The sequence below is a fragment of the Eumetopias jubatus genome, unplaced genomic scaffold (genome assembly GCF_037043125.1).
Source record: "Eumetopias jubatus isolate StellerSeaLion01/CBP00866 unplaced genomic scaffold, mEumJub1_p1.0 scaffold_10, whole genome shotgun sequence".
Lineage (NCBI taxonomy): Eukaryota > Metazoa > Chordata > Mammalia > Carnivora > Otariidae > Eumetopias > Eumetopias jubatus.
Genome location: NW_028274816.1, coordinates 54871826 through 55009359, shown reverse-complemented (window position 1 = coordinate 55009359; position 137534 = coordinate 54871826). Strand labels below are relative to the sequence as shown.

Sequence of the window (137534 nt, the reverse complement as noted above, 5' to 3'; positions counted from 1 at the left end):
GTGGCTCAGTCAGTTAAGCATCTGCCTTTGGCTCAGGTCATGATCCCAGGGTCCTGGGATCAAGTGCCGAGTCGGGCTCCCTGCTTGGCAGCCTGCTTCTCCCTCTGCTTCTGTGGCTCCCCCTGCTTGTGCGCGCGTGTGCTTGCTCTCTCTCTCTAATAAATAAATAAAATCTTCAAAAAAATTAAAAGATCCCTAGCATAAAAAAAAAGTGATATCCCTAACATCTAGCATAGGGTCTCCTGGCCCTAGTAGGCACTCAGGAATTGATAGTTACTTTTGCCTCCTTTGTTCCCCCAAATGCCTGGCACACAGTAGGTAATCAGTGCATAATTGTTGAAGGAGTGATTCAAGGCTTATTAGGACTGACCTAGAAAGATGGACAAGGAGCTACGTCAAGCGAGTGAATTGTCCAGAGCCATCCGGGAGGATTTGAAGGAGTTGGCATTTTCCAGCCAGGGAAGTGGAAGGGCATAGTGCTTCCAGTGGAAGGAGCTAGGAGAATCAAGGCTCTGTCTGGCTGCTCTATGACCCCTGGTTCCCTGTGGGCGGGGTCTGAGAAGGCTTCCCCTCCACCCACCCACACACCTCCGTAGGCGCCCCGCTTCCGCCGGCACCATGGACAGCGAGGCATTCCAGAGCTCGAGGGACCTTCTGGACCTGAACTTCCAGTGTGAGCTGGGGTAGGGGGCGGGGCTTGCTCCGGAGAGGCCCTCAAGGGTGGAGGCAGGGCGCTGCCCGGAGGCCCCGGGCCTTACTGCTCCTCCCTCCTGCCCAGCTCTGGCCATGAAGCACATGGACCTGAAGCAGATGGAGCTGGATACAGCGGCGGCCAAGGTGGACGAACTGACCAAACAGCTGGAGTCGCTGTGGTCAGACTCGCCCACGCCTCCCGGCTCACAGACTGGAGCCCCCCCTAGGGTGAGCCTACTCGCCTCGGTCCCCACCTTGGCCCCCAAAGCCGGCTTCTTTCTGCCTGGGGTTCTGCCCCATCGGGTTGTACAGGCCGTGGGCTATTTAAGGGCACTTGAAAGAGGGGACCAGTATAAATGGACATCTCACAGGACCCTTGGAAGAAAAGGGTCTTTTTCTAAGAGGCAGAAGGACACCGTACCGGCTAGCCTCAGCCCTGATTTCAGGGCCGTCTTGCCAGTACCGCTCACCAGGGCTCCCTATGCCTGACTCTCCGGCCCCGGCCCAACTCCCCTAGGTTAATTTCCGATGACTTCTTTTGATCTACTAACCCCTCTCCTAATGTCTCCTTTGACCCCTCAATGTCTCGGCCTCCCCACAGCTGTCCCGGTACAGCTTCAGCCCGGTCCCCGAGCCCTTCAGCAGCCGCGGGTCTCCCCGGAAGGTGGCCACCGACGGCGCAGACACCTCGTTCGGACGCTCCGAGAGCGCCCCGGCTTTGCACCCCTACAGCCCGCTGTCCCCGAAAGGCCGGCCCTCGTCACCGCGCACCCCGCTCTACCTGCAGCCGGATTCCTACGGCAGCCTGGACCGCGCGCCCTCGCCCCGGCCCCGCCCCTTCGATGGCACAGGCAGCCCCCTCGGCCGTGCGCCCTCCCCGCGGCCCGGATCGGGCCCGCTCCGCCAGCAGGGTCCCTCCACGCCCTTCGACTTTCTGGGCCGCGCTGGTTCCCCGCGGGGCAGCCCCCTGGCCGAGGGGCCCCAGGCCTTCTTCCCCGAGCGCGGGCCCTCGCCTCGCCCCCAGACTTCAGCTTATGACACGCCCGTGGCCTTTGGGAGCCCCCTACTGGGCGCGGGCGGTAGCGCTTTCGCCCCACCTCTGCGCGCTCAAGGTGAACGAGGGGGCCTCCTTTGGGGGGTGGGAGGGATGCAGGCCTGGGACCAGTCTCCCGTTATATCCCAATTCGCCACCTCTCCCTAGACGACTTAACGCTGCGCCGGCGGCCCCCCAAAGCCTGGAATGAGTCTGACCTGGACGTGGCATACGAGAAGAAATCTTCACAGACAGCGAGCTACGAACGTGAGTGGTGGGAGGCCAGAGGAAGGGGGGAGCCAGGAGAGGTAGCCCCCAGACCCTAATGATTCGCGCCTCGCAGGCCTGGACGTCTTCTCGCGGCCTGCTTCGCCAGGCCTGCAGCTGTTACCCTGGAGAGAGAGCAGCCTGGACGGGCTGGGGGCCACCAGCAAGGTGAGGGGCGGCTGGGGAGGGGGCTGGTGGGCAGGGGCCGGGAGTGCGGTCAGGACCACCTCCCATTCCTGGCTGCACCCCCAGTCTCCGTGCCCTCCACCCCAGGCTCTTCCTTTTTCATCCTGGATTTCCACCCTCTCCCTGACCCCCTTTGCCTCACTCCCTCTGGTTTCCCTCACCTTCTCTCCCTTCTTGACCTTTTGTCCTTACCTCCTTCCCCCTCCTCCTTTATCATTCCCTCCCCCTAACTTCCTCCCACCTGAACCCCTTCTTTCCTCCTTCCTTCTTTCTCCCCCAGGACAACCTCACCAGCGCCACTCTGCCCCGCAATTACAAGGTCTCCCCTCTGGCCAACGACAGACGATCTGATGTGGGCAGCTACCGCAGATCACTGGGCTCCGCGGGGCCATCAGGCACTTTGCCCCGCAGCTGGCAGCCTGTCAGCCGCATCCCCATGCCCCCTTCCAGCCCCCAGCCCCGCGGTGCCCCGCGCCAGCGCCCCATCCCCCTCAGCATGATATTCAAGCTGCAGAATGCCTTCTGGGAGCATGGGGCCAGCAGGGCCATGCTCCCTGGCTCCCCCATCTTCTCCCGAGCACCACCGCCTAAGCTGCCTCCCCAGCCCCAGGCACCCCCTCAGCCTCAGCCACCCCCTCAGCCCCAGCCCCAGCTTCCTCCCCAGCCCCAACCCCAACCCCAACCACAGCCCCAGCCTCAAACCCCTGCCCCTCAACCTCCCCAACAGACTTGGCCCCCTGTGAGTGAAGGTGAGTCAGCAGTGGGGGGGCCCAGAGGGCTGCTTAGAGGGAGGACAAATGGCTGGGGACCAGAACAGCTGGGGGAGCCGTCACAGCCAGACACTGTCCCTGCAGAGAGCAAGGCTAGAGGAGCTTGGGAATTTGCTCAGGAGCTAGGGATAGCACGGTGGTTAAGCATGGACCCTGAATCAGACTGCCTGACTCCAGGCTGTGTGACCTTGGACAAGTCACTTAACCTCTCCGGACCTCAGTTTCCTTGAGTGTAAAAGGTGATAGAGCCCATCTTACTGATTATGGTATTGGATTATTTAATCCATTTAAAGTCATTGAAATAGGGCCTGATGTGTAGGAAGATCTCAATAGCTATTATATTAGTTACAATAATTATTAATATGTTTGTGTGCGTGAGACCAGCACAGGGCCTAGAGTTAAAACAGATTGGGTTTTGAGCCCCTCTCCACTGCTGACTTGCTTGCTGTATGACTCAGGATAAATTAGCTAACCTATCTGAGCTTCTGTTTTGTCATCTCAGAAAAGATTAATAATATCTACCTCGTAGATTGTGAGGGACATTCAATGAAATAACGTGTGTAGAGAGTGATCATTACTGTTTTTACCTGCTTTAGAAGCTCTGATAGAGAGAAATAAGACCAAGAGACCATCAGGCACCAGGACTCTAGTCCCAGCATGAGTATTCTGCCTGAGAGGGTAGGCAAGGAAGTTCTTAGAATCTCAGCAAGTCAAGGCCAATCTGATGGTAGGAGCACAAGATTCAGAAGTCAGAGGGCCCGGAATGCAAATTGCACTGGCTTTGGGCAACTGACTTCCCCTCTCTGATGCTCAGCTTCTCTCTCTGTAATAAGGAAGTGATAGCAGTATCTACCTCACAAGGTAGTGGTGAGAATTCAGTAAGGCAGGCACATGCTAAGTGCTCGATAAAATGGGAGATGTCACAATCAGACTATTCACAGCCCACGGAAAGTAGCCCAGAGAGAGCAAGGAACTGCCCTGAGGTCACACAGCGAATCAGATGCTGGCTACGGGTCCGGGAAGTTGTGGACTTAGAGAGGGGAGTCTTGGGGTTCTCCCAGGGACCCATTCTCTGATGGGCTCCGTGTTCCTTCTAGGCCCCCCCAAGCCTCCCCCTGAGCTGGAGCCTGAGCCGGAGCTCGAGGGGCTGCTGACGCCAGTGCTGGAGGCTGGTGATGTAGATGAAGGCGCTGTCACCCGGCCCCTCAGCCCCACGAGGCTGCAGCCAGCACTGCCACCCGAGGCACAGTCAGTGCCCGAGCTGGAGGAGGTGGCACGGGTTCTGGCAGAGATACCGCGGCCCCTCAAACGTAGGGGATCCATGGAGCAGAGCCCCGCTGTAGCCCTGCCCCCCACCCACAAGAAGCAGTACCAGCAGATCATCAGCCGCCTCTTCCATCGTCACGGAGGGCCTGGGGGGCCTGAGCCCGAACTGTCCCCCATCAGTGAGGGATCCGAAGCGAGGGCAGGGCCCCCTGCTCCTGCCCCACCAGCTCTCCTCCCACCCCCAGCCCTGCCCCAGATCAGCCCGCCAGAGCAGCTGCAGAGCATGGTAAGTAATATAGGAGGACACGGGGGGGTCTATTAGCACACGGAAGCACCCCTTCCCTTTTAGGACAGGACCTGGAAATTGCACCCATCACATCTGCCTCTTCCAGTGGGCCAGGAACCCTGCCGCAAGGGAGGCTGGGAAATGTAGTCTTTAATCCAGGTGTTGCCTGTGTTCTGAAGGCAAGGAGAATGTCTAGGGAGAGGCATTCACAAGTCTTGGCCACACAGAGACTCTCTGCTCCGCCCAATAACCAGCCCCCAAGGGCATCTCTTCAGGAATCTCGGAATCTTACCACCTGGAAATGAGTGTGTCGGTGTGTTTCTTCCAGGACCTGAAAAGCCTGCCTGAATCGAGACAGTCACCATTTCTCTCCCCAACTGCTACACGGTCTCTCATGTCTGCCTTCTCTGGGGATCGCTCTCTCCCCTCAGACCTCAGCAAGCCTGTGCTATGGCTAGAAATGGCGACTGAAAATGACCTCTTACTTCAGGCTCATGGTGTCCTCTGACGCTGTTCAGAGCTGCTTTCATTCAAAATCGCAAGAGCAAGTCTCTGGTCTCTGAGGCTGTGGGCGTTGTGATAAAGGGCACCAGCTGCAGAGCTAGGCTGCCTGGTTCATATCCCAGCTCCATGGCATATATCAGCTGTGCGACCTTGTTGTGCAAGATACTTAGCCGTTCTGGGCCTCAGTGTCTTCATCTGTAAAATGGGGATGAGAATAACCATAGGATTACTGTGAACATTAAATATATGAATACAGTGCTTAGAATAGTGCTTGGCATTTAATTGTTAACCACTATTATTATTGTTAGCATTTGACCAGGGGATGGTGGCCTTCTAAACTTGCTCCAGTCCCTGTGTCTTGGCTGGGGGTGGGTAGTGTCTATGGAACAGTCCTGTTCTCTCAGTGTGGATAGACAGAGAGAGGTGAACGATTCCCAGGGAAGAAGCAGGGGCCAGGTAGACACCCAAAATGCCTATTCCCAAGCCCTCCTAAAGTTGGAGCCAGGAAATGTTGAGATCCAGGATCTGGAAATCAAGAACAGAAGAATGAAATCACCTTATAGAATCACAAAGTCCTAGCCATAAAGAAACTTGAACATTCACAGAATTCAAGAATTAAATCCTGTTCTCAGTCTCAGAACAGTGAACCTTCAGAATCCCGAAGAGCCGAAGTTTCAAAGAACAGGATCTTAGCATTTAAAAGTTAGTAACACCGACCATGGTTATTAAGTGATTCGTGAAGTCACCAAAACTGAAAATTAAAGACTCTTCTCATTTGAATCAGAAAATCACAGATTAGTGCACTAATATGTTGAAATACAGAATTCTGTTTTGTTATTTTTTTAAAGATTATTTTTTTAAGTAATCTTTATACCCATCCTGGGACTTGAACTCACAGCCCCGAGATCAAGAATCTCATGCTGTACCCACTGTGCCAACTGGGCACCCCCAGTATTGTATTGTAAATGAACATTTTCCACTAGAGAAGAATACACAAACACCATAGTAACTAGGAGAAAATAGAAAAAAGAATAAAGAGGCCAAAAATCACAGCACTCAGAACCATGATTAACATTTTAAGTATCTCCTTCCAATCTGTTGGAATGAAATTCTAACCATAAAACATTAACGTTCCCAATCACAGAATCTTGGGAATGCAGCATCTTGGGTCTTCAGCAATTTGACATGGCATAACTTAGCATTCCTGGACTCAACAATATTGGAAATTCGAAATAGCTGAACCTCAGAGAATTTTGAAATCTTTGGCTCTTGGGATCTTCAAATTCCGGGATCTTGAAATCATCGACATCAAAGACCAAAATCACAAAATGCTGTATGCTCCGAATAAATGAATCTGGTAGGAGGACCCATGAGCATCAAAAATAAGAAAATAACAAGGAATAAAAAAGAAAGAAAACACAAGGAATAATAGGCTAAATAATCTCATTCCAAACATCTGGAATTAACATTGGACAACAGTTTGTCATGTGTGTTTCGTAGTATTTATGTTTTATAAAAGCAGTAAGACTGTGGTCGGGTTGAATATCTGGCTTCTATGAATCATCAACGCTTCCTTTCAGGTCTCAGGGGCCAAGATCCTATACTCACCAGATTCCCTGACTGTTGTAAGGAATCAAAGGCTATAGAACTGAGGGCATTCCCTTCCCCATGGCCGTCTGGATTCAGGCTCTGTACTTCCCTGCCTTCCAATCCCAGCCCTACCCCTGTCTAGTTGGTTGAACTGGGGCGGCTGCCGCCGTGTCCCTGAACCTCTATTTTCCTCTGTAAGTAATAGGTATATTAACAATACCCCCAAGTCACTGAAGCCCGCCCCCACCCCCTGCCCTGTCCCCCCCAGGAGATGCGCTCGGTGCTGCGGAAGGCGGGCTCTCCGCGGAAGGTCCGCCGCGCGCGCCTCAACCCGCTTGTGCTCCTGCTGGACGCCGCGCTGACCGGGGAGCTGGACGTGGTGCAGCAGGCGGTGAAGGAGGTGCGTGCTGCCAAAGTGCAGGGCAGGCGAGGTGGGGGCGGCGGACGCGGGCTGGCCGCGGCTGGGGACTGAGCCTCCGCGTCCCCCGCCCCCCCCACCCAGATGAACGACCCGAGCCAGCCCAACGAGGAGGGCATCACCGCCCTGCACAACGCCATCTGCGGCGCCAATTACCCCATCGTGGACTTCCTCATCGCGGCCGGCGCCAACGTCAACTCCCCCGACAGCCACGGCTGGTGAGCTCTGACCTTGACCCGCGCGGGGCGGGCACCGGGCGGGCGTGGGGCGGGACCGCGCTGCTGGCCGGGGCACCCACGGGCGAATGCGCGGCCACTCACGCACGCCTCCACGCCTAGGACACCGTTGCACTGCGCGGCGTCGTGCAACGACACGGCCATCTGCACGGCGCTGGTGCAGCACGGCGCAGCAATCTTCGCCACCACGCTCAGTGACGGAGCCACCGCCATCGAGAAGTGCGACCCCTACCGCGAGGGTTACGCTGACTGCGCCACTTACCTGGCAGGTGCGAGGCACGCTTCTGGGGGAGGGAGGAGGTTGTGGGGACTCGGCCGCCCAGCTGGCAATTGCAGAGAGGGAGGGGGCAGACTGCGGACCAATCAAGTGGCAGGATCACAGAGGGAGGGCGGCGGGATGGACCACCTGCGGGGGAGGGGGACAGGGCGTCCCAGCTGGCAGGTGCAAGCGGGCTGTGTGGGGTGAGCAGACTGCCAACCTCGAGGGATGGGGGGACACGGGCACTGTGCCATGCAAACTGGACACCTGTAGGGAGAAGAGACGTCTTGGAGATTGCACTGTTCACCTGCTTTCTCACTTGCGGGCGTGGGGAGTTGGCCGTTCCAATGATACCACTAACCGGGCATAGGGCTGGACAGGTGGGCTGTGCTCCGTGTGGGAGACACAGGGCCACACGCCTGGCAGGTGAGCAGGCCATGGCTTCTGGGGAGGAGCTTGGGGACTCTTCCACCTGGAGGGAGACACGCGGCTTCCCTTATTGGGGGGGGGGGACAGATCACCTAACCAGGTGATGGGAGGAAGTAGGTAGCCTGTACCAAGGACTTGTGCAGAGCGTCCGTATTACACACTTGGGGTGGGTGGGCAAACTGTATGATAGGGTGGGGTTAGGAACATCACAGAGCTGGAGTGAGTCAGGCTCTAGGACTCACTGTGTGTGGGCGGGGAGACAATGTTTTTGAGAGGTGAGCCTCTAAGGCCACACGAGAGCCCTCTGTACCACCTAATGGCAGGAACTGGAGGAGAGCCTTGGGGCTTATGGGTGAGCAGGGGTAGACAGGGACTGCACCACTGGGGCACGAAATAGACTATAAGCTTCGGGGAGGGGCATTGGGCCCTTACACATTTGTACAGGGAGGTGGAGCCTCTGAGATGTGGAGCTTGGACTGTTCTGTCTGCATCCGACACGGAGAGTTTTGTGAGGGTCAGGTAGAGGTTGGACACCCAACCTGGCTGGGAAGAGAGCCGGAACCGGAACCCGGTGGACTGAACCACTACAGAGAGGGAACAGTGTTGACTGTACCATTTGGAAGGGGAGGCTAAATTCTTGATGGAAATATTACCCTTTCACGGGGCGGGAGTGGGGGATGGGCTATACCCTCTGGAGAAGTTACTGCATCCTCTGGAGATTTTGTCACTTGGGGAGGGGAAGCAATGTGGACTCACCATCTGGAAGGGGGAGGTGGGAGCACTTAGGGGGAGGCGGGGAAGGGCTGTACCATCGGAAGGAGGGGTTGAGATTATGGAAACTGTCCAGCTTGGCGGGGGGGGGGGGGGGGGGGGTCCGCAGCCGACCGCACCTCTGGGAGTGACACAGGGACTTGACGATGTTCATGAGGGGGTGGGGACCACTGACCCTGCCTCGGGGTTTGGAGGCCCCAGTTTGATGCACCCTGATGTTCTCGAATTCCAGAGACTGCCAGTCCTCGGCAGGTGACTCCAGCTTAGGCGCCCCTCTCCAGACAGGGTTACACAACTTTGCAAGTGGCTCATGCCTCAGCTGTGTGTATGTGTGGGCGGGGTGCCACATCCCAGGGCCTGTCCCTGTCCTCAGCGTGTCTTGTGTCCCTGAGTGTTCCAACTCCTCCACCCCCCACCCCCAACCGGGCGTTCACAATCTGTGCCCGTTTATGTTTCAGATGTGGAGCAGAGCATGGGGCTGATGCACAACGGGGTGGTCTACGCCCTCTGGGACTACAGCGCGGAGTTTGGGGACGAGCTGTCCTTCCGCGAGGGCGAGTCGGTCACTGTGCTGCGGAGGGACGGACCCGAGGAGACGGACTGGTGGTGGGCCGCGCTACATGGCCAGGAGGGCTACGTACCCCGTAACTACTTCGGGGTGAGCCCGGAAGAGATATATATTATATCAGCGTCCTGGGGCTATTTGGGGAAAGGGGTTGATTCTGGGAAAAAGAGGAGCAAAAGGGACAGTCCATTCCACTGGGGGCAAGGGAGGTCAGAAGAATCCATTATGGGTCGTGGGGAGATGAGGACCTTACAGTTGGGGGAGAAAGAGCCCCTTCCTTGTGGTACTTTGTGGGGAACTCACTGCCTTACTAGTTATTTGATTGGTTCATGCTCAATCAAATATTTATTTTTAAGATTTTATTTATTTATTCATGAGAGACAGAGAGAGAGAGAGAGAAGCAGAGGGAGAAGCAGGCTCCCAAGGAGCAGGGAGCCCAATGCGGGACTCAATCCCAGGACCCCGGGATCATGACCTGAGCCGAAGGCAGACGCTTAACCAACTGAGCCATCCAGGCGCCCTCAATCAAATATTTTTTATCATCCCTAGTTATATTACTGGGGAGGCAAGGAAGAATGTATTTTAGCCAAGGGAAGCCATGAAGAATCCCATTTCAGTAACCGAGGGGAAGTTAAAGAATTGTGTATTGATGGTGTAGTGGTGAGGAAGCTTTTGTTACACTGCAGGGGGCAGGGGGAGGAAGAATCCATTATTAAAATGATGGTAGAATTGAGGGAGGTTGCACTAGGTTAAGGGAAGAGGCCAGAAGATCCCATTATATTCCTAGGGGAGAAGATTCTTTTAATTTGGGGATGGGCGGAGGTGGGTCCCAACGAGACAGCCATGGTGGTAGGGAGAAGCAGGTGTTTCTTTCATGGCAGTATGGACGACTCGGAAAATTCAATTTCATCAACTGGGCTGCTGAGTCTAAGCCTCTATCTGGTGCTTGGTCGTGACAGGGGCCTTGGGGATTCTGGAGTGATTTGGGAGTCCGCTGAAGGAGTCTGTTAGGAAGGGCGGGGAGGATGGAGACAGCACACCTATTTGGGGGTGGATTAGGTGACTCCATTAAAGTGTGGGGTGGGATGAAAGAGAGAGGGTTCCTGGTGTCTAACGATCCTGCCTTCCCTCAGCTCTTTCCCAGGGTGAAGACTCAGAGGAATAAGGTCTAGCTGCACAGAAGGACGTTGCCAAGGGAGGCAGGAGGGAGCAGCCCTGCCTTTGCCCCAGACCTCTTCCTCAGTAACTGCTGCATCTCTTTGGGCCCCAAGCCCTACAGGGTTGGGGTCCTCACCTCTAGCTCTCTGCTTCCCTGGAAGCCCAAGGGAGAAGGAGAACCTCAGCCTTGCATTTAGAAACTGCCTTAGCCACGGGAGATCACCTTGAGGCTGGGAATCATTGGAGGCAAGAGACTCCCCCACCACCTTCCTCCATTTCCAAATCAGATCCCGTCCAAAGTGCCTCCCACTCCTACTGCCAACCCCTCCCACCCCTTCAAAACAAGCTAACACACCATCCTAGGGGAGCCTGGGATGTGTCACCTCCACTGGATTTCCCTGGGAGTCACCTCTGCCCCCATCTCTCCAGGGCTGGGCGAGACACCCTGGTCTCCCACCTCTCCCCAGTCAAGTGCCTTCACCCAGTGCTGGTTTTATAACCAAATGGGGACATTTTTCCTTATAAATAAAGGTAGTTTGCACCAAAATTGACTTCCCTCTCTTTGGATCCCCCTCTGACCTAATAAGTGCGCATCACCCTTACGGATTTCGACAAACCAGTTTTAAGGAAGCCCCTTTCTAAGGGATTTCTGTCATGTAAATCCAATACTTCTTCCAAACACACCTGTTTTTTGTGGGGTTTTTTTTATGGGGGGAGAGGGGGTTTTTTGTTTTTTGTTTTTTTGGTAGTGTCTTGATCTTTTTTCATGTTTTGGATTCTTCCTTTATGTCTTTAAACATTTTAAGCTTATTTTATAGTATATGTATGATAATTCTATAGTCTGAAGTTTGGGGCCATCTACTTTTATAATTTGCTGTGTCTGCTGGTTCTCACTCATGGTGGATTTTTTCCTCGTGTGTGTTGAAATTATGGATTGGGAGACCGTCTTCAACAAGGCTTTATCTTCCCGAAATCCAGGCGGCCTTGTTGAGGGTGTGACCCTGAAGAGTGACTTTCCTTTGCTTCTGCCCCCACTTCTTTATTGTGTAAACTGATTTTTGGTAAAGCACAGGCATATATCTCCTCTGTGTATTTCCTGACAAATCCTAAGGCAACAGCATTGTTGTTGTCTGAGATGTCCAATACCATAGCCACCCACCTCATGTGGCTATTTAAATTTAAATTAATTAAAATTAAATAAAAATTAAGGATCATCTCTCAGTCATGCTGTCCACTTTTCTAATGCTCGGTAGCTACGTGTGGCTAGTGGCTACCATCTTGGGCAGTGCAGATAAGAGAACATTTTCATCATCCCAGAGAGTTCTGTTGGATAGAGCTGATAGGCAACATCTCCATTATAAAGAAGTTCCATGGTGCCTCCTCCCAGTCAACCACAGTTGTGATTTCTATCACTATTGATTAGTTTTCGTGAATACACTTTATTTTTACTTTTTTAAAAAGATTTTGTTCATTCATAAAATCTTTAAAAAAAAAAAGTGAGAGAGAGAGAAGGAGCAGGGGGAGGGGCAGAGGGAGAGGGAGAAGCAGACTCCCCACTGAGCAGGGAGCTCTGAAGTGGGACTCGATCCCAGGACCCCAGGATCATGACTGGAGCCAAAGGCAGATACTTAATTGACTGAACCACCTGGGTGCCCCGATGAATATACTTAATTTTTTCTTAAACATTTTATTCATTTGACAGCGCGAGAGAGCACAAGCAGCGGGAGCAGTAGAAGGAGAGGGAGAAGCAAGCTCCCCGCTGGGCAGAGAGCCCAACTCAGGGCTCGATCCCAGGACCCTGGGATCATGACCTGAGGCGAAGGCAGACGCTTAACCAACTGAGCCACCCAGGTGCCCCCAATGAATATACTTTAAAAACCAAATAGTACTGGGGTACCAGGCTGGCTCAGTGGGAAGAGCATGCGATTCTCGATCTTGGGGTCATGAGTTTGATCCCCACATTGAGTGTAGAGATTGCCGAAAAAAAAAAATCAAACTATACTAAAATGTTTATGAAAAAAAGCAGTCCTCTGTGCCATCTCTCTCCACTCCCCTCTGCTCTCTAGAGGCAACCACTTTCAACTGTTTTACCTGTTTCTTCTAGTATTTTCTTCCATGTTTCTAAATAGGCTGACCTGCTATTTCTTGATAGCCAATTTTAGACATTCTCTTTCGATGCTTGAGCTCATGCATCCACCACTTTCCCTCTCCCAATGAAATCATGTCATAATTTTTATATCAGTCAATAGTTTTCACAGTGTGGTACGTAAATGTTTTTACTGTAGAGCCTTGTAATATACTAGCATTTTCTTTCTCATACAAACTTTAAAATTTTTGAGAATTGATAATTACCTTTGTCACATGCTTAATTTTATATGTATTTTTCAAATGTTCCATGGGACTGTCCATACTCCTATCAATTCACAAGCTTTGTTTCTTTTTTTCCCTCCCTCTTGAAGTCCTGTCTCTTACTTTAATCTGGACCTGCTGCCCTTTAGGCCTGTGCTAAGCTATCTGAGGACATCCCCAAGTAGGACACTATTTCCTGGATCCCATGTCTTCATCTTAACTTGGTTGACTCTTCATTTTGGTGGAGCACATCCTCCGGTTCTCTTAAAAGGGTGAAGAAGAGGTAAATATTTTTGAGTTCTTAAAAACTAAATATAGCTTCATTCTACCCTCCCACTTTATTATAGTTTGGGTGGGGTATAAAGTTCTAGGTTGGAAATATATGTATCCTTTTTCATTCAAATCTGTCTGCACCCTGAGTTGGAATGCAAGTTTAGAGAACAAGAGAAAGCTGTTTTTCCCCTTAGATTTGTTTCCATTCTCCCTTTCCTTTCCTTTGAACTTGTATTTGACTTTTTTTTTTTTAAGGGCGGGAACGACAGTGGATGGGGGAGGGGCACAGGGAGAGGAAGGAATCTCAGACTCCACAGTCAGCATGGAGCCTGCCGTGGGGTTTGATCTCATGACCTGAGCCAGTATCAAGAGTTGGACACTTAACCAAGCCACCCAGGTGCCTCTTGACTTTTTTTTTAAGTTGCTTGCCTTTTTTTTTTTTTTTTTTAAACTTTTTGGCCTCTTGGCTTTTTTTCTGGAAGATTTTGGAATCTTCCCTTTTTCTCTGGGTCTGAAAATTCATTCATATGCCTTACTGTAGTCTTTATCCATTAGTCATTCTGACCTTAAGTCTGTCCTTTCGATCTGGAGAGTCCTACCCTTTGGTTCCGGGAAATTTTCTTATCTATTTCTGTGCTGATTTCTTCCCCTTCATTTTCTTGCCTTTTTTCTGGAATCTTCATTATTTGGATGTTGGACCTTCTGAGTTCAGCCTTCAATTTTCTTATGTTTTCACTACTATTTTCCAGTCCTTTGTCAATGTCCCCTTACTTCCTAGATTCCCTTGACTTTAATCCTTCTCTTAAAATTTAAGTGTCATCTGTAATTTTGGTTTTTTTTAAAGATTTCTTATTTATTTATTTGAGAGAGAGAGAATGAGAGACAGAGAGCACTAGAGGGAAGAGGGTCAGAGGGAGAAGCAGACTCCCCACTTAGCAGGGAGCCCGATGTGGGATTCGATCCCGGAACTCCAGGATCATGACCTGAGCCGAAGGCAGTCGCTTAACCAACTGAGCCACCCAGGCGCCCAGTGTCATCTGTAATTTTGAATTCCCAAGAACCTTTCTTGTTACTTAATTATTCATTCTTGGCATACCCTCCAGCCCTTACTTTATAAATGCAGATATTTACTGTTATCTCGCAAAGTATTTCACAAAGTATTTAGTTACAGGTGTTTTGTGATTCTTTTGTAAGCTTTCTTGTTTTTTTCTGTATAATGTTTGTTTCTTCTGGGCTTCTTTATTCAGTCTGATCTCTCTTTTTCACAGCAGAGGTATGTTAGTTTCCTATTATTGCCGTAACAAATTACCAGGAACATGGTAGCTTAAATAACACAGATTTATTATCTTGTAATTCTTGGGTTCAGAAATCAGAAATGGGGACCTGAGGGGATGATTGAGCCAATTTAGGCCACTCACCTTGGCCTCTGAGTGGCTGCCAGCATGACCAGCCAGTGGCAGGGCATCTAGCAACTGCTGTGGGCTGAGAAGTGGGAGGCTGAGAAGGTGTTGGAGGCCTACAAGCAAAAGAACTGGAGGCCGAAGCAGACCAAAGAAGCTCAGACTGAAACTGAACAGTACTGCCTGCAAAGAGAGAAGGAGTTCAAGGCCAAGGAAGCTGTGCTCTGGAGTGGAGAAGGAGACGCAGGAGAAGATGACCATCCTCCGGCAGAACAGGGATGAAATCCTGGATAACTTCTTGGCCTTCATCTGTGACATCCGGCCAGAAATCCACGAAAACTATTGCATAAATAGAAAGGGAAGGAAGGAGCAGCTCTGCACGTGGCTTGGCATTTTATTTATTTTTTAAGGTTTTATTTATTTATTTTAGGGGCGGGGAGAGTGTGAGCCTGGGAAGGAGCAGAGGGAGAGGGACAAGCAGACTGTGCACTGAGCGGGAAGCCCGATGCAGGGCTCGATCCCATGACCCTGAGATCATGACCTGAGCTGAAGGCAGACACTTAACCCACTGAGCCACCCAGGCGCCCTCCTTTTCCAGTTTCTAGAGGCTGCCTGCATTTCTACCAACGATCTGTTTATGATGAGTTAGGTATTCTCTGAGATGATACAGGTTTTCTCTACCTTGCTCCTCACTTCCTGCCGAGTCCCCACCAGCAGAATTGTTAACATCGATACTTCTACTAACAGTCTGTTCAAGGCAATCGAGGCTTTTCCTATTATCTTCTCAACATTCTTCCACCCTCTGCCCATTGCCCAGTTCCACATTCCAAATCCACATGTTTAGGTATTTGTTGCATTGACACGCCACTTCCAGGAGCAAAGTCTGTGTTAGTTTCCCATTACTGCTGTAACAAAGTATCACAAGCTCGCAGGCTTCAACAGTACAAATGTATCATCTTACAGTCTGGAGGTCAGGCATCTGACATGGGTCTCGTGGAACTAACATCAAGGCGGTGGCAGGGCTGAGCTCCCTTCTAGAGACTCTAAGGAAGAAGCTCTCTCCTTGCCTTCTCCAGCTACTAGAAGTTGCCTACATTCCTTGGCTCGTGGCTCCTAACTCCCTCTTTCACTTATAAGGACTCTTGTGCCTACACGGGTCCCACCCAGATAATCCAGGATGATCTCCCCATCTCAGGATCCTTAAACTAAATCATGTTCGCAAAGTCCTTTCTGCCCACATAAGACGGCAAAGGAGAAGAAGTAAACGAGGAGACAGGAGTCCCTGCCCTCGAATTCAAACACTGTCTGGACCTTTGAATGAAATTAATCAGTGATTACTACTTTTGTTGGAGGTGTGCTAATGATAGAGTGGTTATGTTTTTACAGAGTCTTTACTTTTAGAGATTTATTATGAAATACCTATCGTAAAATGATACGGTGTCTGGGATTTGCCTCAAAATGTTGACTGGGGGAGTGATGTGGGTGTAGATGAAGCAGGATCAGTCCTCATTTGACAATTAATGAAGCTTGGTGGATGTGGGTCTTCCTACGGTTCTCTCAACTTTTGTGTCCATTTGAAATTGTCCCTAATAAACAGTTATAAAATGACCGTGATACTAGATATTAGCTGATACTCTAGTGGAAGAGTCAGACGATAAATAGAATAATAAGCACAAAAATAATATCTCAGGTGCTGATCATTGTTATGGAAAAAAAAAACAAATCAGGTGAGGCAGATATATTTTTGCACCTGATTGGGAGGTATAGTCATTTCCTGTGGCTCCTGTAACAAATGACCCCCAACTCAGTGGCTTAAAACAACACACATTTATTTTCGTACAGTTCTGAAGGTCAGAAGTCCAAAATCAGTTTCACCAGCTGAAATCCAGGTGTTGGCAGGGCTGCGCTCCCAGAGGCTCTGCGGGAAAATCCATTTCCTCGCCTTTTTCAGCGTCCAGAGCTGTATTCCTTGTATTCTTTGGCTCTGCCCCCTTCCTCCATCCTCGGAGCCTGCAATGTAGCATCTTGATGCTGTTATGTTGCCTCTGTCTCTGTCCGGCCGTTGGATCTCCCCCCTTATAAAGACATCTGTGATTACACTTAGGGCACACCTGGATATCTCAAGCGCCTTGACTTCATCACACCTGCAAAGTCTCTTTTGACACATAAAGGAATGTCCACAGGTTCCAGAGATCAGGGCCTGGAGATCTTTGGGGACCACTACTCAGCCTACCCAGGGAGTAATGCAATTTAAATGAGTAGTCAGGAAGGTCTTGTTGAGGAAAGGACCTTTATGGAAGGCTTGAGAGAGGTGAGGGAGGAAGGCATGCAGAGATCTGGGGAAAAAGCCTTCCAGACAGAGGGACCAGTGACCACAGGGGCCTGGAGAAGGGTCTGAATCATCCCTCCCTCCTGGTGTTTATGCCCTTTAGTAACCCCTCCCCTTGCCCACGGGCTGGATGTAGGGATGTATTCTTTTTGTTTTGTTTTGTTTTAAGATTTTTAAAATGTATTTTGAGAGAGAGAGCACAAATGGGGAGAGGCGCAGAGAGAGAATCTCAAGCAGACTCCATGCCAAGCTCCATCCCATGACCCCGAGACCCTGAGATCAGGACCCAAGCTGAAACCAAGGGTCAGACACTCAACCGACTAAGCCACCCAAGTGCCCCAAGGATGCTTTCTAAGAAACGGAATACAGCAAAAAGTGACGGGCTCTCACTTCTGACATCAGATTAAAAAAGAAAGTGACTTCCATCTTCCTCGCCTCTCTCTTGGGCTCCTCTTGCTTCTCCATTGGATGAAGTGGGCTGCCTTCAGAGGTGCCTGTGTGGCAGGGACCTGCAGGTGGTCCTGGCCAACAGCCAGCAAGGAAAAGAATCTTGCCAGCAACCACCTGGTGAGCTTAGCGGCCGATCTACAGAAACCGTGAGATAATAAATGCTGTTGTTCTCCACCATTACACTTGGGGGTAATTTGTTGTACAGATGAGCCGGCTCCTGCAGGTCTGGTGCCTGCGTGGAAGAGCCAGGAAGCCAGTCTGGCTGGGAGGAGTGGCTTGGGGGCAGGGGGAACAGTGAGAAAGTACGTCAGGCAGGTGGCAGGACGCTTACTACGATGCGACTGGCTCACGTCAGTCCAATACCCAATTTCATTTTCTTATATTCTTGGTTTTAAGATGTTCTTCCTCTCTTCCCCCTGCTTGAACAAAGTAACCATGGATAGGATGGGGGAGCCCAGAGAAGGTGCCTGACCCAGCCTGGGGGGGGTTAGGGAGGGCTTCCTGGAGGAGGGGATGTCTCTGAGACCTGGAGGAGAGAGGAATGGCGAGGCAGGGTAAGGTGGGGGTGATGGCGCTGCAGAGACAGGACACCACTGGAGACAAGTAAAAAGCAGAGGAGTGAGCAGCAAGATGGGGCTAGCTGCTGCATGGTGAGTGCAAACAGTGGGAAGGCATCACCCTGATTTACTCCTGTCCGAGATCACGTTGTGCAGGTTTTCCCCATTTTATCCTCCTTGGACGTCATACTGCAAGGAGCATCTGTGTGTGTGTGTATAGCTTTGGTTAAGGCTCAGGGTCATGTCAGCAGCCTCACTAATGCTCAACACCTGTCTCCACCATCCACACCACTATGAATCCTTACTAGCTCCCTAGGACCTATTTTTAGAGACTTTGTCTAACTTTGGAAATATGTCCTCATTTGTATGACTGTGTAATAAATGTCATTTGTTGAGATAAGCACCAATCATCCTCATCCCACACCTGTCCCAGCCCTGCTTACTTTGGGTCATCACCGTCGGGATGGTTCTGTCTCCTCCACTGGACTATGCACCCCAGGAGGACAGGGCTGAGGCTGTCTCGGTGACCACTGGGTGCCTTTGGCTCCCCAGCTCAGGATGTGTACAGGGCTCAGGTAATACAGGATGAGTGAATGAATTAACAAATGAGAGAAAGAGAGGGAATTATGAAGGAAGTCACAACCTTAGGTGGCCCACTGCCTCCCGCTTTCTGGCTCTCTCGCTGAGCACGATGGTTGTATCAACGAAGCTCCTTCTCTAATCCTGGCTAAACAGAGAATTCGAGCCTCACTCTCCTTCTCTGCCTAGATCAGCTCCAGAAACTATCATGCACACAGACATAGACACACAGACACTGGAATAAAATGGGCTTTGGGCAACTCACCTCACCTGTCTGAGCCTGCTCTTTCATCTGTAAAATGGGGATAATCAAAGCATGTGATTTATAGGACCGTCATGAGGATTCAATGACATCATTCTCTCCGCTACCCTGGCCTTAGCCACAGACTGGCTCTGCTTGCCAGTCTTAGTCCTTCCGGTTCATGTGTCACAAGGCACTCCAAGTGACTTAGGGGTTCAGAATGCAAATTTGACCATCCCCCTGCCCCCGCTCATTCACCTCTTCAACAAATATTTATTGATTCCCCACTGTGTGCCAAGCACAATGGCAAGGACCACAGATGTAGGAGTGAGTAAAATGGACAAAATCCCTGCCCTTATGGAGCTGACCTTCTAAACTAAATAAGTCGAATATTTAATATGTCAGATGGTTAGATGGATTCTGAAGAAGAACAAAGCAGGGGAGGGAGCTACAGTGGGTAGCATATGAGTTTGTGTGTGTGTGTGGGGGGGCGGGCTTGAATTTAATTTGGTGCCACTGAGAAGGTGACACCGGAGCAAGGACCCGAAGGATGTGATGAAGTCCAGCCATGAGGACGTCAGGGGAAAGAGCATTCCAGGCAGAGGACATAGCAGGTGCAAAGGCCCTAAGGTAGGATGTGCCTGGAGTGTTCTGGAAACAGCATGGCGGATAATGTGGCTGAAATAGAATGAGTTAAGCAACAGAGGAGGGGATCAGAGAGATAAGGTGAGTCGGTGTGGGGGTGATGAGGGGGTACGCTGGTTAGACAGGGTTCCGCAGGCCACTCTAAGGATTTTTGGCCTGGCCCTGCCTCTCCCTGCAGCTGCATTCTCTCTACTCTGTCCTTGCCTCTGTTCTTCCACCACGCAGGCTTCCCTTTAGCCCTTTGAGGCATTAGCTTTCTTGTGGTGGCAGGACTTTTGTACACCATCTTCCCTCTGGCTGGGACACCAACACCCTTTCCCCTTCTCTCGTCTATCCCCTTTGGCTGGTTAGTTCCTTCTCATACTTCCTGTGTCTATTCAAACCTCATTTCCTCAAAGAAGGCTTTTCTGACCACTCCAGACCCCCATAGTTGACAGCATGTTTCCTGTATGTAGCCCTTATGGTTTTCAGAATTTTCCCATCACAGCACTTGTCATACTTGTAACCATATATTTACATATATGTTTAAAATCTGTTCTTTGAGGACACGAACAAGGGCTGTCTTGGTCACCTTTGTGTTCCCAGGGCCTAGGAATCTATTTGTTGAACAATTGCATAAAAGCTCTAGCTACTGAATGCTGAGTATGTGCTAAACCCAGTTTTAAATGCTTTATGTGGGTTAACTTAAGCATCATCTACATCGTAATCTTTTTTTTAAATATTTGTTGTTACTTTTTTTTTTTTTTTTTTTAAGGTAAGCTCTACGCCTAATGTGGGGCTTGAACTCATGACTCTGAGATCAAGAGTCCGGTGCTGTACCGTCTGAGCGGCCAGGTGCCCCTACATTATGGATAATCTAATTGTGCCTGCTTTGCAGATGACAAGTTAATTTAACCGAGGTCACAGAGCTGGTAGACAGTGGAGCCAGGATTTGGACCCAGGCATTCCGGTTCCAGAGTCCACACCTTAGCCGCCAAGCCACAATGCCTTTGCATTACTGCCTGATGAGGACAGTATCTGGCGAACGGTAGGGGTTCTCTAAATGGGAGGAGTTATTTATCCCAGAGAAGTCTAGGACACAGCGGGCATTTTAGAGGTGCACGTTAGTCTAGTGCGACGAAGCCATTCCTGACTCGTGGGCTCCTAAGGGTCCTCAATTTCCTTGTCAGTTCCTTTAGACTCTATTCGCTGCTAGATGATCTTGGGCAGATGCAGGAAGACCAAATCCTAATGAATGGGATCGATTATCTCGGTACTCTTCCTCCAAATGCTGTTCTCGGTACTCTGTGATCCTCAGCTACGCCTGCTTTCCCGGGAGCCCGCCCCCGCATTGCCGTGCGCACGCGCATTATCCCCCGCCCCAGTAGAGTGACGGGTGGGATCAGCCAATGGAGTCGTGAGAAAGGTGGAGCGGCGCCACGAGGACCCCTCACGAATCCTGCGCTCTGAATATTTATGAGGGAGGCGGGCCGACGCCGTTTCTCGCCGCGGCCGGCGCCATGAAGTGAGGAGGGGTTCGGAGTTCGCAGTTCGCGAGGCGGCTTGGGGGTGGGGGTGGGGTCTGAAATATGGGGGGCCAAGTGGGCGCGCCCGGGGCCCCGGCGGGCCTAGGGGGTGCTGTAGGAGTCGGGTGAGGAGAGCCGCGGGGACCCGCGGGGCGGTAACGGGAATGGTCAGCGAAGAGATGCCGAAGGGAGCCGAGGCTCCCAGGGAACTGGGGGACGCCCGGGGGCGGTGGGGTCGGCGCCGGCAGGTAACCCCTCTCGGCCGGACGGCAGGAAAGTGTGGGAGTTTGGAGAGGGGCTGCGGGGGCGGGGGACTGACCCGGCCGCCCCCTGCCGCCAGGCTGAACGTGGACGGGCTGCTGGTCTACTTCCCTTACGACTACATCTACCCCGAGCAGTTCTCGTACATGCTGGAGCTCAAGCGCACGCTGGACGCCAAGGTGGGTGGGCCCGGCCCGCCGCTTCCCACCTGACAGGTGCACAGCGGCCCGCGCGTCTAAGAACGGAGATTGCTGGACCGCGAGGTGTTAGGCATGTGAGGTCCTTGGGGAAGCCGGCGCTCCCAAACCTGTTACCTGAAAGAATAGTTCATAACAGCAGCACCTAACGTTTATCAGAGGCTGCGCGGCTTTGGAGCTGGCGCTCTGGGTTGGAATCCTAGACCCACAGCTGTGTGCCCTTGGGCGAATCCCTTAATCTCCCTGTTTCACAGTTTTCACCTCTGTAAAATGGGCTCAGTACGATTGCCTACTCTCAGAGGTTCACGTGAAGGTTATGGGAGTTAATTCGGTAAGTAAGGCAGCAGGTTTTTTTTTTTTTTAAGATTTTATTTATTTGACAGACATAGCGAGAGAGGGAACAAAGCAGGGGGAGTGGGAGAGGGAGAAGCGGGCTTCCTGCGGAGCAGGGAGCCCCATGTGGGGCTCAATCCCAGGACCCTGAGATCATGACCTGAGCCGAAGGCAGACGCTTAACGACTGAGCCACGCAGGCGCCCCAGGGCAGCAGTTCTTAAGTGGGGATGCTTTTGACCCCCCCCCAGAGGCAGTGTCCAGAGACATTCCTGGTTGTCATACTAGCGGAGTGGGGGTGCTAGTGGTAGGTAGAGGCCATGGGCACTGCTAAACATCCTGCAGTGCACAGGATAGACCCCCCAAATGTCGGGAGCCCAGGTTGAGAAACCCCGATGTAAGTAAGACACTTAGAAGGGGTGCTAGGCACAGAGTAAGTGCTGTGGAAGTGTTTGCTAAATTAAAAAACAGGTCACTACCCATCAGTTACTATGCTAAATGTTTAACCCCCATTGTCTCAGTCCTCACAGTCATGATCTGAAGAAGTGTTTATTAGGCCCATTTTATTTATTTTTAAAGTTTGTGGGTTTTTTTGTTTGTTTTTACACGTAATCTTTACACCCAACGTGGGGGTCGAACTCACAATCCTGAGATCAAGAGTCACATGCTCTTCCGACTGAGCCAGCCAGGCACCCTCTAGGCCCATTTTAGAGATGAGGATACTGAGGCTGGATGGGTGAAGGCTCTTGCTTAAGACCACTCAACAAAGAGGTGGCAAAAGTGGGGTTCAAACCCACTGCCCTTGGAGCCTAGGCTTTTAACTGCTGTTGTGCTGGTATTTTCAAGATGGTGGCATTCTGGGAGTGGTCCCCAGAGTTTGTGTCCCTGAAGTTCTGTCTGTCTCATCTCAACATGCAGGGTCATGGAGTCCTAGAGATGCCCTCAGGCACTGGGAAGACAGTGTCCCTGTTGGCCCTGATCATGGCGTACCAGAGGGTAAGTGACCCCTGGGCCCGGGGAGGTGGATAGAGGGAAGGGGTCCAATGGGGGCTGAGCCCATTATCCCCGGCAGGCGTATCCACTGGAAGTGACTAAACTCATCTACTGCTCCAGGACTGTGCCTGAGATTGAGAAGGTGAGCCAGGGCCAATCCTGGGGCTCCCCCAGTCCCGCAGGACTTGTTGGTTCCCCTGGTGGTTGCCCTCATAGCTTTAGGGGGTGTTGGGGAAGCTGGAGAAGAGGCTGGGCCAGGCTGGGCAGGGTCTCATGCTGGAGTCCCCTCCGTCCTCGACGAGAACAGGTGATCGAAGAGCTGCGGAAGTTGCTCAACTTCTATGAGAAGCAGGAGGGTGAGAAGCTACCGTTTTTGGGGCTGGCTCTGAGCTCCCGGAAGAACCTGTGTATTCATCCTGAGGTGCGTGCCCATTTCTCCCCTTGCCCCAAGCTTCAGGGTTGGGGAAACTTTCATCCAACCAGTCCTAGATCCCCAAACCAGATCTCTCAGGGAGACAGGCAGGGACCACTCGCAGACTTCTCACGCATCAAATTCTGACTTCTGATGAGGCGGTCCAAACACACCTTCTCCCCAGCCTGAGAGGTTAAAAGGCAGTTCCTGGAGTCTGGCAGGTCAGGTTTCCTGGCTTTGAAACTTAATAGTCATGTGTTCTTGGATAGGTGATTTTTACAGTGGGGCTTCAGTCTTCCTTTCTGTAAAATGAGGGTAATTAATTACTGGCTTCATACAGTTGATCAGATTGGGCGGGGGGGGGTCAAAATGTGCAGACTTCAGTTAAAACAAATAGGTCACGGAGATGTAATGTACAGCGTGGTGACTATAATTAATAATACCGTATTGTCTATTTGAAAGTCACTAAGAGGGGCGCCTGGCTGGCTCAGTCTGTAGAGCGTGTGATGCTTCATCTCCCGGTCATGAGTTCAAGCCCCACGTTGGGTATAGAGCTTACTTAAAAAAAGGAAATAGAAAAGAAAAATTGTAACTGTGTGGTGATGGATATTAATTAGACTTACTGTGCTGGTCTTTTTGCAGTATTTACAAGTATCAAATTACTATGTTGTACCCCTGAAACTAATAGAGTATTCTAAGTCCATTGTATCTCAATCATTAAAAAAAGATTAGGCGAGATAATGTACAGCCCTTAGCATGTACAAAATACTAAAACGTTAGAAATCATCATGGTATTAATACATATAATAACATATGACATGTAGAATATTAGTTATTATTAAATTATGTTACAAAACTGTTGGACTTGGGGCACCTGGGTGGCTCAGTTGTTAAGCGTCTGCCTTCTACTCAGGTCATGATCCCAGGGTCCTGGGATCGGGCCCCGCATTGGGCTCCCTGCTCGGCGGAGAGCCTGCTTCTCCCTCTCCCACTCCCCCTGCTTGTGTTCCCTCTCTCACTGTCTCTCTCTCTCGCTCTCTCAAATAAAATCTTAAAAAAAAAAAAAAAAACTGTTGGACTCACCCCTAAACAGTGTTCTAAGCACTTTACATGTGGTAAGTCATGGAATCTAATATAATGTTAATTGTAAGAATATGAAAAACTATGGATGTGACTGGTGATAATTAGAAGTAGCATGGGCCTTGGCAACTGATGAAACAGGAAGAGAGAGGGAAAGGTCAGCAGCCTCCGAGCCCGCCCCTTGGTGAAGGCAAAGGTTTTGTTGTGGGGCGCCTGGGTGGCTCAGTTGGTTAAGCAACTGCCTTCGGCTCAGGTCATGATCCTGGAGTCCTGGGATCGAGTCAGTCCCGCATCGGGCTCCCTGCTCAGCAGGGAGTCTGCTTCTCCCTCTGACCCTCCCCTCTCTCATGCGCGTGCTCTCTCTCAAAAAAAAAAAAAAAAAAAATCTTAAAAAAAATTTTTTGTTTTGGAAAAGGGCAGCCCTGGGGTGCGATGGTGCCACCTACAGAAGGTGCAGGGCAAGGCAGCGTCTCAAACTGTACCATCAGAACCTCCTGGGGACGCCTGGGGGGCTTAGTCCGTTAAGTGTCTGCCTTCTGCTCAGGTCATGATCACGGGGTCCTGGGATCGAGCCCCACCTCAGGCTCCCTGCTCAGCGGGGAGTCTACTTCTCCCTCTCCCTCTGCCCCTCCCCCTGCTTGTGTGCACTCTCTCTCCCTTTCATAAATAAATAGATTTATTAAAAAAAAAAAAAGAACCTCCCCTGATTCTTAGACTGGCCTAGATTCAGGGTGTTTTAGTGTTTGCAAAGATAAAGCAGTTATTCTTAATCTACATGCTAAAGATTGTTCAAGACTTGGTTTTGTTTTTTTTTTAAATCGAGGTAAAATTGACATATAACGTTTCAGATGTACAGTGTAATGATTTGGTATTTGTATATATTGCAAAATGATCACCACGGTAAGTCTAGTTAATATCGGTCACTTTACGTAGTTACGATTTTTTTCTTGTAATGAGAACTTTTAAGATCTCTGTTAGGAGCTTGCAAATATGCAATATGGTATTTTGAACTAGAGTTTCCATGCTGTACGTTACATTCCTAGGCCTTATTTTATAACTGGAAGTTTGCACCTTTTGAATACCTTCACTCCTACCCGCTCACCTCTGGCAACCATGAATTTGTTCTTTGTATCTTTTTTTTTTTTTTTTTTTAGATTTTATTTATTTGTCAGGGAGAGCACAAGCAGGGGGAGAAGCAGGTAGAGGGAGAAGCAGGCTCCCCACTGAGCAGGGAGCCGGACACGGGACTTGATCCCAGCACTCTGGGATTATGACCTGAGCCAAAGGCAGACACTTAATGACTGAGCCACTCAGGCATCCCCCTTTTTTTTTTCTTTAAGATTTTTTATTTTTATTTATTTTTAAAGATTTTATTTATTGGACAGAGAGAGACACAGCAAGAGAGGGAGCACAAGCAGGGGGAGTGGGAGAGGGAGAAGCAGGCTTCCCGCAGAGCAGGGAGCCCGATGCGGGGCTCAATCCCAGGACCCTGGGATCATGACCTGAGCGGAAGGCAGATGCTTAACCACTGAGCCACCCAGGCGCCCCAAGATTTTATTTCTTAATTTCTGTACCTGACATGGGGCTCGAACTCATAACCCCAAGATCACTGTAAGAGCCTAACAGTTGCACTGCTCTTACACCGCCCCCCCCACCATGGTTAAGTTCTCAGATGTCTTAACTGTTTAATAATGAAACAGTTGAGGTTTAAGTTTCCCCCAGAATTCCTTATTCTCACCCCAGACGGAACAGAACAGCCCCCCATCCCACCTAGCTGGCAGGTGTAGAGCCCCGCGTTTGAGGAATGGTTGAGCTTCTTGGCACTAAGCTGCCCCCCACCCCCAGGTGATGCCCCTGCGCTTTGGGAAAGACGTCGACGGGAGATGCCACAGCCTCACAGCCTCATACGTGCGGGCGCAGTACCAGCAGGACCCCAGCCTGCCCCACTGCCGCTTCTACGAGGTACCTGCCGACTGGGCTGAGGGAGGGAGGGCAAGACGGCTGCAGCAGCCAGCCTCCCTGACCCGCAGGTACCCTCTCACCCCAGGAGTTTGATGTCCATGGGCGCCAGGTGCCCCTCCCTGCTGGCATCTACAACCTGGATGACCTCAAGGCCCTGGGACGGCGCCAGGGCTGGTGCCCCTACTTCCTCGCCCGCTATTCGGTGAGGAGGCTGCCGGGGGCCGGCCTACAGCCCGCCTGCCTGTGCGTCTGTCTGTTTCTGTCCGTTAGCTTCTGTCTGTCCCGTGCCCGTGTCTGTCTCGCCTTGCCTCCCCTCTGTGGGTCTGGGAGGGTGGACGCGGTGGGGTGTGGCGTGGGGGGTGGCGGGGCAGGGCGCACTCGGGTAGGCTGGGCTGACTCTGCCCACCTCGGTCCCTAGATCCTGCACGCCAACGTGGTGGTTTACAGCTACCACTACCTCTTGGACCCCAAGATTGCAGAGCTGGTGTCTAAGGAGCTGGCCCGCAAAGCTGTCGTGGTCTTCGACGAGGCCCATAACATCGGTGAGGCAGGAGCCCAGGTGGACGGGGAATCCGGGCCCTCCGCCACCGCTCCAGCAGCGCCTGCGGCCCCACTGAGCCCAGCCTCCTCCCCTGTTTTCTCTAGACAACGTCTGCATCGACTCCATGAGTGTCAACATCACCCGCCGGACCCTCGACCGCTGCCAGGGCAACCTGGAGACCTTACAGAAGACAGTGCTCAGGTGGGGGCTCTGTCCTGCGCCACCTGGTGCCCACCCTGCCCCTGCCGTCTGGCCCCCGCCTCTTCTGCCCAGCTTGCCCCCAGGGCCACCAGCCCCGTTCCCACGCCCCCACATGTCCCCCCCTCCCCCGCAGGATCAAGGAGACAGATGAGCAGCGTCTGCGGGAAGAGTACCGACGCCTGGTGGAGGGGCTGCGGGAGGCCAGTGCTGCCCGGGAGACGGACGCCCATCTGGCCAACCCCGTGCTTCCTGACGAGGTGCTACAGGGTGAGCTGCGCGTCCCCCCGCCACCCGCTCCCTGTCCCGCTCCCTGCGCTACCGTGGTGGCTGACGCCTTCCTCCCGCAGAGGCTGTACCCGGTTCCATCCGCACAGCCGAGCACTTCCTGGGCTTCCTGCGGCGGCTGCTGGAGTACGTCAAGTGGCGGCTGCGGGTCCAGCACGTGGTGCAGGAGAGCCCCCCTGCCTTCCTCAGTGGCCTGGCCCAGCGCGTGTGCATCCAGCGCAAGCCCCTCAGGTGAGGCCCCACACAGCTGGGGGGTGGTGTCGGGTCCCCACGGGGGCGTGGGGCAGACCCTGGGCCCTCCCTGAACCTCGGCCTCTGGCTGGGGCCACCACGTTGCCAGTGTCGGGAGTCAGTGATCCAGGTAGGAGGATCGTGTGTGATGGCGCGCCGTCAGACCAGGCCGACCCGCGGGCGAGCTCCGAGCTGTTCCTGGGTCCCTGTGCTGGGCAGAAAACTGGCAGACGACACATGGCTTCCTCAGAGGGCTTACCTGAAGAGCACTTGATGGAGGGACTGCTGACACGGGTGGGCGGGGCAGAGGGTCTCACAGGGGGCCTGGGCACTTGTAAGAGCTCAGGAATTTCCACCTCAAGCCACGGTGGCATGGGAGGGAGTGGTCCTGGAGCGGGGCTCCTGACAAGACCCAGCAGGGGGGTAGCTGGGGAGGGGGTAGAAATGCTGTGGATCCCCTGGACCCCTGTCTCCTCCTGCTGGTGCTTCTCTTTGTCCCCCGGAAGTCTGAGGGCAGGAACGCCCCCACCAGGCAGACTGTGGGGTGGGTCAGTCTCCCCAGCACAGGACAAGCAGAGCGTGGACCTGGGAGTGGGGTGGGGCCTTCTGTACTGCTTCTGTGGTGTTTTGGATAAGTCACGGTCTTCTCTGAATCTCCGTTTCCTCGTCTGTTGAATGGGTCGGGGGTCATCACCTTTACTCCGGTTTCTGTGGTGGTTAAATGAGAAAGTAGTGGTAGAAGTAACTCACCCTGTCTTGAGCACCAACGATGAGCTAAGCACTTGACTTTCTGCATCTTCTGGAGTCTCAGTACGGCGTCCCTGGCCACAGATGAGGACAGTGTGGCCTAGAGATGGCAAGCCATCGCCCAGGGTCACACAGCACCTCATGGAGTCGTGTGAAGCCAGGCCTGTAGGGCTCCGAAGGCCCTGGCTGCCTTGCCTCTCGGGGTGGGGTGGCCCTCGGGATGGCGTCGTTTGTCCTTCTTTGTGAGGGACTCGTGAGGGCAAAGATGGCATCCTAGCCAGTCATGTTCCCTGAGCGCCTGCTCTGTGCTCTTTGATCAAGGACCTGCATGAGATTGTGTGACCATGTGACTAGAGCGTCTGATCGCTGGTCGGTGTGTGCAGTTGTAGAGTGTGGAGTCACGGGTGACTGAAACAGCCTCAGTCTGTCCCCACCGAGCACCCAGTCACTTTGGAGAGCATGTGTGCATGCTGACGGTGGCGGAGGGGGGTCACTGTCCCGTTGGCGCTCTGCCGCCCCCCTGACCCCACCTGGCCTCTGCACCAGATTCTGTGCCGAGCGTCTCCGCTCCCTGCTGCACACCCTGGAGATCGCTGACCTTGCCGACTTCTCTCCCCTCACCCTCCTGGCTAACTTCGCCACCCTTGTCAGCACCTACGCCAAGGGTAAGCTCATCTCCTGCCTCGGCAAGCACCCCCCCCCCCCCGCCCCGGCAGCCAAAATCAGGATCCTAGCAGAGTCCAGAGGCTTGTCTGTGGTACTGGGACATTCAGGACCTTGTAGGGCTGGGCTCAGGAGTTTGGGCTTTGTTTCGAGGGCAGGGAGGTTCCGCAGATAGGTCTTGAGTTAGCCAGGCCTCGTGCTCAGATTAGTATTTTCGGAGCCCCCGCTGGCCGTGGAGTGGAGTTAGGATGGGGGTGAGGCCAGAGAAGCTCTGGGGGGGCACTCACCCTGTAGGGTGTGGTAAGGAGTTGGCCCTTTTACTCCCGGGAAGGGGGGAGCCATGGGAGGTTCTGAGCAAGGGAGGGGCCGGGATCTGGGGCAGGATGGGAGAAGGAGAGGGGCTGGAGAGAGAGGTGGGACCCGGTGCCCGGGGTCGGGGGCAGGGAGCTGAGTGCAGTGCGCAGGTATCCAGCGTGCCAGGAAGAGGGGAAGTGGTCCTGAGGTTTCACTGGTCAGCACTCCCTCCCCTTCCTCAGCGTTAAGCTGGCCAAGGGCTCAGTCTGATCCCTGGCGATTACTGCTCTATCCCGGAAAGCAGGTCAGGCCTCCTGACACCCTGCACCAGCCCGGAGGGTGGAGAGGCTGTCCCCCAACCCCAGCACCTGTTAGCAAGTCCCACGAGAAGCTTCCTTCTGTGTCCATCCCCCTGTCCCACCCCGTCTTCCTTCTGGGACTGGCTTTCTCTTCTCCTCCCCACTTCCCCATCCACTAACACTTCACATTCTTTTACCTGGAACATCTGTCCCAATATTCCTCAGGCCCCAACTACTTACCTCCTACTCTTTTTCAGTTCTCGCCTCGTTAGAGATGTCCGCTCTTCCAGGAAGCCCTCCCTGACCCCTAGGCTGGGTCAAGCTCCCCTCCTCTTGGCTCCCCTGTCCCAGCCCTGTCGGAGTGGTCACTCTCTGGGGACAGGACTGTGTCCCCATCATCAGACTGTGAGCCCTGAGAGGGGAGGGCCGGAACTGTCTTGGTTCCCGCTGTTTCCCCAGTACAGGGTTGGGCACAGAGGACTTTTTTTTTTTTTTTCTTCTTTTTTTTAACTAAGTGAAACTGAATATGTGAATTCATTCATTCACCTGTTTTTTCACAAAATGGGCCAGGCCTAACACTGAGGAAGTGACAGGAACACAGAGGGACCTTATTTCTGATCTCCTGGAACTTATATTGCAGAGAGGAAGACAGGTAGCAAAGACTCAAACAAATAAAATAATTCCAGAAAGGGATAGTTTTCACAAGAAACAAAAATGTTGCCATGTTGGAACATGCCTGCAGTGGCCCAGGAAGGCCTGAGGCGCTGACATTTGAGCTGAGTTCCAAATGACCTGGGAAAACTTTTCAGCTGCCTGGGAAAACTTTTCAGGCTGTGGGGCCAGCAAGTGCAAAGGCCCTGGGGTGGAGTGAGCCTGGTGGTTTTTGAAAGTTAGGCAGTAGGTGGCCTGTGAGCCAGGAGGAAATGGGGTCAGTGTGGCAGGGTCTCACAGATAATTTTGGACTCTGGAAGGGGCCTGGGGAGCTGTGCAGGGCTTCTGAGCGGGGCAGGGATGTGACCTGACTCAGGATTTCACAGGGTTTCTCTGGCTGCTGGGAAGGGAGCAGGGGTGGGAGCTGGAAGCCCAGGGAGGTGACTGCAATAGTCCAGGCTAGAGTTGATAGTGGGGGAGGGGGTGGGGAGAGTGGTCAGATTGCAGATAGCTTTGGAAGCAGAGCTGACCCGCCTGATGGTTTAGATACAAGGATCATGGGGGAAGGCTCCAGGCTTGGGCTTGAGTCGCGGTGTGGGAGAGTCTAAGGAGTGACCCTTTGGTGCTCTCTGCTCATGATGCTCCCTGAGTGGGTGTCAGCTCTGGGAGAAGCGGGCAGTTGGGGTGTACTTTGAACTCCCGATGCCTGGATTTAAAGCTTGAGAACTGTGGTCCACCAGTCACTAATGGGGCAGGAGAGAGTGGCCGGGTGGGCGTGGCAACATCTGGTGACCAGGAATCTCACCCGCTTGTAGGTTTCACCATCATCATCGAGCCCTTTGATGACAGGACCCCCACCATTGCCAACCCCATCCTGCACTTCAGGTGAGACCTGACCCCAGTGTTGGGGGTGTGAACGGACCACGCGGGCCCCGGCGTGGTCCTCACCACCCTTGTCTGCTTCCTACAGCTGCATGGACGCCTCACTGGCCATCAAACCTGTGTTCGAGCGCTTCCAGTCTGTCATCATCACATCCGGGGTGAGGACCCTTCTCCACCTCCAGTGCCCAGCCCTCCACTGTGGGGCTCCTGGTTTCTGCCCAGTTCTGCTAAGATCCCTCCTGCTGTCCCTGCTACAGACGCTGTCACCACTGGACATCTACCCCAAGATTCTGGACTTCCACCCTGTCACCATGGCAACCTTCACCATGACGCTGGCCCGGGTCTGCCTCTGCCCCATGGTGCGTGGGAGAGGGTGGGTGCTGGGCCAGGGGAGGTGGGCCGCCTTTCCTCCCTCTGTCCCCCCACCCTGCTATTGAGGCAGGAGAGTTTTACAGCTGAGGACACAGACTCTGGATTCAGGCAGATCTGGGTTTGATGCTACTTCTCCCTGTGGGTGTGACTCCCCAGGCCTCAGTTTCTAATCTGGGGAATTAGAATGGGAATGCATCTTCCCTGACCTCCCAGGTTGGTTGAGGGGTTAGTGAGATAGCGGGTATAAAACGCTTGTGTGGCCCAGGGCCTGGTGCCGGTCAGCACTCAGTCAACATCTTTGTTAATGTGGGCTCTGCCTAGTTTGTCCTCTGGCCATGACCTTGATGATGACCCTTTTGCTCTGCCTCAATCTCCTTTGTAAAACAGGCATCATAACGTGGGCCCTCCGTCCCTTATCTGAATCCCTTGGGCCAGGTGTATTTTAGAATTGAGAATTTTCCAGACTTTAAAAAACAAAGCACATGCTGTGTGGTACGTGACATTCCCAGCGGGGTTGGGGCAGCTCCTGCCAGTGAAAGTCCTAGTTCAGCAGGAACATGTTTTGAGACTTCAGACTAAGGCGGGTAAGTCAGGACTCCGGATAGACTCAGGTGAGGGCAGGTTTTGCTACTATAGGAGTTGGTGCCAAAGTTAAATATCTGGAGTTTCTTGGCTTTTGGAATTGCCCTTCATGGGTTGTGGACTGGTGACGGCCACGTCCTGCATCGTGGTTTGTGGAGTTGCTGGTGGGGGAGCGGGGTGCACCCGTAGCTGGTGGCTGCCGAGGTTGTGGTGAGACACTTTCTCTGGGAACTGCCTGGCCCGGAGGCTGGGGCCAGTAGCACGTACTTGCTGGTCAGCAGTGTGGACAGACTCGGGTTCAGTCCTGCCGCCGCTGTGGATTTGCCACATGCCCTGGGGCAGGCAGCTCACCTTCTCTGGGCCGGAGGTGGTTCATCCATGCGGTGCAGGTTAACAGGGGAGCCGAGGGTTCACTCCATGACATCGTGTCTGTAAAAAGCTGAGCCCGGCACCAGCAGTGAGTGCTGCTGTTTGCTTAGCGTGACGTCTCTTGCCCTCTGCAGATCATTGGTCGTGGCAACGACCAGGTGGCCATCAGCTCCAAGTTTGAGACCCGGGAAGATATTGGTAGGCTGCACGTGGGGGTGGCTTGCATGGGTTCTGAGAGGGCAGGTGGATCAGTGGGCTAGGTCAGGCTGCAGCAAGCTGACACAGAGCCCCAAGTCAAAGTGGGGTTACACAGAGGTTACTTCTTGCTCACAGTATGTGCCACTGTGGGTTGGTGGGGGCTTGCCCCGTGTCTCCTCCCCCTGGGGACCTTCCCCACTGGATGCGTCACTATGGGGGTAAGGGGTGGCAGGAAGGATCCTGGTAATGGTGCTGTGCCTCATAAAGGTGTGTGACCCGTGGCCACTTCTGCACTCATTGGCCAGGGCAAGTCACATGGTCACACCTAACTCCCTGGGCCGGGGGTGGGGGTGCCGTTCTCCCAGGGGCCTGGAAAGACAAGTGGAATGTGTGTGAACAGCCCTCCAGGTGGCCTCGGGGATTTCTAGGAACCCCGAGTTCAAGACGGGGCATTAGATAGGAAAGTCCCGATGGAGTGGGGAGCAGGACCTGCGCACAACCTCTGACCGTTCCCCCCCCCCCCCCCCCGCCAGCGGTGATCCGGAACTATGGGAACCTCCTGCTGGAGATGTCCGCCGTGGTCCCTGATGGCATCGTGGCTTTCTTCACTAGCTACCAGTACATGGAGAGCACCGTGGCCTCCTGGTACGAGCAGGTATGCCCAGTCGCCCGCTCCCTGGGGAGGCTCCGCTCTTTTCAGCCCCTGGCTCTTCCTTTGTGTGTTGGCTTCGTTCGTCTCGTGTTTTAAGCGGTGACGTGTATCATAGGTGACAGGACAGTGTATAAAACACAAACGGTTCACGGAACAAACGGTGTATACCTTAGTCCCCCCCTGCCTTCCTCCCCCATCCAGATTAAAAACTCAAGAGCCCCTGCAGGACAGTGCAGGGGTGAGGTCACAGTGTGTTCTGGAAATGGGGCTCACCGCAGCCAGGCCCTGCGGGGCCGGCAGGATGGGGGTGGGAGGGGGCCACTGTGACCTCTCCGCTTCTCGTGCGTCATGGCCCAGCTCTTGGGTAGTGAAAGCAGGTGCTTCTTTAGGGTGAGATGAGAGAACTTGGCTGATCCACACTCCGGGGAGCGGGATGGGGGAGCCTTGTCCACTTGGTCAAGACCTTGGTCTTGTCCTCAGTTGGGCGCTTTCCACACCGTGGGAAAGGTGGCTGCTGGCCACCAAGTCCACATCCTGAGTCTTGTATGTCCTATTTAAGGAAGCTTTGCCTGCCCCAAGGTCCTGAAGATCATCTCCTGTGTTTCTTCTAGAAGCCTCGTGTTAGCTTTCACATCTGGTCTGTGAGGTACCTCACATCTTTGTGTGTGGTGTAAGGTCAGGGTCGAGGTTCTTTGTCTCCCCCTGTGGAACTCCAGTTGCTGCAGCCCCATTCACTGGAAAGCACTGTCCCCCCTGAATGGTATGGGTGAACCACCGGTGTGAGGGTGTGTTTCTGGACCCTCCATTCTGTCACACTGGTCTGTCCCTGCGTCTGTCCTTGGTCCCTATCACAAAGCTAGTGCAGTGTCACGGAAATCTCTGGGCAGCCTCAGCCTGGCCTACAATCAGCCCCTCCACTAAGCACCAGCTGGGGGGGCGGAGTGTCCTCATGGGCCATCTTGGGCCATATGCCTGCCCCACTTGCCTGAAAGATGGGGTGCGGGGATGGGTTCCGTGCCTGGAATCGCAGAGCTTTCCTCCATGAATGAGACCAGCCCGCACCCCCCACCCCCCACCGAGTCTCTGCTGGCTGCTGGGACCCTGGGACAGAAGGGGGTGGCTGCACAGGAATCGGGGCAGAGTTGACTGGAGCCAGGATGCCTGTGCCCTTATGCCGCTTTCTGCCAACCCACAGCCTGACCTGCCTGCTGTCCTTCCCTAGGGCATTCTTGAAAACATCCAGAGGAATAAGCTGCTCTTCATTGAGACGCAAGATGGGGCCGAGACCAGCGTCGCCCTGGAGAAGTACCAGGAGGTGGGCATGGGGGCGAGGGGGGGGGTTAGGGGGAGGGCCAGTAGACTGCACACGGGGGGCCCAGAGGAGGCAGCTCTGGGGGACCTAGCTCCTGTCTTGGCCTCCCCTCCCCAGGCCTGTGAGAATGGCCGTGGAGCCATCCTGCTGTCCGTGGCCCGGGGAAAAGTGTCCGAGGGAATCGACTTTGGTGAGTGGGCCAGGCTCTCCCTGTCCCCAGGTGCCTGCATGGGGCTCTGGCTGTTTCCCCCAGGGGTCCCCCCCCCCCCACAGCCTGGGCTCACACAGGGACCTCTCCCTTCCTCCGGCCCCCCTCCTGTGCTTGCTCCCGCAGTGCACCATTACGGGCGCGCAGTCATCATGTTCGGCGTCCCTTACGTCTACACGCAGAGCCGCATCCTCAAGGTGAGCAGCCCCGGGGGCCACTCGGAGGGACAGGGACTGGGCCTGGGGTGGCGTGTGGGAGGGGCAGGAGGGACTGCTCTGCTCTCTTCTCTCGGGCAGGCACGGCTGGAGTACCTGCGGGACCAGTTCCAGATCCGAGAGAATGACTTTCTCACCTTTGATGCCATGCGCCACGCGGCCCAGTGCGTGGGCCGGGCCATCCGGGGCAAGACGGATTACGGCCTCATGGTCTTTGCCGATAAGGTGCGGGTGCAGGGGCCTCTGCCTACCAGGCTGTCCCCCTTTTGCAGATGGGGAAGGAGGCCCGGGCTCCCCCGCACTGGGGTCCTGATGTCTTCCCTCCCTCACCCTCCTGCTGAAAGCGGTTTGCCCGGGCAGACAAGCGTGGGAAACTGCCTCGCTGGATCCAGGAGCACCTCACTGACGCCAACCTCAACCTGACCGTGGATGAGGGGGTCCAGGTTGCCAAGTACTTCCTGAGGCAGATGGCTCAGCCATTCCACCGGGTGAGCTGGAGGGGGCCTGGCCTGCCCTCAACAAAGAGGTGTGTGTGTGTGCGCGTGCCCGTGTGTGTGCCCACAGGCCAGGGCTGGGGGTGTGGCCAGAGCCCGTCCTTCTCCATCTGGAAAACCAGCTGGCTTCCCTCTCCCTCCCTCAGGCCTGGCTTCTGCTTCCAGGGGCTGTTCCCCATTAGAGGGGTGTTTCAAACATCCCGCCCCTTGGCCCCTGGTGTCCCAGGGGGGCCTGGGGGAGGGCGCTACAGCTGTCTGGCCCACCCTGGAGCTGCCTCCTCTCCCCCCTCCAGGAGGACCAGCTGGGCCTGTCCCTGCTCAGCCGGGAGCAGCTGGAATCTGAGGAGACCCTGCGGAGGGTGGAGCAGATTGCTCAGCAGCTGTAGCTCAGGGTGCGGACAGGGCGGCGATTCCGGGGTCTCACCTGGCCCTGGGGCCCAGCGGCTGGGAGGTGGCCTCAGGTCCTTACAGGAAATCTCAGGCAGACAGTTCTGGCTTCCAGATCTACAGCCTTTAATTGGAGGAGAACGGGGAGCCCCATACCGTAGGTGCCCCCGAGAGGTGGGGAGCAACTCGGGGAGATGAAAGGCCACCCCTTCCCCATTCTTCCTGAGAAGCTGCAGCCACACGGTCCCGTCACCTTCAGCGGGGGCCCAGGTCCTGGGGGCTGGTGCTGAGGGTCCGCGAGGCCTCGCTCGGGTGCTGATTGGGGAACTGCGGACAGGCGCAGGGGAGGGGTGGGCAAGGGGCAGGACCCGACCCCGAGGGCCACCCACCAGCATCCTTGCTACTGGCTTGTCTCCCCCCCCCCCCCCCCCCCCGGGCCCTTCTGTTCTTGGGTCCGTTCCCACCCCTCCCTTGCCTCTGGGCCTGCCAGCGTGCCCCTCAGCCCCTCTCACCTGGGGCCCAGCAGCCTTTGGCGCATCCGCATCCAGCATGTTGAGCGACAGGGCTCTCTTCATCCTGTAAAAAGAGGGTGGCAGGGTGAGTCCCCCGAGTGGCTGCTTCCCACTCTGGGCATAGACCTGCCTGGCACCGGATGTGACTGTACGGGTGGCAGAGGAGAGGGGAACTGTGGGAGGTTCTGGAACAGGACAGGGAGTGGGGTGGGTTACAGAAGCTGCAGCGGTGGGGCTCTTGCCTGCCTGGATCAGACACTCACCCGGCTGCGCCTGCCACCCCCTCGCCTCGGAGACGGGAGACCAACTTCTCACTTCCACGCCTTAGCGATTCCCGGATCTTGGAGAAGGAGCTGCTCCGACGAAGGGTCTGGGGAGGGCGCCCAGGACCCCAGTCAGTTCCCCCCCCTTCTCCTCCGGTCCCCACCCTAGGAGCTGGAGCGAAGCCCATCCCCCCTCCTCACCTGTTCTGCGTCACCAGCTGTGCCTGGGTTGGGGGCTCCTAGGAACAGAGGGGGGGGGAAACAGTGCAGTGGGGACACGGAGCAGTCACCTGGGGGGCAAGGGCAGGGCTGGGGGCTCACCCAGAGGGGCAGGCAGGTCCTCGCGGCTCAGGATCTCTCGGTACAGCTCTTCTGCTTGCTGGTACTTGTTCTGTTTCAGGTAGGCCGAGGCCTGCGGGGAGGGTGGGTGATCGTGGCTCAGATCTGGAGCTCCCCCGGCACATCTCCCCCTCCCCCCACAACCTCATGACCTAGGGCAGCTGACTGGTTCCTGCTCCACCCTGGGCTAGTGACACCACCTTTGTGCCTCAGTTCCCTTATTTGCAAAATGGGATGAAAGGAGCACCTAGCTCCTAGGGTCCTTTGAGAAATGGATGGTCCTTTCCCTTAAGGACTAAGAAGGGGGTCAATAAACATTTGACTGTCATCTGGCCCCACCAACTTGCGTGTTTCCTGTGGCTTCCAGGTCCTCTGTGCCTAGTGATCTCACGAGTCAGGGCCCAGCACACAGGCCAAGTCTTAGAGGGCCCCCTGCTCCAGGGGTGCACTTAAGCCAGTTGGCTGTGTCTCCTGGGGAACCCCTGGCGCTTGGCTCCAGGACCGAGTTGCACCTGTGCCCTGCAGCGCCCTCACCAGGTTGTTCTTGGTCTTGGCCACGTTTGGGTCGTTGGGCCCTCCCAGGGCCTCATAAATGCTCAGGGCTCGGGCATAGTGCTGCTCCACCTCCTCAAACTTTCCCTGGTTCTGGCAGAGCAAGGCCAGGTTGTTGAGCTGCTTGGCCACGTCAGGGTGGTCGCTGCCCAGGACCTAGGGGTTGGGGGGAATGGGTGAGCCACGTGATACTGGTAGCCGCAAGGGGGGGGGGTGGTCATGAGGAAAGGTTCACAGGCTCCATGGGGAGTTACATGAGGTTGTGGGCTAGAAGGTAGAAGTTAGTTACACAAATAGGATTAATCAGGTCAAGGTGGTCACATGGCATTGGAAGTTCAGGACTGGGCTGGGAGGCACATGAGGTGATGCAGAAGGACGATTAGAGTCAAGATCAGATGGCGTTCATTAAAGGTCGAACAGTGGGGTCATGAGATTATCTAGGCTCAAACTGGGGGCTCACAAGAGCAGATGGGAAGGACATCATTGGATCAGGGTTACAAGGCACGAGCCACTGAACTGAGCACATCAGGATCAAGTGGGAAGGGGCTGTGGACCAGGAACTCGGCAGGGGTGGGGCTGGGTGGGGCAGCGGGGGCAGTACCTTCTCCCGGATTTCCAGGGCTCGCTGGCACAGGGGCTCTGCCTCCCGGTACCGCCCCCGCTTCCCATAGAGCACCGCCAGGTTGTTGAGGGTGGCGGCCACCTGCAGGGTAGGGGAGGCAGGTCAGGGTGGGGAGGGGGGAGAGGCAGGGCCCCACAGCCCTCACTCCTGGGCCCCCACTCACCGCAGGGTGCTCAGGGCCTAGCGTCTGCTCCCGGATCTGCAGAGCATCGTGGAGAAGGTCTGTGGCCTCCTTGTACTTGTTCTGGTCTCTGTGAGGTGGCCCAGGGACGGAGGGGGGGGTCAGCCATGCTGGGGTGTCACCCTTCCGTGGTCCCTTGTGGGTGTCTCCACTACCTTCCAAGTCGAGCACAGGCTCCCTTTGCTGGCAAGCCTCTGCCCCCCTCCCCCCCAGGTCTCTTCCCTGATCTGTTGGGGTCTCTTGCCCATGTTCTCTGACGACTCCTTGCCTGGGTCACAGTGGCTTCTCCAGGTCCCCGTGGACATCCCCCCCGCCCCCACCCATCTAGGTGCCCCATGCTGGCAGAGCAGGACGCCAGCTCCCCCGCCCCCAACCACAGGTCCAGGGCCGGCTGCGGCCTCACCGGTACACCAGCGCCAGGATGTTGAGCATGGTGGCCACGTCGGGGTGGCAGTGGCCTGAGCTCCGCTCCAGGTCCTCCAGGGCCTGACGGCACAGCGGTACGGCAACCTCGTAGCGGCCCTGGCCCGCGTACTGGATCACAAGGTTGTGCAGGGTCCGAAGGCGGGCCGGGATCTCGTAGCCCCCCTGCTGAGCCTCGGCAGCTCCCACTGCCTCGGGGCCTGCGGGCAGCAGCCGGGCATCAGGGCGCTGCCGGCCTCCTAGCCTTCCCACCCCGTAAAAGGGGACACCTCCCCCAGGACTATAGCTGCCCCGCTGGCCCCTGGGACGACGGGCCCTGCACTGGGCCTCCTGAGATCGGGATTGCAGGCGTCTAGCTGGTCCATGGGGCCTGAACATGGGGTCGGCCCGGCCGGCGGCGCGGCAGCCACCATGCCTGGTTTCATGGCTTCCAGCCTCGGCCGTCACCCGCCCTGACCCAGCCCCTTGGCCTCATGCTCCTGCTCCCCTGTGTGGACACCCACCTCGGGGTCTCACGGTCCCTCCCCAGCCCCAGCCTCTCGTCCTCCAGGGCTAAGCAGCCCCACAACTGCAGGCTCCCCCACACCCACCTTTCCTCTCTTCCTCCTCACTGGGGAACAGGGAGGCCAGGCTGTCTCGGCGAGGGGGGGATTCAGGCCGCTGCAGAGGGCAGGAAAGTGGGGGGTCAAGAGAGCTGGGAGTTTGCTTTAGAGACCGGGGTCCTGGATCTCAGGGTTTGAGGGAGGCAGTGGTTAGGAGCCTCAGGGTAGGGGGCTCCTGAGGGCTTGGGGAGGATCTGGGGGCTTTGTGGAAGCCAGGGGGGCTTCTGTGGAAATTCTAGTGGGTCTGGAGGTTGTGGAACTCTGTCAAGGGTCCAGAGCTTTGGAGGGAGGGTCTAGGGCACGGGGGGGGGCACTTCCGGGGGGGGTACAGGTCTGTGGGGTGTCTAAGGAGGATGCGGGGCCCAGTGCCCGGCCCAGCAGCACCTGGCTCTCCGCGGGCAGGTCATACTGCCGCAGCTGCCCCAGGAACTCCAGGTGGCTCTTCTCCTCCTCCAGTTGGGCCACGGCCTCCTCACTGGCCCGGAGCCGCCGCTGCGTCTCCTCCAGCTCCTCCCGCAGCCACGAGTTCTCCTGGGCCAGCCGCCGGGCCTGCGCTCGCAGCCGCTGCTTCTCGGCCTCCAGCGAGCCCACGTGCGCCGACAGGGCCAGCAGCACCTGCGCGGGCCAGGGGATCAGGGGCCCGACCCCGAGCACCCCCACTCCGCCCAGGGTCCCCCGGATTCCACAGAGACGCTTCCATGGTACTCCAAGGTTGTGCAAGGGGCTCCCAGGGCCATACCCAGATCCTGTCCGGGGACCCTTCTGATCTCACCCAGGCACACAAATCACATGCAGGGACACTTCATATTCTACCCATGTGACCCCAAAGTCTCCCAGGACCCCAGAGTTCTAGAGATGGATGCCATTTGGTTCAGGGGACCCTGCACCACACAAGGACCCCCTAAAGCTGCCCAGGAATCCCGTTTCTGGCCTAGCGACTCTCCTCCCCAGGCCTGGCTCCCCTAGGCCTCCCCGACTCCAGCCTTGCCCCCCACCCCCACCGCATACCTGTCTCCCTCATCCCCAGGCCTCCTCCCCGCTCTGAGCCTCACCCCCATAGCTGGAGAACTGGTCCCCTCATACCTGGGCCTCACCCAGTCCCAGCTCGATGGCCTCCAGCGCGTGGCTCACCACCTGCTGCTTTTCTTCCAGCAGCTCCAAGCCGGCCACCAGGCCCTGACCCGCCAGGGCCTCAGCCAGGTGCCTGGCCAGGCCATGGTGCTCGGCCCGCAGGGCCTCCAACCCCTGCACCACTTGTCGGGTCTGCCGCACCAGCTCCTCGGGGCTCAGGCGCTCTGGGCCCAGCCCCGCGCTTCCAGGGGCGGCCACCTGCACCGACATTGCTGCTCCTGGCAGGGGTGGGGTAGGGGTGGGGGGGGGTTGGGGAATCGTCAGCCTGTATGCCATTCCGGCCCAGCAGGACCCTTCCCGACTATCTCCCCGTCCAGCCATCCCGGCTGGCCCTCTGTCCCCGTGCCCTCCTCATTCTGGCCGGCTCCCTGTCCCATACCCATCCCAGCCAGCCGGCAACTGGAAACACCCTAGTCTAGCTCTGCCTGTCCTCAGCCCCGGGCCCTGCCCCGAGGGCAAGTCCAAAACCCCACGTATAACTAACCCAAAGAGGGCAAACAGTGGTCTCGTGGCCTCTCACCTGCCCTCAGCTCACCTGGCCAGCCCCGTCCACCCCAAGGGCCCCAGATCCCCGGGCCCAGAACACCTCCCGGCCGGGTGACCTGGACTGGAGGCCCCCGCCTCTGCTGGGCGCTGCTTGGGGCAGGGCGTGTGGAGGCGGCGGCCTCTCCGTGAGCTCATTCTTAGGGTGTTTTTGTTGGGAACCAGTCAGACCACTGGGGGGGGGGCGCGGGAGGACAGGGCCAAGGGGCTGGGGCGCCGGAAGCAGAGGAGCCCTCTAGGTTTGGGGGCATCAGAACGGGGGAGCCCATGTGTCAGCTCCCAGGACCTGAGGAGCTGACAGATCCCAAGGGAACAGGGGCTCCACTCTCCACTGCAGACAGGCTCAGCCAGCCTAAGGCATGTTGGGACACACGTGTGGCAGCCACAGCCCAGGGATTCACACTAGCCATGTGACAGCTCAGAGTCTGAGGCCTCGATGCTAATGGGTAGGGGTCTCAAGGGGGAAACTTCCTGTGGTTGTCTGTGGGTGACAAAGCAGTGACAGCTCGTGGTGCCTCCGGAGCCCTCACACACACAAGCACACACACACAGTCCCCTCCCAGAAATAGACCCCAACACACGCACACCCTCCCTTCTTAAATACACAACGCGACACATGCATTCTCCTCTCAGAAATCGAAAACATGCTTTCTTCTTTCAAATACAGTGCAATATATATTTTCTCAGAAACACACCCGCTCATACACACGCGCACACGCACATACACACGCTCCCCTCTCAGAAATACAACTCAAGGTACACACACTCCCTTCTTAAAAATATAACGTGATAGACATTCTCTCAGAAACACGACATGCTCTGGACACGCTCTGTCTCCTCTAAAAAATAAAACAATACAGTCCCACACATCCACATTTTCCTTTCAGAAAACCTAATACAGGGGTGCCTGGGTGGCTCAGTCATTAAGCGTCTGCCTTCCGCTCGGGTCATGATCTCAGGGTCCTGGGATCAAGCCCCGCATCGGGCTCTCTGCTCAGCAGTGTGTCCGCTTCTCCCTCTACTCTTCCCCTGGCTCATTCTCTCTCTCTCTCTCAAATAAATAAAATCTTAAAAAAAAAAAAAAAAACTAATGCAACACACTAACTCGGGCACACACACACATATACTCTTAGAAATAACACATGTACGCTCTCCTCTTGGAAATAGAACCCAACACACAGGTCTATTTTCCTCTCAGGAATAAAAACCAACACACACAGAAGCTCTGTCTCCCCGCCTCCGCCCCCGGTGAAAAGATAACCAAATCACTCACATTCAGCCTGTCTCCTTGCACTTACCCCCACGGCACATCCCTCTCACACACTCACACGGTCCTGCAAGCCCCTAACTCTCCATCACGTGCCTCCTCCAGGCACGTGTGCACACGCACACACACTCATTCCCAGGAGTCACTGGGGACCCGTCACCTCCTTCCCCACTTCCTCCAACACCTTGCCAGGCCAGCCAGGGATTCACACACCTGTATGCAGCACGCACGCAGATACACAGAGCTCCAAATGTGGGCATATCAATGGTTCCTGAACACAGACTCAGCCGTCCTGTCCCAGGCAGCTGTGGAGACATACAGAGATCATCCACGGTTTCTGCATAGGCCGTCTAGTCCACCATAAGCAGCCCAGTGGTCTGGGTACCTCCGCACGTGCTCACCATCATATACACTGAGACACACAGTAGGGAAGGCACATAATCCATGGATTTTCTGCAGGCTCTCACTTGGTCAATCTCTACGTATATGTCGGGCATTGGCCAATCCTTCTCGCTATACGTGTATATATATGTGTGTGCGTGCATATCACACCCTACTCAGAGTCACACACGAGCCCCACAAAGTCAGGTTCACACAAGTTCATGGAGAGTCATTCTCACAGCTCCAACCCTTTTTCACACGATTTTGCCCACACTCAGCCCCGCGAACAACTCTCTTTCATGCACGCACAACCGCACAGCTGACAGTGTTAATCACAGGCACACCCTGGCCATCCACGCGGGTCCCCGCACCTTACAGGCAGACAGACTGCCCCAGCCCCGCAAACTCCGGGTCACGCACCTAATCCTATAAACAGTTCAACTCCCTCCCCCCCACAGCCCCCACCCCCGGCATTAGACACACAATTAGAGGTCGCCCACGTGTTCCTATCTCCGAAACAGTTCCACATCATTCCCACAGTCCCTCGGCGCCCGCGCAGGGTTCCACGGACCGTCCATCTGCCTTTCTCACCGGTACCCACCGCCTGACGCCATCGCTCACACACCTGAGCCTCTTCACCATCACACACACCTGGGCTTCCTACACCGTCTCTCACACGCACCAGCTCCACTCCCACACCAGCAGGCAGGAGACCCCCATCACGGCCAGCCCCCGAAACCACACACCTTCCCCCCCTGGCCGGCCGGCCCAGTCCCGCGCACCCGGGCTGCCCCAGCCCGGCCGTCACAAGGGCCCCGTCCCTACCCCCCCCAGGCCCCGCCCCGTCTTCGCTCCTGTTTACCTGCGCCCGGGGGAGGGGGCGCGCCCCAGCAGGGCCTCCGGACCCGGGGTGGGGAGCCCCAGGGCGGGGCAGGGGGCTCCTAGGGGCCCCAAGGCCCGTCCCCGTCGCCAGGCCCGCGGGCCCAAGGGTGCGCGGGGCTCAGCCTTCACCCTTCCCCCCACGCCCATCCTCGCGGTCCCCGGGACTCCCGCCCGGCACTCTGGGGGCCCACCTGAGGGCGGGCGGCTCCGGGACTCGCTCCGCCGCGATGCGCCCGGCCGCCTCCCGCACACCGCTCACGCCCCGCCGCTCCCAGCTGCACCCCTGGTCTCGGGCCGCGGGCGGCTCCTCCGAGGGGCGGGGCGGCCGGGAGCCCCGCCCCCGCAGGTGAGGCCAACCCCGCCCACCACCCGGCTCCACTGGAGCCCCCGCGGCCCCCGCCCTGAGGCAGTAGCAGAATCGGCGCCGATGAACCCGTGGCCTGTCGGGCCGGTGGAATCCGGGGACGATTCCAGCGCCCTGGAGTCTGGAAAGCCGGCTTTCAGCGCAGCTGGAATCTTGGAAACTTTGGATCCCAGACCGACGGCTTTCTTGCAGGGCCTGCCGCCCGGCCCTTCCTTTGGCTGTACCCCCTGCTTGGACCTCTCTTCCCACAGATCCCATTCGTTAGTCTGGGAGCGTCTCAAAGGCCGCTTCCTCCGAGAGGCCTTCCCTGACTGCCCCTCCCAAATTACACCGTCTCACCAAAACACTACCGCTTTCCCCTGCTTGATCTTGTTCACAAAACTTTTCAGGGCCTAAAATTATTTTATGTAACGTCATATTATGATGTTTCATCACATTATTGGCGAGGTAATTGTAATGGCTTAAAATTGGACTCTGGGTTTGAAGTTGATTCCAGCACTTACTGGCTGTGAAGGCCTTGGGCAAGTAACGTAACTTCTCTGTGTGTCAATTTTCTGAATCTGTAAAATGGGGAAGGTCAAAGGCTGCGAGGATTGAATGAGTTAGTGTATGGATAGGGCTCTGTATTGTCAGCACTGTATCTTTAGCACTAGAACGGAGCCTGGTGCAAAGTACGTGCTCAGTAAGAATTTGCTGAGCGGTTAACTGAATGAATCAAGTCTTAGAAACGTAAATTGGCCAAAGCCGGGCGCACGGGATTCTCACATCATAGAATTTGGTTCAACGCGAGGCTTTTCCAAACTCCTGCAGTACCTGGGTCGCTGCACTACGGGATTCTTCCAGCAGAGGGCGCTGCTGGTCCGTGGTCCAGACCTCGGACTACAGCGCAGATCTGCACCTTTCCCCAGAGCCACGGCCAACCTGCTCTCTGCTACCTTGTTCTCTGAGCCCCAGAGCAGATGTTCCCTCCTCCAGGAAGCCCTCTCCGACCCCCAAGGCTGGATGAGACATTCCTTCCCGGCCCTGGCAGCCTCCTGGCCTCCCATGACTCAGCCCTGCCACTCTGGGTCATCGCAGTCTTGAGGACGGGTCTGTCTCCAACATTGGAATGCAAGTCCCAGGAGGGGACGGTCTCAGGCACCATTGTGTCCCCAGGGCTACCCAGCACAGGCTGAACACAGAGCGAATTGTTGGACGGAGAGCTGTTGATTGAATAATGGGAAATAAAACTCAAACTCACACTCTAACTTCCCCAGGTATTTCTAGGGAACAGGGTTGAAGGGGGCAGACAAACCCTTCCCTCCTCCCCGCACTGGGTTGGCCTCAGGGCGCTGGACATCAGTTCTGGATCTGCCACATGCTTACGAAGAGGCAGTGCAGGGCCTGGAGCCGGGTGCAGGTCTCAGCTCCATCATTTGCGGGCTGTGTGACCCCTGAGCCGGGAACGAACTTCTCTGGGCCTCAGGTTCCAGGTTCGAGGTAACCTACTTTGTGAAGCTCTTGTGGGGATTAGTGAATAATCCCCGTAAAAGGCTTAGAACAGAGTAGCACGTGGTAAACACTGTGTGTATGGGGGATGGGGGTGGGGGTGGCATTTGGAGCCAGGCAGAACTGAGTTCAAATTCTGATCTTGCCATTTCCTTTCCATATAACCTGGGGCAAGCAATGTTTCTGAGCACCTATTTTCAAGTCTATAAAACCTGAATGATCACGCTCCCCACATAGCATAGTGCTGAGGATTAAATGGGATCAAGGCTGAAAGGAGACAGTGTTGACTAAGGTGACCATTTGTTTCAGCCGGTCTTGTGCCAAGCACTTTTGCACACCAATGAGGGCTGGGGGTTCTGAGTTCTTACCCAGGGTGGGCCCTATGCCACGTCTTGTAAATTAACTTTGTGAATGTACACCAACTGGATAGGGTAGGTGCCATGATTATCCCCATTCCACAGGTGAAGGAGATGAGGCACAGAGAGGCCAAGTGACTTGTCCAAGATCACACAGCCAAGGATTAGCAGAGCCCCTGAATCCATACAGCCACCCCCTGCGGTAGGCATTATTACTAGCCCCATCTAAAGATGAGGAAGCTGAGGCTCAAAGGAAAATCCGTTGCCCAAGACCACCACCAAGAAGACACTCAACAAAACCCCCGTCCCATCACTGAAGGCCTCATTTCGAGATGTCAGGAAAATGGGTGGATGAGTTGGGGGATTTTTCTCTTCACCTCCTGGCCACAGTTTTTATTTTTATTTTTTAATTATTTTTTTAAGATATTATTTTTAAGTAATCTCTACACCCAATGTGGGGCTCAGACTTAGAACCCTCAGATCAAGAGTCTCACGCTCTACTGACTGAGACTCTATTGAGCTGGGTGCCCTTTTTGGCCATAGTTTTTAAAAAGCTCACCACTTTCTTTTTAATATGAAAAGTTAAGCACTGTCAGAAACAATATTCACAGAGAACAAGAGACTATAGACTGAAAAGTAGGTCTTTGTCTCCCCTTGATCCTGAGACGCCCTTCCCAGAAGCAAACATGATTACCAGTTTCTAATATCCATCCAGAAATATTTCATGGATATGAATTGTGTGCGTGTGTATGAGCATGAGTGCCCATTTCAGAAAAACACAAATAAAAAGAGCCTTACCTGTGGAGGTAGGCTGAATGATGGTCTTGACGTTGGGTGCAGTCATGTGACTTGCTTTGGCCAATGGCAGAGCGACGGTCCTGCTGGGTCTGAGCTTGGACCTTCAGAGGCTGAGAGTGTTTCCTTTTGTGACTGACACAGGCGTGAGAAAGGCTTCCCTTGTGTGGTTGCCCCTCTCCGGCCCACACCCCACAATGTTCAAAGAGAAACTGAGGCATAATACACATTTTAAGAGTTTATTTGAGCAAAAATCAATTTGAATAGGGCAGCATCCAACATAGCAGATGGAAAGGAGCTCCGAGGAGCTGTTTGAAATGAAACACCTTTTAGGCAGAAGGGAGCAAGAACAAGGAATTTAAACTATGCCAAAGAGTGGGTTGATTATTGCAAGGTTACTTTTTCCTTTAGGGACTGGCAGGGGTCTATCAGGCAGAAGACCTCACTCGTGCTGATCAGGTGATTCCTGACTGAGTGGTTTAAGATTCCATTTCTGGGAGAGCTGAAACTGTCTTAAGTCCCAGTTTGGTGACATGGGGCTTAGTATATGTGATTCCATTTTGTACCCCGGTGTCTTATTTTTAACAACATGGGGCAGAGCTTCCCAGCTGAGCCCAGCCCCGATCAGCCAACTCTCAGCCAACCCCACAACTGTTTTAGAGCTACTGTACTTGGTGTGTTTCATGGAATTTTTGTGGCAATAGATATATATTTTTCCAACAGCATACCTTGGTGCTATGGTCTGAATGTTTGTGTTCCCTCCAAATTCATGTTGAAATCCTAACCCCTAAAGGTGATGGTATTAGTGTGTGGGTCCTTTAGGAGGTGATTAGGTCATAAGGGTGGAACCCTCATGAATGGGATTAGTGCTCTTAGAAAAGAGACCCCGGGCACCTGGGTGACTCAGTTGGTTAAGCATCCAACTTTTGGTTTTGGTTCAGGTCATGATCTCAGGGTCATGAGATTGAGCCCTGCGTCAGGGTCCCCACTCATTGGGGGGGGTCTACTTGGGATTCTCTCCCTTCCCTCTCTCTCACTCTCAAGTAAAAATAAATAAATCTTAAGGAAAAAAAAAAAAAAGGAGGCTCCACAGAGCTCCCTGGTCCCTCCTCCCATGTGAGGGTACAAGAAGTCTGTGATCTGGAAGAGAACCTTCACTTGACCAGGCTGGCACCCTGATCTCGGACTTCCAGCCTCCAGAACTATGAGCAAAAACCTTCTGTTGTTTATAAGCCATCCAGTCTGTATTATAGTAGTCCGAATAGACTAGGACACTTGGCAATTGTTCTAAAGCAGTACCTATAGATTAGCTTTATTCCTAAAAATATTTATTTATTTATTTGTTTATTTATTTATTTAGAGTGTGAACAGGGGGAGGGGCAGAGAGAAAGGGAGAGAGAATCTCAAGTAGACTTAGCGCTGAGCGCAGAGCCCAATGCGGGACTCCATCCCACGACCCTGAGATCATGAGCTGAGCCGAAATCAAGATTTGTATGCTCACTGGGGAGGGGATGTGTTGTAATGAGCACTGGGTATTACATAAGACTGATGAATCACAGACCTGTATCCCTGAAACCAATAATACATTATATGTTAATTAATTGAATTTAAACTTAAAAAAAATCCCCCCCCCAAAAAAAAGAGTTGGACACTTAACCAGCTGAGCCACCCAGGCACCCCAGCTTTATTCTTTTTAATAGCTGCATATTATTTCATTAGGCGATGCCTCATCTTTTATCCATGAATAGAAATATATATTTTTTAGTAATCTCTATACCCAACATGGGGCTTGAAATCACGATCCCAAGATCAAGAATCACATGCTCTACTGACTGAGCCAGCCAGGGGCCCCAATAAAAAGATTTTGTTAAAGCCATTCCTAAGACAAAGAAGAAATCATAACAGAAATCAGAAAATATTTAGAGATGACCAATAATCAAACTATGTAACAAAACCCGCTAAAGAACAATTCATTGCTGCAAATGACAACATGAATGAATCTCAATAGACAGAATGTTGAGGAAAAGAAATCCAACAAAAGAGAAGATATCCTGTACGATTGTATTTATATGAAGTTCAGTAACAGGCAATGCTCAACTATGGTGTTAAAAGCCAGGATAGTGGTTCCACTGGAGAAGAGAGGGGAATGAGAGAGCTTTTTGGAGTGCTTGGTCTTGGTGGTGGTTACTCGGTTGTACATATACATAAAAGTTCATTGATCTTAAGATTAGCGCACTTTGTGGTATATAAGTTATACCTCATTAAAGAGGTAAATTTAAGAGACTAATTTTTTTTAAGAAAGAAAGAAGAAAAAAGGAAGAAAGAAAGAAAGAAAGAAAGAAAGAGAGAGAGAGAGGGAGGGAGGGAGGGAGGGAGGGAGGGAGGAAGGGAGGAAGGAAGGAAGGAAGGAAGGAAGAAAGAAAGAGTGCACAGTGGACCGGGGAGGGGCAGAGGGAGAGGGAGAGAATCTTAAGCAGGCTCCACACCCAGCGCAGAGCCCAATGTGGGGCTCGATCTCACAACCCTGAGATCATGACCTGAGCCAAAACCAAGAATTGGATGCTTAACTGACTGAGCCACCTAGGTCCCCCCAAGAGACTAAAATATTAAGAAATGTGACCATTCATACACTCCAAATATAACATTTTCAAAATAAAGGATAAATTTGAAATAATTGAATGCAAAAACAACCAAAAACCAACATTAAGAGATTAAGATGCAGGTAAAGCAACACCTAGAGGAAAATGTATAGCTATGTTGAGAAAGATCGGTTTGGAGGGACTGGAGTGGGCCTGGTGGGGAGTCATGAAAGACCGTCTTATTTGCCTGTCTTCCCACCACCACCACCACCACCACCACCACAACCACCACCGGGGGCCTGACATCCAGTTGATTACAGGGCAGCAATGGGCTTGCTCTTGGGGAAAAAGAAGGAGTGGACAGGTTCTTAACTCTCTGGCTCTCTGATTCTCCAGTTCTGGGGCTGCCTTTGATTTATAACTTGTCTTCCCTGAACCAGTTGGCACCATGGACTGCCAGAATTAGGAGAGGAATTTTGGGGTTGGGGGAGGAGAGCATTCTGGGATGACGGGCCATGGGGGTGGAGTGCTGCCTCCCAGAGTCTCTCCTGGAGTGGGCAGCCTCATCCCTAGCGGAGGGGCAGGGACAGGGGAGGCGGTGGATAAAAGGGAGTGTTTGGGAGCAGGGTTGCTCTATAACACCAGGGCTTGGGGGTGAAAGGAAAAGAGTACAGACTCTGAAATTCTAGAATACTAGTTGTCGCGTTGGGCAACTCCTTGCCTTTTTGAGCCTCGGCATCCACCTTCTGTAAAATGGGGCTTCAGCATGAAGAGGTGGGATCCGGGAGGGATGAGGAATACAAACTCAGGGACTAACTATGTGGTCCCATCTGATTCTGTTATTTCCCAGCTGGGCGACTTTGGGCAAGTGACTTGATCTCTCTGGGCTTCACTTTTCTGATGTGTAAAATTTGCAGTCCCCACCTCATAGGACTGGCGGGGAACAAAACTGTTTAATACACATAAAGTGCTTGGGCCCTGAAGCCAGATGACCGAGGAGATGAAGGGGGCATGGGGAAGTAGGTACAAATTGTCAGGGCCTGAAGACCCACCTGGAAAGGAACGCTGGGATGACAGTATGACTTTGCTGAGAGGCCCGTAAATTGTCTTCACCAAAGCCTGAACCCACTCTTGGCAGCCCTGTGCCAGTTTGATTCCCAGCTCATCCCTTCCCCCACTGCGTGACCTTGGGCAAGTCATTTTACCTTTCTGAGCTTTATTCTTGGCAGTGTTCAATGTGTTAACATATGTAAAGCACTTAGCATTTTACTTGACATATGGGAGTGCCCCATAATACTTAACAATTAGGGTGGGGACTGTGGAGTGGCCCCTCAACATCCATGCTAACCTCTTTCTGGCAAGTCCATTTGTCCAGGTAGCATGGTTCTGGGGGCGAGAGATGTTCCTGGTGGCCTAGTGCAGAGCGTGCTCCTTCAACCCTTCCAATGATTTTGGAGGCACCTAATAACTCATAGTAAGGCCCTTTCTGCATAAGCTGGGTAGGGTGGTTTCCAATTGACTGATAAGGCTACTCTTATTTCCTTAGTCAACAAATACTCATTTATCCTCAGGGCACTGGGGAGCCATGGCAGGTTCTAGAAGGAGCAGTCAGAAGGTAGGGAGTAGGTAGGAGGGGACAGACTGAGGCAGACCAGGGAGGAGGCTAGGGCAGAAGGGAATGTGGAGGAGGAGGTGAGCTAGGGTAGCAGGAGGGATGGACAGGTCTTGGAGACTAATGGCTTTGGAGGTTGGGGGTTGGGATGAAGACACACCATGGGGGTCTTGGCTCCCCCCAGGGCCAACTGTTTCTATGAGACTCAAAGATAAAGGAGTAGAGCTCATGATGCAAGGTCCTGCTGGAGTGTTTGGGCCCCTCAGTCCAAGTCACGTGGCGGGAATATTGCTGCAAAGGATTCTGGGAAACTGAATTTCTCACCTTTTTGGCTTCTGTAAAGGAGGCTGTCATAGGGTGGGAAATCCCCAAACACAGAAAGTGCTTCCTATACTCTATGGCCAAAAGGAATGTCAAATATCCCCATGAAGTGGTTATGAGGGCTCCAGGGGAGTGGGCTGGGCTGGATCCTGTCCCTCCCCTGCTCACAGCCCTCAAGGGGCTCCCATCCATTTGCAGTGGGATGGAAACTCCTTCATGGTCCCTAGGGTCCTACAGGTGGGCTCCTATCCCTCATCTTCTTCCTCCCACTCTCCACTCTGCCCCATCTGCTCCAGCCTTCCAGCTTCTTCCCTCTCAGATTTGCCAAGCCACTCCCACCTCAGGGCCTTTGCACCTGCTATTTCCCTTCCAGATCCTCACATGGCTGGCTCTCACCTCTCCCTCAGATCTCCGCTCAGATTTCACTTCCCCTGAGAAGCCTGACCTGCCCTCCCCTGCTGTGCCACCACTCTGACCCCTTACCCTCTTTGATTTTCTGTCAAAGCCCTGTCGACCCCACCACAACGGCATATATTTACATGCTTGTGCTCACTACTATGTCACCTCCCTGAGACCAGTGGTTTTGTTTTCTGCTGTGTCCCCCATAAGTGCTTAATAAAGAATTGTTGGGGCGCCTGGGTGGCTCAGTTGGTTAAGCCTCTGCCTTTGGCTCAGGTCATGATTCCCGAGTCCTGGGATGGAGCCCTGAGTCGGGCTCCCTGCCCAGTGAGGAGCCTGCTTCTCCCGCCACTCCCCCTGCTCGTGCTCTCTTCGCTCTCTCGTAAATAAAATCTTTTTTTAAAAAAATAAAAGAATTGTCGAAATGATACATGCCTCTCTATTCCAGTCTTGTTCCTTTTAGTTCTCTGAGCCTCAGTTTCCCTAGCCACGAAGGAGAACTTTGCCACTCCGACCTTGGTGGGAAGGGACAGTGGGTGGAGAGATCAGGGGCTGGGCCCCAAGGAGAAATTTTCTAAGCACCTCCTCCCCACCAGGAATCCGGGGAAAGGCAGGGAGGGCCCCCTTTCCCTAGATCAGACCCCTCCCGCCTGGGAAGAAATGGGGACATGGGGGAGATCCGGGAGGAGGGAGGAACCCCCGAGAGAAAAGGCCGGCCTCTTCCTGGTTGTAATCCTGGGCACTCCCTGGGCTCCTTCTGCTCCCTGGCCTCGTCCGGCTTGCCCGGCAATCTCGGCGCCTCCCAGGCGGAGGAAACGGCTTCCTCTAGCCGTCCCCGCGTGCACGGAATGCCCTCCTCAGCCCTTGAGGCCCCGGTTCGCGTGGAGAGCTCCTGCTGCGCCGGGATCTGGAGGTGCGCGAGTCGGGCGGGCGCTCTGCCCTGACCCGAGCGGCCGCCCAGCCCCCTTCCCCTGCGGGCGGCCTCCCCGGACTGCTGCTGCCCTTGTAAGGAGGCGAGGCCGGGGACACCCGACACGCCTGGTTATAATTAACCCGGACACGTGGCGACCCCGCCCCCCAACACCTGTCCCTGCCTAACACCCGCCCCCCCCGCCCGCCCCAGCCCCTCGGGTCTAGGTCTTCGAAAAGGCGACAGCGAAGCGCCCTCTAAAAATAAGCTCCCTTCCAGAATGAGTCCCTCCCTGTCCCCTCCGCCCGGGGAAATCTCCCAGCGTCAGCCCGGGGCGGACTGGAGTGGGGAGGGCGACGGCCACCTCCAGCACCGGCCTTGGGTTTGAATCTCTCAGCTCAGGCGACCCTTCGTTTCCCTCCCACTCGCTCCCAGGGAGGAAAGCGCGTCCAAGCGCGGGCTTCTGGGGTCAAGCTGTTCTGCGTTCAGTCCTGGGCTTTGGCCAAGCGCTCCCCGTAGTTGGGTGATGAGGGGCGAGTCTCTGCAATACCAGAGACTTGGCCCTCTTGGGACTATTGCCAAGGTTTCCCCAGGGGGCGGGGCTCAGGACCTGATGTTTATCCAGGTCAAGGCCACTGGGGGCTGAGGAGAGGCCTGGCCACCTGAGGGGCTGGTGGCCTAGTGGTGTGGCTTCTACGTGCCTGGGACGTCCCCTGCCAGGGTCTCATGTCCTGGGCGGGGGGCCAGCTGTCCCTGCCAGCCCGACTCAGCACTTGGTGGGGGAATCAGCTGGATGGGGGAGGGGGGCTGGGCTCAGCCCCTGGGGCAGCCCATACAAGGCCATGGGGCTGGGCGCGAGGCATGCCTGGGTTCAGGGTGGGCACAGTGCCCAGGCAGTGAGGTGAGAGGCTCAGCTGCCCTCCAGTTCCCTTCCCTGGGGGCAGCCCCTCCCAGCCAGTAACACAGCCCGGCCTCCCTATATAAGGCCGGGGCTGCAGGCCCTTCCTTTGGGTCAGTGTCGCGTCCAGGATACAGACAGCCCCTTTCCGCACAGCCCAGCCAGGTACCGCTGGGGGTGGGAGTCAGGGTGGGGTCCAGACTGGGGGCCCCCATGGTGCCAGCAGTGCATCTGGTCTCGGGAGTCTGCCCCATATCCTCCTACACGCAGGGGGGTCAGTGTGTGGGAAGGTTGGCCCCACGTCTGGGAGTCCCCGCTACCTGTGAGCCGCCCCCCCCCACCCCCCGCCACCGACCTCCCACAGGGTCTGTGGCACAGGCTCATGGGGAGGGACCTTGGAGACAAAAGGAGCCTTGGCAGCTGCCAAGGGGCTACAGGCTGGGCCTGTGTTCATGATGGTTTGTCCCCAGCACGGGGCGCCCGGAGCCATGGGTGGTGTCTGCCTGTCATCCGTCTGTGGGGTCACTGCATTTGCGGGGTCATTGCATTTGCGGGGTCATTGCATTTGCAATTCTGTGGGTCCCCGGTTGTGTCCCACACAACGGTGTGACCTTGTGTCTGACTTTCTGTGGCACCTGCTTGGGTGACTGTATCCTGGGTGTGTCCCTGGGCTTGGAGGCATGTGTGTGACCATTTACGGTGTGATCTGGGGGGTTATTGGTGATGTGTGTGTGTGTGTGTGTGTGTGTGTGTGTGTGTGTGTGGCTCTGGGGCTCTTTCTGTTTGTACCTTTGGGGCTCCCCCACCTTGCCTCAGTGCTCTCTGCTAAAAGTGTCCCTTGAAGGGTGGGGGTGGGGCACCCTGAAGGGGGGTTTCTGGGCTGGAAGCCCTTGAAGCCCCAGGCCTGGATGCATGTCCTCCTGGCCACCCTGGCCCACCCATCTCCAGCCTGCTGACTTGGTGCAAATGGAGCCCCAGGAATGTGGGGGGGTGTGGTGGTGGAGCAGCAGCTGGGGAGGGGAGGAGGAATCGGCCAGACTCTATAAATAATCCCCAACCCTGGATAGTAGCTCCAACGACCTTTCATGAATCCCATCGCCCCTGGCCTGATGCTTCAGCCTTCAGCTCACCCTGGTGCCGATTTCCTTCCCACCATTCTACCTGCTTCCTGTACCTGGAGCTGCCGGTGAGCTCCCGCTCCTACCACCACCACCACCACCAGCAGCAGCACCGAAGCGTCCCTCTTCCTTCCCGGGTCTTATGAATAAAAGTAATAATAACCGCCACGGCAGCCACCCCTCCAGATAGCAGGCCCCGACTCCGTGTGAGGACGTGTGCCCGGCTGGCTACGTGCCTCGGCCAGAAGAAACCTCTTGGCAAACCCCTGGGCCAGGCTCAGTTTCCAGGTGACAGAGGCTCAGAGAGGCTGAGCACCTGGCTTGGGGTCACAGAGCAGGGGAATGGCACAGGCGGGATTTGAACTCAGCTCTGATGACTCTGGCTGGGCTTTTCTTCTCAACTGAGCCCTGCCAGAGAGTTGTCAGCAAACAGAGGGGACAGCCACCCAGGCTTCCCTTCTGCCCTGCTCCTCATCCCTTGACTGAGCACCCAAGAACCTTCGTGGAGAGAATGTCCTTTCTCTGCTCAGACACTCGTTCTCAGCAATACCCCCCACCTTCTCCCCCGCTCCTCACACAGATCTTTAAAATAATAGCAACGGTAATTACAATAATAGCTAAGCAAAATAATGCTTATCATGTGCCGGGACTATTCCAAGCGCCTCACATATATGAACTCCTTTACGCTCCCGAGATGAGGGCTATTATGACCCTCATTGTACACATGAGTAATCTGAGGCACAGAAAGGTTAAGCCAGGTGCCCAAGTTCACACAGCTATTGTACAGACTGAGCTGGAATTTAAACCCAGGCTGATTCCAGAACCTACACTCTTTTTTTTTTTTTTTTAAGATTTTTATTTATCATAGAGAGGGAACACAAGCAGGGGGAGTGGGAGAGGGAGAAGCAGGCTTCCCGCCGAGCAGGGAATCATGACCTGAGCCCAAGGCAGACGCTTAATGAATGAGCCACCCAGGTGCCCAGAACCTACACTCTTATCCATGCCAATATTACTGCCCTGTCCCAAAGGCATCTTTGGGCTGGAGAAACAGTCCCCAGCAAGGTTACTAGTCCGGGGTCACCTGTCAGGGTGTGGCAGAGCTGGGATCTTAACCAGAGTCCTGATGGCCTCCTGTCAAGACACAGGGGCTCAGAGACGGGACCCTTCTTGTTCCAAGTCACACAGTACATCAGTCAGGGCTGTCTGACCCCAAAGCCTTGCTCTGTTCCCTTGCTGGCCTCTGCTGGATGCGAGATAACCTTCCCCACCCCCACCCCCTGCCCAGCAGGCCCCCCACACCGCCACCATGCCGTTCGGTAACACCCACAACAAGTTCAAGCTGAACTATAAGCCTGAGGAGGAGTACCCTGACCTCAAAAAGCACAACAACCACATGGCCAAGGTGCTGACCCTTGAGCTCTACAAGAAGCTTCGGGACAAGGAGACTCCATCTGGCTTCACCCTGGACGATGTCATCCAGACAGGTGTGGACAACCCAGGTAAGCCTCTTTGGTGGAGCATGGACAGGGACTCGGGTCCGGGGGGTGCGGTGCTCTGGAAGCTGCCTGCCACGCCTTGATCCCACCTCCCCAGGCCTCAGTTTTCCCATCTGGAAGATGGGGGCTATACCCAAGGGACTGTTGTGAGAAAAAAATGAGGCTACACGTGTTAAGGGCTTGGGACAGGACCCGGTGCGTGGCAAACCACTCCCAAACGCACACGAGTAAAATGTGGGGAAATCATTCAATCGCCCCGAGGCCTTAGGTTCCACTTCTGAAAAATGGGCACCCATGGGGTGAAAACAAAAGAGTCAGCGCACATACAGCGCTCGGAGCAGCCTCTGGGACAAAGTGCGCACTCGGGGTCTGGCGGGGGATATTCCTTCTCCAAGGACACCGGAGCCCCGAGAGCGGATCCTAGCCTCCAACTGATTGCGTGATTGAAGAGGGAGGCCCCCTCGCTCTGGGCCTCTGGTTCCCCATTTGGGAATACGAGGGTCTTTCAAGTCTCTTATTATCTGTGGGAGCCAAAAGTCTAATACGTTTCTGAAAATTTTTTGGTGAAGGAAGAGTCCGTGATTTGGGCATTCTGAAGTGGTAATATTTTTAGTACCTTGTAACTGGCCTCCTGAGACTCTTTCTCCTTTGCCCTGCCCCCAGAGCCTTTCCCTCAGCCCAGATGCCACCTCGATCTCTCCCAGCCTTCCCTCTCCATCCCCATCAACCCTCAGCCTCTGCAGTTCTGACCCAGAGGTCTTGAGTGGCCCCCTGCCCACGCACACGCGCACACACACACACGCACACACACACACGTGTGTGCATGTGCACATACAGTCTACACTGGACCCAGGAGCCTGGGCCTTCCCTGCTGGGCACAAGCACCTCTGACCTCACCCCGAACTCCCAGGTCACCCCTTCATCATGACCGTGGGCTGTGTGGCCGGTGACGAGGAGTCCTACCAGGTGTTCAAGGATCTCTTCGACCCCATCATCCAGGACCGGCACGGTGGTTACAAACCCACTGACAAGCACAAGACCGACCTCAACCATGAGAACCTCAAGGTCAGCTGTCCCCAGGCCAGGGGAGGGACGGGGGAGAGAGGGAGAAAGGACTGAGGTGGGAAGGAGCATTCAGACAGACAGAGATGGAGGGCAAGAGGGACAGAGAGGCACAGAAGACAGGGAGACCGGGGACGGAGCAGCGAGAGTCGGATGGGAGGAGGGACAGGGAGGGAGACGAAACAGGAAGCGGGGACAAAGATGGGGAAAGAGATGTATGGAGGGGGAAAAAAAAAAGAGGGACAGACGAGGGGCTGGGAGAAAGATGGAGGGAGAGACAGAGAAGGAAGAAGCAGAGCCAGGATGGCGGTGGGAAGAAGCCAGTGGACAAGGAGGAACCAAAGGAAGTAGCAGAGAGTCAGAGCCGGAAGCATGCCCAGCCCTACCCCCCACTCCTGCCCTCCAGGGTGGAGATGACCTGGACCCCAACTATGTGCTCAGCAGCCGCGTCCGCACGGGCCGCAGCATCAAGGGCTACACACTGCCCCCCCACTGCTCCCGGGGTGAGCGCCGGGCAGTGGAGAAACTCTCCGTGGAAGGTGAGAACGCCCACCCTTGGGGCCACCCAGCTCTGGTTCTGCTCCTTCATGGAAAGAGCTTGGTAAATAAATCAAGGGTGCTTGGTACCCGGCAGCTGGCAGCATTAACCCTGGTGGGAGTCAGGGGGTGCTGTCAAGGCACCCTGAGCAGATCCATGCAGACCCTCAACTGTACCAGGGTCCTGACCTCCATCCAGCCAGCCAGTCAGCTAGCCAGTGGCCGGCCAGGCAGCAAACATTGACGGTTGTTATGGTCCTGAGTAGGGAGCTGGGGCTCCCATGATGAGTAAGATGGACAAAGTCACTGCTCTCACAGAGCTGTCAGTCTGGTGGGGAGATAAGAGGAAACACAGAAACCAACAAAAGAATGACTAATCCCAACATGCCATGTAGCCAGGAAACAAGGGTGCATCATAGCATGACTGGGTGGAGCGCTCTTAGAAAGGAGGGGTTGAGACCCAGTTGACAAGAAGGAGCCTGGGGCACCTGGGTGGCTCAGATGGTTAAGCATCTGTCTTCGGCTCGGGTCATGATCGCAGAGTCCTGGGATCGAGTCCCACATCGGGCTCCCTGCTCCTTGGGAGCCTGCTTCTCCCTCTGCCCCTCTCTCTCTGTCTCTCATGAATAAATAAATAAAATCTTTAAAAAACAAAGAAGGAGCCTGAAGAATTCCAGGCGGGTGGAGTGGCAAGTGCAAAGGCCCTGAGGTGGGAAAGTGTGCTGGAGGAACAGCAAGGAGACCAGTGTGGCTGGAGCTGAGGGGACCAGGGGAGGAGATGTGGTCAGAGGAATATGGGTGGCCAGGTTGTTCAGAGCCTTGTGGGCCGTCCAGAGGGCTTTGGCTTTGACTCTGAAGGAGATGGAAGCCTTGGGAAGATGGTGAACAGAGTAAGTCCACAGGACTTACATGGAGTTCTCTGGCCGTTGAGTGGAAGTGAACAGACTGTGGGCAGAGGTAGGAACAGAGGGACCGTAAGGGGGCAACCACGGTGGTCTGGGCTCCAGGGTGAGGGATAGGCTGTGGGATGCAGAGAAAAAGCGGGTATGTTTGGGAGGTAGACTCATCAGGGCTCCCAAGCATGTTGTCCTAGTAAATGTTTAACAACCAGCTCTCAAAAAAAAAAAAAAAAAAGCCCCAATTTGCAGCGACTGCCAGTTTCCATGGTATAAATTCTCCTACCATGACCAGTCTTAAGCTATGAACATGATGTCATAGAGAGATGGGAAAAGATGCACAGTAACACATCGTTACATAGTATTCCCATCATCAGATAGAGATGAAAAAGCTTCAAGAACATAGATAATAAAGATGTAGTAAAATAATTAGGAAGTGATCATTTTGAATATTTACTACCTGTGGGTTTTTTTGTTTTTTTTTTTTTTTAGTGAGAGAGTGAGGAAGGGCAGAGGGAGAGAGAGACTCTTAAGCAGGGTCCACACCCAGCACAGAGCCTGACATGGGGCCCAGTCTCACAACCCTGAGATCATAACCTGAGCTGAAACTAAGAGTCAGATGCTTAACTGACGGAGTCACCCAGGCGCCCCTTATTACCTGTGTTTTAAATATAATTTATTTAATTGGAAGTTTACATAAATTATTATTATTATTTTTTATGTAGGCTCCACACCCAACATGGGGCTCAAACTCACTACCCTGGCATCAAGAGTCACATGTTCTACTGACTGAGGCAGCCAGGCGCCCCTAGATAAATTATTTTTTTTAAGATTTTATTTATTTATTTGAGAGAGAGAATGAGATAGAGAGAGAGCATGAGAGGGGGGAGGGTCAGAAGGAGAAGCAGACTCCCCGCTGAGCAGGGAGCCCGATACGAGACTCGATCCCGGGACTCCAGGATCATGACCTGAGCCGAAGGCAGTCGCTTAACCAACTGAGCCACCCAGACGCCCTAGATAAATTATTTTTAACAGTATAATACAGTAGGGGCACCTGGGTGGCTCAGTCGTTAACCGTCTGCCTTCGGCTCAGGTCATGATCCCGGGGTCCTGGGATCGAGCCCCGCATCGGGCTCCCTGCTCGGCGGAAAGCCTGCTTCTCCCTCTCCCACTCCCCCTGCTTGTGTGCCCTCTCTCGCTGTGTCTCTCTCTGTCAAATAAATAAATAAAATCTTAAAAAAACGAACAATATAATACAGTATATAGTATGTGACATATAACATATAGTACACTATATTCAAATGTATAACATGCATAGACATACATACAGATTATAGATATTATGCACATATACAAACATATACGTAATACGCATTTATTCTCTCTATGAATATATACAAATCCTATAGATGCTGTTTTATAATAATTTTTACTGATGGCTCCCCAAATTCCTAACATGTTGGCTGTCTGTCTTGTTGGCCCGCCGGAGGGGCTCCAGCACCCTGTGGCTCACAGGGGCCTGGGGCGTGACCGTCAGGGAACAGGAGAATCCGTGTCTCCTGGCTGCGCACATGGCCTGTCTGTTCAGGCAGGGGAGGAGCGTGCTTTGGGGAGAGCGCGGGAATTTGGGTTTCGCCCTAGTGTTCAGGCACCATTAGTACCCCTACAGGACCAAGCCCCAGGCTCTTTAGGGGCAGCAGTTTGGGGTCCCCAGGCCTCCGCGCCCAGGGTGCGGTGGGGCAGGCTGCTGACCGCTCCCTTGTGTGGCCCCTTAGCCCTCAACAGCCTGACCGGCGAGTTCAAGGGAAAGTACTACCCTCTGAAGAGCATGACGGAACAGGAACAGCAGCAGCTCATCGATGATCACTTTCTGTTCGACAAGCCCGTGTCCCCGCTGCTGCTGGCCTCAGGCATGGCCCGCGACTGGCCCGACGCCCGGGGCATCTGGTGAGTTCCTCTCCCCCAGCCCCTGCCAGTCCCCCTTCCCGGCCTTCCACTACCCTCCCATCCCTCTACCAAAGCCAACACCATAAAAACGATGTTTCCGGGTGCCCCTGAAAAATGACCCTGCCTTCCACCTCCCCTGTGTGACCTTGGGCACATTGTTTAACGTTTCTCTGCCCTGGGTTCCCCATCTGTAAAATGGAGAGCACAGTAATTGAGAAGGGTGTCTGGGATATAGTAAGTGCCCGACGTCTTGGCTATTAGCTTTATCTTTTATCATTGCTGGTTAGGTTTCTATGAACCTTTGAATCCCCGATCGTGATAGTCAAGGATTTTCAAAGGTTTTGGAAACTTAGGTTTCAGACGATTTGGAGAGCGTGAGTTCTAAGATATACAGATGGGATGATTCTAAGGTTCCAAGATTTGAGTGTTTTTAGGTTCTCGGAAGCTAATTCCAGGTTCTGTGATTCCGTGGTCTCAGACATTTCTAGATCGAAATGTTTTGTGGTTCTAAGACTCTGTTTCTGAGACGTCACAAGGTGAAGGCAAGGTTGCTCCTGAGACCAGATGTAGGACTCCCAAGATTTATCAACTCTGATTCCCAGCTTCTGTTCTTCAAAGATTCTGAGAGTCTAAGGGTCTGGAATTTAATGCTGTTTAAAGACCGAACACCCTAAAAACCCTTGATCTTAAGATTGGCAATTTCTCAGATCCTGTGACGTTGGGGTCTACGGGGGTAAAGCTTCTGCGATTTTGAGGAGCCCGTGCCACCACCTCGAACTCCTCAGGCCCGCTGCCCCCTAGCGGTGGGTGAGTTCTCGAGAGGCCGGGAAAGGGGTTGCCACGCGGAGCTGATGCCTTGGCCTCTTCCTGCGCCCCACCCTAGGCACAATGACAACAAGAGCTTCCTGGTGTGGGTGAACGAGGAGGACCACCTCCGAGTCATCTCCATGGAGAAGGGGGGCAACATGAAGGAGGTTTTCCGCCGCTTCTGCGTGGGGCTGCAGAAGGTGGGTAGCCTGCCCCTCGCGGCGGACCTGGGACTCCCCGTGCACGCCGCACCCGCTTTCCAAGGCCCCGGCCCCCGGGGAACCCGGCTCCACCCTATGCCCAAGCCCCGCCCCTAAGAGCCCGCCTCCGAAGCGTCCTCCAGCCCAGCCCCCGCAGCGTCAGGCTCCACTTGGGTGCTCCTTCAGAAGCCCAGCCCTCGCGCGGTTTTCCAACCCCGCCGTCTCGGAATCCGCCCCCCACCCACGTCCTCACGCCGTCTTCCTCCCAACCCCGTCCCGGTTGCGGGTGCATTTGGGGGCGCCCGCTGGCGCTGACCCCAGGTCCTCTCCCCTTACCTCAGATTGAGGAGATCTTCAAGAAAGCCGGCCACCCCTTCATGTGGAACGAGCACCTGGGCTACGTGCTCACCTGCCCGTCCAACCTGGGCACCGGGCTGCGTGGAGGCGTGCATGTCAAGCTGCCGCACCTGAGCAAGCACCCCAAGTTCGAGGAGATCCTCACCCGTCTGCGCCTGCAGAAGCGGGGCACAGGTGCGGCTCTGCATCCGCGCACCGCGGCGTCGGGGGCGGGCCCTTTGCGGAAGGGGAGGCGGAGCATCCGCGCGAGTTCTGGGGTGGACAAGGGCTACCCCTCTGTGAGCCTCAGTTTCTTCCTCTGTAAATGGGCGTCAGCACGCTTTATCTCACAAGAATCGATAGGATGTCAGGGCTGTATGATATACATTGTGTATGTCCCCTGCCCCCTAGGGACCTCGGTTTCCCATCTGTAAAGGAGAGGATGGTCAGGGTTCAACCCCAGGCAGCCTGGCTCCGGGGCTCACTCTTACCCACTATGCTATATTTTCATGTTGGATGGTTGAGGGGTGAGGTATCTAAATTAGCCGGAGACGTGAGCCCGTGAATAGACATCTAGGAGACTCTGAATGCACGTAACCTGTTACACAGTAGGCACCCAGTACGTGCGGCCGTCTCCGTTGGCACGGGGGCAGCATCCTGGGCCCCGCTCCTGAACCTCTGCTCCCTCCTTATGCTCCTGCTCCTTCAGGTGGTGTGGACACAGCTGCTGTGGGCTCAGTGTTCGACATATCCAACGCCGATCGGCTGGGCTCGTCCGAAGTAGAACAGGTGCAGCTGGTGGTGGACGGTGTGAAGCTCATGGTGGAGATGGAGAAGAAGCTGGAAAAGGGCCAGTCCATCGACGACATGATCCCCGCCCAGAAATAGGCGTCCAGCCCGCTCGCCGCCGACTGCTGGAGCCCCAGCTAAAGGGAGAACTCGGCCCATCGGGGGCCCGCCCCTTGCCCCCCGGAGCTCCACGTGTAACGGGTTTCGGCCACCTGGGGGCTCTATCCACCCATCTCGGAATTCCATTTCCAACCAGAGTTCCAACCAATGGGCTTCAGCCTCTGAGTTCTGGCCAATGAAGAACCTCCTCACACCTTCCTCTCCTTTTCCCGGAGCTCTGCCCACGACCAGGAGCTCTGGCTCATGGAGAGCTCTCCAACACGTCCGGAGCTCCTGCTTTTTCTACACCCAAAGCAACAAATAAAAGCAATGGCGGCCCTAACTTTTGTGCGATAGTTACTGAGCAAGAGGAGGAGGGACGTTTGCAATGGCCGCTGTGCGATCTCGAAGGGGCTTGCCCTCGCTAGTCATGTTTTATCCCATCTCTAAAATGAGGCCAAGTTCGTGAACAGTCTAATCCAAAACCGATCAGGTTCTATGAGGAATCTGAGACCCAGAGACGTGTGGCCCCCTTCCCAACCTCAGCGCCCAATCACTCATACTCAGATCTCAAACACGGGGTCCACACGGGGGAGAAACGTAAGCCAAACAAAATGTCTGAAACTTGAATTTGGCCCGCGGGCCTTCAGTTTGTGACCTACCGTGCGTCTCATCCCATATACCTCACGCTATTTGTCACTGGCCTCCTTCCGTGTGATCTCCCTTCACCCTTCTTTAGCTGCTACCGCTCCTTTAAACTTCCCTTTCTTTGTTCAAGAACCTGCCATAGCTCCCCACATCTCCCAGCATGCGCTCCTATTATTTGCAATTCTTCAAGATCAAACTGAAATGCGCACCGTTCACTGAGGGCTCATCTTTCCGGTTCCTTCCCCATTATTCCTCTGTACACTCTTGCTCCTTACACCCTGCTACTCCCACCCTAACGTCTTTGCCCATGCCCTTTCCTCCTCCAGACTGGGCCTTGGCTCATAGCAACCCCATGAAGTCTTGAGGGACCCGCCTTTTGGAGAGCTTGGTCCCAGGATGGAGGTGGGGAGGGGCAGTGGGGTGGGCAGGTAATCGAAGTCCGGAAGCATCTGAACACGTATTGGGTGTTGGCTACATCAATCACCCCTACTCGACCCAATACGCTGAGGCCTCCGTCAGCAGGGGCAGCGTTGTGGCCTCAAAAAGAGACAAAGGTTTCGGAAGGAAATGTGAAGCGGAGTAAGTGGAAGACAGAGCCCCAGGGACCTGGAGGAGGCACTTTTTCAAACCTGCGGGCCCTTAGAGATCAGGAAATATGCTGTTCTACCGAGGGGAAACTGAGGCCAGGGCATGTCCCCAAGCGTTCCCGGAGAGATTACTGAAACAGGAAGGCTAGAAGAGAAAGACAAGACCTGTCAGGTATCAGGATGTCCTTTACAACACTGTCCCCAAATGAAGATTGCATCACTAACCCCAGCTCCACCCGCCTACCCCATCCCTGAGGCCACACAGACCACAAGCACTCCAGTGGGACCGTCTGAGCCAAATCTTCCCATCAGCGACCATGCCGGTCCCGCCCATCTTGCCTCATAAGCCTTAAATGCACCCCATTCTCTCCCCACCTTCTGTCCCACTCTGACCTCCTCCCTACTCTCCCGACCTGTCTCCTTCCCTCCCTTCGCAACATAAACCTGTCTCTTCCTCCGCCTTGCTCACCACCTCGCCATGGCTCCCTAGTGTCCTTGGTAGAAAGCGCGGGCCCCTCTCCACTACCTTCAGGGCCCTGCCAACACCTCCAGCCTCACCTCTCCCAGCGACTCCACTCACGGTAGTTTTTTTTTGCCATTTGCTATACTCTCGCTCTCCTGCTTCCCAGGCATCGTACCAGCTGTTCCGTCTGCCTTGAACACAAGCCCCTGCCCACCATGTCTAGCTAGCTGTTCATCATTCTCCCAGTGGCAGTTGGGCTGTTCCTCCTCTGGGAAGCGCTCCCTGCCTGGGACAGGCACCCTCTTGGCCTTCCCCGGCCTTTGCCCTGCCTGCCCCCAGCCCTGCCCACCCTGGATCATCACCGGTGCACCTAAATCCAGCTTTCTCCACTGGACTGAGCCCCCCGAGGGCAGGGGTGGGGCTGCCTTGGCCACCACTATGTCCCCATCACAGGACCGGGCACACAGGAAGCCCTTAGGGATTGAGATTTCCAGCGTGGTTGGTGCCCGCCACCTGACTCAGTAGAAACACCTGTCAGCAGATCCCTATTCTGGCCTCACTCATAAGACAGTAATGCGGTTCTGTCCCAGACCCTGAATTTTTCAACAGTGACCACTCAGTTTCTACCCCCCTTTCTTTCTCATTTGACTTTGCTATTAGCCCCAAGACGAAAACAAGACAAGGGTTGACCCTACCTTGCCCCAAGTGGGCACCTGAGGCACAGTAGACTAAGCCTTTTCCCTACATACAACCCTCCATGGCTCCTTAGTGCCCTTGGATGAAAGCCCAGCTCGCTCGCTTTGGCCCTTTGGCCTACGAGGCCCTGTGTGAACAACCCCCCACCCCCCGCCCCCCGCCCCCCCGTCTACTGCTTAGCTCTATTGAGCTTCTGTTCCCTTCCTCTGGCTAAGGACACCTTGACTTTCCTCTGAGCAACCCACCTAAATCCAGCTCCAGGGTCGCCTGGGTGGCTCAGTTGTTAAGCGTCTGCCTTCAGCTCAGATCGTGACCCCAGGGTCCTGGGATCAAGCCCCGCATCGGGCTCCCTGCTCGGCGGGAGGCCTGCTTCTCCCTCTCCCACTCCCCCCTCTCCCACTCCCCCCTGCTTGTGTTCCCGCTCTCGCGGTGCCTCTCTCTGTCAAATAAAGTCTTTACAATCAATCAATCAATCAATCAATCAATCAATCAATCCAGCTCCAGGCAGGGGCCTGGCCTCTCCAGAGCAACAGGGACTGGGTCAGGGATGGTCACATGACTTCTCTGGGCCAATAAGAGTCCATCTTGGGACTTTTGCCAGAAGTTGGCAATGAGGAACTTTCTGCTGCAGAAACTAGGCAAAGGGAGGAGAGGTTGGAACTGCTGGGGTCATCTTTGCCATCAGGGAGTGCCTGATGACACTACAGGCTGAAACTATTAAACTCACACTGAAAAAAGCCAAGATGAGATGGCCGGCTGCCTGGATTCAGCCATACCTGAAGTCAGGCACCCCACCCTATTAAGGAACATAAGCAAACGAATAACCTTTTTGCTGAAGTGTAGCTGGACTATGAGTCCTAATACAACATTTCTCTTGTTAATTCTCCACCACCCCCAACACAGCAGCCACACCGAAATTACCCACAGTTCTCTGAAGGTCTATCATGCACTCCCACCCCCAGGCTTCTGCCCAGGGCATACCCCAAACCCGGTCAACTCCTATTCATCCTTCAAAGCCCATTTCCCCGACTCCCTCCCGCTCTCTTCTGGGCTCCACAAAGCAATGGTTTCTCTAGTGTTTTGTGTCAGAACCCACGTCCGCCACAGACAGGGGCTCCTTGCGTCTCCGTGTCCAGCACTGGGCCTGGCACGGAGTAGGCACAGGTCAATGACTGTTTATTGAATAAATGTACTACTGGAGTAAGAAGTGGCTTAGAGTCCGGTATAACATGTGGGTGGGCACGTGAGTGGATGAATGGGGGACCGATACAGGAACCGGGGGCCTCGTGGATGAGGCCGAGTTCTGGCCTGCCCTCCTCCACCATCATCCTTGACCCTCACACCCCCACTACACCCATTCTGCAGCTGAGAAAACCGAGGCTCAGAAAGGAGGAACCACTGGCCCAAAGTCACACACCACCTCCTCCTCGTCTCACTCGCAGGTGAGGGCAGGGAAGGAAAAGCCCGGGGTCAGCGTGGGGGAGGGGGACTCTCCTAAGTTTATTGGGCGACAGGCTGCAGGTGAGGGGGCTGACAGGAGGGGGCGGGGTGTAATAACTTAAAAACCGGAGGTGACAGTGGCAGCTCCTTGAGAGATCTCTGCAGAGGGGAGGGTGTGGGGGTATTTACAAGGATTTGTACAAAGTGCCCCGCGCCAGCCTGGGGCAGGAAGGGGGGTGGGGTTCGAGCACGAGGGGAGGGGAAGGAATCTGCCTCTCTGACTCCCACTCCCAGCACCCCCCCCCCCCCATTCTCCAGTCTTTAGGCTCAGCAACCCTTCCTGCCCCTGCCCAAGGCCTAATTCTTGAGCTCTTGGGGGTGGGGGGTGGGGCGGGGATGGAAGAGTCTCCTCAGTTTCCCTTTCTGCCCTTGCCGTGCCCCCGAAGTCTCCTTGGGGGGTGCCCCCTGGCAGGGTGAGGGAGGACAGGACCGGCTGGAGGCTCCAGGAAGGGGCCAGCTCCCCCCCCCGCTCGGCCCCCTCACTCTTCTCTCACGCCCAACGGCCCCGGAGAACAGCGCGGGGCACAGTCTCTGTCCCCACGTCGGACTCGCGGGAACCGAGGTGACGACAGAGGGAGACGCCCCTCCCTGACCCCTTTCCCTGCTGCGGAGGTGAAGGGGACGAGCGAGAGGAGGAGGAGGGGACCCGGGCCGTGGCGGCTCAGAGCTCGAGGTCGTTGGAGATGCGGGTGACGAGGGTGCGGAAGGCCAGGGCGGTGCCCGCCACGCGGCGGAAGAGAACTCCCCGCAGGCCGGGCCGGGGCAGCTGGCAGACCTCCACTTCGAAGTGGGACAGGGGCTCGGGCCCGCCCGCACCCCCGTGCAGGCAGGCCAGCAGGAACGGCTGTGGCTGGCGGCAGCGGCAGCGGGCGGCCGCGGTGGCCTGGCGGAGAGCTGCCATCAGGGCCTCGGGCGGGCGCGAGCTGGTCAGCTTCACACTCCAGGGGAATCGGAGTAGCCGGGGGGCGGTTTCCGTTTGATCCCAAGGTAGATGGCAACTGGGGCGGGAAGATAGTAAGCGGTCAAAGACCGGAGAGGAGGGGAAGGCGACCCACTGTTCCCCCCCGGGGACAGACTCCTAGACGTCCCTCACAACCCGCCACCCTCTCTCACCGCAGGGACAGTGACAGAGATCCAGCCGTACAGATCGCTGGCCAGCTGGAGGCTCCATTTCCCAGCCTCCGCGGCCCCCAGGCGCCGCCTGGTCTCTCAATTCCTGGATATGAGTGGAAGTGACGCCTGCAACCTCCTTCCATCACCTGCTCCCAAGGGGTATGTGGAAATTTCTGGGGGCTTTTTGATTAGCGCAACGTCTTGGGATGCGGGTGCCGCTGGCATTTACTAGGTTCAGGGCGGATACACGTTCTGCAACGTGCGAGAGGCCCCGCACAACAAAGAAACGTCCCGCCTAAAGTACCAAGAGCGCTCCTCTCGAGAACCATCGCACACTTAAGTCTTCTGGGTTTCCTCGCGGCTGACTCCGCCTCTCAGCTCCGAGCTGAGTACGTGGGTCGGTTCTGGCCAATGAGAGCAAGCCACCTCCCTGGCTGCCATGATTGGTTCAAAGGGGAGCGCATGACCAGGTCCCACCAATCAGAGTACGCCACCCTTCTGGCCACAGGCATTGGCTTGGGGATGGACATGTGACTCGGTTCCAGCCAATGAGAGTCCGTCCTGGGATCTTTGGGACTGGTGGGGAGGTTCTTTACTTGCACGGAGTCAGGGCCGGGGGGGGGGGGGGGGGGGTGGCTTTACATCGGGGCATTGTGTCAAACTGAAGCAGGGCCAGCGAGGTACAGGGCTGCCTGCTTTTGTAAATAAGTGTTACTGGAACCCCGCCACGCCCATTAGTTTTTGTACTGATTGCGGGACAACGGCAGAGCCGAACAGGCATGACGGAGATTACCCGGGCCTCAAAGCCTAAACTATGTACCATCTGGGGCTGTACAGGTAATGCTTGCTGCCAACAGTGGTGCCTCGGTGGATGAGAGGGGGAGGGAGGTGTGGTGGCAACAGCAGGAGCCGGTCACACATGGAAGAGGCTGGAGATAAGGACGGTCAAGGGACAGTGGGCACAGATGGGGGTGGAAATGAGAGGAAGTCGTGGGGGGCGGGGCATAAGAGGCCCGCGCAGAGGAAGGAGGGCCCGAGGGAGAGTTCAGGAAGCTGGCCCGGAGGAGGCAGCTCAGGTCCCATCTAAAGGTATGGGGATGGTGGCTAGGGGAGGTGCAGACAGACGTGGGGTCTGAGGCACACAAAGCGGGAGGGGCTGGTGTGGCGGCCAGGGGGGTAGGCACAGGCACTCACCTTGTGACCTCAGGTCCCCCGATTCTCTCAGGTTCGTCTGTGACCCTAGAGGAGGGGAGGGGGACAGAGTGTCTAATCTGCACATATGGCGCCCCCTCCCCCAACCCACTGCCTCCAGAACTCTGGGCAGCCCCTGCCTCAGCCCTGGTCCCGGTCCCTCCCCGCCGGCTGGAGCTGGGCTGGGGAGGGCTGGGAGTCAGGATCTGAACTCCCTCTCCATGCCCAGAAGGGGAGCCCCTTCTGAAATGGTTAGTGCAGGTCAGAGGAAAGATACTGAAGAATTTGGAAGACGAAAGAGAAAGGGGTTGGGCAGAGACACACACCTACATGTAGAAGGACACGGACACACACACGCACCCCTCCTTCACGCTTTGCTCAAATGGCACCTCCTTAGTGAGGTCTGCTCCATTTAAAACTGTACCTCTCTTCCCTGCTCTAGTTTTCTTCTCAGTACTTATTTACTGTCTGGATCTCCGAGGAGAATGTCGGCTCTGCCTGGGCTCGGATTTTATACATCCTGTTCACTCTACTCCAGGGTCTAAGATGGGGCCAGGCACACAACAGGCGCTCAGTGAATAAACAGATCATGTTCCAAGGCGGCATTCTAAGCTCAGTCCATATATCACCTCATTTAGTCCACACGACAACCCTGGGAGGAAGGCACTGTTATTTCTACCCCCACCTTACAGAAGAGGAAAGCAAGGCCCGGAGAGGTTGAGTGACTTGCCCAGGGTCACTCAGCAGAGGTGGGGTCTGAGCCTTAAGAGTCTGGCTCCAGAGGCCAGACTACTGTTTATTAAATGAGTAAAATGAACAGCCGGACCCCACAACCAGTCCTCCTCCTGCGCGCGCACAGTCCGCCTCCCCCACCCCTGTACACACAGGTCTGACATGCAGACGGGGAAGCAGAGCCAGGGGCAGCAGAGGGTGGACGGGACTTACTGATCTTGGATCCCTGGGGCAGAGAGGCGCCCGAAACGCAGCGGTTAGAGTTCTGCCGTTTAGAGGGATCGAGGGTAACCCTGTAGTGTGAGGAGGGAGGTGAAGGGTGACGGAGGAGGAGGAGGAGGAGGAGATGATGTGGGGGTACAGGAGGCAGAGCAGAGCAGAAGACAGGTTAGGCCCCATTTCCCCCCACCCCACCCCCACCCCCCACATCCCATGGGGCTCACCTTCGGGTCAGTTTGGAGGTCAGCTTGGTGAAGAGGTTGGTGGTGGGGCGGGGCCGCCCAGTGGGCAGGGGTGTGGCCTCGTGGGCCAGCGTGGGAGAGGCGGGGGGTCCATTCTGCACACCCCCGCCTCCCCCGCCCCCTGCCCTCCGGTCCCGGACCTGGCCACCGTGGAACGTGCTACGGATGGTGGAACCGCGTGCCAGACGGCTCCGCTCCCCCGATGGGGGAGCCAGGCTGTGACTAGAGGGAGAGGCGGGGGGCACCCGTGGGGTACCCGAGCTGTGGGCAGAAAGGAACAAGTCTGAGTGGGGCCTCGAGGCAGGCCAGGGCCCCAGTCCCTCTGATTCTTCACTGTCCTGTCTTGAGATCAGAAACATTAAAAAACAGAGCTCAGAGACAGGGCTGCCATGTACAGTTTGGCAGGCTGTGTACTATACAACCCCAGCTATTTTATGGACTCTTCATTCTTGCTAAGTCATCCCTCCTTCAAACTGTCCTTTCTTCAAATCCTACCCACTCCAAACGTATCCTAACTCTCCTCTCTGCAAACTCAGCAGTGGAATAGGTTCAGATATATTTTTTGATGAGTCCCTTGCCATTTGCCATCCAAACCTCAGGAACCAAATCAACTTTGCAAATACTTTGCTATCTGAACTTTCATTTTTCAAACTCGGGATAGGAATAGATGTGAACATCAAAGGTACTTAAACTCATTATGGTAATTTTTTGACAGGTCAGAAAAGGACCCTCTTCCCAGTTGTCTCAAGACGTGGTGTGGACAGTGGTGGCTCCAGCGTCCCGGGACCCTCCTCCAGACCCTCCCAGTCCTGACAGGAGGGGCCAGACCTACAATTTCTATCCTTCCAAGGACCCCAGGACCAGCCTGGATCTCAAAGAGGAAACTCTGACTGTGGCAGATGCCACTACCTCTCCCTTGGAATCTGTCCTCCAAGTTTTACTTTTAGTAACCAAACTTCCTAAGGGTGTGAGTGTTGCACATGGCCACCCAGCCAGAGACTACATTTCCCAGCTCCCTTGCAGTTAGGGATGGTCATGTGACTATTCTCTGGCCAATGGGATACAAACAGAAGTGCTTTGTCCCATTTCTGGGTCAGGCAGGCCCCTAAAAAGCATGCAGCTTGCGCTGCACTCTTCCCATCCTCCTTGCTGGTTGACAAATGGTGGCGGCTGGTGCAGTGGCCTCAGTCCCAGAGCTGGAGCCTCGGGTTGAGATGGGCAGGAACAATCTGGGTCCTTGGAGGGCCCTGCCTGCCTACCTCTGGATGGCTCGATCAGAGAGACCTAAACCTCCTTCTCATTTAAGCCACCGTCCCTTGGGGTCTCTTCGTTACACCAGCTGAGTCTACAATCCAACTGCTACACTGTCTCTCGACCAAAGCTGGAAGGCTATGCACTATAGTGTTTACAAACACACACGCTGGAGTCAGTCTGGAATCTTTGCTCCTTGACTTACCAGCTGTGTGGCCTTGGACGAGTTACTTAACCTCTCTGAGCCTCATTTCCTCAACTGTAAAATGGAGATACCGGGATCTACCTCACAGAGTTGTTAGGGCCATTCAACCAGCGAATACACACACAGCCCTGGCATACAGTTCCTGCTTGATGAATACTCACTATTATTTTTATTTAACGACCACGAAATAAGCGCTCACTCATCGAATGCCCTCTATGTCACAGACCCTGTGCCCGGCACAGGACGCACCTGATCTCCAACCGGATCCCTCTAACGGGGCCTAGAGGCAGAGAACATCAGCCCCATCTTACAGAGGAGGAAACCGAGGCTCAGAGACTCGCCCGAGGTCATCCTGCTAGCAGAGTGCAGAGGCAAGATTTGAACACAGAACGCAGTAGCCACAGAATTACTACTCTCAACCATTCCACATCCTGTCCCCACCAAACAGTAACACGCGTTTGTCAGGTGTTGTCCAGAGTGCACCTTGGTGTCGCGCCCTGGAGTCCTGGTGGGCGGGAGTATCATTATCCCGAAGCCCGCCCCACTCCTCACTCCTGGACTTGAATCGTGATGTGAACTAATTCAACCTCCCCCCCGCCGCCCACGCCAGTTTTTTTAAGTAGGCTCCACGCCCCACGCGGGGCTTGAACTCCCGACCCTGAGATCAAGGGTCACGTGCTCTACCGACTGAGCCAGCCAGGCGCCCCTGATTCATTCCCTTTTTATGCTCCAGCCAGTCCGCATTGGTTTCCCTCACTTGCCAGCTGAAAGAGACCGAACAGACTCAGGAAAACTAGTCTGAAAACCAGCCAACAAGAGGATGTTGAAGCTGTGACATTCTGGGGCTTCTCTCAAGTTCTAAAAATTGATCACTCAAAAAAAAAAAAAAAATCAATTCAGTTTCCCAAGGCTCGTAGGCGGAGAACAGGGCAGACTGCTTTCCTGGGGCCAATGACTAACTAATTAATTAAGAGGGGAAGATTTTCAAGGGGGTCGGGTGGCGGGCGGAGAGGACATTGGGTAGATTCTGCCAAGGGAAGGGCCGACACACACTCCCCAGTCCCCACGGCACCCCTTCCCCACAATGGTTATCATCTTCAATCAAGGAGGGCCCCACTCCCCTACACCCTGCTCCCCGCTCCCCTACCCCCCACTCCCCGCTGCTGCCCCCTCTCCATACATACCTGTTCTCTTTGCCATTTGGCAACAGGGAGGGGCGCTCAGCCCCAGGGCGTTCTGTGCAAACGTAGGTGTTTCTGCGGGTCATCATGCTGGGAGGGAGGTTGTTCTGTGGGAGACATGGCCAGGAGGGGGTGAGGGGGCAGAGGGACACCCCTCTCTACTCCCCACTTATCCTCCCTGGCCTCCGTCATTATGATCGAGGCTGGGGCCAAGACTGAGCAGGTGATGGTTTACTCCGGGAGAAAGGAAAGGTTAATGAGCCGGCCCAGCAACTCAGGCTAAGGGTCACGGAGCTGAGACAGGGGTGCTGAGGGAGAGCAGGTCAGGGGCGGTGCCCCGGGGACAGCCTTGCCCACTCCTCTCCCAGCTCTGCCCGACCTGGGTACAGGCCAGCCACGTGAAGCTTTCCGTAGCATACTTATCCACGGCACACGTGGAGTCTCCTGGCCTTTGCACGGCCGGCCCACCTGCTTGGATATTCCTCCCACCTTTCTCCTCGACTCACACCTATGTATCTTTCAGGTGTCAGTTCATGATACAGCCGGCTGAGTCAGGTGCCTTCCTGGGGCCCCCACTGCCGCCTCGATCACTTTCCATCCCCACCTGCCCTGGACTATGACCCCCCTCGGGTCAGGGAGTACACGTCGGGATTATGCTGCCTCCCCAAATGTGCTGGGAAGTGATCCCTCATTTTCTGTCCTCTGGAAGTTTCTCTAAGGTTGGTGTTATTCCTTCTTTCAGTGTTTGGCAGAATGCCACCACTTAGAGCCTGGAATTTTCTTTGTGGGACAGTTTTAAGTTATGGATTCAAGGTCTTGGATGAGAACATAAGACTGTTCAGATTTTCTGTTTCTTCTCGAGCAAGTTTAGTTACTTGTGTTTTGAATGACATCTGTCCATTTCACCTAAGATGCCACATTTATTGGCATAAGGTGGCTCCTAATACCTTCTTACTGTCTTTTTTTGTTGGGGAGAGTTTTCCTTTTGATCTCTGATATTAGTAATTCGTGGGGTTCAATGACTGTTATTAATTTTTTCAAGAACCGGATTGTAGCTTTGTTGGCTTTCTGTAGTGTACCTCTGCTTATTCCTTTATTGACTTTTATTTCCCTCCTTCTACTTTTGGTGGGGGGCTAATTTGCTGTTTTTTTTTTTTTTTTTTCACCTTTTTAAGGTGTGGCTTTACCTTAACAACAACCAGAGCCTTCATGTATTGAGTGCTTACTGAGCTGGATGCCGTGGGCGGTTAGTTTATGTCCAAGATCTTACGAGAGCCTCACAATAATCCAAGTCCTCTGATGAGCCCATTTCACAGGGTGGAACACTGAGGCTCAGAGGGGTGAAATCACTTGCTCAAGGGCACACAGCTCACCAGTGCAATTCAAGCTCTGGTCTTAACACCTCCTCTTTTGAGGAGCTGCAGAAGCAGGAAAGCCAAGTAGTACATTTCCCAGATTCCTCTGCAGCTCAGGATCCGCATATGAATGGGTTCTGCCAATCTTTGCACTCGGGAAGATCTGGAAGGTGGCACTGGGGTGGCAGTGGCCTTTCTGTCCCCTGTGACTCCTGCTTACACGGGCAAGGTCATGAGATGAGGGTCTTTGCCTCAGCAGAGCCTCAGTGCCCGTTATTAGAGTTCCTGGCATCAAGGGGCCCTTCTGGGAGAGAACAGTGTTTCTGAGTCTTGAATTACTTGAAATAGTCAAGACCATGTGTTCTGGAATTCAACAGTGCTAGGGTCTGCCTCAGAGGTGGCAGCCTCCTCAGTGGGTCAGTTCTGCGGTGGTGATGTGTCACTCCTACGGGTCTAATCCACTGCCTGCCCCACCAGCCCTTCCTACAACTTTGTAAGTGCCTCATTCCCTGTATGAAATCCCTCCTACCCAAAGCAAGGAGAGTGTTTCTTTCTGACACTGAAGGCTAATTTATATGCTAGCATCCAGCACAAGCTTGGGCACGGAGAGAGCACTCAAATGTCTATGGGATGAATGAATGAACAGATAGAACAGGGAGTCCTGTGTGGTGGTCTGGGGAACAGGATGGGGAACAGCAGGGTCCGAAAAGTGTGAACCAGGCGGTCACATCCCCCAGCCCTGGTCACTCACAGGGGTGCTCGTGCTGTCCTTCCGCCGCTCTGGGATCTCTGCCTTGTTGGGGTTGTGGGCGCTGCTGACCATGGGGCTGGAGGGGGGCAGTCCCCGGCTCCCGCTTCCGGCAGCACTGCAGCCCGCCTTCCGGCCTGGCAGGCGCTCCTCCTTCAGCTCCGCCTCCCCGGTGCTGGTTGGGCTGCGCTTGGGGTGCAGGGGTGCGGGGGATGGGCCACCTGGCGGAGGGAGGGGACAGTCAGGGCTCGCGTCACCTGGAAAGGCCAGAACCTACTCGGGGTGATCCTTAGGACCTCAGAATTCCTCACATAGGCTACAAGCTCTGTGTGGGCCAAGCTGACATGATCTGTCCCAATGACAGATGCACACACTGACCCCTCCCCCCCAACTCCTTGGAAATGACATGATGCACATGTAGGTTATTCACTGCATCGCTGTTTTTTTTCTAAGATTTTATTTACGAGAGAGAGAGAAAGCATGTGTTGGGGGGGGGGAGGGCCAGAGAGAGGGACAAGCAGACTCCCCGCTGAGCATGAAGCCCGACGCAGGGTTCGATCTCACGACCTGAGCTGACCTGAACCAAAAATCAAGAATCTGACGCTCAAGCGACTGAGCCACGCAGGCGCCCACTTCTTTTCTTTTTCTCTATCTCCTTTCTGTATCTTTCTTTATACACAGTCAACCCTTGAAAACACGGCTTTGAACTCCGCCGGTCCACTTCTATGTGGACGTTTTTCAATAAATACTGTACAGTACTGCAGAGGTCTTTTCCCTAAGATTCTCTGAAGCACATTTTCTGTTCTCTAGCTTGCTTTATGGTAAGAATACAGTATGTAACACATACAACATAGAATGTGTTGACGGACTACGTGATCAGTGAGGCTTTTAGTCAACGGCAGGCTATTAGCGGTTACATTTGGGGGAGTCAAAAGTTATCAGTGGATTTTCGACTGCACAGGGGGTTGGTGCCCTAACCCCTGCCCTGTTCAGGGATTAACTCCATTTATTTATGAATAAAATCTCTCCCAAACTGGTCACAGTGGCTGCCTCCAAGGACAACTGGGGGCTGGAGATGGGTGTTCAATGAAAACTTCTTTACTGTCTACCCTCCTTGTACTATCAAATTTTGAAGGATGTGACTGTATTCATCTCAAAAACAAAACAAACAAATCTGCTCCCTTGGAACATCTTAGGAAATTATCTTCTTAGAACCAGCGGGTTTAAGTATGTTCACGAACTTCGGACAGTCGAAACTTCTATGTGTTACATCCTCAGGAACCTTCATGCTCCAAAGTCCCAGAACCGTAACAAGCTCTGCAATGACGGACACGGGGCACCCGTCGACAATCCTCTGAGAACCCCGGAAGCCCAGAAAGTTTCCATGTGGGTGTTCTTTAAGGTGATATGTTGTAACCAGGGTCACAAGCTTCTTAGCGACTTTCTGTGCCAATCTGGCTATTTTATAGGTGGATAAAGGAAATCCAGGGAAGGGGAATGACTTGACCATCCAGAATCCCACACTTCCTGCTTAGGACCGACGCTTGGGTTTCCCTGACACCCCCCTCCCCATGCTAGGGCCTGTCGCAGAGTAAAGCATTTCGAAGAAGGGCTGCAAAAAAGTGGGGAGTCGGACACCATGCTGGCTGTTCCTCACATGGCTAAACACGGCGTTACCACGTGAGCCGGCAAGTCCGCTCCCACCACATGCCCAAGAGAAACGGCCACATACGTCCATACAGAACCCGGCACGCAAACGGTCACAGCGGCGTTATTCACGAGCGCCAAACGGCGAAAACAATGCGATGTCCATCAGCTGACAAATGGAAAAACAAAATGTGGTAGATCCACGACATGGACTATTACTGGGCCATTAAAAGGGATGAAGTGCTCGTCCATGCTAACATGTGGATGAAAACGTTAAGTGAAAGAAGCCAGACACAAAAGGCCACGCATTGTATAATTCCTCTTACACGAAATGTCCAGGATAGGGACTCTGTAGGCGTAGGGAATGGATCGGTCGTTGTCAGGGGCTACTGGGTGGTGGATGTGGGTTTGGAGGTTGATGGCTAGCTAGGGCTTGTGGAGTTTCTTCCTGGGGCGATGCAAATGTGCTAGAGTGGATCGTGGCGATAGCTGCACAACTCTGTGGATACTAACACCACTGAATTGTCCGCTTTGAATGGGTGGACTGTACGGTATGTGAATTATTTCTCAAAAGAGCTGTTTAAAGAATAGTTGGGAGGGGGCGTCTGGGTGGCTCAGTCGGTTAAGTGTCTGCTCTCAGCTCAGGTCATGATCCCGGGGTCCTCGGATCGAGCCCTGCCTCGGGCTCCCTGCTCAGCGGGGAGCCTGCTTCTCTCTCTGACCCTTCCCCCCCGCTAGTGCACATATGCACTCTCTCACACAAAAATAAATAAAATCTCTTAAAAAATTAAAAAAAAGAATAGTTGGGAGGATTCACATTTGAGGAGGGTGTGGGTAAGAGACCTCTTGGGAGTTTCCACGCCTAATCTGTGGTGGTGGTGGCCTGCTCTATCTTCTGTGGGTGATATCTTTCAGTTACAGAATGTGGGTACAGGTGGGTGTCTGCCCAGCCCCTTTCCACTAGGAAGGGCCTTTCAAATTTTCAGTGTGGAGGAGAGCCAGAGGGCAGGCTCTCAGCAGCCACTTTGTGCAATGTGTCCTCCTATGTCCTGATCCCAAGTGGACCCTGACTGTGAGAGCTCTATCCCTGACAGGTGGAACAAAGGGATTCCAGCTATCACTTGGGCGGGTCTTTAAACTGGAGTTGGGAGACGGAAGGGGAGAGACTGGGAAAAAGATAAGGTGAGATACGTAAGAGAGAAAGGAAAAGCCGGAGGAACAAAGAGGAAGCAAGAAACAGAGAGTATCTGCTCTGGCTGCTTTTTCAGTTTCCAGTCCCTTCCTGACCCTGGCTGTGTGTTCCCGCCTCCAAGTTCCCTATAATGTCCCTGTATCTTAATATGAAATTCCTCCCTTCTCTGCAGCTGGCTCGAGCAGGGGTTTCTGTTGCCTGTGGTCCAGACAACCCTGATGTAATACAGGTCTGAGGCCTTGGGGCCCAGGATGGCGTGTAGGGGAGCGGGGCCATACTCACAGAAGTCGCTATGCCTGCGCTGGCGGTGGTAGGTGGAGGAGGCACTCCGTTGTCCTTTGCTGTGGCTGGTGCCTTTGCTAGAGCTTGTTCCATTGGTGGTGTCGCTGGGCGCCCGCACCCGTGCCAGGGCCAGCCCCGGGGTGCCCCGGTCCCCACCCTCCTGTAGGAGGATGACAGACGAGGAGCCTCAGCCTCTGTCCCCTCTGCCCCAGAAGTCCCTCCACCCCGGGCATCGCGCATCCCAAATGCCCCTGGCGCCTTCTGACCTCAGTCTTCCTGCCCAGCAGGAGGTAGGTGGCGGTCACTTCGTTGTACTTCTGGCTGGTCAAGGCCTCTTTGATTTCTTCCCGCGTGTAGCCCATACCCACCATCACCTCTGGGAGAGGGGGATGGAGAGGAGGTTCAATCTCCCCAGACCCTTCCCTTCCACTCGTTTCTGCATCACATAGCAACGCCTGCTCTTTGGCCTGCTCAGGACCCGTTCCCCCTTCTGCCAGCAGCACCCTGATTTCCTTGGAAGAACATTTCTTTCCTGCTCACATCACCTGGCAGATTCCTGCCTGCGCCAAGCCCCAAGGGCAGGTACATAACCCAGGTCTGACCAGAGTCTTCCACCCCCAAGGCCACACTGATTGGCTCAGGGCAGGCAGATGACCCAGGTCTGGCCATTCAGAATGCTCCAGACCCAAAATCCCGTTGATTGGTTCAGGGTGGGCACATGACCTGGCACTGGCCAATCAGAGCATTCCGTCCCCAAAGCCAAACTGACTGGTTCAGGGGTAGCCAATGGGCACTAGCCTAGAGCTTCTATTGGCACATTCAGGAAAGTGGCTCCTGTTCTCGAGGGGGTATCCAGGTGCTACGATATGCTATTGCCAGCTTGTTCCTGTGGCCAGAGCTTCCTGGGGCAAAAAGCCACACCAACGACTGTCTCTGAGCACCTGAATCCAGCCGTGCCTGAGGGCCGCCATACCCTGGCCTTTTTAGCTATGCGAATGAATCAGTTACCACGATTAGGTTATAACCACATAAAATTGCTGATGTTAACAATTTTTGACCTATAAAAATGGCAGTTTCAAATGGTTCAGCCTATTATTATTCTTATTGGCTTAAGCTAGAAAGGCTTGGGTTTTGTTTTCTGTACAACCACAAAAATTCTGATTAATGCAGCCAACTCTGATGGCGGCCTTGAGGGTTACTGGACAGTTCCTAAGGGACTCTTTCAGGGCTAATGCCTTAGGGATCAAGAGTTCAAGGGCTCCAGGCTGGAGTGAGGATCTGGGATCAAAGGGTTGGTGGGTGAGGCACATGCCCACATGGGGGTTTTCCCCAAACATGCGGGTTACCGATGACTTGTGCCCAAATACTTCTAGACGTGATCCGTGATTTCTTTTTGTGTCTTAACAGTCACAAACTAAGTACTTTACATAGATTAACTCATTTAATATATTCACAACAACCCTATGATAGTTTCTACGATTGTCCTGTTTTACAGATGAGGAAATAGAAGCACCGAGAGGAGAAGCCACTTGCCCAGGGTCACACAGCTAGAAAGGAGTTTCACAGGGATGGGAGCCTAGACTCCTCTGCTCTCCCTAATCGCCTTGCAAACTTCGCTCATGCGCTGACCCGAGGGGCAGCTGCTGGGAAGCTCCCACCCCTGGCTCCGTGGCCCGTAGCTCTGAGGAGCTGGGGCACCTGCTCTCCCTGACCCTCACCGATTCGCTTGGTGTCCCCGAAGTCCTCCTCGGGCTCTGTGTATGGCTTCAACTCCTCACCCTCATAGCCGATGTTGATCCATTTGTCTTTCATGATTTGCTGCAGGAGTCGGGGGTAGGAGAGGGAAAGTGGAAGACAGAGGTCAGAAGAAACTGGGGAAAAATACAGCTCCCCACTGCCCAGGCAGGCCCCCAGGTAGGGCCACCTGCCCTGCCCCCCCCCCACTGCCAAGATCTCACACCTCAGAATCGAAGGCTTCCTGACAGCTAGCACCTCCTCACCCGCACCCTCAGCATCCCTCCTGATGTCACCTCCTTCCTCCGCATCATCTGGGTCCCCCAGCACCCTATAATCAGCCTAGGAGCTCATTAGCTAATTACTGGCATGGCGGGGAGTGGGCGAAGCTGTTTGGGGGGTGGCGCTGAGACGGGCCCGGGAGTCTTTTCCTGGGCTGCCTGGCTCCCCTCCCCCTCCCAGCCACCATCTTAAGCAGATGGACACAGGAGAGGAGAAGTGAGAGCACAAAGGTTGAAATGGGAGGGGTGCGGGGCTGGGGCTTACCTCGAGAGTACAGCGTTTAGCTGGGTTCAGCACCAAAAATCTCCGCAGGATGCTCTCACAGTCTGTTGACATGTAGAAAGGGACCCGGTACTTCCCTCTGAGGACTCTCTCCCGCAGCTCCTGGGGGGACGGGGTTACTGGGGGAGGGGTCCACCCCACCTCCCCGTGGGGTGGACCCCTCACTCACTCACACGCACGCATGCGCGTGCGCACGCACATCTTTCTCCCAATCCCCTCACAGAAGCCACAGGTGGCAAAACCCCTCCCCCCCGCTCCTCACCACAATTCCCCATCTCTAAAATGGGAGCCCTGTATACGACTTCATTCCGAGGAAATCTCACAGAGAAAGCGCATTCCACAAGCCGGGTCAGACACGAGTCAGCATCCGGGGCCTCAGTCTCCTTCTCTGCACCCAGGGCTCCCAGCACCCACTTGCCAGGCCAGGGTGTGAGTGAGTTTAAGTAAAATGCCCAGCACATGTCTGGCCCAGAGCAAGTGCTACTTCAATATGAGGTCTATGAAGGGTGAAGAGTGGGGGTGGGGGGCGGGATCCTGCCCACCCGCCTCCCACCCCTCAGGTCCCCCCTCCCCTAGGCATGCCTGTCTTTCCAGAGAACTATGAGACCCCCCTGGTAGTCCCAAAGAATGAGAACTGATTTACACGCAGACCTGTTTTTTGGTAAAGGGCCTTTTATGAGGGGCCCTATGAAGACAGAAAATAAATCCCATGCGCCACGCCATGGCGGACCAGGGAGAGCCCCTTCCATCCTCAGGAAATGGAGGGACACAGGTGATGTGGGCGGGTTGGGGCGGGGGGAAGTCTCTGCATGGAGCTCTGTGCTGGGGACTGGCCTGGGAGCCCTCCTCCCCGCATTCTCCTCAAAGGGCTGGAAGAGGCATGCGCCTGGGAGCCTCCTGGGTCTGCAGATCCGCGCAACCCCGAAGGGTCGTGAATATTTAATAATACTGAGTATCACTTTCAGAGCAGAGCACTTACCCCGAGGCCGGGCAGTGTTCTAAGTGCTTTATGCAGGGCCCATCTGTGCTCACAACAAAGCTGTGAAGCAGGACTATGATGCCCATTTTTCAGACAAGGAGACTGAGGCCTAGAGAGGGTAAGTCACTTGCAGGAGGAGCCTGTGGCCAGAAAATGGCAGGGCCGGTGCTGAACCCCAGGCAGTCTGGCTCCGGAGCCCATGCTGTGTAACCACCGCACCACACTTCTCACCTCAAAGATGGTGAGAAGTAGCCACCGGGCCATCAACACCCTCAACGGTGCAGCTCCCGAGTCTAACGCCCTGGCCAGAGGCCAGGTCCCCGGGGGAGGGCTTCAGACACCCAGTTGGGCCCTCAGTGAATACTCTTCACCTCCCCATCTTACAGGTGGGGAAACAGGTTCAGAAACGGGGGTATGTCCCAGGTTGCTTCGCAAGGAAATGACAGAGTGGGGACCCGCCCCCAGCTAGCTGCCTGTCTCCTTTGCCCGGAAAGGTTTCGGGGGGCCTGGTGGGGGAACCAGGACAGCAGGAGGCAACAAGGGCCTGGGGCAGGTGAGACGCTGGCCTTGCCCTCAGAAAAGGTCTCTTGGCTTCATGCTTGGGGTTCAGATTATCCTGTGATCGTGAGCGCTTTGCACACCTGATCTCAGCGAGCCCTCCAATCGCGGCTACAAGACTGGTTACCTTAGAGATGTGGAACAGAGCGGGAGCCTGAGGCTTAGGGGGTTGGCCACTTGGGGGGCTCCCTCCTCCTCATCACTCAGGTCCCTGCTCTTGTGGACTGTCTTCGGCAGCGACTTCCCTGACCTCCTGAGTGCTCCTAGCTCATGGGCCACCTCGAGAGGACTGAGCGTTCCTGCTCGCACCACTGGAACCCCATCGTGAGGAAACGCCGCTCACCCCAAACTGAGGGGGGGGGCCCTGCGGCACAAGTGGCCCGAGTGCCACAAAGCTCCACAAAGCCACGCCATGAAAGACAGAGGAACTGCTCGAGATGAAAGGAGGCTTTTAAGACACCAGTCAACTGTGGGCAACTCAGAAGCCTGAATAAACAGTGGAGCGGGAGAGAAAGAGCTACAGGGACAGTCTCAGGACAGCTGAGGACATCGGAGCATGGCTAGGACTGACTGCACCACCATGGTTCTCCCCGAGTGTGGCTGCAGACAGGAAAATAACCCCGTCTCAGGAGGTACCTGCTGTGTGTCCCCTTCAGGGACAGAGGGATGTGGTGCCTGCCACTAACCCCCCAACATTCCATCAGGAATGATGCGCCCGGACAGACCGACGGGGCCAACGTGCCCCCACGCTCGCTACCGGAGCGCCTTCCGGAAGGTAGTTCTCCGTCCCCACCCCCACCCCCCAGCACTGGCCAGATTCTGACATGACGTACGTTTTGCTTATTTATTTTGTTTTCAAAGACCAGGCCAGTCCCCAGTCCCCAGCACAGAGCTCCACGCAGAGACTCCCCCCGCTCCAACCCACCCACATCACCTGCTCTGGTCTTCCCCGTGAGGGCAGGGATTTTTCCGTTTGGAGTGCCCGATTCAAAGGTTGTGAGTATGTTATGGTACCATAGAGTTATGTGGCCATCACCGGGTAGTTCTAGAATGTTTCCATCCCTCCAGAGAAAGCCTGTTCTCCAACTCCCCCAGCCTGGGGGCAACGACTCATTTACTTCCTGTCTCTGGATTTGCTCGTTCTGGACATTTCGTAGAAATGGCATCACACAACAGGTGGCCTTTGTGATTGGCTCTTCCCACTTAGCGGGCTCTCAAGGGCCAGCACGCTGGAGGGCAGAGATTTTTGTCTCTTTTGTTCACACCGTATCTGTAAAACCTAAATCAGAACCTGACCCGGCCAGCCCCGCCACCCCTCTGGCCCTCTACAGAGCAGGTGTGTGGGGAGGGGCTGGGGGCCCAACTGTAGGGGGACGGGGAGACCCTCCCAGGAGATGAAGACCTTCACTGCCGGCCCCGCCCAGCACCTTGAGGTTGTGCCCATCAAAGGGCAGGGAGCCACTGACGAGGGTGTACAGGATGACGCCGAGGCTCCAGATGTCCACCTCCGGCCCATCGTACTTCTTGCCCTGGAACAGCTCCGGGGCGGCGTACGGGGGGCTCCCACAGAATGTGTCCAACTTTGAGCCCAGCGTAAACTCGTTGCTGAAGCCAAAGTCGGCGATCTTGATGTTGGCCTCGGCATCCAGCAAGAGGTTCTCGGCCTGGGAGTGGGTAGAAGGTGGATGTGTGTGGCGGACGGCAGCTCGGGCTCTGGAGCCGCCCCCCCCCCCCCAACCCAGTACTGACTGTGACCCAGTCCCCTACCCCCTGTGTGACCTTGGGCAGTGACTTTATCTGTCTGGGCCTCGGGTTCCTCATCCAAAGAAGGAGGATAATCATAGCTTCTACCTCGCAGGGCTGTCTGAGCATTAAGTGAATCCTAAAAGGTCTAGAACAATCTTTTGTACCCAGTAAGCACTATATGACATTAGCCATTATTATACCATGAGATCTGCAGAGCTGGGGGTCCTCAGGCAATCTCCTGCCCCTTTTTGAGCCTCAGTTTACCCAGCAGGGAAAAAAAACCAACATGAGCACTGACTGCTCAAGACTCATAAAAATGAAAAAAAAATCAAGGTTCTGTCTACCTTTGGTGGCACGCGTTCTTATAAATGCCATTTTGCGAGCAAGGAAACTGAGCCTTAGGGAGACCACCTCGTGCCCACAGCAAGACTCCAAAAGAGGCCTGACCTCGCTATGGCTTGAGCGTGGAATGAGCCTCCAGCTTCCTACCTCTTGTAGATTTGGATACACATAACCCTTCAAAGTGTTCCACGTCTGGCTGGTCCCAGCCACGGCCCTTCTCCGGCCAGGCCACCTGCACGTCCGGCTTCCTCATGGTCTCCCTACCTCCCTTCCCCACCTCCAACCCAACAGGGGCAGAGAACCCATAAAGACACACCTCAACGTAATGGCATCTCAACCTTGCTCAGGGGTGACACTTCCCTTCCTAGTGTTTGAAGCTCCGCCACCCAGCCACAAGCCCGTGCCTGGGTGGCTCCCTCAGGTCAGGATGGCCCCCACCCCCACTGGGGGGCACTAATCAGATCCCCCAAATCTCTTTCAGCCACTTCCAGGACCCTCCACCAGGGGGCGTGCCTCCTCCAGGTGATGGCAAACTCCCAAACCTCAAGGGGCTTTCTCAGAGGGTCGGTACAGACAGGGCGTGTGTCTAGAAACTTCTAGAGCAATTTGACAATCGATTTTTATGATTTGGTTTTTTTTTTAATGTAATGATAGTTTTAAAAAACTGGTCTTGTATTTTGGACATCCTTTTTTTTTTTTTTTACCCACTTCATTTTTATTGTACTTCACAAAAGTATTTGTCACAGCAGATTGGGACTTGAAAATATTAAAACAAACCTGGTCCTTCACTACTGATACCTTGAGAAGACCTTCCTTAAGGCACGGCGCCTAGCGCACAGGAGGTGTTCCAGAAACAGAGTCAAGACAACTCGACTGAGCAGGACAAACATTTCTCTCTCCGGTCTGGGTCGAGGAGCCCAGAGATGTGTGGTTCTCAGGGTGGGAGGTGTGGAGCGGGCAGGGGTGGGGGTGGTGGTGTCCAGGCTGGCTGAGTCCCTTCCCTGCCTGGAGGGGCCTCAGGGGCTCGCTCTCTCTCTCTCTCTCTCTCTCTCAAAGGTCCTTCTCAAGTTCGGAGATGCCTGCGATTCTAAGGCCCAGAGGCCATGTGACTCTGGGGCTCTAACGCCTCAGTTCTCGAAGGTTCCTGAATGTCCTAAAGTCTGAGAGATGCCAGGGCTCCAGGGGCTCTGCGAGTGTCGAGTCCTCGTTCAGCACACACATAATCGTAATCGTGTGGTGCAAACTCGGACGTTTTGTTTCTTTTCCTTTGTTCTCTCCTCCTGCCCCAACCTCCCTACCTGCTCCCCCATCTGCTGGCCTTCCTCTGCCACAGAAGCTTGGGAAAGAGTCAAGGGCCCCTGGATGCTGAGGGAGAAGGACAGGGAGAAGAGCGAGGGAATGTGGAGGCTACAGGGGACCCGCAGGGGGCCTGGAGGCGGGACTGGGGACAAGTGCGGGCTGAGGTGGGGAGCTTGCCGTGGGGTGGGGGCTCACCTTCAGGTCCCTGTGTACAATGTTTTTCTGGTGACAGTAGTGCACAGCCGATACAATCTGGAGTGGAGGGAAGAGAAGGTCAGTGACCCGTGGCCCCAAACCGCTCGGCCTCTCTCCAACCCCATGAAGCTACTCACAACCAAGACCCAGAGCCCCAGGCCTCCTCGCTTTAGGCGTAGGCCAGGATGCCGGGGCCTCATGCTCCGATTCAATCACTGCGGGAAATGCCACGGGCCCTGCACGGACCCACATCCCCACTCGGACACCTGGACCCCCTCAGACCCCTGGACACCCTCCCGGCAGGGGCCTCGGAACCAGGACATCACAACTAGTCCCCCCCCCCCCCCCGACTTTCCCATCTGGAAACACACATAAGAACACTGCATACCCGTAGACAGACACTCTGCCCCAATACACCCAGTATAGCCCCATCAGGGCATCTGGACAGTCGTGGACCAACACCCTGGCTCAAATCCCTTCCCCCGTTAGACACGCACCCCTTGGCCAGATACCTGGACCCCCTCACGCATACACCTGTACCCGCACACCTACACCCTTCATATCTGAGCACCCAAATACCTATTTCCCCCACACCTCATCCGCACTGCCCCGCTCACAGGCTTCGGGATCCTGGCACCTGTTAGCCACGCTCCTACACACTGGGCCCACCCTCGCACCCACACGTCTGACACCCGCACACCTGCATCAGGGCATCCTCACACCTGGGCGTCTGCAGGCTTGCGGACACCTGGACTTACGCCCCCAGACCCCCTCCTGCCCAGGGATGGGGCGCCACTCTCAGCCCTGCCCACAGCCTTGACCGCCCCCACCTGTCGGAACTTGGCTCGAGCTTCCTTCTCCTTCATGCGGCCGTGGGACACGAGGTAGTCAAACACTTCTCCTGCAGGGCAGAGGCCAAGCGGGGTCAGCGAGGGGCGTGGGGGGCGCAGGGGGCAGGGCGGGGAGGGACGCCTCACCGGCACTTGCGTATTCCATCACCAGGTACAGCGTCTTCTCCGTCTCGATCACCTCGAAGAGCTTCACTGCAAGGACCCGGGGGGAGCAGGGTTATTTGGGAAGAGAACCCCCCAGCTCCGCCCACACTCTGTAACTACGCATGTGCTGACCAGAACACCCCTTACTCAAGAACACTCCATGGCTCCCTACTGATGGCAAGATTTCCCAAACTCCTCAGCCCTACTTCACCACCTCTCCTACTTTCTCTCTCACAAGAAAGTCGGCTCTATGAGGCCGAGACTTGTGCCTGCTTTCTTTCCTGCTTATGCCAGATGTCCCCTGGCATAAAGCAGCCACTCAATAAACACTTCTTGAGTGAACAAACACGTGGATGAATAAATATTGTGGCCACATCCAGGCCAGGCTAAATCCTGTCTCCCCTCTGCCTCACAATGACAAGGACAGTGCTCACTGCTGCTGATGGTAATCAGACCAGGTCCCCCAGCTTAGTTCTGAATGGAGTGTTTCGAATGCTCAGTCTTATCCAAACCCCACAATGACCTTGAAGTAGGCCCTCTTATAAACCCCACTCCAGAGGAGCAAACTGAAGCTCAGAGAGGTTAAGTGACTTGCCCAAGGTCACACAGCCAGTGAGCAGTGACACTGCTAAGAGAAAACAGGTCTAACTGTGAAAACTGCCAATTCTTCTGTCCCCCAACTCTCTCCTCTGCCAAGTGCCCCGGTTGGTAGTCTCTGATCCCACACTCTTCCCCTCCTCACCGATGTTGGGATGGTTTAGGCCCTTCATGATGCGGACCTCCCGGAACAGCTGGGCATGGCCAGAAGAGAAGAAAGAGAAAGATGAGGGTGGGCGGTTTCGATGACCCTCTTTCCCAACCTTATCCCCACCCCGCTCCCTCTCCCTAGGCCTCACTTTCTGCAGGCTGCTGGGGTTCAACTGGGTTTTGTCAATGATCTTGATGGCGACCTGGAGGTGGAAGGAACGGGTAAAAGATCAAGGTGCCAAGGGCTCGAGCTGGGAAAGGCCCTCCCAACCCAGATCACCCAGGAGTGTCCTTCCTTTGCCCCCTCACAGGAAGCCCTCAATCAGGGCCGTTCCTGGTGGATGGGAGATCTGGGCCTCAGGACCTTTGCACAAGCCACTGTGTCCAGTGCTCCCTGACTTCTACAGGGAAATATCCCCTATTCCACAGCGGGGCCTGGGTGGGACTGCTCAGCGGCCTATGTGAATGCGTGTGCGAGTGAGACCTTTTGAGGGCCCCTCTGTGAGGGCATCTCAGACCATTCACCCAGCATGTCTTCTTTGTCTTGCATGCATGAATTGTGAAACAATAAATAACTGTAGCTAACATTTCCTGAGGAGTCACCGGGCCTCAGTCCGTGTGCTTTACAAACGAGAACTCTTTCAATCCTCACAGCATGAGTGTTAGAATTATCCCCATTTTACAAACTGGGAAACGGAGGCACAGAACTGTTCAGGCAGTTGGCCAAAGTAACACGGCTAGTAAGTTTGTGGGCTGGGGTTTGAACTCATGCAGCCTGATCAAGTTTACCTCTTAAACATCTAAAACTGAAGAAAATATGTACAGTTTATTTATTTTTTAAATTTTTTAAAGTAATCTCTATACCCAACGTGGGGCTCGAACTCACGACCCTAAGATAAGAGCTGCATCCTCTTCCAAGTGAACCAGCCAGGGACCCCTAGTTTCAAAAAAGCTTTGAGCAGTGACCATGGGGGAAGAATCGGAAAGTTAATGAACTCTCCTTATATGCATCCTGCAGTGGGGTTAAGTTTTTATTTTGAATGGCACTTTGGGGCAGAGCCCCATAACTTTTTCAGTAGTGATGGGCCTTTAAAAGTCTTAACTCAGCTCTAGGTCTATAGTTTTCCCAAAGGGTTTTGGGGCCACCCCCAGATCCCCTGGATTACAGAATCCTTCCCCTGGGAGGCCCTGTTTCCTTAGAAGCTGATCCTCTAGGAAGCCCCTGGAATCAGGTTCAAAATCCACACAAGGGGAACGACGTATTCTTTGTGCAGGAGAGGGTCTATTAGCTTTTCTCATATCCTCACGAACAGGTTTTTAATTTTGTCAAGCACTTTTCATGCCAGTATTGAGACGATCATATGGTTTCCCTCCTTGAATCTGGGAATGTGGTGAAGTACATGAATAAATTGTCAATTTGAAAAGAACTGTGCATTCCTGGGATGAACCCAGCTCTGTCATCACATGGCTTTCTTTAACTGATACAGCGGGTCTCTTTTTTGCTAATATTCTGTTTGAGATTTTTGGATCTATGTTCACATGTAAGGCCAGCCCATAACAGCATTTGTATCTCGTTCTGACGTCTTGGTCATCGTTCAGCTAGCACTTCCAATCAGCTGGACAGTGGAACCTCTTTCGTTAATCTCTGGAAGGATGGGCATAAAATCAGAATGTTTGGTAGAACATGCCCATAAAACCATAGAAGCCTGGTATCTTTTCTGCGTCTGGTGTGGATGGCGTGCGGGCAGGAGAGAGTTCATCCAAGGCAGTGGAAATCACTCCAGCCACGTCCTTTAAAATTAAAGGGGGGGGGGGGCGCCTGGGTGGCTCAGTTGGTTAAGCGACTGCCTTCGGCTCAGGTTATGATCCTGGAGTCCCGGGATCGAGTCCCACATCGGGCTCCCTGCTCGGCAGGGAGTCTGCTTCTCCCTCTGACCCTCTTCCCTCTCGTGCTCTCTATCTCTCATTCTCTCCTCTCAAATAAATAAATAAAATCTTAAAAAAAATAAAATTAAAGGGGAACAGAGGAGTCCCCCCACCTCTGGCGTGAGTGAGAGGCTTCGTATCTAGGTTATAAGGTCAGGTCTGTGTGGGCGCAGTAATGTTGCCCTACTCTGGGGGCAAGGAGAATGGGACTGTGGGGAATTGAGAACTCCAGTGAGTTCTTGTGTGGTCCCATGAAGATCACTGCAAGATTTGACGGAACCAAAGCCCACCACTCCAACAGGGAGGTGGTCTGGGTTTAGACACAAAAGCCGTGTGAATTCTTAGAAACACAACGCACGGCTCTGCCTGCGATCTGAGAGTCCCCGACGATTCCAGGGACGATGACCGATATTTAATGAGCACTGGCCATTAATGTGCCATCATCCTTGTTTTAAGGTGGGGAAACTGAGGCCCAGAGGTGAACACAGTTTATTCTAGAGCTGATGTCCTTCACCATCACCTCATACTCCCACGTCATTTTTTTTTTTTTTTTTTAAGCTCTAGGCCCAAACGTGGGGCTTGAACTCATGACTTGGAGATCAAGAGGCACATGTTCTAGGGCACCTGGGTGGCTCAGTCGTTAAGCGTCTGCCTTCGGGTCAGGTCATGATCCCGGGGTCCTGGGATCGAGCCCCGCATCGGGCTCCCTGCTCAGCGGGAAGCCTGCTTCTCCCTCTCCCACTCTCCCTGCCTGTGTTCCCTCTCTGGCTGCGTCTCTCTCTGTCAAATAAATAAACAAAATCTTAAAAAAAAAAAAAAAAAAGAGGCACATGCTCTACTGACTGGGCCAGCCAGGCACCCCACCCACATGGTTTTTTATTAAATAGCCTTTACCACGGGCCAAGTCCTGGGCTAATAAGGACCTCATCTACATTTAATTCCCACGGTAGCCCAATTCTACTTGGATTCTTCTGGACAAATCTGAGATGTCCTGACCTGTCCCGGAGAGAGTCAGGGACTTAACCTGAGGTCACGAAGCAAAGCGAGGGCCAAGTCTGACTTCGCCCCACCTCCCACAGTGCTGGTGCCGCAGGACTGGGCCCCGCACCCCGCCCATCCCCCCACTCACCTCCCGGCCGGTGAGGATGTGCCGGGCCAGCTTGACTTTGGCAAAGTTGCCCTTCCCAATGGTTCTCAGCAGGCGGTAGTTGCCCACGTGGGGCTGCTCCTCGGGACAGGAGGCGATGGAGTTTCGGCAGCGGGCACCCAGAGAGCGGCTGGACCAGGATGGTCCCTTATCCGAGGAGCGGCCACTGCCCAAGGTGCCATGCTGGACGGGGGGACAGCGCGTGAGTGGTGGGCAGTGCCCATCCAATCCCGCCTTCGGTGGCTCCCGTGGGTTGGGGTGGTTGGCTCCAGCCACGGCCACCGGCCCCTTCCATGGTCCTTCTCAAACGCAGGCCAGAGAGAAGCACACTGCCTTTGGGGGTCCCCATCTCTTGCCACAAGAAGACGCCTCCAAGAACAAAAACGCTGGGGCCCCCCAACTCTGCAGCATCTGGGGTCCCAGACATCAGGTTCCTCCGCCCCCTCCCCCAAATCCCGACATTCACTCTACGCCCAACTTCCTTTTCCAGGTGCTGGGACCACAGTATTTTACTCTAAATGCTGTGGCCCTCAATCCCAATCTGTGTCCTCAATCTGGGTTCAACTCCACCCCAGGTCTCTCTTGCTGCTCTCGACTGCCCGGATCACCCATCACCTCCCCATCCGCCGGCCCCCCCCCGCCCCCCGATTCTACTCTGAACCCCAAGAGCAGCATTTTATTCCCAGCTTACTGCCCCTAACCTTTTCTCCCAATTCTTCTTGCCCCAAATTCGACTCCAAACACTGTAACCAACACTCTTTCATTCTGCCCTGACCTTCCAGCCCCACTCGGTTACCTTCCTCACGTGGAAACACTGTTGCCTCCCCTTCATGGCCCGCCCACCACCCTGGGAACCGCTGTCTCCCACACCCGCGCTCCGATCTGGCCCCGCCGTTCTGTTCCTGCCGTCCTGTCTCTCCTGGGCCTCTCCCCCGTAGGTCACTGCCTGCTCCTGACTGTGAGCCCCAGGGGCTGTGCCTCCCTTTCAGCGCTGGGGCCCAGGGTGCAGGCTGCGCAGGGAGCCAGAGGCCCCAGCAGAGGCGGCTCTGCTCAGACCCCGCGCCGCCCTCCCCGCTTCCCGGGGCGGGGGTGGAAAGCGCGGGGACAAAGGTTGCTGAGGGGGAGAAAGGCCAGGTAGGCAACAGGGAATCCGCATGGCTACGGTCCGATTCGGTCATCATCCCCATCTTAAGGTGGGGAAACTGAGGCCCGGAGCAGGACAGAGTTTAGCCCAGAGTTGCTGACCCTCACCATCACCGTATCACGCTGACTCACACTCCTACATGTTTTTATTACGCTGCTTTTACTACGGGGCCAAGGCTCGGGCTAGTAAGCACCTCATCTCCATTTAATTCCCACGGGAGCCCACTGAGGGCGGAACCGACATCCTCATGCTCCAGAGGAGAAACTGAGGCTTGGAGACAGAAGGTACCATGTCAAGGTCACAGAGTTCCCCCCCAAGGCGCAGAAGGACCACCACCACCGCTGAGCCCCTAACCATACGCCCGCTGCCCACTGTGCCCTCACCCGGGGCCTCCCGCCTGGGTCCAGTTACCATCCACACTCTCCAGACAGGGACCCCCAAGGCTGAGGCAGGGTGAGCACCTCGGCCAAGGTCACAGGGCTGAGAAGCAGAGTGCCAGGGATTTGATCCCGGGCCTGGTGCCTCCTGAGTGCTGAGCTTTCCCACATCCCACTGAGCCGCTCACAACCGCAGGTTTCCTCCCAGGGGAAGGAGGGCAGGCAGGGAGGTGGAGATCCTGGCTGATAAGGCCCTGATCCCCACTGAGATAAGGTCTTGGAGAAGAATCCCCATCAGGTGGCACCAGGGGAGCCAAACTGAGGGTGGGCTGGCACCCCACTGAAAGCAGCATGCTAGAGGGACCCCGGCAAGGGGCCGCTGGGGCAGTGGGTGACAGAGCCCCCAGGGGCCGGGGGCGGGAGCTAAAATTGGCCCACACCACCAGCTGGCCTGGCTCCCTCCCTCCCGCCCGACTGGCGCCCCAACACGGGGCCTGTTGCTAGGGAACCTCCAGAGAGTTCGGTGGTGTCGGGGGGGGGGCTAGAACTTGGGGTGGGGGAGCATGACCCCACATGGCTGTTGTCATGGTAACCGGGTGGCAGGGGAAGAGCCTGAGACCTCCAGTTCCAGAGGGAGAGGTGAGCCCCAGGCAGGACAGACAAGCAGGACTGACACACTAGTTGGGAAGACAGGAGACAAGAGGAGAGAAGGGGACTGGCCCTCCTCAAATGCCCACCAGGCACAAGTCTGGACCACGAAAGAGGAGGAAGTGCTTGGATGAGCCCCATTTTACAGATGAGGACACCGAGGCTCACGGCAGTGACGTCACTTGCCTGAGGTCACACAGCTAGGGAGGGACAGAAACTAGATTTGAAGTGCATCTTACTCACATCGTCTCCTTGGCTCCCTAAAGCATCCCTAACAGGGAGGTGCTACCATCAACCCTATATCGAGATAAACTGAGGCTCGGAGCACGGAGGGGATCCGTGAGCTCCTGCCACGACCCGATGACAGCCCCCAGGTGGAGAACGCATGGCCCATCTGACTCAGAGCCATAGTCACAAGAGCAGCAGACAAGTGTGGAGCGCGTCCTATGTACCAGGCCTCCCCCGTGTCATCTCGAGTCATCCTCTGAGGGACTCAAGTGATCATCCCCACTTTTCCAGAGCAGGAAACTGAGGTACAGAAAGGAAGAACGAGTAGTCTGAAGACACAGCGCCAACCGGCTGGCAGAGAGAGCCAGCATTTGAACCCGGGCCCGTGGGCTCCCTGGCACTTCCTGAAGGACTTGGGGGAGGGGTGGGGAATCTCACCGGAGACTCCAAATCAGAGTCTGGCCTATTGTAGGTGTGCTGCAGCGGTGGCGGGGGGGGGGGGGGGGGGGGGGGCGGGTTTCTGTGAAGGAGGGTCTTGCAGGATGAAGGGGCGGAGATCAGTCTCTCTGGTGGGGGATCTGGAGTGAGGGTGGCTGGGTCGGGGTACAGGGACCTAGCAGAGGCCTAGGGGAAAAGGGACAAAGACCCCAGGTGGGGGTGGTAGGAGGCCCTTTGGAAGGGCCGAGAGTATTCAGAAACCGGGGAGATGGGAAGGGGGGGTCTCCCAGGATTGTTCTGGGCTGTGGTATAGGGACAGGGGGCCTGGGAATAATGGGAAGGATTAACGCCATGGGGCAGTAGAACTCAGAGGAGCCAAGGAAACTCCTAGAAGTTAACGGAGGGGGTTTCTAGGAGTTTCTAGTCTTTGGAAGCAGAGAAAGGTCCAGGAGCATGTGAGTCCTGGAGAAGGGGCTTGCTGGGCAAGGGGCAGCCCAGAAGAAGAAAGCCTGAGCCTTGTGGATGTCGAAAGGGCCTAGAAGCTTGGGGAGGAGGTTTCCAGCAGACAGACCCCAAGAGAGGAAGGCTTACAGCCAGGTCAAGACCCCAGGCTTCGAGTCTGGGAGTCTTCTGGAAGGAGGATCTGGGGCCCAGCCTTGTCAGCGGGGAGAGGCCTCCGAAGCTGAGGAGGGGGTTTCCCTGGGAGGCCAGACCCCCAGGAAGGAAGAGGGAGGCCCTGGGGCAGAAGGGATGGGGACCTGGAGATGAGGGGAAGAGGTGGTGTCCTGGGAGGAAGCTCCTGGCCTAGGAGGGGATCGAGGGGTTGGGGGCTTGGGGAGGGGGCTTGCCTGAAGCTGCGGAGTTGATACAGGGAGGATGAGGCCTGGAGTCAGACTAGTCCAGGGCCTAGAAATCCCAGACTAGGCTAGGGGCCTGGAAGTTGGAGGCCAAGGCCAGAGAGGGCCCGGGGAGTACGGGGGCGGGGGGGGGGGGTACCCGGGGTACTGGGAATCCAGGTACAGGGCTGCTTGGACGATAGGGGCCAGGCCTGGGAGTGGAGAGACCTTGAACAAGCTAGAAAGGGCCCTGGGCCCAGGAAAAGGTGGAAACCGGCTTCCTGTGAGGGGGTGCCCACAGGATCTGGGAGGATCCAGAGGGGCGGAGGGCTGAGAATGAGAAGAGGGGGGTTCCTGGGGAGCCCGGCACCCACATCCAGATGGGGAAGGCCGGAGCCAGAGGCAGCACTGGGCCCGGCCTTCCTGGGAGAGGGCCAGGGCCGGGCCTTGGGGTCAGGAGCCCTGCAAATCCGGGAGGGGGCGAGTTGTCGGATGCGGGCGGCCAGGAGGGGAAGGGGCTTAAGAACACGCCGGAGAAGGGAGGGGCTCCTGGAAGGCAGAGGAGGGGGCTTCCTGGAGGGAAGAGACCCGAGCGGAAGCGGTCTGCAGACGGACAAGAGAGGGGTCCCGAGAGAGGGGCGCCCCCGGGGGTCGGGCTGGGCTGGCGTGGGGGAGGGTCGAGAGGCCTGGAAGTCCGGGCGGGGGTCGGGAGGTGGCAAGCTGGGCCGGGCCCGGGGAATGCAGGCAGGGGCTCGCGCGGCGAGGGGCACACCAGGACGAGGGGTTCGGCGGCTGAACCCGACCGGCGCTCCCCAAGGGGCCGGGCCCCACTCACCGTGTCCGAGTTCCGATCGTTGCCCGGGGCCAGCGCCGTCCGCGAAGACATTTTCTCCGGGTCCCGGGGGACTGGGCGGCCGGGTGGGGGGGGGCGGGGGTCCCGGGGTCCCCTCTCTTCCCCTCCCCCCCCGCTGGCCTGGGGACGCGAGCTCAAAAGCTGGGCGCCGTGGACACCCGGGTTCGCGCCGCGGGAGAGGGGGGCAGGGCGGGGAAGGGAAGGGGACGCCGAGGGTCCTAGTGTCCCCGTGCAGTGGGGGCCCGGGGCGCCATGGGGGCGGCGGGCAGGCGGGCGGGCGGGCGGGCGGGGGCCGGGGAGGGGGCGCGGAGCCGGCCCGGGCGGCGGCGGAGGGAGGCGGTGGAGGGGCCGGGGAGGAAGGGACGTCAGGGGGAGGGGCGGGCAGGGCGGGGCCGCCGAGACCCCGCCCTCTGCCGCCGGCCCTTAAAGGCGCAGGCCCGGGCTAGCCGGGGGCTCTGGGGGCGGGGGCAGGTCGGGGCGCGTCGGTAGGGAGCGTGTTCTCGCAGGAGTGTAGAGACTCACCGGAAGAGAAGGGGAGAAACGCCGGGGCAGAGGGCCAGAGACGCAGAGAAGGATACTGAGAGACGGAGAGATAGGGAGAGACAAAGAGACACAAGGGGAGAGGGACAGAGGTGGAGGAGAAACCCAGACACACAAAGAGATGTAAAGGGAGCCAAAAGATCGGAGCGTCAATAAGAGAAAGAAAGAGGGAGAAAACACAGGAAAAGAGACACACACAAAGAGTCAAGAGATTCAGAGAGAACAGAGACACAGAGAGCGACAGAGCCCGAGAGACCCACACACGGACACGGAGGGAGAGGCAAAAAGAGACAAAGGGAGACAGAGACTCAGAGACCTGGGAAGAGAATGGAGACAGCGACAGAAGCAGAGAAGCCCCCAGGGACGAGAACCAGGCCGACTGCGCTGTCCACCTTCTGCCTCCCAGCCCACCCTCTCTCTTGGTCGAGGGGCCCAGGAAGTTCTTGGGAGCGCAGGGCTAAGGGTGCTGGGGGCAGAGTGTGCTAGGCAGAGCCACTGCCGAAGCCTGACCACCATCTCTAGCCAGGTTGCCTCCCACCTCCCAGAAAACTCCAGAGCCCAAGGTCGTAGCTGCCGGTTCCTCTCCTGTGCACCCCAGCTGGGATCTGAGGACTCTCCCTATAGCTCTGTGACTCAGGGCGGACCTCAGTTTCCCAACCTATAAAGTGGGGGGAAGGATAGACATGTTGCCTTCCTGGCAGGGCTGAAGCAGGTGTCAAAGAGCCCTGTGTAAGTATTCACCTGCAGGGTGCAGCTGCTGTCGGGATGGGCAAATTGAAAGCAGAGAGGCAAGCGCTCCGCTGAGGTCATCCAGTACTGTGGGGACCACCCATGCCCTCTAGACCAGAGTGGGATGAAAGAACTAGGGGCATTGCGTAGCCCGCCCTGGCCCCAGAATCCCGCAGCCCTTGGAGGGATGGGGTCCCTGCCCTGCCCCTGCCTGACCGATCATCTTCTCGAGCCTCAGTTTCCCTTTCTAAAATAGGGATGTGATGCCAACAGCGGTGTGTTGGAGTCAGCCCGAGTGAACTGACTGTTAAAGTCGCAGGAATTTTGGAACTCGTTGTTAAACAGCCATTATAAAAAATTGAATTATGCAAACATGTAATTAAATCAATTATACTGAAAACAAAGGTAATAAATACTCATCACAACCTAATTATTTTACTACACTTTACTATTATCTGTGATCCTGAGGTTACTTACATCTATTGTACGTTCATAGACATACAACTGTGTAACGTGCTACTGTGCATCTCTTCCCCCCAAAACTCTTTCAATGACATCACTGTAGCTTGACGTCACTGAATTCAAGCTTGAATTAGTCATGGTGGGAATATTTACACCATGGAAATTGGCACACGCCACAGATCAAGGCTCCCTGCCCCCAACCCCCCAGAGAGCTGGTTGTGAAACATTTATCAGCACATCACTGGTTGATACCATCAGCTACATGGACTCACAGAGGCTTCCTTTGTGCCAGGCTCTGAGCCCTTTATCCTTTCTGCCACCCTGTGAGATTGGACCATCTTTATCAGCCCCACTTACACACGAGGAAGCAGAGAGCCTAAGAATTAGAAAAAAAAAAAATCACAGGCTGAAGGTCACATGGCTGGTGAGCAGCAGGACTGAGATTTGAAACAAAGTGCCTCCAAACTCTGGAACTTGGGCTCTTGACCACTATGGCTTCCTGTCCCTGAAAAAATCATAGCAGCATCCTTAGTCTGCAGTAAATTAATGAGACCGTATACGTAAAAGCTCCGCGTGTGAACAGATTAGAACTTTATAAGTGGATGGGGCCCAAGGAGTCCCAGGGATGGTAGGATGCAGAGAGGGAGGAGTTCAGGCTGGAGTTCTGGAAGTTCTGAGATCCCAAGGGCTCTGCAGGGTGAGGGGTAGGGTCTTGGGGATGGGTTGGGGGAGCTGAGTCACTCCTTCCCAGGCTTAGCAGGGAGAGCTGCAGTTCTCCAAGGCACCACGAGGGGGCAGCAGATCCCCTCCCTCCACACACCTGCCCACCGCACCTCAGGCCCCACCCCGGCTCCCCGGACGCCAGTACTGGCCCCACCCCACTTTCCAGACGAGGGCACGGAGGCTAAATGAGGAGGGAAGCTACAAAATGCTGAACCTTAAAAATGATGAGCCTGCTTCTCCCTCTGCTTGCTGCTCCCCCAGCTTGGGCTCGATCTCTGACAAATAAATAAATAAAATCCTAAAAAAAAAAAAAGAGCTCTCTCTGCCCCTCCCCCCTAAAAAAGGGTGAATTTTTATGGCATGTGAATTATATCTCAATAAAAAATTAAATTAAAAAAAAGAGGAGGAGATCTGACACCTGTCCCCGCCCACAACAGGCCGGCTGGTTCCAGCCAGGGCTACTCACCGTCTTCTTCTGATTACCTCGATCCACACCGACCTGCTGAGGACAAAGCCTCCCCCTCCCCTCTTGGCCACTCAAGAGGCTCCTTTCCCAGGGCCCATTGTCTGGCAAACCGAGTCCTTGATCGGAAGCCTTCAGACCTTGGAATCTTAACCCCTGACCCACTTCTGCCAGCCGGAGTGTCTACAGAGCCCTTCCTGGGGCCGGGGACAGAGCAGTGATCCCTGAACCCAGCCCTGACCCTAATCCCACACCAACCCCAACTTTGTCTAGGCACGTGATCTCTTGTCCCAGGCCTAACACCTGGGATGCTGTGCCTGAGCTCCTGAAAGACCCCCTAAACCTAAAACCTTAAAAGTAACCCTAATCCTGCATCTAACCCCACCCAATCCCCAACCCATTCCTAGCCCCCACTGCATCTGCTTATACGCATCCCCAACTTCCAATCCTTAGCTCTAATCTATCCCCATGTGTGCACTTGGTTAATAAATCTCTAGTGAGCACCTACTATGTGCCAGGCACATATCTAGGGATATAAAGATGAACAGGGTAAGCAAAATATGCTTCGAATTCACATTCCAGTGGGAGAGTCAGAAACTCTACAACGGAGGGACACCTGGGTGGCTCAGTCAGTTAAGCGTCTGCCTTCAGCTCAGGTCATGATCTCAGGGCCCTGGCATCGAGCCCTGCTCAGCGAGGAGCTTGCCTCTCCCCCTGCTTGTGCCCTCTCTCTCTGACAAATAAGTAAATAAATAAATAAACAAATAATAAAATCTTAAAAGAAAAGAACTCTACAAGGGAGACAGAAAGCTTATCATTCAAATTGAGGAAGGTGATATAAAGGAATTGACCAATCAGAGCCGGTCCCTGGGAGAGAGAAGGGATGGGGGGCGTTGTGGAGAAGAGCTGCTGCTGCTCAGGGAATGTCTCCTTTGAGGAACAGATGCTGGAGCTGAGGCCAGGATAATGTCGAAGGAGGGAGCCATGCAGGGACCCGGGGACAGGGCCTTTTTAGGCAGAGAGAACAATTCCAAAGCCATGCCCAGTGCCACCCCCTTTCGGCCTCTAATCCCAGCTTCTGGGCCAGCAGAACCTTCCTCCCTGTCTCTACTCCAGAGCGAGGACCCCGAAGGAGAGCTCTGGGCCCGTGTCCAGCATTGGGTGTCTCCCCAGGGTGCCCAGGATGGTGTTGTCACCTTGGAAGGCGTGAAGAGCAGGCAGGAGGGGGGGCCGATTCCGGGTGGGGGCGAGGGTAGGGGCCGGGCTGTGGCCTTGTCCTTCCCAGCCCAACCCCAGCTTGGCCTAAAAGGGCAGACAGATAAAGAGTCCTTCCCGCCCCTGGCCCGAGAGAGGGAGGGGTTTCCTGACAGGAAATTGACCTCCTCTAACCCCCCCCCCCAGTTCCAAGTTCTAAGCAGTTCTAACTGAAGTGTCCTCAGGGCAGGACAGTAGCCTCAGGGACAGAAGGACCAAGGCACTGACTACGAGGTGAGTGTGCTGGAGGAGGGGGCAGGACCCACATGCCCCCAACCCGGCCCCCCCCCCCCCCCGATCTGGGCTGGACCAGAGGTGGTGAGAGAACACATGCCCTGGAGCCAGGAGAGGCAGGGGGCAAAGAGAGAATGTGGGGTCTGACCTCAGGAGGGTGCCAGCGAGAGGGTAGGAGGAACTGGGAGCAGGAGGAGGGTGCAGGGAAGAATTTGGGGGCCCTGGGGATCCAGAGAAGCTTCGAAGAAGCAGGGAGAGTTTGGACCATCAAGGGAGACGAGACCCGAGCCATGGCTGGGTCTGATGCCCTCTGAGTTCAGGTGGGAAGACCGGCCAGAGAGGGATGGGTACTCTGCTCCATCCCCAAGAGATGGGGGCTTGGACATGGGAGAGAAGACAGGGCTGGGATGGAGAAGGAGCAGGAGATGGGGTTCAGAAGGAAGGTGTGCGTGAGCTTGAAACAGGCTGGGCTGGTGACAGCATTGTTCTGGGGCAAGGTCTGGGTGGAGGTTGTGTGGTTGGGGTCCAGTGTGGACAGAGTGTGTGAGGGCTGTTCTCTGATACAGACTTGGGGACTTCTGCAAACGGGTCAAGCTGCCCGCCGAGGGTTTAGGGCTTTGGGGGAAAAGGCTGGCAGCACGGAGGAGGAGGGGGGAGGGGAGGGGGAGGAGCCGGAGCCCAGAGAGGGAAGCTGGTGGCCGAGACATCCTGTGGGAGGTCGGGAGGCTGGGGGCTTGAGGGATGCCTCGGAAGTGAGTCAGGGGCCGGGCACTGGGAGGCAGATGAGGGGGCTGGAGGGGGCAGGATGTCGGAGCCAGTTTGCAGCGGCGGGTGTTGGAGCCAGGAAGGGGAAAGGCGAGGGGGCCACTTTTCAGAAGATGTTGCAGTGGGCTCTGAGGATGTTGGAAATGGTTTGGGGGTATGGGATCCAGTTTGGGGATGGATGTGGGAGCCAGTGGGGGAGTGGCAAGTCCAGTTTGGGTAATGTTGACTTCTGTTAGAAGGAAGTGGGAGCCCCCTGTTTTGCGGGGGAGGTGGGGTTTTGGGGGATGATGGAGGCAGTTCCTGGGGGCGGTGAAGCCATTTGGGGTATGAAGCACAGAGAAGCCTGTTTGGAAAATGAAAGGCAGAAATCGGCGTGTGGCTTGTGTGTGTGTGGGGGGGGGGGTAGTATCGATTCCCCACAGCCATGGGGGCTCCAGGCAAGGGTTGGCATGGTGACTGCCTCCCTGGGGGACAGCCGACCATGGAGACTGGAGAGAAGCTTGCGGGACAACAGCTGAGGTCTAGAGGCTGAAGTCAGGCAGGAAAGAAGGGGGTCTCCACCACGAGAGGAGATGCTCTTGCTCACAGCCCAGCCAACTCAGGGCCCTTTGAGCATCCTTCCAGATGATCCACGCAACCCCCCCACCCCGACCCCCAACGCCTGCCCAATCCTGACCCTGTCCCTCACCTGCTCAGAACCCGTCCCAGTTCAAAACCACCTACATGGCCAGCAATAGGGGAACGTGTGAACGGCTGACAGCCCATACAGGTTTGCCACAGCCCTACGGTAGAATAGCACGCAACAATTAAGAGAAATCAATTAGAGTCGCAGAGAGAGGCATGGCTACATCTCACTTGTGTGTGAGCCAAAAAACAGCCATCGGACAGCAAGTTGCCGGATACGCATAGTATGATAGCATTTATAGAGAGCTTGAAACCACGTGCAACAATGCATTATTTCTGGCTGCAAGTCTGCGGAGGCATAGACTAAAAAGTCGGCTTGGATGGGGAGACACACATTCCGGATCTGCTCTCCTTGGGGGAGGGCTAGGGCACGCAGGGTCAGGAGGAGAGTCGGGGGGCTTCGGTGCATCTGTAATGCTTGATTCTTAAATAAATAAATAAATAAACAAACAAATAAATAAATAAACAAACAAATAAATAAAGCCAACCTGAACCAAATAGAGAGCATGTTTGCCTTAGATGCTGCTAGGATTGGAGGAACAGGGGGTGTTTGTTTTCTAATTTTTTCTGAATTTCTGAATGTTTGAACTACTTCATCATTTTAAAAAGCGCCCTTCCGTGGCTCCCCAGTGTCCTCGGGAAAAAGCCCAAGTCCCTCCTCATGGCCCTTTGAGGCCTTGCATGTCCTGCACTTTACTGACCTCTCCAGCTTGACTCCTCCTCACCCCCAAGGAATGAGGTCCTTCCCTCCTTCCCTTGTTTCCTGTTTAGCACCCATTCATTTCCTGAGCGCCTGCCCTGGGAGCTGGGGACACAGCAGTGACTGAGACAGCCTGACCCTGACCTCTTGGGGCTTCACAGTCCAGTGGGGGACACAGATTCATCCCCAGACAGTGACAACTCAGGGTAGGCAGGGCTGGGATGGGGGAAATCCCGACAGGGGCGACTTGACTTAGCCTGAGCATCAGGGAGGGCTTCCTGGAGGAGGGGGCTTTGGGGCTGAGTCCTGAAGCATGAATGGAGCGGGGAGAACAGGTCTCCCTGTAGAAGGATCAAGACAAGTGCCGGCACCCAGGAGCCTGGAGCAAGGAGGAGGAGAATGTGGGATAGCATTGGTGAGGAGCAGAGCTGGCCCAGGAGGGCAGCTGAATTTTGTCCTGAGGGCACTGGGGAGCCATGCAAGGTTAAGAGAAGGAGAGGGAGCTGGTTTGTGCTTTAACGAGGTCTTCAAAGGTGGGCTGGGGGACGGGGGCAAGACAAGAGCCTGGAGACGAGGGAGGAAGTGGAGAAGCCAGAGGGGGCTTGGACTGGGGCAGGGGGCCATGGAGAGGGAGGAGATGAGGGACTTAGGAGGTGGGATGGGCAGAACTTTGGAGATTTTAAGCCCCAAGAGGGCAAGAACTGGGTCTGCCTTGGCCACCACTGTGTCCCCAGTGCCTTCACCGGGCAAATACCTAGTGAGGTTTTTTTTTGGGGGGGGCAGGGGGAGGGTAGTAAAATATATAAAACATAAAATTCACCATAGGAAGCACTTTAAAGTTTACACTTCAGTGGCATCTGGTGCATTCACAGGGTTGTCAACTGTCACCTCTCTGTACCTCCAGAACATTTTCATTTCCCAAAAGGAAACCCAGACCCATTAAGTAGTCACTCCCCAGCCCCCCTCTCCCAGTCCCTGGCCACCGCTCATCTCCTTTCTGTCTCTATGGATTTGCCTGTTCTGGACATTTCCCAGGAAGGCTTTGCTCAAGGAATGCACAGGGTGGGCTGGCGGGACGGAGGAGACGAGGCGGGTGCGTATGTGTGTGACTGGCTGTCTGGGTAGGTGGTGGGGCCCGAGTGCCTCTGCAGCTCTGCCCTTCATGGGCTGTGCCAGCTTGGCAAGGACCTTTCCCCTCTCTGAGCCTGTTTCCTCATGGAGTAGGAGGGTCCACAAAGATGATGAACCCTCCAGGCAGGAGTAAGGCAGGGAAAGGGCCTGAATGCCAATGCTCAGGGCGGGAAGGCGGGGGGAAGAACCCCAGCCCCTGAATCAACAGGTCTGGGTCCGAATGCTGGCTTCGTCCCTGATTCGCTCTGGGACCTTGGGCATCATCTGCAAAATGGGCATGATAATAGCACTAACCTCATGGGATTGGCGGGTGCTCAGACTAGGGACTGGCACGCGGAGGCCTTGTCGTCAATCATCAACACCACTACTGTCCTCAATCCTACTGATGGTCTGTTATGTTTTCCCCAGGTCCCCACCTGTCAAAATGCCCATCCTGAAGAATCTAGGGGTGGCAGACTCCAAGGTGCCCAGGGCGGGGACCCTGCCCCTGAGGTCCTCTCGGAACCCCTTTGAGGAAGTTCCAGGATTGGAAGAAGAGGAGGTTGGGGAGCTGGGGACCCTGTCCAATGGAACATCTTGTCGCCGCCGGGCCACCCTGGAGAAGCTGGCTGGCCTGGCCCCCTTCCGGTTGGGCTGGACCCCTGGCCGGCGGGCAGGCAGCCCAGGAGATGGGCAGCCTCGCTCTTTCCTGGGCCGCATGCTGACACCGGGGATTCGCAGGAGCTCAGCAGATTTTGGCCTCCTGGCCAGGCTTCAGGGGACCCGAGCCCAGGGCGACGAGGAGGCGGCTGGGGAGGCTGCCCGGAGACTGGCCTTTCTGAGACTGGGACGCGGGCCCAAGCCCCGCCGGGCGTCCCTGGCCGAGAGGGTGGTGCCCGCAGGCGAGGCGGCTCCTGAGCCGCCGCCCAAGGTCCCCGAGCCCCTAAAGATGAAGGAGCCTCTGTCAGGTGAGTCGGGAGCCCCTCCCCACACCTGACCTCCACCTGTGACCCCACCTCCGTTCGCTTCTCCAACTTCTGTCTGCCCACCTCCATGTAGGACACCAGTCCGCCCCCCGCGGCGCTCCTGGCCTCCGTCACCACGCCCGGGCTCTAGCTCCGTCTCCACACCTACCCCCAATCCATCCCACTCTCCAGCCACCACCGGCTTCAACCTCACCCCCATGTCCTGTGATAAGCGAATCACCAACTTTGGTCCCATTCCCTCCCAATCCCTTCCCTACCCCCAATTTCAACCCTCCTTCCCTCCCTCCCTTCAAATTTTTTTAAATGTTTCTTTTCTTTTATTATTATTATTATTTTTTTTTTAATTTGAGAGAGAGAGAATGAGAGATAGAGAGACAGAGAGAAGAGGGTCAGAGGGAGAAGCAGACTCCCTGCTGAGCAGGGAGCCCGATGCAGGACTCGATCCCGGGACCCCAGGATCATGACCTGAGCCGGAGGCAGTTGCTTAACCAACTGAGCCACCCAGGCGCCCCCTCCCTTCAAATTTAACCTCCAACCCGTCTCCTTTCAAAGTCGCCACATCCAGCCTTGACCTTCTGCCTCTCCCTAACCTCCACACCCCACCCCCTTCCCATCCCCAGCCCCAACCCTGGCCCCAGACCACAATGCCCACCTCAACCTCCTTCACCCCCATTCTCTTCGCCTTTTCCATCCCACTCTGAACCCCAACCCTAACTCCATCCCAGTCCCAAACCCCCAGCCTCCATCTTTAACTTCATCCCTACCTCAGCTCACATCCAAGCTTCATCTCAAACTCACTGCCATGCCCAGTGCCTACCTTCCACCTGCATCTGCCAGCTATGTCCCCCACGGCCTGTGTCCGGTTCCTGGGGCCCCCATAGTCATCGAGTCCCACATACCAGGTGGCTTAAACTATCGAAGTCTATTCTCTCGGTTCGGGAGGCTGGAAGTCTGAAATCAAGGTGTCAGCAGGGCCACACATCCTCAGAAACTCAGAGAGGAACCCTTCCTCACCTCTCCCTGCACCTGATGCTTTGCCAGCCAACCTGGGAGTTCCCTGGCTCGCGGCCACCTCACTCCTGTTCCCTTGTCTCCACACGGCCTTCTCACTGTGACGTCACATCATCTTCCCTCTGTGACGTCACATCATCTTCCCTCTGTGTGTGTCTGTCTCTGTGTCCAAATCTCCCCTTTGTATCTGAACACCAGTCATACTGGGTTGGAGCCCACCTTATGACCTCATTTTAACTTGATCACCTCTGTAAAGAACCCGTCTCCAGATAAGGTCCCCATTCTGAGGCATGGGGGGGCGGTTAGGACTTCACACTTCTTTTTTCTTGGTGGGGGGGGTGCAATTCAACTCAAGACACCATTCTCAACTCCAAACTACCCCAAGCCCCAGTGTCTTCTTCAATGTCTTTTTGGTTTCCACCCCATACGTATTCCAACCCCATCAGCCATCTTGGGACACACCCATGTGCTCATCCCCAAGTCATCCCTTTGTCCAAACACCATCTTTAACCATCACTGTGCCCAACGGCGCCAGGACAACCACCCACCCACCGGGCCAGTGCTGTCCCACCTACAGCTGCAACTGGGTCCCCAATTTAGTCTCCTGCCCAACCCCCAACACCGGCCCATCTCAGCACCCATCTTCAACCCCAACCCCAAGCTAGCCTCTCCCTTCATTCTCTTTTTTTTTTAAGATTTTATTTATTTATTTATTTGAGAGAGAGAATGAGATAGAGAGAGAGCATGAGAGGGGAGAGGGTCAGAGGGAGAAGCAGACTCCCTGCCGAGCAGGGAGCCCGATGCGGACCCGATCCCGGGACTCCAGGATCATGACCCGAGCCGAAGGCAGTCGCTTAACCAACTGAGCCACCCAGGCGCCCATCCCCCTTCATTCTTAATCCCATCTCTACCCCGACCCAGGGTCCCCGTCCGAACCCCCCATTCCCAACCTCCACCCACGGTCCTGGCCCCAACTCATGTCCTGATTTCATCTTCAAACTCACATCCATCCCCACCTTCATTCACCCCCATCCTCACTCCTAGCCGCCCCCCCCCCCCAAGGCATGCTGCCTCAGCCCTGGGGACCTCAGGAGAGCCCTTTCTGTGCATCCTCTACATCCTGGCCAGAGGCTATTTCAGCCCCGGCTCCCTGGGGACTGGGAGGGCACTTCAGGGAGGTGAGGAGGGGGTGACTGGAGCCCCCGCCTTCTGGAAACGGATGGGCAGAAATAGCGCTGGCCAGGAAACAGTTTCTCTGCCAGGGAGGAAGTGGAGGGGGGTGGAGGTGTCGGGGTAACCCTGGGCCGCCAGGACCCTCCCTTTGCCTTCACTCAGAGGCCTCCCAACCCCATGGGGCTGGCTCTCGGGGGAGTCTGAACTCAGAGCCTCAGATCACCCCCACAGCTATCCCACCCCCAGAAGACCCCGGTCTCTGGTCTTGCTAACCTCTCCCCACCTCCAAGCCTCCACTCTGCCCTCTGATCTGCTCTGCCCTCCAAGCCTTCTCTCCACCCTCTCCCCCCACCTGGCTCAGACTGGCCTTCCCCCAGCCCTCCCATTGCCCGGATCCCTTTCTCCAGCTCTGACGCCCTTTTCCTGTCCTCGCCCCTCAAATATCCTGACCCCTTCCCACATCATACCCCACTTTCCAATACCCTCTGCCATCCCCTGCCCCCTGCCCCTTCCCCTTCTGCCTCAGCCCCTTACCCCCCCCTTCCCCTGATCCCTCCCCATCGTCCTCCCCCTCCCAACCTCTTCTTAGTCTCCGGATGACGCTCTGGTCCTTTGACCTAGCTCCCTTATCCTGACACCTAACCCACGGCCCACCCCCCCTCCGCCCGCCCCTAACCCTCTCCGGTCCCCTCTCCCAGGTCCTGGCCCTCTCCCTCACCTCCTCCGCGGCCCCTCTCTCCCCGCTCCTCCCCTTCTCCTACCCCTCCCCGGTCTTCCTGTCCCCACTCTCCTCTTCCCCCCCCCCGACCCCCGGGTTCCCCTCTCCCCCCCCTCCCCCCGACCCCCTTCCTCGCCCGACACCCTTCCCTCAACTCCTTCTCCCGGAACGTCCCCGACTCCTTTCTCGGCCCCGTCCCCTCCCCCCTCCCCTCCCCCCACCCCGCCCGCCCGCTCCCCTCCCCCTGACCTCCCCGCTCTGCCCCCACAGTGCTGGAGATCCTGAGCCTGATCCAGCAGCGCGAGCTCGCGCGAGCCGACGAGCACATCTTGGAGCTGGAGGCCGAGGAGCTGGCGTCGTCGGGGGGCGGCGCGCCCGGGCCGCCCGGGGCCGAGGGCGCGGGCGGGGGCCGCCGGGCGCGGGACGTGGCGCTGCTGTACGAGGCCCTGCAGCGCGAGCTGTGGGCGCTGGTGCGCGAGACGCTGGCTGGCCCCGGGCCGGGCGCGGGCGCCGGGACGGGCGCCGTGGCGCAGCTGGGCCAGGTGCTGCTGCAGGAGGAGGCGGCCGACGGGCGCCGGGGGCCGGGGGCCGCCCGCAAGCTGCGCGCCCGCTGGGCCGAGGCGGTGGGGCGCGCGGCGCGGGAGCGCCTGGAGGCGGCGGCGCCCGGGGCGCCCGGGGGCCTGGCGGGGCAGCTGGAGGCGCTGCGGGCGCGGCTGCTGGAGGATATGGGCGGGGTGCGGGGCCGCCTGGCGCCCGCCTACCCCGCCGGCCTGGGCGCCTTCGGCGTCTACCTGCGCGGCTACCACGGCGCGCTGGCCGAGTGGCTCGGGGCCGCCGCCCGCCGGAGGCTGCCGCTGCCCGACCGCTACGCCCTGCTGCACTGGCACAACCAGGTGTACCCCAGGTGAGGCGGGGCCGGCGGCCCCCGGGTCGCCCAGAAGCATCCCCCCCCTCCCCCGCCAACACACGCTCCCCCAGCCCCTGGCCTCTTCAGTTGCAACAGCTGGCTCCCCAATCCTAGAATCTTAAAACCGTTGGCCCTTCCGGTCCTCGGCGCTGGTGACATTGACAATCCGAGCCTCCGAGCGCTGTCCACCGTGCCCGTGCTAGAACCTTAGCGACATCGGTCCTTCCAGTTCTCAAACCTCAGCACCTCCCAGTCTGAGAACCTTTGCCCCGTGGACCCTTCCAGTCCAAGGACCTCAGCATCATCCCCACTGCCGTCCTTGGACGTGTAGCCCCGCCCACCCTTCCTTGGCCTAGAATTGTGGCACTGGTGATCTTTCCAGATCTAGAACCTTCGCATGGTGGACACTTACACCCCTAGAACCTTAGCACTGTGGACCTTTCCGGTCCCAGAACCTCAGCACCATGCCACTCCTGCATCCTTAACCCATCGATCCTTCCAGTTCTCAGCACTGTGACATTTACAAGCCGAGCCTCTGTGCGCTAGCCACCCTTCCGCGCTAGAACCTTAGCGACATCAGTCCTTCCAGTTCTAACACCTCGCGACCCCCAGCCCGAGGACCTCAGCGTCTCAACACTTCCACCCTTGGAATCATAGCGCTGCTCACCCTTCCAGGCCTAGAGTCTAAGCATCATGGATCCTTCTCGTTCTAGAAGGCTTGCGTTGTTATCTTTCCATTCTTAAAATCTTAGCACCATTGACACTTCCAGGCCTAGGACCTTCCCATCATTGACACGTATACTATTAGAATCCCAGTACTGTTCACCCTTCTGGTCCTAGAATTTAGCACCGTTGACCATTCTCATCCTAGAAGCTTTGTACCATTGACCCTTCCAGTCCTAGTACCTTAACACCACTGACTCTTAAATACTAAAACCTTAGCACCAACATCCCTAAAATCTTGGCAGAGTCGACCCTCAGAATTCTAGAACTCTTACACTGCTCTCTCTTTAGATCCTAGAGCATTAGCCCTGTTGATTCTTCCAGTCTTAGAACTTGAGCACTGACACTTTCAATCCTAGAACCTTAGCACCAATGAGACTTCAAATCCTAAGCCTTAGGCTCATTCCCTCTTTAGAGTCTAGAACTTTGATACTGTGGATCCTTCCAGCATTAGGACTGTAACACTCTTGGTCCCTTGAATTCTATGACCTTAGCACTTAGAACCTCAGCACCATCGATGCTCCCCGTCCTAAAATCTTCACACTGTCGAGACTTTGGATCCTAAAACGTACCCATTCTTGTGGCCGGGGGATGGAATATGGTTAGCCATGACTTGGTCACCTACGGACTCTGGGGAAAGGGAACTGGCCACACCCAAACCACATGTTGGCGAGCCAGTGGGGTGGGTGGTTCCTCAAACAAGATCATCCTGCTGTCACTAGAAGAATGGGGAAGCAACAGCTAGTGACATCGACTTCCCAGATCCCCTTTGGGAATATGTGTTAAGGACACTCTCACACCACCTATGAGAGACGAGGCAGGACAGGGAGTCTGGAAAGCTTCCTGGAATGGCGGGGCAGGAGTAGGAAGATGGTGCTTCTGGCTGAGAAGATGCCACGGGCAAAAGCTTGGGGTGCGTGTGGGTGGTGGGGGGCGGATAGGGAGAGTGACGGTATCACACAGGGCAGTGTGCAAGACTGTAGCATCGGGGAGTGAGAGCTAGACCCGGGAGGCCTCCAAGGCCAGGTGAGGTGGTAGGGACAAGGAGCGGAGGCGGGAGGGAGGTTCTGTCTGGTGAAGCTGATCATGGGAGAGATCTTGTGTGCCAGACCATCAAGCCTGGACTTGACCCCTGCAAGTCTTGCCCGGACACCATTCATCAGGGAGCTGACTCAGACAGCTGGAGCCAGGGGAGCAACAATTCCAGAGACTTCCTTTGAGGGATGAGCAAAGCTGGCCCCTAGAGAGGAAGGGAGGAGCCCAGGGTCACAAACACCCTGGGTGTGGAGGGTTTCAATTGCCCAGATCCCCCTCTCACAGACCTCCCTGTCTCTTGTCCCCCACTCCCAGAGAGGTCCTAGGGCTGGTGGACCTGGTAGCCCTGGAGAATGGGGAGCTGGGGCCCCTTCTGTCTCCCGGCACCCTGCGGGGCTTGGAGGATGAATGTGTCACAGATGTTAAGGTACTGGGGGACTTGGGAGCAGAAGGGACTCTGCAGGGAGGGAAGGGTCGCACTGGGCTTGGGGGCCTCTCCTCTCCCCCTTTGGCTACTCCCATTTCCCTTTTCCCTTTGTGGACTTCTGAGTTCTGCCCCCAAGACACAGAAACGCAAACCCGTACCTATTACTTGTGCCTTGGGTTCAATGTTGTTACCCAAGCACGCAGCCAGGCATAGAGAGCATCAGTAAAGGTTTGATACATTCTGATACTTCAAATCCAAATCGTAGAGCAAGAGTCAGTCACAGAAACTCAGCTCACGGTCCCAAAGCCTCACGGAAGGAAGGCATCACAGCAAGCCCTGGACACAAGCAGGGCAGCCGGTCAGCATGGTTAATAACTGGCCAGGTATGGGCACCAGTCCGCAGGATGGTCCGGCCACGAGCACCCAGCCTGGCCCCAGGGCTGTTTCCCACCTGAATTCCAGTCCTGCCTCAGCCAGAGAAATCAGAATCTTTGTAACCTAGAATCTAGGTTGGAGCCTAGAATCTCAGACTCCAACATACCTAGATTCTCAGATTCATTGAAGGGAACAATGGACCAGTGAATCAGAGATGCATAAATCTTAGGATCCCAGACCCTTGGAATCCTGGAATCACAGAATCTGACTCTCTTGAGCAAATTGTTTTGCAGAACCTGGGGAGACCATTGAATAATGAGAGAATAGACCCTCAAAGTCTCTGGCTATCGGAGGAAGCTTAAAACTCCAGACTCTTTTTTTTTTTAAAGAATTTATTTATTCGATTATTATTCGAGCCACAGAGATACAGACAGAAAGAGAGAGCATGAGCAGGGGGAGAGGCAGACAGAGAGGGAGAAGCAGGCTTCCCGCCGAGCGGGGAGCCCGATGTGGGGCTCGATCCCGGGACCTTGGGATCATGACCTGAGCCGAAGGCAGATGCTTAACCGACTGAGCCCCCCAGTAGCCCCAAAACTACAGACTCTTAATATCAAGCTCCAAATCGTAGACTTAGGGATGCAAAGTGCTGGGGAGGTTTTCTGGTCCAGGCTCCCTCCTCAGCGTAACCTTTACAAGCTCAGGAGTAGAACCAAGAGCTGCTTGGGGCTAAGGTGTAGGGACCAAGGGGGAGGGGGAGAAAAGGAGGGAGAGGGTCCCAGGCGCCCCTGACTCCTGCCTTTCCCCCACCTTCCCACTCCAGGCTCAGACACGCGCAGCCCTGCTTCGGGTGCTGCAGGAGAATGAGGAGCACTGGGGGAGCACGGAGGACCGGCCCAGCAGCCTGGCGCAGGATGTGTGTGAGGTAGGGGGTGGGGAAGTGGAAGGAGAATCAGCAGGAAGGGTTCCCCCCCCCTCGGGTGGGAAAGCAGGACCTCTCCCCTCCTCACCCCTTCTCCTCTCCAGCTGCTGGAAGAACATACAGAGCGAGCACCCCGCATCAGCCAGGAGTTTGGGGAGCGGATGGCCCACTGCTGCCTGGGGGGGCTAGCAGAATTCCTTCAGAGGTATGGAGGGCTGGGGGCAGGGGGACAGGGCTGGGGTGGGGAGGCATCAGTACCCAGGATCAACAGAGAGAGGAGAGATGAAAGGGAACCAAGTAAGGATGGGCAGACGCTCTTCAGTGAGGATCACAGGCTTTGCGGGGCTGAGCGCCCAGCAAGAGGCCCTCCTCCAGCGGCGCTCCATCTGTCACGCACCCTCCCTTTCTCCTGTCACCAGCTTCCAGCAGCGGGTGGAGCGATTCCATGAGCATCCAGGAGTGCGGGAGCTGCTACCTGACACCTACATCAGCAGGACCATCTCCCTGGTCAATTGCGGGCCCCCACTGAGGTGAGAGCGCCCAGTGTGTGTGTTGAGGAGGGCCAGTGGCCGTGACAAGCTGAACTGGGGCAGGGATCCCAGAGCTGGCCCAGAGTGACAGGCACATGGGGCCTTAGAAGCATAAAACCCTAGGGAGTCCTGGAAAGGACCTAAGCATCACAGAGCCCTAGAATTACGTACGGAGCGGAGTGATCAGAACACTGGAGTGTTCTAATTATAGGAACCTAGAAGCCAGACTCACACACTCTAGGAATTACAGATTTTTTTTTTTGCCTTTTTATCTTACTCTCCTTTTTTTATTAACTTATTTTTCATGCATTTGAAAAATCGGGAATGCATTTACATGGTTCAAAATTTGAGATACAATAGGGCATAGAGTGGAAAGCCGCCCTCCTCCACCATCCCCACCTTCCTTATTGCTAGAGTCTGCCATATCTTTGCTGGGGCGCTTGATATATTTACCCGTAAATACGTGTAAATAAGCGTATGCATGCATATGCATACTTCTTGCATATGCATATTCGTGCACATTCATATGCACATTCCATATATATATATAAAAAACAAGTAAATATATTCACTGTGTGAATACATACTATTCCTTTTCCTTTAAAAAAAACCCCCACAAATGGTAGACTACTGAACACACTTTTGTGCCTTTCCCCTTAACAGCTTGGAGACCTTCCTGTTAGCACGTGGAGTTCCCACATTTCCTTTTAGATCTGAACTGTGTTCCACTGTTTGGATATACCATCACGTATTTACTGTCCCCAGTGAATGGAGAGTCAGCTCCACCCTTTGGCAGAGAAAAACCTGGCACACCTGTCAATTCCCACAAACGTGGGGACTCTGAAGGACATATGGCTGGAAGGGGGCTCGCTGGGATTTTGGGCAGAAAATGCCAAGTTGCCCTCAGACCACGTTAAGGTCCTTTCAGTGATGGAGGGTCATCATTAAGAGAAGTGGGAAAGGTAGGATTTTAGAATTAGAGATGTTTAGAATCACATTCCACAGAGCTTCCATATGCCCCTAGCCTCCCAGACACCCCCTGATATTGCTCAGCCCCTGGATTCTCCCCAGAGCCCCTGACTTCCCCCAGCTCCCCATCTGACCTGTCATCCCTGTCCTCACAAAATAGAGTCCATCTAAGGAGGAAGAGCGGTCCAGGCAGTTGAGCAGAATATTGGAGCTCCTTGACTTGTGGCTCCTCTGATCCCCACAGGGCTCTGGCAGAGCGCCTGGCCCGGGTGGGGCCCCCCGAAAGTGAGCCGGCCCGGGAAGCAGCTGCCAGTGCTCTGGACCGTGTGACCCGGCTCTGCCACCGAGTCCTGGCTGACCTGCTGTTTCAGGAGCTGCAGGTGAGTGAGGCAGGGGGCTGGCGGGGGGTGGAGTGTTGCAGGACAGGGGAGCACCCCGCCAACCTGCAGTTCCTCTCAGCCCATGAGTCAGTGTTCAGGAAACAGGGGGGGGAGGGAGGTAGTAGGGGGTGATGGCCTGTCATTTGGGGGGGTAAAGGGGGGTGCAGGAAGGAAGAGAGGGGAGGATATGGTCAAGGGGAGGATGGAGAGCCACCAGCAGAAGGGGCCTTGGGGATTGGGTGGAGCCCCTCCCCACTGAGGCCCCCCAAATCCCTGCCCAGCCTCTCCTAGATCCCGGAGCCCTATTTACCTCCGGGCTCCTGCGCATGCCAGAGGGGCGCTGCGGTCGGGTCGGAGGTGGGTGAGAGTATGTGGGGAGGGCGGTGGGAGTCCCCGGGAATGAGAGAGGTGTGTGTATGCCTGGTTGTAACGCGTACTCAATCCATGCCGTGCACCCAGCTCCCTCAGAGCAAGAGCCAAAGTCCTCGCTGTGGTCCCCAAGTCCCCGGATGATGATGAGCTGACCCTTCCCTCTCTGACCTCGCCTCCTCCCACCTGTCTCCTCACTTACTCCGTTCCCACCCTCCCAGCCCCCTCACGGTTCCTTCACACGACAGAGTAAAGCACCTTTGCACTTGCTGATCCCTCTGTTGGGACCCCTCTTCCCCCCCAGGAGCCACATCACTCGCTCTCTCCCCTCTTTCAAGCCTTGACAGCTGAGTCTCACCTTCTCCCTGAGACCTCCTCGGACCGCCCTATTTAAAATAGAAGGCCTAGGGGCGCCTGGGTGGCTCAGTTGGTTAAGCGTCTGCCTTCGGCTCAGGTCATGGTCCCAGGGTCCTGGGATCGAGCCCCGCATCGGGCTCCCTGCTCGGCGGGAAGCCTGCTTCTCCCTCTTCCATGACCCCCCTGCTTGTGTTCCCTCTCTCGCTGTGTCTCTCTCTGTCAAATAAATAAATAAAATCTTTAAAAAATAATAAAAAAATAAAATAGAAGCCCTGAGAGGAGACTCCCTTCCTCACTCCCTGCGATGTTTTCCTCCAAGCACTTGCGGCCACCTGCGCTCTGCTATGGCCTTTGCTTTTTTTTCTTTTTCTTTTTCTCCCCCTCCCCAATCCAGCTCCTCCCACAGGAATGCTAGCTTCTCAAGGGCAGGGTTTGTTGGAGTGTTTCTAAAATAACTTTTTATTATGGAAAATTTCAAACATACACAAAAGTAGGCAGAATGATAGAATGGCCCCCCGGTGGACCGGTTCCAGCAAGTTGTCAAGGCCTGGCCAGTCTTGTTTCACCTCCGCCCCTGCCCCCCGCCTGCCCCCAGATCCCCGGCATCCTGTCATCATCCATCAACACTTCAGCCGGCATCTCCAAAAGATAAGAAATCCTTTTTTAAATGAACATAACCACAGTGCCGTTTTCATACCTAACACAGGGAACAATACTTCCTTAGTATCAGCAAATATATATATAATATATATTAAAAATATGTAGCAAATACCAGAGAAGTATTCAGGTTCCCCTGACCTGCTTACAACGACCAAATGCTTAGAGTTTTGTTTGTCTCCTTCCGCGCTGTGTCTCGCAAGTGTTCTCCATGTGTCCCCAGCCATCCCCCCATGGCTGAGCCATAGGAAGGGCTCACACAGTGTTTGTTGAATGACTACATGGATAGGTGTGTGCGGGAAAGTGAGTGAGTGGGGGGATTATGGGGGTGCTAGGAAACGGGTACGGTCTTTGTTCCCGGCCTGCCTGCGCTGCTTCCAAGTAGGGGGACATGGGGCAAGTTACTTGTCCTCTTGGGGTTTCAGTTTGCTCATCTGGAAAAACGGGCACAGGAATTCCAGGCTTCTGGGGGTGGTGGTGGGCGCGGGGGCAGTGGCTTTGAGGAAGCAATGGGAACATGGCTATAGAATGCTTAGCTCCATCCTGGACGGCGGGTCCTGGCTGATATCTTGCGAAGAATACAGGGTTTATAGCAACAGTGACACGCCCTGAGCCAGGCACATGAGCTTTGGCTCATTTAATTCACACCTGCTTTTCAACAAAAGGCCCCATCTTGGGAGGTTTGGGCAGCCGGGTTACTGTTGGAATGAGAGAGCAGGAAGCGGATGCGGGGCAGAGTTGGGGTAGGACCTGCTTTAGACACCGTGGACGCCAACCCCGCATGTCCATTCCCCAGGGTCCACCCAGATCGCAGCATCTGCCCCCACGACCCCCAGATCCATCTCAGGGACAGACCCACTGCCTGCCCCGGCTCTTGGATCACGTTCAAGTGCCTCCCTTCCCTCCCCCCAGAGACATCCTACGAGTTCTATCTGGGCTCTGCTTTCTCCCTCCTCACCCCTCTTACTTCTTTCCCTCTTTCCTCTCCTTCCAGCACCCCCCATTTCCGCCTCAGCCTGGCCCCTCCCATTGAGATCTCCGTAATGTATAAGCCTGACCCTCTCTGTCTGCTCCCAACCTGCAATGGCTCCCCAGTGCCCTCAGGAGGAAGCTGGGACACCTTACAGCCCTCTGTGCTCCAGCCCCAACCACTGGCTTTGCCACATCTCCGTGTCTCCCTGTCACCTGTTCCGGCTCCGGGGGTCTGTGGAACCGAGCAGTCCCACGGGACCCCCTGCTTGAAAGAGCCACGGCTTGGTTTGCTGCCCTGCCGCTGCTGTCTTGAAGTTATCAATAACTTTGAACAAGGGCCTTCCCTTTTCATTTTGCTCTGGGCCCCACAAATTATACAGATGATCTTGCCAGCCACACTGACCTTCTTTCTGATCCTCTGACATGAAGGCTCATCTGAAATGTGATCCGCCTTCACAGGCTGATGGAGCCACTCCCTCCCACACCCCTCACCCGGCTAACTGTGACCATCCTCCTGGCCCCAGCTCTGGTGTCCCTTCCTCCAGGAAGCCCCCCTCGACCCTCTGTGCTGACTCAGGCACCCGCTCTGGGCTTCCTAAACTCCCGGTTCCCTCGTCCCAGCCCTGACCGCTCTGGGTCCATCTTTGGGGATGGTCTGCCTCCCTCCCTGGACTGTTCGCCCCAGGAGGGCACAGCACAGCACTGCGGGTCCAGCTCTCTTCTGTGGAATTGGTAAGTGGAGAAAGAGGGTGGAAGGGAGGAGAGCTAAAACCATGCTCCATTCTGTCCCACCCAGCCCCACTTCAACAAGCTGATGCGCAGGAAGTGGCTGAACAGCCCGGAGGCCCTGGATGGCATCGTGGGCACGCTGGGCGCTCAGGCCCTGGCACTGCGCAGGATGCAGGATGAGCCCTACCAGGTGCGCGGGCTCGTCGGGGGGGGGGGGGGGAGGGATGGGCGTGAGAGTGGGGGAGCGGGAGCGCGCCGCAGGGGGAGACCCCTTGAAGGTGCGGAGCGGCTCTCTCAGGGTGAGATAGGCGGGGCTCTGCGCGGGGTCTGCGGATTGGCAGAGGCGCGGGTACTGGGGTGTCGGGTGCGGCGCGCCCAGGGTTGGGGCCTCTGCGAGGGAGAACTCCGGAGAGTGGGGAGAGGGCTGGGACGCCGCAGCCTTTGGGGGCCGGCAGGGGGTGTCGGCGAGCCGATTAGGGGGCAGAGAAGGGTGTCATCCGGCAGGACAGAGGTCACCCGTCGGGAGTCGCGAGGGCTGCTTGGGGGGCTGGGGGCGACGAGTGGGCGCGGCGCCCTGTGGGGTAGGAGAGGGGTGCCCGTGGGGTGCCCGGGGTGGGCGCGGGCGGGTGAGGAGCAGGGGAGGGCGTCACCGGCTGCTCACCAGCCCTCGCGTCTCCCCCGGTCCCCAGGCTCTGGTGGCCGAGCTGCACCGGCGGGCGCTGGTGGAGTACGTGCGGCCCCTGCTCCGAGGACGCCTGCGCTGCCGCTCGGCTCGGACCCGCAGCCGCGTGGCCGGGAGGCTCCGGGAGGACGCGGCGCAGCTGCAGCGCCTGTTCCGGCGGCTGGTCAGTGCGGCCCGGGGGCGGGGGGCTCCAAAACCCCGGGAAAACCTGGGCTGCCGGGAATCCCCGGACCCGATAGCCGGGGCGGAGGGCTTTCGAGGAAGGCCTTCACCCAACTTTCAGTCCACAGTGATACTTTGATCCTGGCCCTGCGCGCGTAAAAATCGGCTTGCTCCCGGGGAAAGCTCGTCTCCGGGCGCAAACCGGCATCGTGTTCCCTGTGCCTGGTGGTGGGGATTCGATCAGTTCAGTCCTGCGAGGTGCTTAGGGCCCTCCCCGGCCAGTGCTCCCACTCCCTAAAACAGGAGCTGTTCTGAGCACAGAGAGAGGCTAAACGCAACAGAAACCCGAGAATCTTGGCGTTCCCAAATCCAAGAATGTAAAATGACCAACTCTTATTTGTACCCAGTTGTAATCAGCAGGACCGGAAGGGCTTCACTCATCCGCATTTCCAGGACTTTCTAGTCTGCAGTACTTGGAATCGGGGGGGGGGGGGGGAGCGAGGGCTGCGTCATCTTACTGAGAACGCAGGGAGGCCTCTCACACAAGTAATCCAGTTTCCCCTAACGGTCACCTTTTGCAAACGAGGACTAGGTTTGGAGGGGTGTCCCCGAGCCCCAGATGGTCTGCAACACTGGGAGTAGATACATTTCGATTGCATTTGTCTTCACATTTCCGAAGCTTCCAGGTCCTCCCAAACCTCTGATCAGGCCTGTCCTCTGCCCGGCTTTACGGAGAGAAAGAAGGCCAGGAGGGGTGCGGTTCACAGGGAGCGGGACCTAGGGCCAGAGTATGAGCTTGGAGCCTTCCCCTGCAGGAGTCCCAGGCCTCGTGGCTGGACGCCGTGGTGCCCCATTTGGCCGAAGTTCTGCAGCTGGAAGACACGCCCAGCATCCAGGTGGAGGTGGGGGTGCTGGTGCGGGACTACCCCGACATCAGGTGAGAGCCCCCAACCACCCCCAGCGCCGGCCTGGGTCCCTTGTTGCTGGCGCGGCCGCCGCCGCCAGGTCGAGGACTCCGGGCCTTGGCATCCGTCCTGGCGTTTCCTGCTCTTGGGCAAGGGAGGGAGGCGGCGAGCGTGTCTGATGGCCGTTTCCTGCTGGAACCAGGGCATTATTAATACGATTTCCCTCCTCCTCCTGCCGCCGCCGCCACCAGGGCTCGCAAACAAACAGGCAGTCACAGGAAGCCCAGGGCAGGGGGGGCTCGGGGCCGCCGGCGGCAGGAAGGGCCGGCCCAGCCGGGGAGCCGCGGGGGACACGGGGACACGCACGGGCACACGGGCGCACACGTACTGGGGACAGTGGCAGGCGCCGCTCAGATCCTGGTGGATCATTTCCTCTCTGTGGGACCCTCTCCGAGCCTCTCCCAGGGGGATAATAGCCCTCTTCCCATAGGATTGTCGGGGGTGGAATTCTCCATCATCCGGCCGCATCAGCATTACCCTCATCATCCACAGGGGCAGCAGCACCAAAGACCAATTCTTGTTTATTGAGTCCTAGGTCAGACCTAAGAAAGCATGGTATCAGCCCACTCTATAAGTAAGACCTATGATAAGTTATTTTAGAAAATGATATGCAAGTAAAAGGCAGTGCTATTCTAAATGCTTAGCATCCTCTGAGGCAGGCAGGAATTAAGTAGATTACCCCAAATGCTACAGCTAGCAAGTCGCCAAGCTGGGACCTGAACCCTGGGGCAGGCTGGCTCAAGCTGGTGCACCTGATCACCGCCCCCCACCCAAATGCGATTGGTGGTGGTAGCCCTGCAGAGCTCTTTGGACTCCCAGACGTTCTGTGTATGGGGAGAGACAAAACCCCACACCACCAGGGAGTGAGGCCCCAGCAGGGTTTAGGCTCCAGGGCTGAGGACTTGGGGTGGAGGGTGAGGATTCTGGATGCAATGCAGGATGGACAGGTCTGGCTCTGGGGTGTGGGGCTCTTTGTCCTTGGGAAGACACAAAGGCCTGTGGAGTCCTTGGCGGGGGTGGGAATCCCAGCCTTCCTCCTGGATTGGGGTTTCTGATTTGGAATCTGCACTTGAACATGAAGCTCAGTTTGAAAGCTCTCAAGTTTTGGAGTGGTTCCAAAGCCAACTTTGTGGAGCTTGTCTGAGCTGGAAGTCTCTTGAGCCACATTTTTGGATGAGCAAATTTTGGAGCTGTGGTGATTCCAAACTGGGGATGTGGGGAAGAGAAGACGCCGAGCTGCGTTTGAAGGGGGTAGTGAAGGCCCCAGCGCTCTGTCTGAAACGAAAGTTCTGGAAATGACTGTTCGGTTCAGGCTCTTGAGTTGAAACGTGGTGATGGTCCTGCAGTTTTGGACCCGCCATCTGTTGCAGAGATACGCGTGAAGGGAAGGCTTGTTGTGTCAGATTTAAGGGCAAGGGTTGGAAAATAGAGTTAGTTTTGAGACAGAGTTTCTGGTTGAGGGCCCCCTGCCCCAAGGTTAATTTTAGTTCCGGAGTGGAACTTTGGTTGCGCAGGATTCTGGGGATAGGATGTGGGGGGGGGGTGAAGCGAATGTTCCAAGGGGATGGAGGTGCTCTCATGGATGGGCTCTGGGTTGAGAGCTTGAGTTCGTATATACGGGCTCTGGAACTGCAGGGGTGGAGAAGCTTCCAGACCTGGCCTGGGGGTAGGGGGGAGGTGAGGGTTCAGATGGGAATGTGGACGAACCCTTCTGGGCAGCATCTGAGTGATGGTAGGGGGCTGTTGGAGGTGTGAATGAAGATGAAGTGAGGGTTGCTGCTGATTCTGGGGCTTAAGCAGGTGTGAGGGGACCAGAAGGAAGCCCAGAAGCAGTCTGAGCCGAGTTGGGGCTGAAGACTGAAGGCTAATCAGGAGCTAAGACCAGGGTGCAAAGGAAGACTCCTGTGCTGGGTATAGAGGTGCGGGTTCTGGAGTCAGTTTGGAAATGGTTGCTTAGGGAAGTTCTGGAGGGCATGCTGGTAGGAGGAGGGGCTGGGAGGACTAGAAATGGGGAGGGAATGGGGGCTGGGATGCGGGGAGGGCTGGGGGGCTGCTGGTCTGGGGAAAGAACCTGGAAGGGGGCTTTAAAGGGGCTCCAGAGCTAAGACAGGTTCTGCGACGGATGGGGGCCAGATGGGGCTCACGGGTGGGCTGGTGTGCGTCTCGCACGGAGAACCCCATGCACCTGTCCCTTCCTCTCTCCCCAGGCGGAAGCACGTGGCAGCCCTCCTCGACATCCGAGGCCTGCACAACACAGCCGCCCGCCAGGAGATCCTGGCTGTGGCCCGGGACCTGGAACTGTCTGAGGGGGGAGCCCTGTCACCCCCTCGGGACCGCGCCTTCTTCTCAGACATCTCCGTGCCCCGCCCACCTTTCTGCCTTGGCCTCCCTCTCTTCCTGGGCCGCCTTCCCCTCTCCCGGCTGGCCAGGCCTGATTTGGCCTGTCTGCCCCGCCTTCGGCCTCTGTCTCCATCACGGCCCCCTACCCAACGCTGAGACTGTCCCAGCCCTCCACCTCAGTGCCCCCCATCTTTGCTGCTGACAAACCGTCCTCCTGTATGGGCTCGCTCTTGACTCCCTGCCTGGGACCACAGACCTCCCCCCACGGGGGGGATGGAAAGATCCTCAGAAGTCTTCTCGGCCACCGCTACACCCCCGGAATAGAAGAGAAGCAGGCCGGAGGGAGCAAGGACTTTCCCAAGGCCACGAAGCTCATTCCCAGCACCAGCTCCCGGCCCAGTGTGCAGTGGGGGGCATTTTGGAAGGCTCTGCAGAAGTATCCCAGGCCCCCCCTTTCCCCTCACCTCAAGGTCTGGCCCCAGTCCAACGTATTAAGGAATGTACGATACTTAGAATAAAGAGGTTTCTATTTAACACAAGGAAGGGCTGAGTCCCCAGTGTGTGGGGGAGGAAGGACCGGGGGCAGGGCCCAGGGCCAAGGGCTTCTCACACACCCGAGGCTGGGCTGGGGTCCAACTCCTGGGCAGGGCAGGGGAGGCTGAGAGAGGCCCCACAGGCCAGAAGCAGACAAGGTTGTCCCATTTACCCCGAGGCCCCAGGCTGCGGGACTCCGGGGCAGGCCCTCGGCCACTCTTGGCCAGGGTCCCTCGTTTCGTAAATCCCAAAGTGCCTCTCCTTCGTTTCTGGGCCTGGTAGTTCCACCTTGGCACACCCCACCCCCCTCCATCCATCCTTAGCCGGGAAGCTGTGTCAAGAGAGGAAGGAGGTTGGGGGCAGGGCTGGCGGCATCCAGGGCGCCCTCCTGGGTTGATGCAGGAAAATCTCAGGGTGGGAAAAATTCCAGCCTGATCCTGATCCCCATGGAGACCTTGAGGTCACCTCCCTGCTGACCCCTGCCTCTCCGGCCTTGTTGGACAGCCTATGATGGATGCTTCCTGGTGTGTGTGTGTGTGTGTGTGTGTGTATGTGTGTGTATGTGTGTGTGTGTGTTCTCCCTGAGAAGTGGGAAGGAGGAGGCAGCCAGGGGTCAGCTTTGGGGCTGGGGTTGGAACCTCACCCACATGTGAACTCAGGAAGGTGGGGACTCAGGACTCTTAGAGCCTCTGGGCTGTGTGACCTCGGGCAGGAAGCTGCCCCTCTCTGGGGAACCACTTAACCTCTCTTTCCCTGGGCCAAGGTGAGCCATCCAGAGGACGTACCCCCCTCACTTCCACTCCTAAGAGGACACTTTCAATGTCACTGATGTACAACAGAGGAGTTGAGGAATGAACGACGGGTTGCAATTTGTAGGCATTTCACGAAGGACCTGTGAACCTCAGTGTAGAAGTATTCTTTCCAGATTTGGGTCCCCCATTTAAAAACAGCTTTATGGAAATGGGATTTGCATGCCAGACAATTCATCCCTTTGAAGGTTCGATTCAGTCACCCTTGGTATATTCGCCGATTTGCACAACCATCACCACACTCAATGTTAGAACATTGTCATCATCCCCCAAAAGACACCCTGTACCCCTCAGCTGTCTATCCCCCTCAGGCCCTGGTGACCACTGGTCTACTTTTTGTCTTTATAGATTTGCCTATTTTGGACATTTCATATAAATGGGATCATAGAGTGTGTGTGTGTGTGTGTGTGTGTGTGTGTGTGTGTGTGCGTGCGCGTGTGTGTGTTAAGAACACTTAACATGAGAGGGTCGTCTGGATGGCACGGTCAGTTAAGCATCCAACTCTTGGTTTTGGCTCAGGCTGTGATCTCAGGGTCCTGGGATCAAGCCCTGCATCAGGCTCCATGCTCAGCGTGGAGTCTGCTTGAGATTCTCTCTCTCTTCCCCTCCCACTCGTGCTCTCTCTCTCAAATAAATAAATAAAATCTTAAAAAAATAAAGAACACTTAACATGAAATCTGCCCCCTTTTTTAAGATTTTATTTATTTATTTGACAGAGAGAGACACAGCAAGAGAGGGAACACAAGCAGGGGGAGTGGGAGAGGGAGAAGCAGGCTTCCCGCTGAGCAGGGAGCCCGATGCGGGGCTCGATCCCAGGACCCTAGGATCATGATCTGAGCTGAAGGCAGACGTTTAATTGGCTGAGCCACCCAGGTGCCCCGAAATCTGCCCTCTTAACACATTTTAAAAAAAGTTTTATTTATTTGAGTCATCTCAACACCCAATGTAGGGCTCAAACTCACGACCCTGAGATCAAGAGCCACACTCCTCCGACTGAGCCTGCCCCTTACATGTCTGAACACAGTATTGTTAACTACAGGCACAGGGTCATGCAGTGATCTCTGGAGCTCGCTCATCTTGTATAACTAACATCATCTCCACTAAACAACTCCCCATATAACCCGGCCCCCTCCCCTGGAGTCACCCTCCTCTCCTCTCCTTCAGTGGGTTGGAGGATTTGAGAGAGCTCATAGAAGTGGAACAATGCAGAATCTGTCCTTCTGGGACTGGTGGATTTCCCTAAGCAGAAAATCTTCCAACTCCATCCATATTGTCACAAAGGGTCAGGATTGCCTACTCTTCAGCCTGAATATTATTCTGTTGTATGGAGAGACCACATTTTCTTTATCCATTCGTCTGGTGATGGACATTTAGGGGCTCTTTCCATAGTTCGGCTCTTTGTGAATAAACCCATGGTCTTTTGCGTCTCCCTTCTTTCACTTAGCATGATGTTTTTGAGGTTCACTCATGTTGTAGCCTGCATCAGTATGTCCCTCCCTTTCACTGTCAATGATATTGCAGTGTATGTATGCACCACATTTTATTCATCCACATATCGGTGGATGGACATTTAGGTTGTTTCTTCTCTTTGGTTGTTATGAATATGGTGCCCCACTTTCTTCTAGATTGCACACATTTTCTTGGTTCCCTGAGCAGCTCTGACCTTACTCTGAGCCTCAGTTTCCACTTGGATAAAACAGGAGGAAAGGTCCTAACAGCTGCATTAATTCAGCTCCTACTGCATGCCAAGGACCATGCTCTTGAGGATTCCCTCAGTGCCCCTTCTCCACAAACATGCAGGTTTGGAAACAGAGGGAGAAGGAATGCAGTCAGAGTCACCACCCAACCAGTACCAGGGGCAGGACCCCACCTGTATACCCCAGGCTCGTACTAACAGCCACTCCTCTGAGCCAGCTGGCTGGGAGGGCACAGCGAGGTGCTCCTGGCTGAGGCATCCAGGCCAGGTCCTGACCCATGGGAAGTGCTAGGAAAACATTAGCTGTTTGGACTCAGATGGAGGTGTATTCAGTTCTGATTCCACATTTTTCTGGCTGTGGGACTGGGACAGCATTGTACCTCTTTATTGTAAGGTGTTCCTTGAGGGGCGCATGGGTGGCTCAGTTGGTTAAGTTCCTGACTCTTGATTTCAGCTCAGGTCATGATCTCAGGGTTGTGAGACTGAGCCGGGCATCGAATCCCACATTGGGTTCTGCACTGCGTGTGAAGCCTGCTTAAAATTCTCTCTCTCCCTCTCCTCTCTAGAAGAAGAAGAAGAAGAGAAGGAGGAGGAGGAGAAGGAAGAGGAGAGGGAGGAGGAAGAGGAGGAGGAGAAGGAGGAGGAGGAGGAAGAGGAGGAAGAGGAGGAAGAGGAGGAAGAGGAGGAAGAGGAGGAAGAGGAGGAAGAGGAGGAAGAGGAGGAAGAGGAGGAAGAGGAGGAAGAGGAAGAAGAGGAAGAAGAAGAAGAAGAAAAAGAATTAGAAGAAGAAAAGAGGAAGAAGAAGAAGAAAGAAGAAGAAGAAGAAGAAGAAGAAGAAGAAGAAGAAGAAGAAGAAGAAGAGAAGAAGAAGAGGAGGAAGAAGAAGGAGGAGGAGAAGGGGGGAGGAGGAGGAAGAGGAGGAGGAGCTCCTTGAGTGTGTCCCAGATGGATAACATCTCATGGCACTAACATGGAACCCATGTGCAGTGTGGTGGGAATTCAAAATGGTGCAGCCACTATGGAAACCAGTATGGGGGTTCCTTGTGAAGTTAAACATACAATTACCATAAGATCCAGCATTTCCACTTCTAGTTATATGCTCCCAAAGAATTAAGAGGCTCAAACTGAACTTGTACACCAATGTTCCTAGCAACACTATTCACAATGGACAAAAGGTGGAAGCAGTCCAGGTATCCATCGACAAATGAATGGATAAACAGAATGTGGTATGTCCATACAATGGTATATTATTCAGCCTTAAAAAAGAAGGAAAGGGTGATACCTGCCACAGCATGGATGAACTTTAAAAACGTCACGCTAAGTGAAATAAGCCAGACACAAAAGGGCAAATACTGTATGATTCCACCTAGATGTGGTATATAGAGCAGTCAAATTCATAGAGACAGAAAGTAGAATAGTGCTGTTCAGGGGCGGGGGGGCAGGAGGGAATAAAGAGTTGTTGTTTAATGGGTACAGAGTTTCCCATTTGGGATAACCAAAAAGTTCTTGGGGAGGATGGTGGTTAAGGTTGCATAACAAGATGAATATACTTAATGCCGCTGAAATATGCACTTAAAAATGGTTAGGATGGGGGCACCTGGGTGGCTCAGTCGGTTAAGCGTCTGCCTTCAGCTCAGGTCATGATCCCAGGGTCCTGGGACTGAGTCCCCCATCGGGCTCCCTGCTCCGTGTGGAGCCTGCTTCTCCCCCTCCCACTGCAGCTACCCCACTTATACTCTCTCTCTCTGTCAAATAAATAAGTAAAATCTTTAAAAAAATGGTTAGGATGGTCAATTTTATGTGCTGTATATTTGACCACGATTTTTAAAAATTTAAAAACTTTAAGAAACTGAAGGCCAAAAAGACTTTTCTTGACATTCCAAAGCTTAAAGAATTTATCATCAGCAGACCTGCAAAACAGGAAATGTTACAAAAAGCCCTTCAAGCAGAAGGAAAAAGATACCAGATGGAAATGTGTATCTACACGAAGGAATGACAAACACCAGAAATGGTGACTATTTAGTAACCACCAGAAATGGTGGGTAAGTACACAAGCTGGTTTTTTTTTTATTATTATTCACATCTCTTTAACAGACAATTGATTAAGCAAAATTAATTACGATGTTGTTGTGGAGTGTTTAACATATGTAACAGTAAAATGCATGACAACAGCACAAATGTAGGGAGGGGAGATGTGCAAAGGTCCTGTCGCAAGGTTCTTACACCATATGTGAGTTTTAGTAGGTCACTTGAACATAATCTGTGATAAGTTAATGTTATAACATAAACTCTAAGCAAACACTAAAAGAACAAAACAAAGAGCTATAGCTAATGAACATTAACTATAGTTAATATACCTAAAAGCATATAAAATGGCATCATAAAAAATACTCAATCCAAATAAAGGTGGAAAAAGGGAACAAGGACCCCATAAGACAGATTAAAAAAAGAACATCAAGATGACAGATTTACCCCCAACCATACCAATAATCACATTGAACCTAAATTATGGAAACACCCAATTATAAGACAGATATTGTCAAGCTGGACTATCTGTTATGAACTGTGTGCTGCCTACAAGAAGTATACTTTATTTTTTTAAACATTTTATTTATTTGAGAGAGAGAAAGAGGGAAAGAGTGTATGCACAAGCGGGGGCGGGGGGGGCAGAGGGAGAGGGAGAAGCAGAAGTTGGTTCTTTGAAAAAGTTAATAAAATTGACCGATTTCTCATTAGATTAAATCAAGAAAATAAATGATAAAATTTTCTAAATTCAGGAATGGAAGAAAGGACACCACTGCATTTTCCAAAGAAATTAAAAGTATAGAAAAAAGAATATTATGAACAATATTATGCCAATAATTTGACACATTTGTTGAAATGGACAGATTCCTTGAAAAATGCAAGTTATACCAAAATTCACACAGAAGAACTAGGATATCTCAATAGCATTGTAACTATTAAAGAAATCAATTAATAGTTCAAAACGTTTCCACAAAGGAAGTGTAAGAGACAGATGGCTTCACAGTTGAATCCTATTAAACATTTCCGTAAGACGTAATATCAATCTTACATAAACTCTTTCAGAACAGAGAGGAGGAAAGAGTGCTTACCAATTCATCTTATGGGACCAACATTACCTTGAAATCAAAATCAGACAAAAGCATTACAATAAAAGAAAAACAGAACAAATGTCCCCCATGAATATAGATATGAAAACCCTTAACAAAATATTAACAGATCTACTAAAGCAACATAGAAAAAGGAAAACACTTCATGACCACTGGGGTTTATTCCAGACTGCAAAGTGGATTTAACCATCACAAATCTATCAGTGAAATAGCCACATTAATAGAATTTTGGAGAGAAGCCACATCATCTCAATAAATGACAATTTTGTGACATAATTCAACATTCATGGTAAAAATTCCTAGCAAACTAGAAACAGTATGAAATTTCCTTAACTTAAAAAAAGGCATCTACAAGGAGCTACACTAACATTTTACTTTTACTGTGAGGGACTGAACACTCTCCCTCTAGGATCACCTGATAAAGATGTCTCCTGTACACTTTTATTAAATATTGTAGTAGAGATCCTGGCCAGGGCAATAAGGCAGGAAAAAGGAAATAAATGGCAACAGACTGGAAAAGAGGAAGTAAAATTCCACTTGTGATGACATGATTATGTAGATAGAAAATCCCAAGTATTCTAGCTAAAAAAAATAAATACTGAAACTAATAAGAGATTTTAACAAGGTTGCAAGATACAAGGTAAACATTAGAAATTAATTGCATTTTTATTTATTTTTTTGAAGATTTTATTTATTTATTTGACAGAGAGAGACACAGCGAGAGAGGGAACACAAGCAGGGGGAATGGGAGAGGGAGAAGCGGGCTTCCCGCGGAGCAGGGAGTCCAATGCGGGGCTTGATCCCAGGACCCTGAGATCACGACCTGAGCCGAAGGCAGATGCTTAACTGACTGAGCCACCCAGGCATTCCTGTATTTTTAGATACTACTAACAATTATAAAACAACATTTTAAAATACCATTTACAACAGTGCCACAAAACATAAAGTACTTACACTAAAGCTAACAAAATATGTGCAGCATGTGGAAACTAAAAACTATAAAACATGAATGAAAGAATTTAATGAAAACCTAAATAAATGGGGAGATAGACTATATTCATGAATTTCAAAGCTCATATTGTTAAGATGTCAATTCTCCTCATATTTACCCATAGATTCGATGCGATCCTAATAAAAATCCCAGCTACTTTTTTTGGTAGAAATTCTCAAATTCACACGGAAACACAAAGGACCAAGAATGAATGGCTAAGTCAACTTCGAAAAACAACAAAGGTGCAAAGCTAACACTATCTGATTTCAAGATTTTTTTTGCAACTAGAGTACTCAAACAGTGTGTTGTTGGCAAAAAGAAAAAATAGATCCATGATACAGAATAAAGGGTCTAGGAATTAACGCAATCAAAATCTCAGCATCTTCTTAGGGAAAATGACAAACTGATTATAAAGCTTATATAGAAATTCAAGGACTTAAAATATTAAAGATGGGACGCCTGGGTGGCTCAGTTGCTAGAGCATGTGACTCCTGATCTTACGGTTGTAGATTTGGGCCCCACACAGGTGTAGCGATTACTTACAAAAATAAATAAACAAATATTAAAAAAATCAGAGATGGAGAGCTTTTCTAGTTGATTTCAAGACTTTCTATAAAGCTACAGTATTCAAGACAGTGTATATAGATCATACAAACAGAAGAAAGAGCCCAAAATAGATCCAAAGTTGATTTTCTATAAATATGTCATTATAATTCATGGGAGGTAAAGATAGTCTTTTCAGTAAAACGTGCTGAAACAACTGGATATGTACATGAACAAAACTGACCCTGGCTCACACAGTAATTTTTTTTAAGGCCTTATTTATGTATCTGAGAGAGAGAGAGTGAGAGACAGAGCATGAGTGGAGGGGGAGCATCCGAGGGAGAGGGAGAAGCAGACTCCCCACTGAGCAGGGAGCATGACTCAGGGCTCAACCCCAGGACTCCGGGATCAGAACCTGAGCTAAAATCAAGAGTCGGACGCTCAACCCACCAAGCCACCCAGGTGCCCAGCACACAGTAATTAACTGAAATTAATCATAAACCTAAGTATAAAAGCTAAAACTATAAAACTTCTAGAAGAAAACACTGGAGAAAATCTTTGTGAACCTGGGGTAGGCAAAGATATTTTATTTATTTATTTACTCTTTAAGATTTTATTTTTAAAATAAACAGGCAAGGATATTATAGACAAGACACTAAAAGCACTAGCCACAAAAGAAAAAAAAACGGGGGGGGTGGGGACTGGCTGGCTCAGTTGGAACAGTAAGCAACTTGTGATCTTGAGGTCATGGGTTGGGGCGCCTGGGTGGCTCAGTCGGTTAAGCCACTGCCTTCAGCTCAGGTCATGATCCTGGAGTGCCAGGATCGAGTCCTGCATCGGACTCCCTGTTCGGCAGGGAGTCTGCTTCTCCCTCTGACCCTCCCCCCTCTCATGCTCTCTCTCTCTCTCTCTCAAATAAATAAATAAAATCTTTGAGGTCATGGGTTCAAGCCCCATGTTGGGTGGAGAGATTACGAAAAAAATAAACTTAAAAAAAAACAAAGATAAATGGGATTTCATCAAAATTAAAAACTTCTGTTCTTCAAAAGACATAATTAAGGAAATAATCATCTAAGCCAGAACCTGGTAGGAAATATTTGCAATATGTATTTCTGCCAGAGAAGCTGGATCCAGAATACATAAATGACCTGTACAACTCCATAATAAAAAGAGTTTTAAAAATTATTTCTTTAAGTAATCTCTACACCCAAAGTGGGGCTTGAACTCATGAACCCAAGATCAAGAGTTCCATGTTCCACCAACTAAGCTGGCCAGGTGCTCCAATAATAAAAAGATTTTAAAAATCCACCTTCCAAGTGAGCAAAACCCTTAACACTTTCAAAAAGAAAATATTCGAACAGCCAACAGACACACGAAGATATTCAACATCTACAATCACCAGAGAAATGAAAATTAATACCACAAACAGTTATCGCTACACGTCTTCCAGGAAAGCTAAAATTTTACAAGACTGACAACACCAGACATTGTTGTCAAGATGAACATAATTTTATCTGATGACTGAGAAATTCCTTTTGGGTATTTAACCAAGAGAAATGAAAGCATATGTCTACAAGAAGATTTACACAAATGTTCGTGGAAGATTTACTCATAATATCAAAAAAACTGGAAATAATCCAAATGTTTATTAATTATAGGTAATTAGGTAATTAGAAACAAATCACGGTATAGTCATACAATGTCACTTGTCTATAAAAAGGAATAGGCTACATCCAGGTAACAACACTGGTGAATCCAGAACCATCATGCTGAAAGAAAGAAGCCAGACGCAAAAGTGTACAGATAATACCATTTCATTTAAATGAAACTCTAGTCTATGCAAAGCTGATCAATCATAATATAAACCAGATCTGTGATCATTGGGAGGAGTTAAGGAAAATTGGCTGGAAAGAACAAAAGACCTCCTGGAATAATAAAAATGTTCTATACCTTGATTTGTATGGTGATCATACAAGTGTATATATTTTTCAGAACTCAATGAACCATATACATGTACTGTGAGCAATTTATTATATGTAAGTTATACTTCTATAATGTTGATTTTATTTATTTTAAAGATTTTTTATTTATTTATTTTAGAGAGAAAGAGACCACAAGCAGGAGGAGGGGCAGAGGGGGAGGTAGAGAGCAAGAGAGAACCCCAAGCAGATTCTGCACTGAGCACGGAGCCTGGGGCAGGGCTTGATCTCATGACCCTGAGATCATGACCTGAGCCAAAACCAAGAGTCAGACACTTAACTGACTGAACCACCCAGGTGCTCCTATAATGTTGATTTTAAAATAATTCATTCATTAGATTTAACAGGAGACTACTGATAACAGAAAGGAAGGACAGTGAACTTGAAGACAGGTCAAGAGGAATTATCCATAAGGAAGCTCTAAAACAAAAGAATGGGAGAGAAAAACATAAAACAGATGCCTGAGTGATGTGGACACCATTAAGTTATCTATCATGTGTATAATTGGAGTAGCTTCAGAAGAGAAAAGAGAGCATGGGTCCCAGAGCAATTTTTTAAAAAGCAATTTCTGAGAAATTGCCAAAATGAATGAAAAACATCAACTCATAGTTTAAAGAATCTCAGTGAACCCCAAACACTATAAAAACCAAGGGGGTGGCTCAGTCGGTTAAGCGGCTGCCTTCGGCTCAGGTCATGATCCCAGCGTCCTGGGTTGAGCCCCACATCGGGCTCCTTGCTCGGCGGAGAGCCTGCTTCTCCCTCTCTCTCTGCCTACCGCTCTGCCTACTTGTGCTCTCTCTCTCTCTCTCTGTGTGTGTGTGTGTCAAATGAATAAAGTCTTTAAAAAAATAAAAACCAAGGAGGGGGACACCTAAGCATTTTGATAGAAGTACTGAAACCAAAGAAAACAACAATAATAGAAAGCATCCAAAAAGACAAAGTCACATCACTTTCAAAGGGAAAACGAGAAGAGTGTCTAAATGTTCATTGGAAACAATGGAGCAGTATCAGTTCCCAGGGCTGCCGTAACAAAGTACCCCAAAGTAGGTAGTTTGAAATGAGAATTTATTGTCTCTGTTCTAAAGGCTACAAAGTATGAAATCAAGGTGTTAGCAAGGCCCTGCTCTCTCTGAAAGCAGAGAATCCTTTCTTGCCTCTTTCTAGCTTCTGACAGCTAGCACTCCTTGGCTTGCAGCTGTGTAATTCCAATCTCTTCCTTCATGTTCTCATGGCCTTCTTCCTTGGTCTCTGACTTCACGTGGCCATTTTCTTATAAGGACACCAGTCATATTGGATTAGAGGTGCACCTTATTCCAGTATGACCTCATCTTAACTAATTACATCTATAACACTATTTCCCAATAAGGTCACATTCTGAGGTCCTGGGGATTAGACTTCAACTTGTCTTTTTTTGCGGGGGGGGGGGGACACAATTTAATCCATAACAGATGCCAAAAGACAATGGAATAACATATTTAAAGAACCAAAAGGAAAAAGAAAGTGTTTTCCTAGAATTCTATACCAGTGGTAACAGCCTTAGAAATGAAAGTGAACAAAGGGAAAAATAGATAAGCTGGACTTCATTAAAATTAAAAAGGTTTGTGCTTCAAAGCATAGCATAAAGAAAGTGAAAAGAATACACAGAATGCAAGAAAATATTTGCAAACCATAGATCTGATGAGAGACTTGTATCTAAAATATATAAAGAGCTCTTACAATTCAATAATAAAAAGAGGACCCAATTTTAAAATGGGCAAAGGATCTGAATAGACATTTCTCAAAAAACATATGCAAGTGTCCAAAAAGCCCATGACAAGATGCTCAAAATCATTAGTCACTAGGAAAATGCAAGTAAAAAATCACAGTGAGATACCATTTCAAACCCCTAGATGGCTATAATTAAAAGGCAGATAGTAGCAAGTCTTGGCAAGAATGCAGAGAATTCTGAGTCATACAGATGAGCTACTCAGGAGTTCTTAATCCACAGAAACTGAGATAATAAATGATTACTCTTGATTTAAGCCTGTAAATTTGGGGGTGATTTGTCACACAGCAATAGACAACTAACACAGTAATCTCAAACACCATATCCCTAAATATATTAAATGTAAATGAAAATAAACACTCCAATTAAAGGAAAACATTGTCAAACTGGATTAAAAACAAGATCTTATTATATACTTTTTACTTTTTTTTAAAAAAATATTTTATTTATTTATTTGACAGAGACACAGCAAGAGAGGGAACACAAGCAGGGGGAGTGGGAGAGGGAGAAGCAGGCTTCCTGCTGAGCAGGGAGCCCGAAGTGGGGCTCCATCCCAGGACCCTGGGATCATGACCTGAGCCGAAGGCAGACGCTTAACGACTGAGGCATCCAGGTGCCCCTTAATGTTTTATTTTTAAGTAATCTCTACACCCAACATGAGGCTCAAATGCACAACCCTGAGATCAAGAGTCACAGGCTCTTCTGACTGAGCAAGCTGGGTGCCCTTATACTTTTTATATTAAAAAATTTTTTTTTTCTTTATTAAGTAGTCTCTATGCCCAACATGGGGCTCAAACTCACAACCCTGAGATCAAAAATTGCACACTCCACTGACTGAGCCAGCCAGGCGCCCCTATTCTTTTTACCTTAAATATAAAAATCACAGATGGAGTTAGAGTAAAAGAAAGGGAAAATTCATACAATGCAAATACTAAGTAAAAGAAAGAAAGCTGGTGTGGCCATATTAATATCAGACAAAATAGAGTTTAGAGAGAAGTATTACAAGAGTTAAGAGGAACATTCCATAATTTAAAGTGATGAGCAGCATATAATAATCTTAAACTTACATGCACCTAATAATGTATCTTAAAAGCATAAAGCAAAAGTCGACAGAACTAAAAGGAGGAGACAAATTCACAATCATAATTGGGTATTTTAACATGCTTTGTGCAGTAACTGATAGGACAAGCAAAAAAGGTAGGAAAAAATATAGGTTTGACTAATGCAATTAATCAACTTGAACTAATCGACACATATAGACCACTACATCCAACAACTGCAAAATACACATTTTTTTTTCAAGTGCCCTTTAAAGGTAGCTTCTGCTTTCCAGTTTCACAAGTGAGGAACTTGGAAGTCACCACTCCATCTTAACACCGAATAAAAAGCTGCACGGACTGAAAAGTCGACAACTCTACTGGGATCCTTAAGAGAGGTGAGGACACGGCCAACCCCTGCCCCCCACGATCGGAGAGACTGACCGGCGAATACAGAGAATAACTCACCGGGGCTGACTCATAGGCAGAAACCGTTGCGGGGACCGGTGCCGGGCCGGGAACAGCAGAATTCTCATTAATGAATTGCTGGAGGCCCGGTGTGGACAATTCTGAGAGTTAAAAAACCCCAGGGGGACCCAGTCCTCGGAGAACCCCACAATTTTACGAGATTTGCCTCCAGGAGCTCAAGCTGGTTCCCAGAGTAAATATTAGAGAAAAATCCACTTGTGCTTCTGGCAGCAAGAGGAGGTGAAATTCATCAGAGCACTCTGTTCTTAACGAGGCTCTCACCCTAAGGAGAAACTAGTTCGCGAGATCCTGGCGCACCTGCGGGGAGAGAACTCCCCGCCTCCAGCCCATCTCAGCTGTCCTCCCCAACTTAAGAAGGGGGGAAAAATTAAAAACACTTGTGAAGCTCATGGTCTAGTGATGCAGGTTCGCTAATCACAGGACTGGAACCCTTCCTCTCCCCCCAACACCTCAGACATTTCTTTTTGGACTTTTTTTCCTTAGGCTCTCCATCTCTCTGCTGACATTGCTCGTCTGTTCTTGCACCCTGTCTGCTTTATCCACTGCAGCCCTTAGCATATGAATCATATGTTGCTTTAAATCCCCAGTCTGATAACTCCAACATCCCTGCTATACCTGCTTCCAGTGCTCACTCTGTCTCTTCCAACTGTATTTTTTTTTTCCTTTTGGTAAATGCCTTGTAAGATTTTCTTGATAGCCAGACACGATGTGCTGGGTAAAAGGAACTAAATGGATCTTTAGTATTATGTGTGCTGCCAGTAGATCTACTTATATTCATCTCAGACAGAGCAGACTTCAAAGCAAGGAAAGTTATCAGGGATAAAGAAGGGCATTACATTTGGCCCATTTACCAAAGTACACCATATTCCCGGCCATAAATCAAACCTCTAATAATTTTAAGGGACGGGGGCACCCGTCTGGCTGGCCAGTCGGTAGAACATGAAACTCTTGATCTCGGAGTTGTGAGTTCAAGCTCCATGTTGGGTGTAGAGATTACTTAAAAATAATCTTTAAAATAATGTTTAAAAATAATCTTGGGGCGCCTGGGTGGCTCAGTCGTTAAGCGTCTGCCTTCGGCTCAGGTCATAATTCCAGGGTCCTGGGATCGAGCCCCGCATCGGGCTCCCTGCTCCGCAGGAAGCCTGCTTCTCCCTCTCCCACTCCCCCTGCTTGTGTTCCCTCTCTTGCTCTGTCTTTCTCTGTCAAATAAATAAATAAAATCTTTAAAAAAAATAAAAATAAAAATAATCTTTAAAAAATAAAATAGAGGGGTGCTTGGGTGGCTCAGTAGGTTAAGTGTCTGACTTCGGTTCAGGGGTCATGATCTCAGGGTCTTCGGATGGAACCCCGCTTTGGGCTCCGCGCTCAGTGGGGAGTCTGCTTGAGACTCTCTCTCCCTCTCCCTCGGCCCTTACCCCCCCTAAAATGAATAAATAAACCTTAAGAAAAATAAAATAAAAATTTCAAGGGATGACAATTTTATAGAATATATTCTCCAATCACTTTTTTTTAAAGATTTTTATTTATTTATCTGACAGAGAGAGAGAGAGAGAGGGAAAACGGGGGGGGGAGTGGGAGAGGGAGAAGCAGGCTTCCCGCGGAGCAGGGAGCCCGAAGCGGGGCTCGATCCCAGGACCCTGGGATCATGACCCAAGCTGAAGGCAGATGCTTAACGACTGAGCCACCCAGGCACCCCTCTCCAATCACTTTTTAAATTATTTTATTTTAATTCCAGTATAGTTAACATACAGTGTTATATTAGTTTCAGGTGTACGATATAATTGTTTCAACAATTCTGTACATCTCCCAGCGCTCATCATGATTAAGTGTACTCTTAATCCCCTTTGCTTAGTTCACCCCCCCCACCCAACCTTCAGTTTGTTCTCTATAGAGGAGTCTGTTTTTTGGTTTCTCTCCTTCCCCCCACCCTTTGTTCCTTTGTTTTGTTTCTTAAATTCCACACATGAATGAGATCATTGGTATTTGTCTTTCTCTGACCGGCTTAATGTTTTGGTTTTTGTTTTTTTAAAGATTTTTTTTATTTATTTGAGAGAGGGAGAGAATGAGACGGGGGATGGTCAGAGGGAGAAGCAGGCTTCCCGCCAAGCAGGGAGCCCCATGTGGGACTTGATCCTGGGACTCCAGGATCATGACCTGAGCCGAAGGCAGTCGTTTAACCAACTGAGCCACCCAGGCACCCCTGACTGGCTTGTTTTTTAAAAAATATTTTATTTATTTGTTAGAGAGAGAGCGAATGAGAGAGATCGCACAAGCAGAGAGAGAAGCAGGCTCCCTGCTGAGGAAGGAGCCTGATGCGGGCCTCGATCCCAAGGCCCTGGGATTATGACATGAGCTGAAGGTAGACGCTTAACAGACTGAACCACCCAGGCATCCCTCTAACTGGCTTATTTTGCTTAGTATAATACTCTCTAGATCTGTCCATGTTGTTGCAAATGGCAAGACCTCATTCTTTGTTAAGGCTGAAAAAAAATATATCACATCTTCTTTTTCCATTCATCTATCAATGGACACTGGCTGCTTCCATATCTTGGCTATTATAAATAATACTACAATAAACACAGGGGTGCATTTATCCCTTCGAGTTAGTGTTTTTATGTTCTTTGGTTAAACGCCCAGTAGTGCGATTACTGGGTCATGGAGTAGGTCTATTTTTAATTTTTTGAGGACCCTCCATACTGTCTTCCACAGTGGCTGAAGCAATATGCATTCCCACCCACAGTGCAGGAGGGTTCCTTTTTCTCCACATCCTTGCCAACACCTGTTCTCCAGTCACTTTTGAATTAAATCAGAGCACTGCAGGGGCGCCTAGGTGGCTCAGTCGGTTAGCGTCTGCAGATCATCATCCCAGGGTCCTGGGATCGAGCCCCGAGTCGGGCTCCCTGCTCAGCAGGGAGTCTGCTTCTCCCTCTCCCCTGCTCATGCTCTCTCTCTTTCTCCCTCGTACTCTCAAATAAATAAAATCTTAAAAAAAGATAAATCAGAGCACTGCAATACTTAGGTAACTAAAATATCTCCATGTTAGGATATTTTTTTAAAGATTTTTTATTTCTTTATTGAGAGAGAGAGAGAGAGAATGGTAGAGAGAGAACATGAGAGGGAAGAAGGTCAGAGGGAGAGGCAGACTCCCCACCAAGCAGGGAGCCCGATGCGGGACTCGATCCTGGGACTCCAGGATCATGACCTGAGCCGAAGGCAGTCGCTTAACCAACTGAGCCACCCAGGCACCCTCCATGTTTGGGTATTAAACAGCATACTTCTAAATGGCTCATGAGTCAAAGAAGAAATAAAATGGGAATAAGGAATCATTTTTAAATGAGTGCTAGTAAACACACAACACAGCAAAACTTGTAGGTGCTGTAAACATTATGTTTAGAGGGAAATTAGCTTTAATGTGTATATTAGAAAAGTAAAAATTAAAATCAAATATCTAAGAAGGTAGAAAAAGAACAACAAATTAAAAACAAAGTAGGATATAAAGTAATATAGGTAGTAGGAGCAGAACTCAGTGAAATAGAAAACATACAATGTAAAAACCAACAAGACAAAGTCATTTATTTAAAAGGTTAGGGGCACCTGGCTGATTCAGTCCGTGGAGTGCACAACTCTTGATCTCGGGGGTCAGGAGCTCAAGCCCTGTGCAGGGTGTAGAAATTACTTAAAAAAAAAAAATCAGGGCGCCTGGGTGCCTCAGATGGTTAAGCATCTGCCTTCAGCTCAGGTCATGATCCCTGTGTCCTGGGATCAGGTCCCGTATCAGGCTCCCTGCTCAGCGGGAAGCCTGCTTCTCCTTCTGCCTCCGCCTCTCTCTCTCTCATGAATAAATAAGTAAAATATTTTAAAAAATAAAAAATAAAAAAATAATCTTTAAAATAAATAAATAAAAGGTTAATATACTCAACAAATCCCTATTAAGGGCAATAAAGGGGGAAAAAAGAGAAAACAGATTACCAATATCAAGAATTAAAATGAGACATCACTAAAGATCCTACAAGCATGAAAAATGTAATAAGAGGATATTAGGAACCACTTCATGTCAATGCATTTGAAAATTCAGATGAAGTGGATAAATTCTTTGAAAAATAAAACTTAACCACAACTGACCCAAGGAAAAATAGGGAATCTGAATAGTCTGTATCTACCAAAGAAATTTAACACCAAATTAACTTTCCTGCAAAATTCGAGGCTCGGATGGTCTCACTGGTGAAATCTTCCAGACACTTAACTGATAACCAATATCACAGAAGCTCTTCTAGGGACTCGAAGAAACAGAGCACGTTCTCTGGTGATTTTGTACTGGGTCAACTGGGCTGAGCTGTGCCTACGTTCCTCAGAACCCCTTTCCCTTCATGGTTCAAGGTTAGAGCAGGCCACAGAGAAAACCATACAAAAACTCAATGGAAGAAGTGAAGCGTGGTCATTGCTTCTGACTGGCGGTTCTATTCAGACGTGGCAAGAGACAAATATGGATGTGCCAGTGGGTTCCAGTTCACTCTTGCTCTCTGCTGTTGTGAGACAGACAGACAAACAAAAGCACAGGACCTTGTGACCTGTTTCCCTCACACTCTGTTCATCTCAACTTTCTGCCCTGCTGACCAGCGGTGACCCCCCAGGCCCACCACCAGAAGCAGAGGCAACAGCCTTCTGGAGACTGGATATGCCAGGTTCCCAGATATTTTCCTGGAAGCTCTGACTTGTGCACCTGCGCCAGCTCTTCAGGAGGGCTGGTTGGTGATTTTCCACTTCTCCCCCTGACTCCTCTCTCTGGACCTTCTTTCCCCACCATCATCTGCAATTGTCTAAGATCTTATTCCAATAATAAAGCCCTGGTTCCACAAAATTCACAGTGTTTTTCAACTTCAAAACAGTTCTGCTTCAAAGATGTTCATGTCACGGAGCACAAAGACATGGTGAGAAGTGCCGCAGATTAAAGGAGGCTAAAGAAACAGGACAACTCAATGCAATGTGTGATCCTGGTTTGGAAAAAACAGGGCTAAAAAAGACATTTTTGTGACACTCGGACATTTTTGAATATAGACTGTGTATTAAAAATAGTACATGTCTCGGAGCCTGGTTGGTTCAGTTGGTAGAGTCTGTGACTCTCGATCTCAGGATTGTAGGTTCAAGCCCTACATTGGGCGTAGAGATTACTTAAAAATAAAATCTTAAAAAAAAAGTACATGTCCATGATAAATTTC

The 137534-nt window shown here is 53.9% G+C and overlaps 6 protein-coding genes and 1 pseudogene across 10 annotated transcripts in view; 5 read left to right on the top strand and 2 right to left on the bottom strand.

Moving 5' to 3' along the window:
• The window catches only part of PPP1R13L (protein phosphatase 1 regulatory subunit 13 like), a 15046-nt gene extending 3958 nt beyond the window's left edge, over positions 1-11088 (top strand). Inside the window, exons 2-13 of the mRNA XM_028088177.2 lie at positions 597-673; positions 779-921; positions 1295-1805; positions 1895-1993; positions 2070-2161; positions 2460-2928; positions 4047-4501; positions 6864-6995; positions 7098-7231; positions 7352-7518; positions 9167-9366; positions 10407-11088. Of these exons, the coding sequence (XP_027943978.1) occupies positions 619-673; positions 779-921; positions 1295-1805; positions 1895-1993; positions 2070-2161; positions 2460-2928; positions 4047-4501; positions 6864-6995; positions 7098-7231; positions 7352-7518; positions 9167-9366; positions 10407-10445 (2496 nt within the window). The 5' untranslated portion in view covers positions 597-618 and the 3' untranslated portion in view covers positions 10446-11088. The remainder of the gene's footprint in view (positions 1-596; positions 674-778; positions 922-1294; positions 1806-1894; positions 1994-2069; positions 2162-2459; positions 2929-4046; positions 4502-6863; positions 6996-7097; positions 7232-7351; positions 7519-9166; positions 9367-10406) is intronic.
• Positions 11089-14495: 3407 nt separating this feature from the next.
• LOC114197057 (V-type proton ATPase subunit G 1 pseudogene) lies at positions 14496-14862 on the top strand (annotated as a pseudogene).
• Positions 14863-20725: 5863 nt separating this feature from the next.
• Positions 20726-35991, top strand: ERCC2 (ERCC excision repair 2, TFIIH core complex helicase subunit). Of its 2 annotated transcripts, none has more exons than XR_003606861.1 (23): positions 20726-20758; positions 21100-21199; positions 22468-22545; positions 22622-22684; positions 22850-22963; positions 25880-25996; positions 26082-26198; positions 26415-26538; positions 26642-26738; positions 26872-27005; positions 27086-27254; positions 28548-28666; positions 30724-30793; positions 30879-30948; positions 31048-31149; positions 32248-32311; positions 32845-32966; positions 34186-34278; positions 34393-34465; positions 34610-34680; positions 34780-34923; positions 35059-35186; positions 35486-35575. XR_003606861.1 is itself a non-coding variant. In XM_028088097.2 (23 exons), exons 1-23 carry the CDS (start codon positions 20754-20756, stop codon positions 35576-35578), a joined length of 2283 nt encoding a protein of 760 aa, XP_027943898.1. In that variant the 5' UTR covers positions 20726-20753; the 3' UTR covers positions 35579-35991. The 2 variants fall into 2 exon arrangements, 1 of the variants encoding a protein (XP_027943898.1); XM_028088097.2 differs by having other exon boundaries at positions 35043-35186; positions 35486-35991.
• On the bottom strand, positions 35835-40414 carry KLC3 (kinesin light chain 3). The gene is made up of 12 exons (XM_028088099.2): positions 40157-40414; positions 39458-39688; positions 39062-39131; positions 38452-38671; positions 38031-38118; positions 37847-37948; positions 37228-37401; positions 36676-36766; positions 36556-36593; positions 36355-36461; positions 36092-36155; positions 35835-35906 (listed from the first exon to the last, which is right to left on the bottom strand). The coding sequence occupies exons 1-12, from the start codon at positions 40412-40414 to the stop codon at positions 35835-35837; spliced, it is 1515 nt and encodes a 504-aa protein (XP_027943900.1).
• Positions 40415-55423: 15009 nt separating this feature from the next.
• Positions 55424-62600, top strand: CKM (creatine kinase, M-type). Of its 2 annotated transcripts, none has more exons than XM_028088095.2 (7): positions 55424-55616; positions 56524-56678; positions 57082-57214; positions 59884-60055; positions 60939-61062; positions 61404-61593; positions 62108-62600. In XM_028088095.2, the coding sequence occupies exons 1-7, from the start codon at positions 55424-55426 to the stop codon at positions 62284-62286; spliced, it is 1146 nt and encodes a 381-aa protein (XP_027943896.1). In that variant the 3' UTR covers positions 62287-62600. The 2 variants fall into 2 exon arrangements, with proteins under 2 accessions (XP_027943896.1, XP_027943897.1); XM_028088096.2 differs by having other exon boundaries at positions 56524-56685; positions 57089-57214.
• Positions 62601-65840: 3240 nt separating this feature from the next.
• MARK4 (microtubule affinity regulating kinase 4) lies at positions 65841-94535 on the bottom strand. Of its 2 annotated transcripts, XM_028088093.2 has the most exons (18): positions 94277-94535; positions 89753-89953; positions 86847-86900; positions 86693-86741; positions 85933-85998; positions 85786-85856; positions 84956-85012; positions 82801-83037; positions 79819-79938; positions 79257-79356; positions 77805-77914; positions 77539-77698; positions 74421-74638; positions 72318-72421; positions 69660-69938; positions 69430-69509; positions 68488-68532; positions 67030-67178 (listed from the first exon to the last, which is right to left on the bottom strand). In XM_028088093.2, exons 1-18 carry the CDS (start codon positions 94325-94327, stop codon positions 67114-67116), a joined length of 2067 nt encoding a protein of 688 aa, XP_027943894.1. In that variant the 5' UTR covers positions 94328-94535; the 3' UTR covers positions 67030-67113. The 2 variants fall into 2 exon arrangements, with proteins under 2 accessions (XP_027943895.1, XP_027943894.1); XM_028088094.2 differs by lacking the exon at positions 69430-69509 and having other exon boundaries at positions 65841-67178.
• A 4225-nt stretch (positions 94536-98760) lies between these two features.
• On the top strand, positions 98761-119815 carry EXOC3L2 (exocyst complex component 3 like 2). Of its 2 annotated transcripts, none has more exons than XM_028087878.2 (12): positions 98761-98783; positions 102388-102926; positions 106117-106750; positions 108827-108938; positions 110134-110235; positions 110337-110437; positions 110652-110762; positions 111976-112111; positions 115263-115385; positions 115885-116040; positions 116855-116976; positions 119212-119815. In XM_028087878.2, exons 2-12 carry the CDS (start codon positions 102404-102406, stop codon positions 119498-119500), a joined length of 2409 nt encoding a protein of 802 aa, XP_027943679.2. In that variant the 5' UTR covers positions 98761-98783; positions 102388-102403; the 3' UTR covers positions 119501-119815. The 2 variants fall into 2 exon arrangements, with proteins under 2 accessions (XP_027943679.2, XP_087883306.1); XM_088027180.1 differs by lacking the exon at positions 98761-98783 and adding an exon at positions 99441-99451.
• The last annotated feature ends 17719 nt before the right edge of the window (positions 119816-137534 follow it).

Bases quoted from the DNA above. Each gene is read 5' to 3' on its own strand.
- ERCC2 (XM_028088097.2), top strand. The intron at 22,685-22,849 runs GTGAGCCAGGGC...CGACGAGAACAG, and splicing joins CTGTGCCTGAGATTGAGAAG to GTGATCGAAGAGCTGCGGAA. The intron at 27,255-28,547 runs GTGAGGCCCCAC...CCTCTGCACCAG, and splicing joins ATCCAGCGCAAGCCCCTCAG to ATTCTGTGCCGAGCGTCTCC.
- KLC3 (XM_028088099.2), bottom strand. From the start codon at position 40,414: ATGTCGGTGCAGGTGGCCGCCCCTGGAAGCGCGGGGCTGGGCCCAGAG. The intron at 36,767-37,227 runs GTGAGGGCGCTG...CCCTCCCCGCAG, and splicing joins CCAAGACCAAGAACAACCTG to GCCTCGGCCTACCTGAAACA. The intron at 36,594-36,675 runs GTGAGCCCCCAG...CTCTGTTCCTAG, and splicing joins GGACCTGCCTGCCCCTCTGG to GAGCCCCCAACCCAGGCACA.
- EXOC3L2 (XM_088027180.1), top strand. The intron at 102,927-106,116 runs GTGAGTCGGGAG...CTGCCCCCACAG, and splicing joins GATGAAGGAGCCTCTGTCAG to TGCTGGAGATCCTGAGCCTG. The intron at 108,939-110,133 runs GTACTGGGGGAC...TTCCCACTCCAG, and splicing joins AATGTGTCACAGATGTTAAG to GCTCAGACACGCGCAGCCCT.
- CKM (XM_028088095.2), top strand. From the start codon at position 55,424: ATGCCGTTCGGTAACACCCACAACAAGTTCAAGCTGAACTATAAGCCT. The intron at 55,617-56,523 runs GTAAGCCTCTTT...CCGAACTCCCAG, and splicing joins GACAGGTGTGGACAACCCAG to GTCACCCCTTCATCATGACC. The intron at 60,056-60,938 runs GTGAGTTCCTCT...GCCCCACCCTAG, and splicing joins CCCGACGCCCGGGGCATCTG to GCACAATGACAACAAGAGCT.
- MARK4 (XM_028088094.2), bottom strand. From the start codon at position 94,327: ATGTCTTCGCGGACGGCGCTGGCCCCGGGCAACGATCGGAACTCGGAC. The intron at 74,639-77,538 runs GTGAGTATGGCC...TCCCTCCGCCAG, and splicing joins GCGCAGGCATAGCGACTTCT to GTGGCCCATCCCCCGCACCC. The intron at 69,939-72,317 runs GTATGTATGGAG...TTCTGCCCACAG, and splicing joins CCAAATGGCAAAGAGAACAG to CTCGGGTACCCCACGGGTGC.